This window comes from Psittacula echo (assembly GCF_963264785.1).
Source record: "Psittacula echo genome assembly, chromosome: 12".
NCBI classification, from domain to species: Eukaryota; Metazoa; Chordata; class Aves; order Psittaciformes; family Psittacidae; genus Psittacula; species Psittacula echo.
The window spans coordinates 819,702-963,880 of NC_137747.1; the positions used below are offsets into that span (position 1 = coordinate 819,702).

General features: G+C 44.0%; 3 protein-coding genes across 3 annotated transcripts; 1 reads left to right on the plus strand and 2 right to left on the minus strand.

Moving 5' to 3' along the window:
• Positions 1–29,889: 29,889 nt before the first annotated feature.
• On the minus strand, positions 29,890–36,552 carry PCK1 (phosphoenolpyruvate carboxykinase 1; the record flags this gene model as incomplete). Its single annotated transcript, XM_080628052.1, has 9 exons — positions 29,890–30,344; positions 30,907–31,002; positions 31,726–31,857; positions 31,950–32,174; positions 32,326–32,488; positions 33,443–33,630; positions 33,945–34,148; positions 34,774–34,955; positions 36,329–36,552. 9 exons carry the CDS (start codon positions 36,550–36,552, stop codon positions 29,890–29,892), a joined length of 1,869 nt encoding a protein of 622 aa, XP_080484178.1.
• Positions 36,553–49,515: 12,963 nt separating this feature from the next.
• On the plus strand, positions 49,516–107,430 carry CTCFL (CCCTC-binding factor like; the record flags this gene model as incomplete). Its single annotated transcript, XM_080628118.1, is given in 14 exon segments — positions 49,516–49,850; positions 50,018–50,058; positions 50,061–50,428; positions 51,356–51,608; positions 53,285–53,455; positions 53,902–54,035; positions 55,626–55,746; positions 56,299–56,448; positions 58,154–58,314; positions 58,940–59,122; positions 59,863–59,983; positions 62,207–62,279; positions 62,281–62,313; positions 107,310–107,430. Coding segments are annotated over 14 exon segments (2,265 nt in total).
• Positions 107,431–128,896: 21,466 nt separating this feature from the next.
• RBM38 (RNA binding motif protein 38) lies at positions 128,897–144,162 on the minus strand. The gene is made up of 4 exons (XM_080628082.1): positions 143,787–144,162; positions 143,136–143,259; positions 142,483–142,537; positions 128,897–130,331 (listed from the first exon to the last, which is right to left on the minus strand). Exons 1-4 carry the CDS (start codon positions 143,952–143,954, stop codon positions 130,031–130,033), a joined length of 648 nt encoding a protein of 215 aa, XP_080484208.1. The 5' UTR covers positions 143,955–144,162; the 3' UTR covers positions 128,897–130,030.
• Positions 144,163–144,179: the final 17 nt, after the last annotated feature.

The following is a 144,179-nucleotide window of genomic DNA, read 5'->3' on the forward strand; positions in this document are numbered from 1 at the left end:
CAGCTGCTCAGAGGGATGGGAGTGGTGTGGACTCTGCTTTGTGCCTTTTCTGATTGCAGCTCCCTCCCAAATCTGGATTCATTGTTATATGACTACACAAAGGCAAAATTCGGAAGAGGGTGCTTAGAAAAAAGGGGAATCTGGAATAATCTGGCTGGAATACTGGCTACAGAAAATATTGTTAAGTTACCTTGAGGGGTAGATAGTTTTTGCTTGTCTTTAGCATCACCGCTGGGTTTTGAACTATCTGAGAATAGTCAAAACTGCCTCAAAGCCAAACAGATTGCTACTGCTGTTTTGCATTGTAAAGCCAGAAGCCCAGTGTTGTACATGCTAACTAATGAAAAGCAGGTAACGCAGGTGGATTTGTGCAGCCAACAGAGTGGGAACTTCCATGCCAGGGTATAGACACAAAAACTAGCAAATACTTTGAAAACCTTTCCAAGATGTTACTGCAACATTGACCGTGGGAAGCATTTGGGAGCAGGCTTTTGTTCTCAATACTATAACCATGCTGCTGACTCGACAAGTCCTTGACCTCAATTAGTTGCATTTGTCATTTGGAGTCCAGTGGGGATGAAGTCAGTTGCCTCTCTCTTTCTCTTCTTTTTTTCCAATCCTTTCTTGCTCGATGTATGACAGAGCTTAAACTTGGCTAAGACATAAATCCTATTCAGCACTTGACAGGTTTTGCCCTAACAGTGTCAGAAGCAGAGGAACCCTTTGGATTCTGTAAAGCTACAGCCAACAGAGCGGAGTCCTACATTAGAAATGTCCTGCTGGATAGGCTGCACATCTGCTTTGCTACTGACCTGCTAAAAGCCCTGAGCAAGAAACTTCATGGTCTCTTCTCATATGGTCTCTTCTTTTTAAAGTGATGGAAGACATTCACTTACAACATCCTAGTCACTTGAGGCTCACTAGGAATAATTTGGTTATCATCTATAAAAAGTGTTGTCAACCCTGAATGGTTTCAAGCCACTGGAACACTAGGACACCATGACCCCTATCTGTTGGAACAGGGTCTATGTTGTACTGTCAAGCTCTGGAAGCCAATAACCATGTTGTCTCACATGTAAAATAACTGCCAGTGTTTGTACATCAAAACAAAGGGTTTTAGGGGCTGCTTGTTGGAAATATAATGCAGAAGGATGTCAATTCTCATGTTATACAAACTGTAGAGGAAGAATTTTGACTTCTGATCAAACACAAAGCAGTCAGGTATTGTTCTGAGATGTATTTTTTTGTTACACTGGATGTTGGGTTCAAAAAGAACTTTACGCTTTTGGTTATTGATACTTTCAATTAGCCAGCAAAAAGTTCTCTTTGGGTTAGAGACCACTGACTACTTTTCAGTTTTCTGATGCTTTTTTTGAGTTACTGATGTTAATGGTTATTGCTGGTTTTATCTTTAACCTTTACGGTGAGGAGTGGGGAGGCTGGCTCTGAGCTGCCAGTGCTGTGACAGCGAAGAGGGCAGCAGGCAAAAGGAGATGGAAAACCCAGACCTCCTACTCCTTGCAGCCCTTTGTAAAACTGGGCTAAGTCTGAGACAATGCATTTTTGGCTCTATATAGGAATGAGACATCATGAAAAAACAGATTTGTGCCAGAAAAACAGAATACAAAATGAAATAGAACTTGCTTCTGCCATCAGAAAAGTTGCACTTGCTTTCAGCTCCTTCCTACTGATGCTTGGGCAAATGGCAGTCTGAGACATTACAGAAACATTAGATACCAGAAAGAACTAAATAAGAGGTGTGAGGAGCCCTGATTTCCACTGTATAAAGTAGTGCAGTACCACTCACATCTTCCTATTAGCAAGCTGAATTTCCAGTTCAATTTTGCTCATAGATGGTGTCAAGAGAGCTTTGTCAAATGCTTTTCCCCCAAGTCCCTTCTTGCTGTCATTGTTAGTAACAAATTTTTGTGTTTTATTTCAGGATTTTCAACAAATATTGGAACCAAACTGAGTGCCATTAATTGTTGTTATCTGCATAAACCAACAACATAATTTATCAATGTGGCAACAACAGTAATGTTTGTATTTCCCAGTTTTGAAATACTTGGATTGGAAATGACAACATTAAAATTGAAAATAATGGTAATTATCTCTCTGCAAACGTGTTTTGTTGCTACATTCGATATCATCTTTGAAACCAGCCATGAACAGAAGTCACCATAAGCAACAATAAACTAAAAATTCATTTTCCTAGAGATTGTTGCACTGCATCTGTTGTGTGGGAAATAACTCTGATTTTTGTGGTTTTGTTTGGAATTTAAGAAGGGTTTGTGGATGGGAAATTTCAAACCAATACCATCAGGAAAAATCAACTGCTTCTATTTAGCTAAATTTGAAATGTTATATGATAATACGAGTGGTTGTTTTTAATGCAGTGTGTATGTATATATATGTATGTACACCTTGAGATCAATATTAATGTGGAAACAAGACACTTTCGGTACCAAAATGAGAAAGAAACATCAACATAATTCTTCACACTTTCCTACTGGAAAATGCCAAATGTTGTATGTTGTCAAACTGTGGGCAACATGAAGTTGGGTATGATTGAGTTGAGCACTGCCTAAGCCCAAGGGAACCATGTTTCCTCCCTGAACCAGGACCCTCAGCACCACTCTCACTGCCAGGGTGCTCAAGGACCATGTCAAGGGGCTTGGTGAGTCTCCTGCCTGGCCCCCACAAATCTTGGTTGTTTCATCCAGAGCAGGTTTAAGCTTCGATTACTGACATAGTTCCTCCCTGGAAAACGCGTACTATTGCAGGGCAAGGAAAGAATGTTTTAGGCTGTATTTTGTACCTATACCTCCTTCTGGGGAGCAGCCATTGAGCAGTAGCTCTCCAACATCACCAGTGGAAGCAAGAATCATATGAGTGCTGTGGGCATTCCTGCTCTGGGGCAAGAGGAGGCAGGAGCTTTGAAGGCGAGGTGACACCCCACAGCTGGACTCAGGGAGCAACACCAGGTGTCAGATGGGGGCCAGCACCAGCTCCTGCAGGCATTTAACACTCCCTTGGATCCTTATTTCACTTTAATTTATTGAAATGATTCCCTTATGAACTAGTTCCTGATGTCCTTATTAACCAAGGATTAATTAATTATTAATTAAGCAGCCCAGGCTACTTATTAATTCAACTTGTTAATTAAGAATAGGGTGCTAATGAGACAGCTTGTAAATGGAGTTGTCAGGGGGAGGTGAGGATGGGGAGGAGGATCTCTGCCTGGTTCCTGTTGGCAAAGCCAGGAATGGGGCTCCTCACAGGGCCATTGGTCATGGGAGTTTCCTGAGCTGGGTCATGTAGTCACAGCTTGGGAGAAGCTTTATTCCTGTTGACAACCCAAAAACAATCTGTCAAGAACAGACTCCAGGACTTGCAGGTCAATATTTCAGTGCTTCACACAGGATTAAGCTGCATAAGCATTGGGACAGGACCAGTGTGACCATGGGACGGAGGTAAGGAGAATGACTTGGAGGTGTGGGAGGTGATGGGCAGTGGTGGCTTCCTGCTTTTGTTGCCCTTAATGAGATTCAAATGAGAATTATGCTCCTTGAAATGACTTTCAATCAAGATGAGAAAGATGTGCAACTTACTGACAATAACTAGCGTAAGAGACAAATAGGAGTCCTCTGTTTTGCTGGAGCTTTTGCAGTGAGCAAGAGGCATATATCTCTTTGTGATAAATTAAAGCTACCTGTGATGCTTCCCAACTCTGCTCCTTCTTCTGTCTGCAGGATCAGGCCAGGATCCATTAGAGGCTGAAGCTGCTAAGCTGTGCTCCTTTCTCTCCATGGAGCTGCGAGGACAAGTTCCTTCAGTGTTAAAGCTTTGTGAGATAACCCCATGCAAGCATCTGACTGCATATTGGCATCAGGTAGTCAGGACTGATGTGGTAATTTCAGATGCCTTCTCTGAAAAGTTTGCTGATGGGCAGTTTCTCGTTGCCAGCAAGGCTTGAACGTCATTGGTTTGTTCCACTGTTAATACCATTCCCCAGGCGAGCTGAAAATAAAACCATTTCTAATCACTTCTCAAAGTTTCTGAAAAGAGCTGGGGGAGGAAGAGAGTTAATGAGGAAAACAGCTTTGGAAACAGAAGAACATTCCCTGAAGTCAACAGCCTAAAAAAAATTGGGTTTGAATATTCATTTCTACTGAGATTTTCTATCGCTATAATTAATTTGTCACAAATGCACTGACAAAGCATTTCTGGTGGAGTGATGAAGGCTAAAGGCAGAGGTTTACTTAGTGTCTTTTGAAGAAAAATAACTAGCTATCAAATAATTTTAAACCCTTAAAGCTTTACTGGCCTGATCCTGCTTTCATTAAAGAATGCTACTTGGCTTTGAAGACAGCTAGAGCCATTGAAAAGTGGTTATATGGATTTATTTTTGGTTAATTCAGTCCCCTTCTGGTGTATTGGTGTATTATCCACAGACACTTTGACAGGCACAGGATTTATTTTTCTCTTAATAGAGAGGGAAAAGAAAAAACCCTTTAAAGCACCCACAGAGCTGTTCAGGGCTCAGTTCTGCTGATTTTTCCCCTTTCTTTCTTCAGTAGCATCAGGGTCCTTGGGATGCTTACCTGAAGTAAAAGATGTCTGACAGCAGCCAAATAGCAAATCGATGCTGAATGTCTCAAATGATTGACATGTAAAGACATCTGCCTTGTTAGATCAGCTCACTGCTCTCTGCCGAGCAGGTTTGCACCACCAGTGGTGATCAGGTTGGGGAATTAAGGAGGAAACCTTCAAGACTGTCTTTCTACCTCCCAAATAATTGCTGCATGAGTCATTGGCAGGACATCCTTTGCAGGACCCAGCAACTGACTCAAATCGGAAGGAATATTTTTCTGATGGGATAAGGATCAGACCTGATTCTGTAACCATTACTCACCCCTAGTAGCACTAGTTCAATAAGTCTATTCATGTAAGTAAGCCTTCACTGATGTGAGTAATGGTGGCAGGTCCTGGCCCTGAGTTATTACATGAAATCATCTCAAGCTCAGGAGAAAGCTGCATGACTCAGATCTAGCTTTAAAAAGAGAAGTTTTAAATCCCAAGTTATGATGTGCCATTTGGCTCTTGCTGGAGTTGGTCTAAAAAGGCTGTGCCGAATAATAAAAAAGATCAAGCTTTTGATGTTAAGTCGCATGTTCAAGCATAAAATCCAGCCTTGGTGATGGACCTTAGCCTGGCTTATTTCACCCAGGCAAAGACACTAAGCAAGAACCTTGCACCAGTTCTCACTTAGAGGAAATGTTTGTGTATTAAAAGGAGAAAAAAAAGTTTTGACAGATAAGTAATTAGGAAACATCTGGCCAAACCAAGGCAACAGAAGTGATTCCAATCCAAGGTGGTTCAGTGAAAGCTTTTCATCTCAGCTCCAACAGAAACAGCAAACTTAGCACTTAAAAAAACCCTCCAGCTTTCTGATGAAGTGTTAAAAAGTCAGAGAGCGAAAAGTGCACATCCAGCATGAGAGGCTGGATGGAGGAGGAGAGAAAATACGGAGCTGTGCATACACAGAGGTGTGTGCCAGGGGCCCAGAGGCAGGGCCGGTGTTTTGCCACTGTCACGGTGGGTTTGATCCGATTCCCAGCAGCCACATGGCTCTAAGGCTGACACATGACTGCAGAGGCTGATCACTGTATGGTGCTGTGGCTGCCTTGTGAGTCCCTGGTACCCGCTTCCAGCAGCACCTCCTGCACTGGCTGCTCCATGTGCCCCCACCTATGGGCACCATAGGCAGCTTGTGGGCTGGGAAGTTGTTTTAGTCCTGACAGCCCTTGTCTCATTTCTCTCTTTTGAAAGCTTCATCGCAGATGTGCATAGAGTAATGGAATATCCTTACTGGGGATTTTGGGTGAGTGATGCTCCTTTCAGTAGGTTCTGTTTCACTTGGCATGGGGTTTTGAAGATCTTTCCTCACTCTAGCGAATGCTGGTGGTTTGGAGGCTCCATTAAAAGAAATACGGGAATTGTGTGGATGTTTCCTTCAGCTAATTGTGTTGGAAGGACTTTGATGCGCTCAAGAGGTGATGTTTTCTCATGAAGTTCATGATGTTCTGGCTGTTGCAGCCTGCTAGAAATGGTTCTTCAGACTTCTGTGAATTTCAAGCAAGTTTCACTTTGAGTTTTGGGGCAAAGTTTTAGACATCTTTTTTTCTTCAAACTCTCAAGTTTACTCAGGTCCAACCTCTTCAGCCTCCATGGCTCTTCCTTCATGGCCTTCACACTTGGTATCTCAGCAGGGGTGGACAGGACAGCCACTCATGTGCCTTGCAGGAACTTGGAATTGGAGCCTGGTCTTGGTGGGGGTTGTTGCTTCTTTAAACTGCCCATTTTCATATTTTTAACACACCAGACTAAAAATCCAGAGCAAATCTCCCTGCATCTCTATGCTCAGCATCCAGCTGCAGGCTTAAGCTCTGCCAAGCAGGGCAGGAGGAACTGCAGGGCCCTGGAGAAGTAATGGGAGCAGGCGAGCCATATATTCCCTTGCCTTCCTGCCCAGCAGAGGAGGAGGGGGAAGGAGAGAATCCGTGTTCCTCTTTTTTTTAACAGCAGCCATTTTAAGCAGCTTCTTGCACAGCTGGAAATCATTGCGATAGTATCAGCTGCCAAGGAGAGTTATGAGATTTGGCAGGATCCAGAGGGAAAGAGGTAGCAGCTAAATCATTTGTGAATAGTAAGTGCTTCAAAGACATAGCGAGGGGCTCTGGCTCACCGGTGAGTGCCAGTGTGGGTCCCACAGCAGGATGGTGCAGGACCAAGCACTGACCCCACAACAGTACCTGAGAGGGCACAAGGCTCTGTGAGGCTGAAGGGCACCTGCAGGTCTTGAATTGCTCCTGCAGTTTGTTGCCCCACCAGTGTGTCCCCAGGCACAGACAGCTGGAATGCCTTACAACTGGGATGGGTTTATTATTGAGTAAGGAAATATGTGCTCTGTAAGCCCACCGCCAAAAAAACACTGTAAAGCAAGAACAGGAAGCATACAATATATTCCTTTCCAGATTAATTGCTATTATTTTGATTAAAACACATTATCATATAAATATTTGATTAAGAATGTGATTAAATCTTTCTTGCTCATGAACTGTGACAACTTTCACGTCTAACCTTTTATAGCTTGGCACCACATCATTATTTTGCTCATTAGCTACATTTAATAATTCGATCTCATAATATGCTTTGCCATTTGGAACCTGCCTTTGTGTGCCAAGTTCAGATCGATGCTGTTACTTATTTGTGCCACTGCAGATAATTAAACAAAAATTAAAAGCAATTTAACCTTGCAGTCTGGTTTCGGGCAGACGAGCGTTTGAAAATGGGAGCGGATCACAGAGCACAACTCAATAGGGGTTCTGCTGCTGCTGGCCGAGTTGGTGCAAAGCTCTCCGGCAGTGGTGTGGGAAAGTGGAGGTGTCTCCTGGGGGGGGCAGGGAGCCTCCAGTAATTCCAAGTCCCTTTCCACCATGTAAATCACAAACAGAGCCAGCAAATTTGCTGTGGCTTCTCACAAATGACACGACAGGGTAAAATGGTGAGCAGTTGGGTTTTTGGTGCACAGGGAGAAGCAGAGCAGCTCCAACTGAAGGCGCCAAGGGCTCGCCTCCGAGGGGAGCTATCTTCTGCTGCCCTGGGACACACCTCCCCAGGAATGAGGGTGCTGCCTTCCTGCTCTGGCTCTTTCTGCTGGCTCCAGGCTGTTAGGGTGCACCGTGGGCTACTCCTGTCCCTCAGCAGGATCAGGCCCTCATGGGCTGTCTAGAGGCAGAAGGATGCCTCCGTCTCTCCCAGCTCACTCCAAACAGCCAGAGCCCACTTTCTTAATTTAAACCACACACAAAAGCTTGCCTTACATGGTCATGGATGCTATTTTTAGGTTTGCCAATTAATCCAGCTCCACTTGAGCTGGATTACAAATCACATACTCCTTAATTATAGGTGTATAAACTCCAGACTGGCAGCTGTTTTGACATTCTCAGCTGGGAAATTTGCCCTAAACAGCCACCCCCCTCCACGAGCTGCAGCAGGATTGCGGCTCAGGGTGCCTGCCTCCATGCCCATCTGCTGCGATGGCACCGCGCCTGCTCCCGGCGCGCTTGGATGCCTGCCCTGGGACACAGGTGCCAGGCACCACCGAGCCACCATGGGCAGCCTCCCTTTTCCTTCTTTCTCCCTTTTTTCTCCTTTTTCCCCCATTTTTCCCCCTTTTTCCCCCTTTTTCCCCCTTTTGACCCCCTTTTTCCCCCTTTTTCTCTGCAGGAAATTCTCCCCTGTGTCCCCTAAGCCTTTTTTTTCCACTGAAGACATCTGCTAGGAGCAGGAAGGGGCCAGTGCTGATGCTTCTGGAGTCTCGGAAAGTGCCTGCCCCAAGTGATGGGCAACGGGGCACTGCTGGGCATGGAGCCTCCATGCACGGCTTGAGCTCCTCACACCCAGCAGTGCCAGCCCATGCGAGGCTGCCCTCAGCACCTCTCTGTGTGCCCATGGCTAATGTGGGAGGATGTGCCGTGAGGCTGCTATGTGGTCCCCAACATGTACAGGCATGCAGGCAGTGCTGGGACAATGGGTCACCCTCCACAAGCACCTCTGGGTGCTCGAAGGGTGGCATGCTGCCCTCTCTCAGTGGGAGTTCCCCCCAGGGAAAGGGAAACCTGAGTGAAGAGCTGCCTTATTTATTTTTGTGTGGGTAGGGTAGATTTTAAAGAGTGACCATAGTAGTGCCCATTTCTAACACTGCTGAATAGTGGGTTTCTGGTGAGAGACCATTGTGCTCTAAAGCAAAGAGTAAAAAACATTTCAGAGAAAGCTCCATGGGGATCCTCCCTGGGACAGGGCTGTATCCAACCCAGAGGCAGGAGCTGTGCTTGGCCACCAAGGACCACCCCACGGCATTTCCAAAGGCCCTTCACGCCAGGGCAGAGGCAGGGCTTGGTGGTCAGACGCTGCATTAATGTGTCCCTCGTCCCAATCTGGGGAGACCCAACCAACACAGCTGATGGGGCATTGCTGCTAATTGTGGCCATGGGCCTGAGCAGCTGGGGAAAGGTTTGAGGCTGAGCCATACCTGAGCGCTGAGCTAACTCCCCAGCAGTGCTGGGTCAGCCTCATTCCCCCTGGGAGGTCCCCGCCTGTCCTGCTCTGGCTCTCCATTGATTTAATGCCATCCTGGTAGCTGGAGGTAGCTGGCATGAATGTTTGATCTTGACAAATTGTCTCTCTTGTGAGACCTCACTTGGAGTATTGTGTGCAGTTCTGGTGTCCTCAACATAAAAAGGACATGGAACTGTTGGAACAAGGCCAGAGGAGGCCACGAGGATGATCAGGGGACTGGAGCACCTCCCGTATGGAGACAGGCTGAGAAAGTTGGGGCTGTTCAGCCTGGAGAAGAGAAGGCTGCATGGAGACCTCAGAGCAGCCTTCCAGTATCTGAAGGGGGCCTACAAGGATGCTGGGGAGGGACTATTCATCAGGGACTGTAGTGACAGGACAAGGGGTAACGGGTTCAAACTTAAACAGGGGAAGTTTAGATTGGATATAAGGAGGAAGTTCTTTACTGTGAGGGTGGTGAGGCACTGGAATGGGTTGCCCAGGGAAGTTGTGAATGCTCCATTCCTGGCGGTGTTCAAGGCCAGGTTGGACAGAGCCTTGGGTGCCATGGTTTAGTGTGGGGTGTCCCTGCCCATGGCAGGGGGTTTGGAACAGGATGATCTTAAGGTCCTTTCCAACCCTAACTATCCTATGATTCTATGAAATGCTTTCATTTTTTGTTTCAGTGTAATAGTACATGCTTTTGAGTCTAGTGAATGCAGTGCCTGGCTTGCTTGAGCTCCACGATGTTTTCTTCCTCTCATTTTACGGCAATGTCAGCGGCATTAGCCCATGACAGTCCCGTGTCCTTTTCCTGACAACTTCACTGCACCTTTTGGATCCCTTTTAGTTTTGTGCTCCCTGAATCAGCTCTCCAGGTTGCCCCTGACTGGAACCCCTCCTGCACCCCAGGACCATCTCCATCAGCAGCCTGGCATCCCACCCCAGCAGAGGTGGTGATTCCCATGCCTTGCAGGGGAAAATCACCCCTTTTTACAACCTGCTTGAGTCACTCCACATCCTCCTTGTTTATGTTGAAGCCTGCATCTCGTGGGACAGCTTGCAGACCGGGCGCAGGCACTCAGAGTAGTTTTCCATTGAAGCTGCAGCCATACCCATCTACTCATCATACTTTCCGCTGCCCATCGGCAAAAAAGAGGTCAGTGTCAGGACTGCCAGTGCTGCTCTTGGAGAGGGAGAGGTTTAATGCTGCCTTGGTGAGTCCTTCAAGCAAAGGTCTTCTCAGGTACAAGTGAGGTGGAGGGTGCTGTAGGGAGCTCCTCCTGCCCAGGGCTGCCCCAAGGGGTGGTTTATGAGGCCATGGGCCATGGTGAGAGGTGAGGACAGGAATGAGCTCATTTCTCAAGTCAGGTCTTGGAATGCATAAGACACAGAGGCCAGCTCTCCTGGCTGACGGTGCCGGAGGATCCCTGGGCCACCCTGGGGCCCTGGCAAGAGGCACATGAAAAGAACATGTAAGGATTTCCCAGGCTCTGCTGCTGCTGGTAAGACCAGCAGTGCCCTGACAGAGCATGAAACCCACCTGTGACTTTACAGAGCTCTTTGGAAAGAAATGTGTGCCTCTGGCAAGGGTCAAGAAGGGGAAAGTGGAGGTACCTGCTTTTATGGGCTTCGGAAACTTGCAAAAGCTTTGGTGCAGTTCTGGGGGAAGGCTTCGAGGCTGTCCTGACCCAACCCGCTGGCTCTGGGGTGCAAGGGGGGTCTCTCTCTCCCCTGCCTTGCTGCAGCTCTTTTTAGTGGGCACTTGCCCCTCATGTCCACCAGAGCAAATGGGAGGTTACCAGAGCCTGGTGCAATAAACCCTGCTCCCTGCTGTGAGTCACCCCACCAACACAAGCCCCTGCTCTGCTGGATGGTGGAGCAGGCAGCAGGAAGGTTCCTATCTGGCAGTGGTTATCACAGAGTGACTCACAGGTCAACAATTCTGCCCATCCTCACTGAGAACATACCTGGGGTGGATTCCTGGGGCTTTGCATGCCACCCTTCCCATGAACACCCCAGCTTGATACCGAAACCTGTCACCCAGGGACAGTTGTCAGATCTCACTGAATCAGCCCAGGGCATGAGGGGTTGTCAGTATCTCGTGTCCCAGGGCTGGGCCATTTGTAGAACAGTGCTGCCAGCAGCTGCGTGCAGAGACATGAGTGATGGGTGGCAAACCAGAGGCTCAAATCTTCCTGCCCCTGTGCTCCCTGGGCCTCCCAGCACACAGTGACACTGGTTTGAGCAATCATTGTGATACCCTAAGACCACAATCCAAGGCAAGGCAGGTCTCCAGGCCTTGGGTGAGCACCAGCAGGCAAGGCTAGTCCTGCAAAGGGGTTTACACAGGTACAAAGGCAATTGCTTGTTGAAGCAGTGAATGTACCTCATCCCTGGTGAAGCCCCTGTGACGTCATGAGCATTTTGGGGCATGTTGTTTCCATATATCCTATAGCAATGTCCACTAATGTGGAAATCAGTAGTTTTTCATGCAATTGGAATTCTCTGGACTGAGGGGAGGGGAGGAATGTGACGTGATCCTTGATATTTAGGCCCAAAGAGGATCATAATTTGAATGTTTTGGAACTCAGAGCTAATTAGCAAAATGAAGATATTTTGTCCTGACAGTAGATCTGCAGATACTTGTGCAGCTTACAGCAGCATTTTTGACCAAGAGACCCACCTCTCCACCATGAGCAACCAAGCTGCTGCTATTATAAGCTCACTGCTGTGGCCAGAGGTCTGCACTCCTTCCTGCAGTGCTGCCAGCCCTGGGGCAGCTTTAGCTCGGGGCCTTGGCATTCCCAAGTGCCTGACAGAGTGATGGAGTACAAACTTTGTAAGTCCCTTTTGCCTTCCCTACAGGCTCTGACTAGGACTAATGAGAAAACCAAGTGGAGGAAGCGAATTTACAAATCTCTGCAGTGGGAACTGAGCAGAGAACTGCCAACTTCATCTCAGCATGCTGACCAGCAACAGCCAGTCCCAACTGGGACCAGCCACTGGGAGGGCAGGGCTCAGCCAACTCAGCTCCAACCCAGAGCCATCCAGACCCCTCTCATCTGCTGCCAACACAGTGAAGAAACCCCTCGTGAGATGAAAGGCCCTGCCAGCCCGCTCCGATGCCTTTGAGAGCTCGCAATAGCCAGCAGGAACTGCAATTAACGTCTGCTGCAATTTCTTCATTATCATAATAACAGTGCTCAGCAAAATATATGGGAGACATTGATGGTGACGCCCAGATGCTGGAACCATACGATGCCACATGGAAAACCATGGCGTGGTATAAAAACTAGGCTTTTATATGGTACAGCTGCCTTTGCATAATGCCCTTGTAATTTATCAGTGTACAGCATCTGGTTCTTTGCTGTCATTTTTCGACTTTCAGACAACCATAATCTCAAGTGTGTTAATAATAACACAGACCTGCCAGACAGGGGAGGAGGGACGATATGAGGGGGTGAGGAGCAAAATTGCTCCTTTTGTGCTGTTCATCCCAAAGCAGAGGGGAAAACCAGGGAAAGGGTAAGTCTGGTGGAGGACTGGGAGTGCTGGAGGGGCAGGAAGGGTGAGGGATGCTGCAGGAGGGGCTGGGGCTGTACAGCAGGTCCTGAAGGACCCTGCCTGAGGGGGCATATTGCAGAAGCCATCACTTTGGTATCCAGGCCTAGAAGAGCTTCCAGGCATCTGCTCTTTCTAGGGTGAATTTCTTTTTGTGGTTTAATGGAAACCATTTGTCCGAGCCTGCCATTTGAGTGTGTGCACAGCAGTGCGGGGTGGCACTGTGGTGGAGCTCACTGGGGCTGCTCAGGATGAATGGACAACACTGGGTCCTGCATTGGCGGCCCGGAAAAAAATGCTGGAAGTGTTTGAGGCAGGAGCTTTGCCTTTGGAGCTTTGTAACCACAGTGCTGGGTGGTTTCTAAGCTGTGCCAGTGCAATGCTGCTCACCCACTGCCCTGGTGGTCCCCCCATCACAGAGGGGCTATTATGCCACATTCCTTCCCATTATGGGTTCTTGTGAAGGTGCCTGACCCATGACACCTACAGCAGTTTTGGGCACCACAGACCTGGTGTGAAGAGACAAACTTCAAATCTGTTACAAGACTGGGAGCATGAAATCTCTGCATGGCTGGCACATCATTACTCCCATCATGTTAATCTCCTGGTGCATCTCCTGTCAAAGCTGGAGCAAATTTCTGTGGTATGGTCGAGCCCTGAACACCAGCGATTCTGCAGAGAGGCCAAATCCATGTCCTGGTTACATGGGGTAACCCCACTGACACTGCCGTGGTTAGGTCACCCTTGCTTTGGGATGAGTAAGGACCTGACCAGCACCTGGCACAGGCGGGTGCTGTGGGTGCTCAGCATGCCATGGCACAGTGGTACCCTATGGCATGGAGACGTCTCAGCCCTGTCCCAGCCCCAGCGTGCTCAGTGCCCCTGGCGAGGGGATGTGGGGATGAGGGGATGTGGGGATGAGGGGATGTGGGGATGAGGGGATGTGGGGATGAGGGGATGTGGGGATGAGGGATGTGGGGATGCGGGACGTGGCTGGCTGCCTGCTGCTACCACGAGATGGCGAGCGAAGGACCCTCTTTGCAGGCTGTCCTAAGAAAGGTTCTCGGCTGCATGGGGTATCTCAGCGTGACGTTCCGCAGAAAGGGATGACAGGAGGGTGGGGAACAAGTATGGGGACATCTACGGCCAGGGTGGGTAAGAATAAGAATGCCGTGTCCTGTTGGTACCCTCCGATTAACCCTATTTCTGACACGCTGAATCTCCAAGGGAAGGGCTGCCTCCCTGCACCCCCTTTCCACGTCCTTTACTGCCTGGATAACCCATTGCTTCCCCACCTGCACAGCAGCCAGGATGAGCAGGAGCAGGGCTGGGCAGGAGGGTGTTAACACAGCCCTGTTAGTGCTGACACGGGGCACCTGGATGGTGGGGAGGCTCTACAAGAAGGAGCAGAGAGGCAGGAGCCCTCCTTGGAGGTGCTGCCTGTGGAGCAGCACAAAAGCTCTTTCCTAGGTGTGGAAGAATGTGGCTACATGAAGGTAAGTGGTGGAGGCTGGTTCTGCTTGGGGCTGGGGAGGCTCTGGGTGATGACAGGGGGATGGTGATGATGAGCAGCAGGGCTGAAGTCTTGCTCATTTGAGTTTTTCCGCTGAAGTAGTCAGGTCTCCTTGACTGCTTCCTTCCCTCTGGGTCCTTTGCTCCTGTTGTACCATTCATTGTAGGGCTGTGGATCATCTCCTGGTGCTTGCCTGGGGGATCTGAGCTGTCAGGAGGGTTTGGCCATTCCCGAGCGAGCCTGTTTCTGTGATGGGGGGTGGGAGTGGTTTCTGTCTGCCCCAGTTCACAAAAGGGGCAGCCAGGTTACTCCCCCCGGGTATTCCTGCTGGGGAAGCTGTGGAAACCCTCACACCTGCACTGGGAAAGATGTCTGCAGGAACAAAAAGGTGTTTGGTTAAATATGGGCACACATGGAATTCGTGTGTTCCTCAGTGCTGCTCCTCGGGGTGGGTGCTTGCACAACTGCCATTTATAAGTGGGACTTGGTTGGGCTGCAGCGATGGGACCAGGAGCATGTTAAGCACCGTAACCTCCAGAACTGAGCCCTGGTGGTGCAGCACTGAGCAGGCATCAGAGTCCTCTTCTATTTCGATATCACAGCAATTGCTTTACTACCCTGTTAAGACAAATGAGGGTGGTTATGAGAGCTGTTTCGTAATGGGAATTAGTACTCTAACACACAGAGCTCCCACTCCTGCAGTAGTGTTTTGACCTGCAGATCTGTTTGAGCAGTTACAGTTTGTGGCAGTGCAGAGTATCCTGATATATTTTTTGTTTTCAGTGCACAGAAACTTCTATCTGCTTTGTCCTTTTAAGATAGGAGATGAGTGGAGACAGGGGTCATTTTGCCCTGCGTTGTTTGTATATTAAGAGATAAGCACCATGTTATGCTCACAATTGGACAGTATGTGATAAACTGGAGCTATTGGTCTTGGGAAGGTGCCTGGGTGGGGGTAGATCCCTGGCTGCAATGAGTGCAGTCGCTGTCAGCTTCACCTTGCCATCTGAGGTGATGTTTGTTCAGGTTGCTCTAAACTCTGTGGCAGGTATCCAGATGTGAGGCACCTTTCTGCTGGGTCATTTTAGGTTACTGGGGTTAACCACTGATTGTAGTGAAGGGCTCCAATGCATGGGAAAGACACTGGAGCTTAGTGGTAATGTTAGTTGAGCCACAGAAATTGGTCTTCAGCATGTGTGCTGATGAGTCTGTGCTAGCAGCATGTTGGTGGCCTGGGACTGCATTTCAGCTGAAAAGGGGCAACTGAAAGTCCCAGCAGCATTCTTCCTCTCTAAACTGGTGCACGCTTTTGTATTCTTCAGGAGACCTTTTGCACCATTAATGTTGAACTTCCCTTTGGTGCTCACCTGAAATGCCCTCTGAAGCTAGATGTACTTTTAAAACAAACAAAACATCCAGTTACAGAAATCCCCAATCCCATTTTCCTGCATGCAGGGCTGAGGTTAAGTGACCCAAGACAGCCTGCGCTCTGGTCCTGCAGTGCTTGTCCTGGCTGCGTGGGCACCCAGCCTTGCGCAAAGGGACTTTGTGCTGCTTCATGCAGGAAGGGGTCTGTGTCACACCCCCCCCATGGCTGGTGTTAATGGGGGCACTGTGTAGGAGGGAGCAGCCTGGATCACAAGGGCTGGTTTGGGCGGAGAAGATTCATACAAACAGTGCAGTGTGGGATAACTGGGAGATGTGTGTGAGCTGGTGCATCAGCTCACTGGTCTGAAGTGTGGGGTGCTTTTGGTCTCTGTTGGAGGCATACATCTTGAAACCCTGCATGCTGTTGTGCACCACCAAACACACTCATGGCACTGCTGTGCAGGTCTTTGGATCAGGCCTGCACCACCCTTTTGCCCCCAAACAACAACCCTGGGAAGGATGGGGTGGGCTGCAAACTATTTCCCAATGTGTCTTAAGTGTATGGACTAATACATGCTTGCAGGCTCTGCTTAGATTTGTTTCGTCCCCAAAACCAAATGGTGCTCACAGCCTGGGCTGCCTGCCCCTGATAACCACAGCCTGAGCCCCCTGGCAACCCTGCCTTTTCCCTGCCTGCTTCAAACCCTGACCATCACAAAAACCAACTGGTTTTGCTTCTGTGGCGTGGGAGCCCTTGAGCCTTGTGGCTGTTGTGATGCTTTGAGCCTCCAGCCTTCCCCTAACCACTTCTCATAGAGCAAAGCCCCCCAGGCCAGCACGATCCCTGTGGTTTCTGCAAACCTGGCACAGTTTGCCCTGGTAATTTGCTGGAAAGGCTGAACACAAACAAAGTCAACATGTCCATCAGTTTATTTAGCAAAGTGGCGTATGCACTGCCCTCTGAAAATCCAGTGTTTACCCTGGTGGCTGTAGCACTAGGTTCATAAATGCAGGCAAAATGCTTCTGGTCCAAAGTACAGCCAATAGAGCCAGTTGCAAGCAGGAATCCAACACGTCGGAGAACAAACACGTTACGCCAGCGAGTGAGCTGGAGCTGCATTCCTGAGTGTTTTTGCCTGGCATGGGTGTCCCTGGGATAGAGGAGCCAATGGGGGAGCTGCCAAGTGGCCCCTTCTCTTTAGTAAATCAAATGCATAGTTAGGCTTTATCAGGCTTGATGTTAATTGACACACAGGGATAAATCTGCTGGGTTTAGAGCTGCCTCTTTTCTGTGCCTGTTGGTGATATTTTTGTGGTTAATCTTGTATTCACCTTCTTTTGCATTGATTCCCTCAATGCTCATGGAAGTGATAGGTGACAGGGACCTCAGGAGGGCTCTAGTTTGGTCTCTGAGCTGTTCCCAGGACTGGCTTGGGTCAGCTGTGTCTTGCCCTGGAAGCCTCCAAGGACATTCTCCTTGGCCTCTTGGGCAGCCTCACTGCATTGCACCAACCCTCCAAGAGAAACCTTCCTGATGTACAGGTTGAACCTCCTGAAGCACAGCCCATGGCCCCTCGGCATGTCCTGGCATCACAGGATGTGGGGCTCTGCTCTTCCAGCCTTGCCAGCCCCCACTTTTTGGTTTCCACCTTTGGAGAAACTGGAGAGAAGCAGCCCATTAGGTCTGGGGGCTGCCAGTGAAACAGATGCTTTCCCAAAGAAATCAGTGCTTTCCCAAAGAAATCAGTGCTTTCCCAAAGAAATCAGTGCTTTCCCAAAGAAATCAATGTTTTTCAATACAAACAAATGCTGTGTGCTCTTGTTCTTGCTGCTGGCCTGGGTCAGTTCCGAGGTCTGCTCAGTCCCCTCCTCACAGGTAGGAGACTGCAGATGTCATGCAGCTCAGAAATGAAGCCTGCCTCCATGGTGCCCAGCTGGGAAGCCTGGATTTCTCTGTCCTTCTTGAAACATTTGTTTCTCAAGTGTGACTGATCCACCATTTCAGCTGAAGCCGGATGGTGAATGCTGCTGGGGAATGGTGTTTGGATCCAATGCTTCCTTTGCAAGCTCTGGAGGGGTGGTGGAGTCTTATCTCTCCTCAGTCTCCCTTGGCAACATCTATTTACATGGCTGCACGAGCTGCAGAATTGATTCCTTCATCCTAGTCTTGTTTTGTTTCATTGGAAACCAATATTTTGGCTATGTCAAGGCTTGAATTCTTTTGTGGCATGTTTAATCCAGGTTTGATGGCTTGCTTGAGTCCCAGAGGTAGAAAACTAAGTAGAAGTAAATACAGGGAAGGGATGTAAAAGAAACTGGGGGTGGGGGGCAGAACCCTGAAGTCTCAGCAGTTTGGCAGAAAGCCTCTATCATTTTTTTGTACTATGGCTCATGAGAGTTTATGAACCTCTGTTTAAAAAGAAGGGAGATGGCCACGCCACCAGAGGCTTTAAAACCAGATTAAGGAAGTTTGACTAAAGGATTTTGGGTCTCTTGCACAGCAACGGGTGTTAGTCCATCCTGCAGGTTGGGGATGTTCCTGCCTGCTGTACTTTTTCTGCTGGCTGGTGGCAGCAGCACTGGACAGTTTTGATGGGTTTTGTGCCCTTCAACCTGCAGTGATGGGGACCTCACTGATGGTGCTGGCCTGTGAGCTGGCTGCTGGTGCCCACATCAATCTTGCTTCTATATGTTGTAAGCTAATGAATGCATTCTCACCCTTACACGTGAGGAGGCTGCTTCCCCAGGGAAGTTCCTAAGTTCCTTGGATTGTGCCTAGAGATCCCCTTCCTGCTAGGTCTCCCACTCACCTCTGTGTCTCTCAGGAGGACTCTGGATGCCTCCTCTTTCTCCCAGCTGCTCTGTCTCACCTGTTTTGACGTAAGTTCCTTGAACAAGGAGCCTTTGGATATGGAAGGTTATTGCCCTGATTGTGTCTGGGAGTGCTGTTATTTCAAACAACCAAAGCAGTGTTTCTGCTGTAGCTGAGCTGCCTTTGCCCAAGTATTTGCATGGGAGCCTAGAGGAAAATTTCACTTGCTATTTTATCAGCCTTATCTGCTTCTCTCCTGAAGCCAGAGCAGTGACAAGTGTTTTCTTCTCCTTTATCTGTGTATCTACCTTAGTGTCTGGCCAGAAGAGATGGGGAATACTGTAGGTATCTAAACAAATAACTTTCTTCCAATGTGTGTGTTACATCAGGAATCAATTTTATCACATTGCTTATCAGCCTGTGTAGGGCGCTGCTGCTCCTGTTGTAGATATCGGACCCAAATCTAAGCAAAATTTATTGGAAAGTGTTTATCTAGGCTTGATTTCTGGGCAAAGATAGGCATTATCTGCACAAAGTACATTTTGTTTTTCCCTGTAACTCCTAGTGATGCTACAGATGGAGACCATGACAGGACTGCCAAAGCAGAGCCAGACAAAGGGCCAGTCTGCATTTGCTTCTACGGGTTGGGCTGTGCTAGCAGCAGTGTCTGGCTCTGCTAGACAAACTGCAGCCTTGTCCTGCTAGGCTGCTCAAACTGGACTTCAAAGGTGCCTCGTTCCTCATCACTGCTGTCTCCCTCAAGCTCCCTGCGTGCTCCCAGTCCTCATCCCACCCTGACAGTGGTTATCGTTTCCTTCCTTTTGCCCAAGCCCATACGAATACAGCCCCAAGAGGCACCACATGCTACTGTCATGCAGGAGAGTTTCTCCTCCTCCTCTTGTGTTTCTCTTCCTTCTCCCTTCTCATTGGTGCTATGGGCTGGAGGAGTCCAGCCTTCATCCCAAGGGGACCTGCATCACACCTTCACAATTGTTGTCTTGTGTTTGGCCACTCATTGTTGGCAGCGACATGGGATAACTTGGCCTAAATAATACATTACAAGAGCAGATCTTACTGTGCAGATCATTTTGCTGGCTTTGTAAAGTTAATCAGTTTACATGCTGCCACTAGGTCAGGAAAGCTCCATTTACTTTAAATAATTAATCAAGATCAATTAAACACAGGGTAATTGTGAAGCACAGCAAAAGGCAGAATGACCCTCATTTCTTCCAGTTCGTTATCCTGCTTAGACAACCTAGTGCAATAAATAACACATATCACAGAGCTCGGGCAGTGGAAAAGTAACTTACATTTATGTTTAGTGATGACAGCTCTATCCTGAAGGTTTGACCTAATTACTATGTCTTGTCTTGACTTCTGTCTGGGAGTTGTTGTTGCTGTCATAGTGGCAGACACAGCTAATGAAAACATCCAGTGGTTCCATTAAAATATTAGCGTGGTGAGTTGGCTCTGTTGTGGAAGTGCAAATGAATGTTTCTGTATTTCTGGATTCTTTTGGTGAATGTCTTACCAAATGTATCATCAAAACATGTACTTGTTACAACTCCTGGAGGGTATTTTCCAAAAAGGAAACGTGTTGAAAATCATTCTATAGTGTAGTGGATAATCATTAAAATGCTGATAGAAACTACAGAGGGCTGAGTTTCTGGCAAAGTCGGATGAAGGTGCTACATGTTAGACTAGAAAGCAGTGTAAAGCGTCTCCTGTAACGGAGAACTGAAATGTCTCTTACATAAAAGAACTTTATAGAGGCTGAAAGCTTTGGCCATTTTAGCTGATCTTGGAGCTGCTTGGTGGTAACTTGCAGTAGTTTACACAGACTGTTCCTTGGGCTCTTTATTGCGTAAACAAGTTGGTTGAAGAAGCCATTACAGAAACTTGCAGAAAGAAGCACAGTATCTCCTAGTGACACAGCTTTAGACAGGCCCTTTGGGGGTGGGGGCTGGAGAGATGATGCAGGTTGTTCCTGGAAGGAACCCATTTCATTCATTCCCACTGAGTTACAAAACTTGTTTTCCCATTCGCAGAATCATCAGCGCAAAAGGACCATAAAGAGTTTTAAGAGGACTTTCTTTGGCTTGCTCATTAGGAAGCTCTTTGCAGTGAACTGGCAAATGACTGCTGGCTGGCCTCCTCCCCAAGCAGGGGAAGGATTAGGTGAGGTGGCTGTGTTTGCAGTCCTCTTAACTGGTGCAAGGATTACTTTAGTATGATAATCTCTCTGGCCCTAGCTTCCAGAAAGAACACCAGCAAGTCCTTCAGCCTTGGCAGGCTTTGAGAGTAACACAGACCAGCAAGTGTAACATCGGCTCTTTTTTCAAAATGGGAGCATATTATCCCAAAGAAGTGAAGGTGAAATGTTTCTTGCTCAAAAGAGTGTGCTCAGACAGATGAACAGACAAGACATGAATTACTGCTCTGAAATGATCTCTTCTGCTACCTTTCACTCTTGTGGAGTCTGCCTGCTTTTGGTCTGTTGTGATAGCTCTGCTTGCTCTTTGTCCTCAGGCATGGATTTTTTATATGGATACATCTATAGATAATACATTATAAGAAAAAAGCATTCTGCACAGTGAGAACTTGCTGATCTTTTTGTTTCTGATAGTGAAACTGAAGAGATTTTGTTTGGCTGCAATTCCTAGAGATCAGCATGTTAAAGAAGTAGTCGATGAACTTTGGGTTGGATGTCGCAATGTCCTGCAAGCTGTATACTTATCTGGATTACTCTTCAGAAAACCCATGTCCCGTCTGCTCCGCAGGGAGGGAGGTTCATAGAGCAGTCCATAGATCCTCAGTAATGCACACAATGGATTTTGTTTTAATTTATAATCTGCCCCAAGTCACAGTACATTGCTAACTTGTTGTTGACCTGGCTGGGGTGCCTGCTGTACTGACAGAACCTGTGTGCAATGTATACAGAATGTCTAAGTAGGCAAATGTGGTTTCTCCTTCAGTCTAAATCCCCCTACCTGGCAGCAAAGCACAATGGTCTCATATGCCCAAGGCCTGGAGATATTTATGCAACAAAAGATCTGTGCTAATGTGTGGCTGGTATCGTGGGTTCCTGTGTTGTGTACATTGTGCAGCAGCAACTGTCAGGCACCAAATTTCCATAGTGTTAATATTGAGAGGTATCTGGTTCTGCACATAGGCAGGCTGCAGGTCTTCCATTAACATTAAACTCCAGCCAATAAAATCATTGACCTACTTTGTCCAGAGAGGCTGCATTCCTTCTCCTAGATGCTTTTGAGGTTTAATGATAAGGGAGTACTTAGCACTACAGCCAGAAGTTTGGGGGAGGAAAACTGGCAGCTCTGGGAGTCTTGGGTGCCTGCAAAGAGTTAATGTGCACCACTGGCTGTATGACAGCCTTCAGCTGTCTGTGCCTTCCCCTCCAGCGTTTCTCTTCATTATTTCATCAAAGAGACGGGCATGGTTTTAATTTTCCATGACTTGCTTATGAAATATGATCCTTGCTGTAATAAAGAAATGATTTGGTTTGTAATGGATACATAAGAAATCAATTTCCTATTTTTAAATTAGGTGGGATTAACAATGAAGAAAACAATAAGCAGAGCAATGGGGAGAGAAGAAGGATGGGAGAAAGACCCAGCCGTCCGCAGACAGGGCTGACTGCACTTGGACGTGTTACACTGCATTTGTTAATGGCTTCACTGAGGCAGACACAGCTGTGGTGTTTCTTCCAATGTATATTCATTTTCTGCTTGGAAATCATGATGTTGGAAGATTGCTGAAGATTCATGACTTTCCTTCTGCCTAGCAGTGACATTTAAGGTGCAACATAGTTTCTGTCCAAATTCATGGTTCACACGAAACGGCACCATCATAAATGTCTAGGGAACAGATGCCCTTCCTGGCCTTCCCACTGCATCTGCAGCTGGGACTGCATCCAGCAAATACATTCACCTAGACCGGGAAGCTGGGAGCTGCTCTCCAGCAACTAGAACAGAAGAAGCTTCCAGCTTCTGCTTTCTAAGGGTATAGCTATACAGGAGAGAGTTGCTTGTCTGGAGATACAACAGCAGTGGGGAGTTTTCTAGCTGTCATTGCTAGAACTGTCTGGTCCCCAAGTGTCTGGTCCTCTTTCTTTACCTTCCTCTTACAGCACAGAACAGTGCTGCCTGGGGACACTCAGGCCAGGCAGTTACCAGCAGTCCTGCAGCCCTGCACAAGACTAATCGGTCTCCTTCCTGGCAGCTCTGTGCCCTGTATCCCTGAGGAAAACCAAGGCATTTTCCAGTCCCTGCTGAAGTAAATCTTCTCAGCACCTGGTAACGCTGTGTCCCATGTACAATGCCTGAGCTGGCAGAGCAGTCTTTCCCTTCACTGGGGTCTGTTGGAGGCGTGTGAGAGGCACAGGGATTAGCCTTCAGCCTCTGGTGCTTTTCCTCCTCTATCTCTCCTGGGAAGTTCACCTCCTGCATGGTGTGAAGCAGGTACAGTGCTTGTTTGGTACGTGTCAGAGGGGCTCAGTGCTGGCTGTGCACTGCGAAGGCAGTGGCTTCATTCCAGGACACAGTTCCTTGAAGTTGCAGGAGTCTCTGAAGGCAAATTGCCCTTTAGACCTTGGACTGCAGACAGTTGATATAGGTTCCCTTGCCAAGCCGCGCCGAGCATTGCCAGCGTGTTTCTGTGTCGTTACCAGATGTGCTGTTACTCCGTTTTCCTATGCACGCACACAGCACACGCTCTGCTCTACAGGGAGCTCAGGGACCACTGTGTCCCTGGAGCGATCTGACTGGAAGGGGTTTGGAGGTGGGGAGCTGTGTGTTGGTGGTACTGATTGGTACCGAGCCCGTCTGAGTCTGTCCCCCTCAGCACATCACCAAATTACATCCTGGACTTGCTAGAGCTTCTCTTCTGGTGCCAGGGTCTCCGCCTGGCCCAGGTCCATGCTTGTGCTAAGTGGCTTTGGAGCTGCCCCAGGGGTCTGTCACGGGTTGGAATTAGAGTTGCATTTGGCTGGCTGGTCTGTCTTTGGTTCCTGGATGCTATTGCTTGTTTTTAGCTTATCTCAGCTCTGCATGGGTTTGTGAGTTCCTGCTGAAGTCTCTAACAAGATTTGTATGGTGGCTTCTTTTTCCTCCAAGCAATCATAATTTGGCCAGAAATAAATGTCTGCAGAAATCTTTTTAAAGTCTTCCCTTCATGTAGGTTTCGGCAGCCTTCTTGAGAGACAAGCCATAAAAACTGATGGGACTTTTGGAAATGGCTGATGGGACTTCTAGGACTGGGCAGAAGTCCAAACAATTTCTTGTAATCTTCTCCACATAGATCTGTTATTGCTGGGCAGGTACCAGATGCATTATCACTACTAATCTCCTTCAAGGGTGGAGGGGTGCCTGAGTGTAGATAACTATGATGAAATAGAGCCAGATTTCTGTCTTTATAGAATAAAAGCCAAGAAAGCTCCATGGAATCTGAAGCCTGCTTCTACTTACCAGTGTCAAGAGGATATTAGTTTTGTACTCTAAGACCACCAGTCGACCCACAGTTCCCAAACAGCCTCCTCCTCCCTTTCCCAGCTGCTGTCCCAGTTAAATTTATAGCTTTTGTTTTTTCTACTGGCTACCTCTGCAGCTTCAAGTAATGGTTGGTATTATCCCAAACTGAAAGGCAAAACCAGACCACATGTACAAAAACAAACCTCAGCAAAGAACCCACAGATTCTTCCTGTCACCGTCAAAGCCAGAGGCAGCTCTGCTGTCCAGCTCCACTGTCCCTGCCATGTGGCTCTTCATGAACTTGCTATTTAGCATTAAGGCAATCCAGTGACTGAGGTGGAACTGAAGTTCAGGCACACGTACCTTAGCCTGGTCACACTTGAATGAACTATAGGAAAAGGAACACTAGAGTCAAACTGCTCAATGACAGTCAGTGCAATGCACTGGCATCTCCAGAAGGTTCACTAAGGTCTTGCCACCCTTCTACCAGCAGAAATAACTCCTGTGGAAGTCATACTGGTTTAGCGGTGTGTAAATCATGCAAAGTCATGCCACACTTGCAGCATTACTGGATACTGATGGTGGTGGTGTTCACCTTGCGGGTTGGAATTTATCTACATGCTACTTGCAAGCAAGGCTCTGTTGGCTTCTGAGCCAGCTGAACTGGCATAATCTTGAGCATTTAGGTTTCACTCTCTTTCCAACCTTGGTTAAATTTAAAGCTGCTATTCATAGCTGCTCTTGGGATCTGGAGCTCCAGAACACCATAGGAAGTTTCTCATCTGTTCAGGAAGACACAGATAAATATAGTGATGGGTTCCAGTGGGTAAAAAGAGGTTTTGTTGTGCTCTTCACATTCATAGCTGAGATGGTATTCGCATGCGCATGATGTTCCTGTGCCAGCCTCCACCATGGTGATAGCACCTTCCTAGTATCTCACTGAGAAAATGAGGAGGGGGAAGAGTTTAGATTATTAGTTCAGTTTAAAGCCCCCAAAGTTATTCAAAACAGGGGCAAAATCTGTTAATTAGCAGCTATTTTCCATGGAGGGTAGGCTTAGTTTGTTCTGGAGAACAGCCATTTATCAGGATCAGATTTATCGGAAGGACTGTTCCTTGGCCACCTCAACCTGGGAAATGGCGTTGCAATGTTTTACAAGAAAAGGAACAAAACTAGTAGCTTGGTTTGAAAAAGGCACAACAACTAAAAAAAACCCCCAAAAACCCCAAATTCAAGGCAGCAGGTTTACAAAGGGATTATTTTATTTTTTTTTTTAAACTGAATAAAAGGCCTTGAGGATGCATTAAAAACGGCACAAAAACTTTGATATGTTCCTGTGGGAAGATTAAAACAGATGTTTTCTCTTTTCCAATGGCCAGTATCTGACATTTCCAAAGACAACACAGAACATTTCTGGGATGTGTGTTAGAAAAAGTTCTGCTAGTAGTTTATCAGCATGAACAGAAGCTGAAGTCGGGTAATCTCAGAACCTACATCTGGTCGCACTTACACTGGAGAAAAGCCATGGCCCAGTGTAAGGAGAAGAAAAATGAATTCCAAAGTGACCAATGTCACTGATGGTAGCAAAGGGGGTGCATAAAGCTCTTCACACTGGGTCGGGACGGCTCAGAGGTCTTCTGCAACAAAGGCACCATGACACCGTTTGTGTTTGCAAGGACCAGATACAGCCTGAATTCTGCATGTTAATATATGTGGATTTCAGCAATTTGCTCAGAAAATCCTTCTCTGTTAAAGTTCTGCAGCCAAAAGTTATATCCATGATATAACTGCAGAGTGCAGAAATGGCATACAATAGCAATGCAGTTTTTTCTTTCTCTTTTTTCCCCATCTATCTGCTTTGCATACAGATTCACAGATGTGGCAGGACATGTTGTGAAATCTCAGGGACTGGAGTTTGCCAGCACCCATTTGACAAATGTGCCCTTTTGTATTGCTGAGGTTAAACCACTGCCAGAAATGTCCTCCATGCTCAACAATAATGATTGCTAATTTGGAATTTGGAGAGCTCTGCTTTGCCATTCATAAGCAGCATTTCAGTAATCTTCCAGCCAGGTACATCTCTAGTTACAGTAATTGTCTTTCAGTTAGGGAGCTAATTGACTATACTGCAGCAAGTATGGAATAAATCATGTTACTATGGCAGCCAAGGTTTTTGGAAAACGCTCTTTCCTAGAGCACAAATGCCATTTCTCTGAATTTTACTTCTTTCCCTGAAAATAGCCCATCATCACAGAGCTGTGAGAGATTTGAAGGTGGAAATAAGAACACTGATTTCCAATGAGTTATGCAGCAAGGGGACTGCTGCTTTTCAGTTTTATTTATTTGGTTTAACCTTCATCATGTTGACAAAATACAGGTGTGTGGATATCTTATACACTCAAACTAATTACTACTGGGACTGACATCTGAGAAAGGGATTTGAAGGAACAAGGCAAAGCACAGTCAAAATTTGACCTTGAAAAATTAGAAGTAAGACCAAAGGGTGGCACCAGGCTTGGAGACTTCTCAGCCTGAGGAAAGACTGGACCAAGGGCTGGGTCTGAGCTCTATGGGTTTATCTGTGCTAATAGGAGTACTTGACACTGAAGCCAGGCTTTTTTGCTTGAGTAGATGAAGCTCATTTAGAAGGACTGCTAATTCTGAGGAAGTCGAGCACACCCTCCACTAGATGTGATGCATCCATTCACCATGTTGTCTTGTTCAGTGAATCATGGCATAAATGAGGTATCAAAGACCACACCCTCAATAGTATTAATAGTTATTATTAATTAAATTATTATTATATTATTATTAATTAAATAGTGATTTTGATTTTTGTCTCTCCTCTTTTCAGCCACTGGTACATCCACAGGTGTTTGAACAAAGTATTTTGTTTCTTGCTTCCCAGAATACCAAGTGCATTTCATAACACAGCTGTTGCAAACATTATGTCTCTGTACACATCATGTGTTAGTCTTTCCTGTACTTCTCTGAATCACATTTAATAGGCCAAGTTTTATATTTCTCTCCCAATTTGTTGAAATTTATTGCATTTGTTGCCTTCCCCTTTTTCTTTTGAAAATCAGGGGAACTTCCAAATTTCAATTTAAAAGCATTTTGTTTTTATGGAGCATAGTATTTGTTGGAGGGAAAGGAGTTGAGATCATAATCTGGCACGGCTGACTAAGTTTCTAAATTCTAAACCCCCACCTTCTCTCTCTTTAAACATTTTCTCTGCCAATACTAAACATTTTGATCATTCAAAATGTAAATTGTACTCCCCATAGTTGCTGATGGGTTGTGGATATATTTACATACAAAGGAGCTGTTGAATGACTCACACAAAAAGTTATTTTCTTGTTCTCAACCTTAACAGCACAGCAGTTTTTTCTCCTCCATTCTCTCTAGTTTCTGGAATGATTTGCATGACCGTTGGTCTCCAAGCGGTGTTTAAAAAGGTGTATGTGCTTAAAATGTGTGGAGTGGGAGAACTACAAATGGTTTAAATAGTTTTGCCAGAAGGGCTGGTGATGGCCACTTTCCATGAGCTGTGCTATGTTACATGGGAAGAATACCTGGAAGAGAACTCTGAGGGCAGGGTTGGTCAAGGGAAAGAAAGTCTGCCAATCACCTGGGCTGAGGAGTTAGAAGGCAAGGGTTTAGTCAGAGTATAAATTTCAGTGTTTTGGGTTTGGACAGTTAGCATCTTGCAATGCCAATCTTGCTAGCTGGATGCGTGCTGCAAGATCACATGGCCCATGGCAGTGGTACCTATCTCCTCCTTACTGAGCAGCATTTTATGGGAAAAGTGTTGCTCTTTTCTCCCATGTCCATGTCTCTTCTAGGTTTGGGCCTTTGGCACAGATTCCTCTGGCATGAAGTATGAGTTGTTTCTTCTGTAATATTCAGACTATTAAGCCTGGTTGTGTTTGAGAAGGCAGAACAGCACACTGGAGCTGCTCAGAACTCTGGAAAGCCCCAAGCTTCTGTACATCTCCTGGGCAGCATTTCAAACTGTGCTTGGAACTGGGCCTCTCATAAGGTCCATAAGAAACTCAGTCTATAACTGGCCATAACTCTCTGATATTAGTATGACTTCTTAGATTTTATTATTAGTATGAATTATTGGATTTTCTTAGACCTCCTTGTTTTCTCTTGGACTCATCCAAATGTTAGGTCCAATACTGTTGTATTGGTTTGGGAATAGTCCAAGCCTTTCATCAACTATTTAGAGAACTCCTTTATAAACAACTTGGGTTTACATGCATGGTAATAGTCCTTGAATCTGAGGAGCGCATATACTAGTCTCTCTTGGCTTACTTCCTCTGACTTATTTACTGTGTTCCACCTTGATTTTTCTTCTAATTTGGAGACTATTCAAGAGTGCACAGGCTACAGATGGCTCTAATAGGAAACCTGCATCTATGCAGATGTGTTTTTGACCAGCAAGCAGGTCAACTGAAGATCATCTCTACAGAGGCTGCACTGCTCAGCTCTGCTTTCATCATAGCTTTCTATTGTCTGGGTTTTGTGTGATCTATCTATTGACTTATGCTGTATTACTTGCTCCAGAATTGATAATGTTTGTGTTAAGTCCTGAACACGGAGTCAGGAGGTAGTTAGAGGCTTTTCAGCCTATGTGACCTCTCCTAGCAAACTTCGAAGGGCATCTGTTGACTAGCCCTGGTACTGTTTGTTTTGCAAGGAAGCGGGGTCTATAAAAAGGCTTATTACACAATGTAAGTGATTCTCTTTTTGTTAAGCAAATATTTGCAATATATTTTTGGGAGATCAAGCATTCAAAGTGAAAAAGCAGGATACCTATCAGGGACATGGGAAGCACATAAAGGACACCTTTAATTGGAAGAACATGGGGTTGCTTTAGTGTCTTGGATCTACAAGGAAGCCAACATAGGCTCCTATCACTGTTTTCATTGAGCTCTAAGGCTTTAGGCATCTCAACAAATCCAGAAAACTCATCCCAAACTCTTTACTTCAACAGCTTCAATAGTTATTCTTGCAAAAGCCAAGGCACTGTGGAACAGAGACAAAACCCATGACTTCAGCAAATGAGCAAGGTCCTAATACGGGGCTTTCTTAGAGGGTAGTTTATTTAATAAATGCCTGAAGTAATTAACAATGCCCAGTTCTGGAGAGCATGTCCTCAGCTGGATGGCTACTCGCAGCTGGTATCATCATTTCCACATCATTCCTTTGGCTTGAACAAAAGTTTCAAAGACAGCATGTGGCTTAAACTGGTTGGCTTAGAAGTAGCAGTAGATCGGTGCTACTACTAACTTGTAAGTATCCAACTACCATATGTGAATTTCTTCCTGTGCTGTGGTACCGACAGGAGGTCCAATTTATATGTGTGTAGTTTAGAAACAGTGAGAATACTGGAAATAAGGTCATATTTTGTATAAACATTTATTTCAATAGTTTAAAGAACAAGCCATTCAAAACATCTGGAAATCACAGGAACATGAGTCATATAATAGCAGTATCTTAAATATGCATTAGTAATACAAAGTCATCTTTCACTCTGATAAAAGTTACAACTTCATTTTTCTAAAAAATATGTAAGCCATGAAATATATGTAGGTAATACATATATACAGCACCTAATTTTCTTTCTTCTTTCCTGTAGAGCCTGAGACTCTAGAGGTTTGTGTGATGGAAACGATGTGCTACGCCTTGAAGGCTGGATTGGCTTGGATTGTATATGCAGAATTAGGCAAATAATTTACACACATCATGGCTATATGTGCATGTAAGTGACAGATCAGGATTTTGCAGACCATGTGCACATACATTCCCACAGCTGCTCATCTATTCACAACAACTGATGTAGTTATAAATCATTAGGTCTGGAGTTACTTCTAGAATGCCCCTAACTATATTCTAACTAAAGACCTACTTTCATTATAACCCCTCTGCCCATCAGTGTGCTGCTTCCAGTGGTGATCACGTAAAATGTGTTTGTCCTTATTATGTGTGGATTGATAAATAATTGTGCCTTTGATAATCTACAACTGTTTTATCCTCATCTCTAAGGCAAGCATTTCCCTTTCTATTTCATAAGGAAGGTCAGCATTAACTTGCACTTCAAAATATTGTTTGATTTCTTCTACCTCCTTTTCCCAGAACTCTTTGGAGATAGCAAACAGTTCGGTCAAGTTAACATCTTCTAAGCCCTTCAGATTCAAAGCAGTATCAGCAGGGATGTAACCTATGGCAGTTGGCTTGGCAGAGGCTTTCCCTTCAATTCTGTTGAACATCCACTCCAGCACACGGGAATTCTCTCCATAGCCAGGCCACAAGAATTTCCCTTGGCTGTCTTTCCGGAACCAGTTAACATGAAAGATCCTTGGTAGTTTTGCAGCTGGACGATGTGCCATGCTGAGCCAGTGGGCCAAGTATTTGCCAAAGTTGTAGCCAAAGAAAGGTCTCATGGCAAATGGATCCTGCATAATGATTTTGCCTGTTCAAAACACAAATGGAGAATGGAAGGTAATAAATAGCACATTTATTCTAAAGCACAAAGATTCACATCCTCCCAGGATTTAGTGCCCTTTACTACCCTTCTATATCTGAACCAAAGGGCTTTAAGAAACAATACAGGCATTATCCTTGATGTGCAAAAATCAGTGAAAATTAAATTTCTTAAATCTCAGGTCAAGCAGCTTAAATGAAGATCCTCAAGAGCTGGCTTTCATCATTCATGTATTTATGTTGAGCTCTAGCAGAAGAGAAAATTTATTTATCCCAGACTGTAACAAAACCTCTATATCAAGGCTTCTGGCAACCCCATGCCTGCAGCCTGTTCTCTGTGCTTGCCACCTAGGGGATTATTTTGCTTAATTTGACTTTTACAGAGAATTTGGCTTTTAATTCCAGTACAAATATTTTCTATTGTGAAAATGCACAGGTTGCAAAATTAGCTGCCAAGACTGAAATGTGAAAGAGCGGGGGGGAGGACAGAGCAGGTACTCTAGAGAGAGAATTGCTCTTACTACAGGTGGGCAGATTAAATGTTGATCTACCTTTGTGCTCAGCAGCTGCTGTTGCTTCAGATCTCATAGCTGCTCCTATAAATACCCCATGTTGCCAGTTAAAGGCCTCATATACAAGAGGCACACCTGTAAAGAACAAAATCACTTCAGTAATTACAGGTCCAGAAACATTTTTATAATACGTTTTGTTACCTGAGACACTGCTGAATGCACTTTATTGTATAATGTATTCTATTTTTTCCTGTTCTTTTAATCAGGTCATTTTCTGCCCTCTCACAGAAAAAATGTTTATATGAATGTTTCAAACTGGCTGCTGATTACTGAACACATCCATGTTTAGTTGCTCAGTAGTGGTTATCTGGGACCTCAGAATGCCCAGCAGATTTTGCTAGAATAGAATCTGATCCTGTGGACAGATTAGACTCTGACCTAGCATTACTTCTATTTCTTTTCCAACTTTAGGTGACCTTTAACAGACCAATTTATTTTGCTTCCTTTTCTGTAAAGTGTCTATAACTGGTTCATTTCTCTAACCATTTCCTACGTGGACTAGTTAAACTGAAAGCAAGTTGAGACAAGTATAGCAATTTACTATGTGTATTACCCAGGTTAGTGGGTCCTGATCTCGCTCTCCAGCCCTTTATTATTACCTGTTTTGAGTTAAAATCTAACAATTCAGACACTGAAACAGCAATGGCTGTGTGTCAAAGGCTAACATGGAGAAGTTAGACTAACGTGGTTAGTTCCTTGCTTTTGCAGCTGTGAAAGTAAAACCTGTGCCTAGGGCCAGGTGTTTCAACCCTCCTGCGGTCAGCACTTCAGCCTTTATGTGGCTGCTGCGTCTCTTACCAGCAGGTCTGCGGCCTCCAAATATTATCCCTTCAATGGGCACACCTTCGGGTGATTCCCATGCAGGGTCCAAGATGGGGCACTGGCTGGCTGGAGTGCAGAATCGTGAGTTGGGATGAGCGCAAGGTTCCCCTGTAAAGAATACAATAAGAAGGCCATAATTGCAGAATTAACTTGAATTCAGAAGAGAAAACCAAGAGAGACTGTGGAATGGGCCAGGTTACCATTATCTGGGGTCCAATCCTTGTTCTTCCATGAAGTCAGTGTTATTCCTGGTGGTAATGGTTCATCAATGCCTTCCCAATAGACACCTCCATCACTGGTTTCAGCTACGTTGGTAAAGATGGTGTTCTTGAATATGGTTTTAATAGCATTGGGATTTGTTTTGACTGAGGTTCCAGGAGCGACACCGAAAAAGCCATTTTCTGGATTGATTGCCCTTAAGTTGCCTGGAAGTTAAATGACAGAATATAAGTAAGTCAAAATAGTTTAATTCTGTCCAGAATTTTGTAGCATGTCTTGCTGCACCTAAAAGCAACCCATACTGGACTATAAAACAATCCATATCTTGTTCATCCATACATAAAACAATCTCCATACCTTGTTCATCAAATTTCATCCAGGCAATATCATCACCCACACACTCAATTTTCCATCCTGGCAGGCTTGGGTTCATCATAGCCAAGTTAGTTTTTCCACATGCACTAGGGAATGCTGCAGCAAAATACTTCTTTTCACCTTCTGGATTGGTAATGCCCAGGATCTATTGAAAAATTAATGCAACTGTTGAACATGGTCTTTTTTTCTTCCACTTTTCATTTTGAAGATTGTCTCCCAGCAAGTGGCAATGACAAAATATTTAGTTATGCAAATTTGTTCCTACAGAAGCAGCACCACGTAATATAGTTGACTAATAACTTAAACTGTATGTTATTCATCAAAAAAGTCTATTCTTGTCTATAGCACATCTGTAATTTCTTGTCTTTTTAATACAAGGAAGTCAATACATGTACATAATTCAAACATGTATTTTTATTTTGCTGATTAAAGATACATAGACTGTATACAGCTGTGTTTCTCAGCTGAGACAGAAGAAAACTAGGCAATATTTTTTTGGCTGCATGACTGGAGTGATGTGAAAGCACTTCATGGATGATACTTCTGCAATTCTTAGAGTCCACAGAACTTTTTTCTGAGACTGTTCTCTTACGGACTTTGAAATTTTTTTTTAGTGGCATTTTATGGTAGTAGAACGTTTAAATGACAGCAGAAAGTAAAGGAGGGGTACACAGCAGAACTCATTTAGCAAATCTAATATTTGCAGGTTTATGAATGCATAGACCTTTTTATAATAAGAAAGGCCATTTTCAAAACTTGCGTTATCTTTCGTTGTTAGACTTGCAGGGGCAATGTGGGTGCCCAGTGGTGATATTTAAGCTCTGCTCAAGTACATGGGTCTGCCTACAAGTAGCCACTGCCAGAATTTCCAAATCTTTTTTGGTTTCTGGTTTCACAGATACTATTTTTAAATGTTTGGTACTTAACCTTGAAGCAGTTTCCTATTTCTCATACACCTGCCATGTGATAAATTCCTATCTAATGTCACAGGACTACCTATATAAGCCTAATTTTATTGCTAGCAAGATGCAATGTATTTATGTTGAGCTAATTTAGGGTTTAATGGCTGTTCAAACACACATGATTTAATAGCTCTTACCAGCATGTGCTCAGCTAGCCAGCCCTCCTCCTTGGCAATTCTGCTGGCAATTCTGAGAGCAAAGCATTTTTTCCCCAGTAAGGAGTTTCCTCCATAACCACTGCCAAATGAAATGATCTCTCTGCGATCAGGGAGATGAGCAATCAGCGTTAACTCCGGGTTGCATGGCCAGTTGTTGATTAATGGTTCTGCAGAACAGAATGTTGTACTCATGAATGCAGCCATTTCCATGCTGGATCACACTAGTGCTTCATCAGCATCGAGTCTCTGACAGCAACCCATACATACCAGATGCTTCAAAGGAAATCCCCTCTAAGTACTAGGAATAATAATCTCCTTTCCATGCAACCTTCATTGAGCTTTGATTCCTTTGTGTTCTGAACCTATTGCTGTAACACAAACCACCCTGGTCTTCTATGGCCTCCCATGTGCTGAGAACACACAATCAGCTCTAAACATGTCCCTGGAATTTCCAGAGGTGACAGTTTTTAGTGTCTCTTACCTTTTAGTGGCAGAGGACATCCAACCGAGTGAAGGCATTTTACAAACTCCCCATTGTTCAGGGCTTTCAAAACATCTGTTCCCATCCGTGTCATGATCCTCATGCTGGCCACTACGTATGGTGAATCTGTCAGCTCGATCCCAATCTTGGACAAAGGAGACCCAACAGGCCCCATGCTGAAGGGGATGACGTACATCGTACGTCCTGGAAAACAGGGAGTGGCAAGATGCGGCAAAGAGCAAAGCAAGGAATTTTGGAAATTATTTCTATTAATGTGGAGGTTGTTTCTCACTCCTTTAAAAGCTGTTTGTCTTGTGGGTGTTTCTGGTGATGTTTAAAGAGCTGTAGCTTTCTGTTTGTCTAATTTTGTAGCAATAAGTTTTATCTCAAATGCTGAAAGCAGCTGTTCAAATTATCTAGCCAGTGGTAAATGTGGGTGGAGGCCAAGTTCTCTGTTGGTGTAAAACACTCAACCTGTAATTATTGCTGAATATGGGGGTCCTCCATTCTCGCCTTGCTTCTTCCTATCTGCACCTTAGAACCTGTGGGATGTGCTGAAAAACATCACAATTTTCCTACCTTATTTTGCTCCTCTTTATGGAGAGAGAAATGCTGGAAAAAGACAGAACACTGTCCTTGCACAGCTTTTTGGATCTATGGTAAAGATTTGGATGAAACCCACAAAGTGACTAATATGAGGGTGTATGAACCTAAACTTTCAGCTAAAATCTTTCTTTAATGCTTTCTTTAATGATTACAGTAACTACTAGTAGTAGTGTCTCTGTAATCCTAAAAGTCCCATTTCAACAATCATCCTTTTCTTGCCCACCTTGCATGCAGCCTGGGAACCTGGTGTTGAAGGCTTTCTCAAAGTCTTCTTCAGACATCCAGCGGCCCAGCTGGCTAGTGCCAGTTTTAGGAATCGGAGTGGTATCTCTCTGCTCTTGAGTGATGATGACGGTTTTGCTCTCAATTCTTGCCACATCTCTTGGATCAGTGAGAGCCAACCAGCTGCATTTCATCAAAAATCAGGAAATTAGACTTTAATTATATACATATATATTACTTTTTACCCTTCTGTGGGACTGGTTTAGTACAAGAGGGTACAATGCTTTATAAGGCTAAAACTACGGTGACAGAGCCAGTGTAACAGACAATCTCAAAAAACAGTCAGATACATTCTCTCATACAAATTGTTTCAAAACTTTCCAGTTTGAATAACAAATTATATGGCCTAGGAAATTCTGGTTACATGTTAATATTCCTTTGCCTTTTATCTCAGTCTTATTCTCTGTTGTTAACTTCCAAGGAAAAGTTAATCTCATTTAATTCTCATTCTCATCAGTGTGAAGTTGTTTTGCATGGGGACCACAAAATGATGCCTCAAGTGAAGTGGATGCCAAGCAAGTACTTTAAGTGTTGGTTTAAGTGCCTGTGGGATTAGAATCCAGCTTAGTGGATTTATAAAGCCCTTTAAGTAAGAGGCATCACAAAAGAAATACTGAGTATAAGCATGATCATAAAGTGTAGGAGTTTGTTAAAGGGGGTTCTTTTTCCCCTTTAAAGAATTTTTGCCATCTATTTACAATAGAAAATATTGTTTTACATTTTCACCTCTGTGCATAGACATTTTCCACGAGCATAAAAATGTTCTAGTTGGGCTGTCATAACCATCATCACTACAGCTAAGCATATAATTAACAATGAATAATTTATCTGGTGAAACTTGCCCTTTTCTCTCCCAAATAGTCTGCAAACAGATTGCCAAATTCCTGCACTTAGTTATTCAAAAGTCTTTGCAGATTTCTTCCATGAAGATCTCTTGGTCGGCACGTAATTCCTAAGTATGTACTTGTTGTTAATATTCCCCTTTCACATTGGGTTAGTTCAGAGAGATGATGAAATATTTGAAAAAAGTATTTGCTGAATATATTACAGTCAAAGCTCATCGGCGCGATATGAATAATGCCCGTACTGAATAATATCTGAACACCCACAGAGCTATTTGAATGCTACAAGAAAGTATTTGATGAATAAACTAATTGACTAAAATAGCAGAATTCTTCAAAAGATGTATTTGCTAAATAATATTTAACTATTGCTAATGATTAATTACATAAGTCTCATGACATTATTTCGGTTCCCTGATGTAGCTAATCAATAGAGACAATGTAGAGTTGATAGTCCAATGAATAATATGCTTTATGTTCATTTTTAGAGAGAGAAGTTTGCCTTTCCTGAGTGTTTCAGCTATGTAAGCTACAGTGCCAAAACATTCATGGAAAGCAAATATTGAAGGGTTATAAGCAGTGTTAAAAGTAAACAGGATAGAAAACGCATATTGCAATTTTGAGATGATACTTGACTTCCTTTAGTCTACTCACCAGTTCTCGTACTTGCTCAGCTTCTTGATCATGCCTTGTTCTACCATGATGTCCAGAATTTTTTTATTTTCTTCTTCTGAGCCATCACAGATATGAATGCTCTCAGGCTGGCACAGCTTGGCATTGCTTTCAATGAAATTCCTTGCTTCTGGAGGCAGGCTCTCCAAATCCCCCTGGACAACTCTGGGCATGATGTTTACCTCTGCTTTCAACTGTGGGGGCATTACTGAACCTGTAGTTGATCTTGCTGGTGGCTTTGAAATACTGATCACAATCTAAAATCAAATATATTGGGTGTGTTAGCATACCATGACATTCTAACCAGTGCTAATAAGCCTTCCAAGCAATGTAACAATGTACAAAGTAGAATATGCAATAGACTTGATCATGTATTCTGCTTTAAAATCAAGATAGAGAATTTGGATCACTGGTAATTTCAAGCTGGAAAAAAAATAGAGGCCATTCTACTTACTGTCTTTAGTAAGATTGAGTTGAATGTTAGACAGTATTTAGCTGATCCTTTCAGTTGATCCTGTTCCGCTTGCTTCAGCACACTCTTGCAATCACTGTTTTCCAAGGAAGTGTCCTCCTTCCTTAAATACCTATTTCGTAGTAGTGTCCATCCCACTCATGAGATGAGGGAGGCTTGTCCTTTACGTTACCACTGGATGTGTCTTGGGACAGTGCCACTGACACTGTCATCATGCAGAGTTGTCAACAAAGCAGCCCTGAGGAGATAATCATTTAGCAGGTTTCATTAATGAATGCTGAATGAGGTGATTCTTAGCCACCGGCTTTGCTGGTTTGAAGCAGTTACAAAATTTAGCAGTTTAACCAAACTTTGATCCAGTTTGGCTTTGAAACCAAAAGTGTCACAACTTCTCAGTGTGTGGAAAAGGTTGATTGCAACGAGTATCTGGAACTGGGAACACAGAGGTCATCCAGGCAAAGCACAGTTGGCGCATTTTTCAGGCAGATGCTTGCTAGTTGGCTGTGAAGTGGAGGCTAGTCCAAGGTCTGTTTACTCACCTTGGGAACATTGCCTGCTTCAGGGATAAAGTTCAACAGTAAGCACTGACAGGCTTGAATAACCACTACACACGCCTGCCTGGAGGCCTTATTTTTGTCCATGCAATTCTAAAAAAACAAGCAATATAAATCTAAATGTTGCATTTCCTTCACTGAGAGAAAGTTTTTCCTTATGGCTTGCTTTAGGCTCTTACATACTGAATGATTGTTTTCTATTGCTATAAGCTCAAAGAAGGCAGATCAGCAACTTGTCTCAGTAATTGATCCACACCTTCAAATGTTATGTTTTATTTTACTGGGAGTCCTATGTGGGTCATGAAATATTAACCCATCTTTAATTTAGTTCTCAAAGGTGCAAAAACAGCTCAGGAATGTGGCTGCACACTTTGTTATATGTGTGAAGTGCACTGTGCGCATATGTGCATACACAGATATGTATACATAACTGTTGTGGCAGTATACAATACCAATAGCCACTACTAATCCTCTAATTCTGTGGATTAGAGAGTGAGGTCAAGATATTTTGAGGTCTTGCCTCTAGCTGTTCCTGCCTGCCTGTCTTTCAGTTCTCTACCTTCCCTTGCTCCATTTTAGACCATCATGCCCATAAAGAAAGGCTGATCTTCATGTCCATGCAGTCTGGGTGTGTGAAGAATGAAGTAGTTCAGATAACTTAGAAATAATCCTGCTGCCATTTCATCTCACTCTGCTTACACCCAGTCCCAGCAAAGCTCTTGAGTCTGGATGAGGTGGTGCTTTCATGCCAACCTGCCTTTTTTTATATGAATAGGGCTTTCACCAATGCACGTAAAATATTGTCAATGAGAGCTTGTAGAACAGGAAATACGGGAATCCTAGCTAAGTTTCAGGGAGTTCTTTAAAGCAACAGAATTGATGTATCTTACATAAAAGATATTCAGTCATCCACCACCCTCTCAGATCTGTGAACTCAATGAGATGTTTCCAGCAAGGCTTTTGCCAAGGCAACCAGCAGTGACTTGCAAGCCCTGAAAAGCCAGGTCTGACAAAGCAGCACCATCAGGATTGCAGCTCTCCTTCTCGCCTTGCAAGTCTAAAGCATTGTAGAGCTGAATCCACACTGCAGGAACCTTAGGACTGAATCCTCTATCTCTCCTGCAAAGCTTTTTATCATGTTTTGTAAACATAAGGGGAAGAAACAGTTCTTGATGCACTGCAAGGCCAAATATTCCTGAAAAGGAAAACAAAAATTTGGTAGGATTAAGAGGTGCTAAAGACTGTTTCAGGGCTCTGCCATAAGCAAAGGTAAAAACAGAGACAACTTAATGACAGCAGGGGTGTTTCTCTCTGGAGTCTGCATATTGTGTTGCTGATGGAGCTGATCAGAAATATTTTGGCCAGCTGTTTTCCTTTTCATTAAGTACTTCATTAAAAATAAAATGGGGCATAATCTTAAGTAATACTAAGCAGACCCCTTTTTCATGAAGTACAAAAAGACTGAGTCTTTCCTGCTCACCAAGTCATTATACACAAATAACAATCGTGAGTAAACCAGCAATGTTTCTGAAAAGAGTAGACCAGATAATGATCCTATTACAGCATAAGTAAAGTCAGAATAAAAGCTCAAATATGACAGTGTAAGACAGCAGGATTTGTCCTAGTGTCTCTTCAGTTTTGAGCGGAGGAAAAAATCCCCAACCCCAGAGCATTAATTTCTGCCAATTAAATTATAGTCAGGCAGGTGTTGTGCAAATTTTCTCACACTGCAATCCTAACCTCCCACAATCTTGCTATACAAACTGTGGGCTTCTCTTGAGAAGATACTAAATATGCCAAATTGGTGGCACTGTGTTATGAACATATGTCCATTAAAAATCACATTAAGGATTCCAAATGTTTTTCATCTGTGGTGGCAGCAGGGCTCGAGTGCAGATGTCCACTGGGAATTCTAGACATTTAAGCATTAAATTACTCGTATTTAGGTAACACCTCCCATCAGAGGATCTCAAAGCATATCACAAACACACATTAAGCCTCAAGCCCCTATATAAAACACGTGTAGTATGTGGTGCAATGAAATAACTGGAGCATATGCAAATCAGAGCCAAGATTATCTTTTTTCCAAGAATCTTCTCATTTAGAGATTCAGTTTTTAGTTACCTAACAGAAGGCATTAAAGGTTTAATCTGAAGATACTGAATTTTCAGAACTCCCAGTGTCTCCCACAAAAATAACACCCCAGAAGTAGCATCTCCCCTGGCTCAGCTACAGTGGTCTTGAGGTGTTCACCCAATACCAGCATGTACTGCTCTTTGCCATGTATTTTTCTGCCTTCTGGGTTCAGTTTGCTGGAGGGTCTCACTAGTCAGAAACATGGGAGATGGCCTGGGGGCAATGAAAGGTCTTAAAAATTGTCTTGAATGTAAAGTTTATTTTTCCATTTAAAGGAGAAATCTTTTTTAGTACTAACTGTATTATACTCATCTAATAGCTGATACAATTTCTTCGGATTGAACTTTTTTGGCACTTTTTCGGCACTTTTTCGGCACTTTTTCTCTGCGCTTCTTGACACTTGAATGTGATGCTCATCAGGTGTCACCTTGGAAGCTGTCAAATTATTTAAATGTGTGTGAATCTGACATTTTCAGATGATAGTGTTCAACAAGTGCCTTAAAAGGAGTGTTTTTAGAATGTTTGCATTGAGGGACACTATTCAGCCTGTTCAAAATAGAGGTTTTGAGCTCTGACTTTTTATGGACTTACTGGAACCCAGGCAATAAATATAAAGGTTCTTAGATGCTCAGAAAAAAGCATCATAAGAAAGCTTAACTCATCACTACTAAACGAGGTGTAACAAAGCACTCTCGATAAGATCTTAAAGTTGTTAATGGCATATAATAATACTTAGAAATTCTACTCCACTCCCATTGCTAATTATCCTACCTATTGTCACCTCCAAAGATTTTGCACTTAGGTATTTTTGTTATAAAATTGTAGATTTTTAAAAAGACTCTCTGAGCTATTCCACTAATGGAAGAACATTGCTTCTTGATTGTTATTTTTTCTGTGAAGTTGTGCTCAGCTGGTCCTGAGCAAGCTGCAATTGCTGCCGAGCTGGATGCTGCATGAGAGCAGGTCCAAGGGCAGTACTTGCAAGTGTACAGCTCAGAGACCAGGGCAGAGGCTGTTCCTTCAATTGCCAGAAGAAAACATGAACCGTGCAACTTGCCTGCAGTTGCAAAACAGTCTGTGACTGAGCCAAGTGTTTGTTCCAGACCCTGCGCAGCCCTGTGTGGTATTTCCGCTTCACAGCTCCTTTTCTTGTAGGCAGTTCTTTGGCACTGACCCAGCTGCAGGAGGTCTGGGGCTTTGGCCACACGTGCTGCATGCTCCCCTCATGCACCGTGTGAACAATGAGGCTGAACCTCTGTGACCAGGCAGAACAGGTAGCAGCAAACTGGGAGCACAATGCTTTTCTTCTTACCTCCTCCTTTCCAACCCAAAATTATATACTATTTGTCTTGGGCAGATTGTAAGGTATAATGTTTGTGGATCACTAAGGTGATGTAACATTTTTGCCTGTTTTCAAAGTTAAATGGCTTTTCTGGTGGTCAAGGAATGAGAAAGGAGAAAACAGATTTAGCACAATTAGACTGTACTTTCATTAGTCTGTCCATCATTTTCCTCTTGACAACAGACACATTAAAATTTCTCAAAACAAATGGAAGTAAATCTCAGCAGACAGGAACATGCATTAGTGCATGTTTATGGTCTCTGACGAAAGTCACCAACCTTTGATGCTTAGTTCAGTATCAGCTCCAGCACTCAATCCTGAGCGGTATTTTAGGGACAGTCCTGGTTTTGCCACAGTGCATGCCAAGGCTGATATTATATACCATTGGGCACACTGGTTTCTTGATTGTTGTTCTTCTTTGGCTAGGAAACTATTTATTCTGTTGCTGTTGTTTTATTTTTAAGCTCACTTTTACAGGCTCTGACACATTCTTATAGTCACCAGGGGATGTGAATCTCTTCCATTTTTTCTTGTAAGGAATAAAAGCTGGAATCTTGGCTAGGGAGGTTCCTTGACACTTCCATGCACTGCCTATGAAGGACACTGAGGATTTAATTACCTCCTGTTTTGCTAGTGACCCTTCTCAGCAACATAAGACACTTAGTCTGGACCCCAAATTTGCACCTGAGCTTCTGGTGGGAAACAGCACCCCATATGCAAAGCAGCAAGCAGCTCCCCATTGATGGCATTTGCTCAGTTAGTGGCTCTGAGCAGCATGTTACTCACTGCTAATCCTTCTCTTGCACCAGCTCATAAGCTGTAGAGATGGGATTGATCAATGTAGATTTAACCTTAAGAAGTAGTTGCTACTTCTTGAGCTGTGACTTTAATGTGGAGACTCTTTCCTGAAGGAGCACTGTCCTCTTCCACAAAACTTGTATCAGGGATCAGTGTAAATGTAACAGGGCTCTGTAGCCACTGATACCTGATCAATGGCTGCGTATGTGTAATACTGTCAAGTGTGAGCTTTGGAGCTCTTCTCATCTACTGCAGAAGGTCTAATAGGCACATGGAAAACTTGGGCCCACCAGGTCTTTGACTGACTTTACCAGTACAAAGGTAAGCACATGAGCATGATATTTGCATGTTTACTGCATTTTGGTTTTTTTTTGGCTGGATGAACAGCAGAACCACAACCACGAGAGAAGGAGGATAAACTGTACTGAACAGAGCGGAAAACAGTCAGCATAAGGTTGTGTTTCCCTTCACCTCTGCAGCATCTGCTCTGCTCAGTCAGACAAAGCCCAGATGGCATTGAGATTCAGCTTTGCAAATAGAAATGGTAACCCTTGCTTCAGAGAAATCTGTTTCCCACAGAGGTGCATGTTTGCAGCTGTCAAGGGCTCCCTGCTTTGTACCTGTGGAGGGGGTAAATGACAAATCCTTGCACATAGGTTCATGAAGCAGGAGATGTTTCAACCTCTTGTTCTAGAGCAGTCATTGGCTTCCTGCTGGTAACTAGAGTCTCTGCTAACTGTGCCCTTTTACAGAGACTTCACCTCCTCAGGCCTTAGGAAATGACATGGCAGCATCTTTTAGAATTTAAACTTTTTTTTTTCTAGGATGAGATAACCCTGGCTCCTCTCGCTCCTTCCTTTTGCATGCCATTTGTTATTTCTCTGCAATCCTTTGCTTGCTAGCAGCACTCTGTCAGTTGTCATTTCACAGTTACACAGCTCTGTCTGCTTGACCATGAATATGTGTTTTTGTCATTTATTTAAATGTTTCCATTTACCTTTTGTCTCTCTTGTCATTTTCATTCTCCCTTGTTACATGCAGTCTGACCCACTGGACATGGTTCTGTATGTCTTTCATGAGCCAACTTCCTTTAAAGAAGCACGGCTTTAGCCACTAAGCATGGGTGCAGATTCAGAAGGTTTAGCTTCTGTTTCTTCTTTTGCTATGGATTTCCCATTTGACTTTGGACATGTAAATGGGTATCCTCATGCCTTTACTGTTCTAAGGGAAGGACGTTGGGAAGTGGTAATGCCCTTTTCTCTCTGTTCTTGTGTGTTATTCCTATGTTGATAGTCCCTCACCAGAGGAGTTTAATTAGGCAAGATCATTATCTCATCTTTACATGTGTGCCACAGGTAGTCCCTGCTGGGTCCTCTCTAGATTATTGTAATGTATCTTCTGATTTGAAATTAAAAACTTTTGCTATAACATGTTTTCTCCTCTGACAGTAACACGAAAGCACCAGCTCGGGCTGAACCATGTTTTCTGTTTCAAGCGAAATTTGCTCTATACTTTTTTCCCATGAAAATAGCTTTGACGAATATTTAAAGCATTTTGTAACACTGAAAGCGACAACGGGAATAGAGAAGCTGATTGTGCAGAAATAAAACCCAGGCTACACCTAAAGGTCAGAACACAAATGTGCCAATGTCAAGCACTACATACCTTTTGGTTCTTGAACCTTATGGCTGTAGGAAAATCAACATTACAAAAAACCAGTTACCTTTGAAACAGATCCTGTGTTTACTGGAAAAGCCTTATGTAAGTGTTAACAGGTCAGGTGAAATCCTACATACTGTACGCTTATGCTTAACACATTTCTAATAGGAGGAAAGCAACATGGGTGGACTGCAATGGCATTTTCACAATGTAAAAGCATTTTTGTTTTGCCAGTGTAAATGGTTCCTTCCAGGCAATTGCTACAAGTATGGTTATTGCTACAAACAACACTCAGTAAAGAGGTCGAGGGTTCAGCTGGGCCCTGGAGATGATACTTTTTTTCTTATGCTTTAAGGGAGACAGAATTCTGACACTGCTGTACATGCTTCTGTTAACTGACCATCTGTACCCATCTCCAAATTTACTGATTCAGGATGATTCATATGGATATGAATACTGTTTACGTAAAGAGGAACTTCTTATACATGAGCTTAAACTAGTACGTGCAAATGATTAGCAACCAACTGGCATTCTGCAATTAAAATAAGTAACTTGCTTGTTAACCTTGTATTGTTCAGGCATTTGCACTGCAATAGCACTAAGGCAGTATCTGGTTATTTTGGGTGAAGCATAAATACTCTCTGCCCAGGAGATCTTGTTTAAGGCAGAACAAAAGAAGGGTATGAATATCAGATCAAGAGACTGTAAGTTTGTAGAGGCTGCTCTGAACAGAGTAATTATCATTATTCACAAAACAAGTCACATTGCTGTTCTCATTTCTAGGCATTTTGTCATCTTGGAGATGTGAGGATGACTAAGATTGAAGGATAGATAACAGGGACTCAATCACCTGCTGCCAGTGAAGTGACTAAATGTGCCCTTAGATTTTGTAGCCATTGATTTCTTTGGGTTTTTGAATTAAGAAGCTTGATTTGAGCTCCTCAGAAACTTTTAGCACCCATGCCAATTTGTTATCTGAGCTGGAAAACAACTGCATGGGAAGCTACTGCTCTTCTGAACCCAACAACTGACTCCTTACTGCTGATTTTGCAAGGTATAATGTGCATTTGCTGCATATCCATGTGGAAGCAGAATTTGAACTCCTTTGGGCTGTAAATCTAACTCATTGATTTATTACGACAACGATTTAATAGTCTCATTCCATGGTGATCCTCTTAACTTCCAAGCAATGGTGCCTGTTCAGCTGTGCACAAAGAGCTGTTCTCAGAACTGTTTTCCTGATTAAAGATTAACAGTGTGATAAAAGCAAGGAAACATGGGTATCCTTGGAGTTTGTTTCTTACATCAGTTGGGTTAAACCTTTACTATCTTTTCTCACTGTGTATCTTCACTTTGTGTTTGGCAATCAAACTTTGCACAGCTGCAGCACGTTTCCTCCAGTTTAGTCAAAACAAGAGGAAAACTTTCTGCCTTTTAAACACTTAACTCTTTGACCCTTGCACAAACAGCAGCAGAAACCTTTACTAACTAACTAAGAGGAGTTGTCTTTAAAACTTTCTTTGCTATCTCTCAGATTAAAGAGTATTCTGTAAAAACAGTGGAAGTCACTGAGGTGTAGTTAACTGTTTAACTCACTAATGTGTTGTGAAATGGAAGAAGTAATGTGCTTCTCGGGTAAACATCCTTCTTCCAAACAGACTCAGGCATGTAAATCGGCTGTTTGCTACAAGCAGTGGTACATTACTGGATGGTGGAATTGTTTCTAAATATATCATGATGTTAAATGAAACAGTTAATAGATAAATTGCAATTATGGTTAATAATTTTTAGACCACTTCCCCGAGTTGCGTCTAAGCAATCAATTATCCCTGGTACTTTCAGCTCCAATAAGTCTGTTACATACTTCCCCTTTTATATATCCCACATCTGTATGCTCTTATGCCCTGTTGGTTTTTTGTTGTTTTTTTTTTTTTTCAATATAGTTATAATCATTGACAGTATGGAGCAGGATTTTAAAAGCATAGGCAATACTTAAGAGCAATACTTAAGACCATTCAGCCTTTTAACTTAATATAAGTTGCTTTGGTTCTTTTACAAGATCCACTCCTATTTAAAGAGATGATTTGCCTTTTCAGAGTCAGGATGAGCGCTGGAGAGAGAGCAAAGCACAGCTCTCCCCGTTCCTTAAGTACAGCCCATATCTAGTTGATCATGCACAAATGGCCACAGTCCAACACCATCCCTCTGAGACAGCTCTGCCGTTGGGTCTGAAGTCTGACCAGCTTTTATATGACTGGAGACAGGGACCAGAGAATTGTCTTCTCTTTGGTAGGCAAGACGTCCATGTCAGATCTGAATCCTTAATGATGTCTGCTAGAATAAACTGCAAGCTCCCACCTCAAAACCAGAGCCCTGGGGGCAAAAACAAAAAAAGAAAAAAAAAATTTAATATTATTCTTCTTTCCAAGTGATCAGTACCTTTTCTGAAATTCAGACTGTGTAAATTTTTCCTGAGAATCTTCCAGATCAGCACTGAAGCACCAAGTTAACTCTGAATCTGCAACTCTGAGTTGCTTAGAAGAGCATGCAAGATAATATATTTATATATATATTTAATTTTGCTCATTAGCTGACATGCTTTCCTTTATTTATTTTTTTTAATTCAAGCTTTTATTTTATTTATTTTATTTTTTAATCCAAGTCTCTGAAGAAGTGCTCCATGTGTGTAAGTGGGACGCTAAAAGGACAAGTTGACAACAGTACCAGAAAGCACAGCAAAAATATTTCAATCATTTAGTTGACTACAGCTCCATAAACTGAACAACATTAAAAGAAGCCTCATGAATTAGAGGATTATAAAGGTATTCTCCCTTCCTCTGAAACAGATGATGGTGTTAAGCAGTTCAGCTACTGTCATTATTAGTAGGGCATTATCTCACTGCAAAACAGGTGATGAAGGTAGCAATTGTCCGTGGTGTAAGGGCAAAAGGAAAGGCGTGTATGTTTTCAGACCGGTGTTAAGGCACATAGATGCCACTATGACAGGTGCAGTGTGAATGCAACCTATACTCGGAAACAAAAGTGAGACACTGTAGGAAATTGAAACTGGAAAACTTTCCAGATGCCAGGTGGAAAATTATATTAAAGCTGTCAAAATAAGTCACAACAAAGACTGAGTTTTCTCATAGACTAACAGGAGTCATGTTCTGGAGAAGAATGGGGTCTTCAACTGTGAGATGGAATATCATAAATGAAACAGTTATCAGCATTAGAGGTTAAATTGGGACTTATTTGTTTTGGCTTTTTCAGCTTTGATCTTTCTTGTACTTCTTCTTTTCTCTTTCAAGCATACGGCAACAGTGCTGATATACTCGGAGTTTTGGGGACAGGTCAAAAATATGTAAATAAATTGCACCTTATTGCTTCACATAGTTATCTATCCTGGGCCTCATTCCAAACCCACTTAATTTGATGGCAATCCTTCTGTGGGCATCAGAGGACTGCAGTTTAGGACCTATAATAGGAAGATGGAGATGCAAAGCATACACAGTAGAGGTTGGTTATACAGCCTCTGCAGTCATCCAAAGTGATTTTCTAAAAGACAGGAAGGAAATAAAACTGAAAACTGAACTACCTTCAAGGTCAAATATGCTTTATGTACATGGTAATGGAGCTTTTTAAAAAAGCTCCATCTAAAGAGCATTAAGCATCTTAAATATTATAAAAAACATTACTCAGATTTCAAATTGATAATCTGAACAAATAATCCAACATTTTACTCATTAAAAAAAGTCAGCTGCACTATATTTGAGTGTAAAAGTACAGATTGCTGTGTTTCCTTTGTACAGCCAAGAGTAGAATTTTCTCTGCTGATTTAGGATTTTAGTTGTCCATGTATTTACTTTCATGCACTGGTAGAGTCTTACCAGCAATTTATCTGCTATTTTGTGGCTGAATTTTGGTTCTTTATGTAGCATTACTTTTTAGCATAAGAGAATGTGCTTACACTAAACTCCTTATGTTCTTTATAAAATACTCCTAACAAACAATAATTATGTTTACCCCCACAATATGACTTATAAAATAAAAAGGTCCTCTATTCTTTTCATGACAGATTTTTTTTTCATGCAGACTGTTGATCTGTTAGAAAGAAATACAGCCTTTAGAGGAGTGGGTTGATTGCAGTTACAGATAGAGGATGCAGCCCGCAGTAGTGGTAACTGGAGATTGTATACACAATAGACCATAACGGCCATTATGGAGCTGTTAACTTCTATTGTGTCAAGGTGTAATTAGAAAGTGGTTGAACTTGCAGATTGCTGATGTAAGTGGTTCCTTTAAATTCAATGAAAATGAACTGAATTCTATATTTGAGTTCTAAATCTTTGAAAACATTAGTTTATAATGGAAATAATGACAGACCTTTAACTGTAGCTGCATAGATAGTGCTGATGATGTGACAATGCACAAGTAGAAAGCAGGACAGCTCTTGGATGCTGATGACTGTTCTAATGCATAAAAACTCATTAAAATTTCCTAAAGAAGGATATATTATTATAACAACTTTTTTTCCTCAGTGCCCTTCAACTATCGTAATTGCACAGTATACATAGCAACTTGAAAAGAGTCAAAAATGTGTAAGAAGTATAATCTCTGGCTACAGTCACCAGCAGCATAATTATGTGAATATATTGCGTATTCTGCATCCTGTTCTTTGGTTTTGAGAGCCCACAGATTCTGTAGATGATGAATAATGTGGTATCTAAATAAAATATCAGCCCTAAATTGCTGGAATACATATTCAACCTTAAATAATTGCTTTGGATTTGTGTTGATTCCAAGTAATGTAGTAGTTGTGACTAATCTGCAGTTATTACATGTAAAAATTTAATATTCTTTTTGCATTTAGGATTCTACAGATTTGTGGATTGGTGAAGTTATTGTTAAGGGCGTTTATCGGAGTTGCAGAAACATTCTGTCTCTGAAGATAAAGCCCAGTAAAGTCAAGGACCTAAAATCAGCCTTGTTATGAGATTCACTTATCAAGACAGGAAAGTTTTAAATTTTCAGTCTTAGAACTTGTTACAGTGACCCCACCAATGTACTTTTCACAGCCGCATCCTTTGCAGTAACCAGATTCACTTGTTTTTCCAGTAGTACTATATAGGCCTGCTCCCTCAGGCACCCACAACACAGACATAGTAACAATGACCATGGAAAAGGGGCGCTCAGCTCCAGGGTGCCCAAAAAAGTTAACTGTAACCACAAACACACCATATAATATTGGCTTTGTCCAAAACACCACCTTGTCCAATGGTACAGCTAAATAGGCCAGCAGCATCTGTTCCTATCTTGTGCTAAGGCTATTTCACAAATGCAAGTTTTAATGTGTTACTTACACAGGCAATGAAAGCCACAGATTGCTCAGGGGTTTTGTTTAAAGTTCAGTACATGGTTTAGCAGGATCTGGACCATGCTGAGCTACAGTCACTGTGCAATGAACTGTACTTTGCTACACACAGAACTAGTATTTAGTGATAGAGCTCCAAATATGTACTTTGCACTAGTGCATAATAGAGTATTAATGGTAAGTCAGCCTTATAAAATGTTTGACAGTTGGAAATTGCTAGTCTAGAAGGGTACACAAAATTAAATGTTAAGTCTCTGAAATCATACAAGTTTACCTCAAAGACATTTTTACAATGTCTTTGGAGAGCTCTTTTAAGTCTAAAACTTCTTGTTCTCACTGAATAACCAATCCTGGCCTGAAGTAGAGCATAATGATGCTTATGTATCGCTCTACTGCCTCTGCAAACCTACTTCAGCCAATTCTGCGAAACGCTTCAGCTCCCAGGGTACGCGATGCTGCGGCACCAGCAGTCAGCCCTCTCTTCAGCACCTCTCCAGTGACACAGCACCCAGGATGAAGTGCTTCTGCGAGAGAAACATGGGAGGTGCTTCAAATACTTTGTAAGTGGGGAAACCAATGAGCTCAGCGCCGTGGTCTCCAGAAGTGGGAGCAGAAGGTTAAGGGCCTGCAATTAAAGACGGAGAGATCATCATCGAGGGCTTGAGTATGACAAAATGGCAGGTTACTGTGACAGGAGGCCTTGCTGCCTACCTGCCCCGCTTTCACAGTGAGGAGATGGGCTCTTTGCGGAGCACTGGGCACGGTCCCTGCACATAGAGGCTGCTGGAGGTTCCTCCATGTGCCTCCTGCGGAATTAACCAGCTCCCCCCATGGGCGATGCTGCCCACGAGCGCGCTTCCCCGCTGCGGCTGCGGGGCCGCCATGCCGAAGTGCACAGCCCCATCTCCACCCAAGGCAAGCAGCGGGCTCGCTTGCTGCCGCGGCTACTCGCCAGTCCGGACCCCGGGGCTGGGCTCTCCACCGTTGGAGCGCAGCTGCGAGCGGGAGGCTGGAGAGCGGCGGCCGGGAGGTGGATTGGGGTGGGGAGAGCCCGGGGCCATGGAGCAGGGAGAAGTGAAAGGGATGAGGGCCGGCCGGGAGGCTCTGGGGGTGTGGGTTGCCGATGAGGCGGCGGAGTCAGGAAGCGAGGTGTTCGAGGGGTGGAGTGTGAGGCAGGTCCAGGGCATTGTCCTGAAGGCCTGTGATTTGCCCTCATTTTTAACCTTTGCCTTTTGAACAGGTTCACTAGGCTGTGTATGTGGCCTTAGGGCTGCTGGAGCCTTTCACCAAACTAGGGAGTGTAGAAAAAAACAGACTGAGAAGAGCGTGATGGGGGCAGAAGAGCCCAACTGAAGGAGAGGAGCAGCGCCAGTGACCACAGTGGGGACTCAACATGCAGGCCAGGGCGAGTGTGTCCCCAGAGTGGTCCCTGTTTCCTGAAGAGGGTGAAAAGCACTTGCTGACACTACAGACAGTGTGTCCAAGCACAGAGGAGGAGGACTTGGAGGGCATCTGCCCGACAGGTGCCCACCCGCAGAACAGCATGGCCATGGCAGCGCTGGCTGGGGCGGTTGTGCTGCAGCCAGTGATGCACAATGTGCTGGCTGGCATGGCTGTGAGCATGCGGGAAGGGGGCTGTGTGTTTTATGACTTAGGGCTGACACAGAGTAATGTTTTACAAGAAAAAGGGCAAGCAATTAGTTCAGAAAGCAAGCCAAAAGAGAAACCACCAGACATGCTACTGATTGAGGTACGAGTTTTGGATGTGGTGAAGATGGCAGTAGGTTAACTGTTAGCTGGCAGTATCACTGTTTCGGTTCTGACTTCAGTAGTAATTTTTCTAGGCATTCAGATTTGTTGGACTGAAGTATCTAATCCGTTGTGCAGCTTTTTAGAATGTCATCCCGAGTTTAAAAAGGCAAACTAAACATCTGGCCTTTTTAGATGACTAATCAGTGGAAATTCAGACAAGTTTTGGGTTGATGCTGTTTCGTTTGACAGGCTAGATATCTTAAGTAGCATTAGACAATTTCCCTTCTCCTGCAATAGTACAATACTGCAGTCATTGTTAAAGCTGGATGTGTAATATGATCTCATTTGAAATGCATTTCATTGAAAGGACACGCAAACATTGGTATTTATCCTGTGTTAGCTATTGGTTTTATAAGAAAGTAATTTTTTTTTCTTTGAAAATTCATGTGCTACCCTAGATAATTTCTAGGTATGGTCATATTTAAGTTTAATGCAAAAAGTATCACAACCTTGTTAATTGCCATATGACAAAGAAGGCATTGCAGTTAGGCTGCAGAAGTCCTGTGTTAGTTTGGTAAAAAATTGAGCACATACTTTCTTCTTGTTTTCTTTTGAAAGATAAATGTACAGAAATTAAATTCTTTTTAAAAAATGAGGACGCAAGTTTCTGTGTTCTCAGTGCTGTAATCTCGAAATGATGCTCTGAAAGTTTATGTAAAATTTTAAAGAGCTAGGGCTCAATTATAGTAATTGTTCGCTATATGACAAGCAGCTGTATGTTACATACAATTTGGGTCTTGTTGCAGTTTTGCCCATCGTATTTAAAGCTAAAAATCAGAATTAATGAGTAGCTTGTATTTTGTTGGTAGCTCAGTTGCTTTGCCACTGGCTTTGATTAGCAAAGTTGTAAAACTTTTTAAAATAGATTGACAGAGATAATGATGTAATTGCATTTGAAAATAAGGTCCAGCAGCTGACACCATCTGAAGTGGGGGGAGTAGAGGAACTTCTTTTTACTCTTGGGGAAACAAAGAGCTGGAGCTACAAAGCCAGTGATGATTTGTCAGACCCAAGTGATGAAGATAAAGAGCAGAAACATGCAACTCCATCAAAACAAACAGCTGTGAGAAATCCTGAGAATCCAGAATTTCAGATTTGTGCTCCACATCAGGAAAAAGGTAAAAAAGTTAACCATCCTTGTAGTTCACTTTCAGATAACACGTTAAGTTTGATTTTTAAGCGAGGATGAAATCTTACAGTAAATATTCACAGTGTTAAGTTTAGATTAGGTTTCATCTTAACATTCTCTGGAAATTTGGAAGAAGGCATAATACCTTCCAGTGTTGCTTGATAAAAGAGCTTGTTTAGGCTGATGTCATCTGTGCTGCATTCAGGAGAGACATTTTGGATGGCATTTAGAATTTAATGGTCTTTTGAACAGTGTGTGGTATTTGAATCCTTCAGGGAGGTTTCAAAGTTAATATTGTATAAACGCCTTTGAATAAACCTGGTAACTTACTTAGTCTTTCTAGGTCCCTAATTCAGCTTCGAAATGTGCTTGTTTGGGGGGCTATGGCTGAGCTTAGAGTGGTTTCAAGTTGCTGGTTGAGGGTGATGGGCAAATATCAATGCAGCAAGGTATCTCCCAGAACTTGAGTAAAAGTAACAGAAAATGGCTGATTTCAGATTTTAGGAACATAACAGTATGTTGCATAAGTTAAGGACTGACTCAGAAGGGAATCGTAAGCGTCTGTTTCCCTAGAAACTCTGTGTGTGTACTGTAAAAGTTGGATGACATCAGTAATGTTGAAAAGCCTGTAAACGTGTGTCATAGTATCTGGATATTAAGGTATCTTGGCTTCGGTTGTTTAAAGTATGGATGTTGTATGAATTGTTAATGTCCCTTGTTTTAGTTGCTCCACTTATAGGAAGCACATTTGAGCAGCTTTAACAGAGCTAACAATGTTGTTCTGTGTGGGCATGAATCCACAATGAATAAATAACCATAAAGTGGTTTTGTTTGCTGTTATTGAATTGAAGTGTTAGCTGCATATCTCTGTGTGGTGTAAAAAGCATTGTATAAAATACATTTTGGTCTCAGCATGAAAATCATTACAAAGAGCGCATTTGGGAGCTGAGACAACTGTTCTGGAAAGGCTCTTCAAATATGACATATTTGCCATTTTGCAGTTTCAAATCTTCAAAAGTGAGAATGTTGCACATTCACTTTTAACTTACTAAACTCAAAAGAAATTCATTACTGCTATGCCATGAACTTGGACATATTCTGTAATCCAGAAAGCATAACTTTATTTGACTTCCTTAAGGAATTGATCTTTTTTCCTCAAATTCAACCAATAATTTTAAAAAGGCTTTTTATATCATGATCTTTTTTACATATACTTTATGGATTCAAGACTATCAGAAAGCTGAGAATAGCTTAACTTGTAATTTCCAAATCTTTGAACAAGCTTGCTTAGTACCAACATACAGTTGTCATAAGGAAGTGTGTTGCACAGGTTGTAATTGCCATGATGAACCACATTTTATTGGTGCTATCAAGAGAGGAAGTTTCATCCTGTCTTGGAGGTGAGAGCTAGATTAGGAGTTAGGTTTCCTGAGACTAGGGTCTAAACTGTATCAGTAATGCGTGGCACTACTTTTTGGGCAAATCACTTAAGTCTTGGATACAATAATTTCTGTCTGACAGCTTAATATTTTTTATGATGTGTTTTTATGTAGAAGTACGAAGTAGTTTTACCCAAAGTAGAGGAACTGTATTGAAATTGGTACTATTTTTTGAAGAAGTCACTATTTTGTGGCTCATATAATCTAAATGTGTCTTTTCCCACAGGAGAAAAAGAAGTTTTCCGCTGTGATTTGTGCACATTCACCTCACTCAGAATATCAAGTCTTAATCGTCATGTGAAAACCCATTCTGATGAGAAATCTCATGTGTGTCACCTCTGCCTTAAGGCTTTTCGTACAGCTGCTCTCCTGCATAACCATCTGAATGTACATACAGGTATCTAACATGTGAAAAGACTTCATTTTACATATTATCTGCAAAATTGTCTTAGGGCTGTATTCTGTGATCATTTTGTGCTCTGGTTTTGTTTGGAGTTCTAGACTGAAAAGACATGGTCTATAGTTAGTAACTCTCTGTGTATGTATTCATATATTTTGTTAAATACTATCCTAATAGTTTTTGTTAACTGAATGTTGACTTCAATTGTGTCTGATTCCATGTGCACAATAAAATTTTTTGTGATGTTTTCAGTTTGCTATATAACCGTATGAAGCACACTGATAAATTGTGTTTATAATAAACTCACAGTGTATGTATATTGCATATAAAATTCAGAATCTCAGAAGAGGTTCTGGGAAAAAATTGTTCATGATAATTTAAGGCAGACAAATCATACTGATGTGTTGATAAATAAAATTCTAAGAAATGGTGTATTCTTACAGGGACCAGGCCCTATAAATGCAGTGATTGTGATATGGCATTTGTGACCAGGAGTGAGCTTTCACGACACAGGCGTTACAAGCATACCTTAGAAAAACCTTTCAAGTGTTCATTGTGTAAATATTCTAGTGTAGAAGTAAGTACAGCCTTTCTGGATCTTTTGGAAGGGTTTGTAGGCTTTCACATACTAAGATATTAATACATTTCAAGTTCTATCATTTTTGCATAGATTTTAACCTTGAGAAGTTTCTGTGCGTATATTGTGCTGTCATGTATTGCCTTTTGTTACTGTCAGTTTTCTATATGAGATAACTCAATACGTTACAGAGGTAGTTGCAGATGTCAAGTTACAGTATTAATACTTGGCTCGTGATGCAGATGTACATGTGCATTCTGAGTTAGGAAGAATAGCCAAACTTGCACAATATTATTTAGCTTTTTTTAAACCAATTACATTTTAAGCGTGTTTTCTTCTTTATTATACTAAAATTGCTGCTAGGCAATGTATTTATATTACTTTGATTATGCAAAAGCATCCTACAGAAGTTCTCCTGTGCGCGTCATTCTATGTACTGTAGGACAAAACCGGCTAATGTCTAAAATTAAGTTCATGTGTTATGTTTATATGCTTGCTGATGTTTGGGTTTTTTTTACAGGACTGAAATTTTCTTAATCTAGCAGTAAAAAAGTTAGTAACTGCCTAAAGATTCACTGGGAAAAATAGGCCTTCAGTGATGTACCTATGATTGAATCACAGCCATGGTCATCTATGATTGAATCACTGTCACAGCTTAGTGGATATTCAATATCTGAAGTTTTTATGTGCTGTGTCCAGATCTAAAGCTACAGGCAAGCCTGAGCTTTATTCCAAATGACTTATCTTACTAATTAGCTCTTGGATGGCTTGCATCTTTAAAAAACTTGCCAGTTTATATTAAAGTCTCTCATTATTTTCCTTGTTTTAGTAAGGGTTCAGTACTCATTGCTATTGTGGAACTCTCACTGATGCTGCTCTTGTGGAACTCTCACTGATATTGCTGTAAGCTTTACCTGAATGAGGAGAGCTGAAGGGGCCCCTAGTAATACCATGCATTTGAGTTTGGTATAGGAAAGATTGGCAATCATGTTTAATTTTATTTAAGTGAATAGTGTTGTAGATTTGAATGGGTCTAGCAGAGAGTTCATTAAATATGTTTATAAATGTAGGAATTGGAACATCAGGTAACTCATAATTAGCTTGCATACCTACAGTATTTATATAGAACGTGTCACAAGAACAGTATAAAAAAAGTAGACTGAATTTGCAATTAAAGTGCTTCATTGGGACTTGGTGGTGAATACAGACTTTGGTTAATGAATTTGGTCTTTCATTTATTTTCCTGAGTATTTTCAAAGAATTTCATGTTTGACATATCCAAGTAGCCTGAAGGTAGTGGATATCCCCTTTAAAAATCCTAGCTTTTATGTTCTTATGAAATTTCTCCTTTTGTTTATGTTGACACTAAATATGAAAGTAAGATCATTTGGGGAAAGAGTACACAAGTGTTACCTAAAACCACAACAGACTGATTGTACAGGGGAAAAAAAGGGGTGAGTAGATAAGCGCTAATTCTGGGATTGATGGAATATTTTCAATTGCAATAGATGTGTTGTGTAAAATTGCTTGTATTTTAATTGTTTGTATGTCCAGTGTGTTACTGCAGAAAAGTTCTTATTTTTATACTAGGCAAGCAAAATGAAACGACATGTTCGCTCACATACAGGAGAACGTCCTTATGCCTGTGAACTTTGCAGTTATGCTAGCAAAGATGCATATAAACTGAAAAGGCACATGATAACTCATTCAGGTAGGACTCTCGTGTAATGATCAGGTAGACTGAGTCAATTGTCAGTTGTGATGTAATTCTTGATGATATTCATTATCAAAATTATTTTTTTAATATATTTGACTTCTTAGGGAAGAAAAGCAAGAAAACAATTTCCCGCTTTCTCTTCTACCATTATGATTGGCTGGTGTTGATTCGCTTTTATTATGATGTTGTTACAGCTGTAAAATTTCTCCATGCACATTTGAGGATAATTCTGCATTTTTGCACATTAAATATTCAGGACAGAGTAGAAGATAATTAAAATAATTCCTGATTAATAGTTTAGAATTTTAATGGCTTTATGCTTCATCAGCTTGACTCACAGATTCTGGAAGCCAAGTTTTTGCATTCTAATCAGCTATGTAAACTTAGGTAAACTTGTTTAGCCTTTTGTGTTTTGCCCACTAGCAGTAACATTTTCATTGGTCTGAAGACTGTTGATGTTGAGATGTTGAGACCTGCGGCAATTTTGCATTTGTATCAAATGAGTAGCATTTCTAAGCATATGTTATTATAATATGTATTTTACAGGTGAAAAACCCTATGAATGTTATGTTTGCCAGTCCAGATTCACTCAAAATGGTACCATGAAAATCCATATGTTACAGAAGCATGGAGAAAATGTGCCAAAATACAAGTGTCCACATTGTAGTGCCTTTATTGCACGAAAAAGTGACCTGGGTGAGTTTAAAGTAAAAAATTGAACTGTAGAAGTAATTAGAGGTGAAATCTCGTTGTTTTAACTGCTTACAATGATACCAAATATGTTACATATGGCTTGATGTCATTACGGAATATTTCTATAGAAAATGTATTCATTGTTTTACAAGTAAGTTCCTCCTGCAAGGAGATGTGGTGACATCTTGTGGTTGATGTTCTAATTTCCTTAATTTGGGTTTTGTTGCTTGATACTTGGTGGCATTGTGACCTTATGGTTTTCAGTAAGAATATACCTCACAAAGATACATGCCCAGGATGTACTGAAGTTTTTCCTCAAAGCCACAGAAAACAGTCAGATTTGGATAAAGCCATTTCAGTTCTTCCATTCTGTTTCTTTCGCAGCTGTAGTTAAAAGGAATGTATGCATCTAGTTATATGAGACACTAAAACAGATTGAATGTTTCAGTATATATATATGGGGTTTTTGCATATGCCAAACCAGCTTTTACCTTTTAATCTAAAATTGAACTATATGTTTAGTTGCTGAGTGCATTGTCCTTGTAATTTAAAGAAATACATGTAACAGCATTTGTTATTAAAGCGCAAGTTAAATTTTTACTTCATTGGTTCATCAGACAATGCTTTTACTATGCCTCCAGTATTCAAAACTCTTAGAATTCTAAATTCTATTACATCAAAATCAAAGATTATTTTCGAGCTGTATAACACTTGCGAAACATTAATGGTAATACAATGAACTCTAAAGTCTCTTAGCTAGTTGGGATCTTTTCCCAGAATGCAAAGAACAAACCACTGCGTAAGTTCACTTTGATTCTCTATGCAGAGGTTCAAACTAAAAGTATAAATTAAAATTGTAATTGAGAACATAAATTGAAATTTTTCATTATGCAAACCATAGTTCTTGAAATACAAACAATTTGCTAAGGATTTATATATGAAATCTTTTAATTACTCTTCTTTAGAACAGTACTTGCTTCAAGTACCAGTAAAGTTGTCCTTATCCATGTATTTCGTATGCAAATTCATCTTTTCTAGGAAGAAAAAGGTTTTGTACGGATAAGAATTTTATTAATCAGTGTTTTAGAATTATAGCATCTTTGCTGTATTTGAGGCAATATAGCTGACCAAGGCCAACAAAACCTATATAAAATTTTAAGTTTACAGAAATAAATGAAACAGCTATATTAAAAAAAATATTTAAACATACAAAGATGTCTTTAACATCTATTTGTATTTTCAAATAAAGATGCTATTGAAGTCTGTTAAGTATTTGAAGGTAGAAGTATTATTTCTATATATACAATCTCATTGTTCATGTATTTTTGCACTGTTCATTTTAATATTGTAAATACTACTTTGGGTAACATTTTTAAATTAATTTTATGTGTTGACAAAAGCAGGCAGTTACTGGAATTTTTGAAAGGATTTGATTTGTTAAATGTTTTCAATGAAATCAGTAAGAGTTAGGCCTATAACTGCTAAATCTCTCTGTAAAGTTATAACATCTTGCTGCAACTCAGTTAAACTTCCTTGAAAAATTGCTTATTTTGCAATTTTACTCCTACTGCAGAGAACACAAAGTTCTTTTTTGTGTATCCTCTAAAATGTGTGCATTACTCAGGGCTATGCACAGGGTAAGTCTTCTTCAAAATGGTGGAAATTAAAAATTTACCATTAAAACTAATTGCTTTGAATAACTGTTCAGGTGTCCACTTACGAAATCTGCATTCCTACATGGCAGTGGCAATTAAATGCAGTGACTGTGAAGCTGTATTTCATGAGCGCTATGCTCTTATTCAGCACAAGAAGACTCATAGAAATGAAAAAAGATTCAAATGTGATCAGTGCAGCTATGCATGTAAACAGGTACTCACTGTAAAAATATTGCTTACTCAGTTGAGAATTTGGCAAGGTGGGGTTTTGGGGTTGTGTTTAATTTAAGATTAAAACTTCTGTGACTGCAGTCTAACTAAAATGGGGTAGTTATATTTATTTGCAAGATAAATGGTTCACAAATAACAGTAAAATTGAAATGCTATGAAGTCTGAGGCTATCTTCTTGATAAATCTTTTGTACATGAACTGCTTACAAGTACAAAGTAACATAAATCACTTTCAGTGACTTTACGATGGGAACAAACTGTAATATTTGAGCCTTAAATGTGATTTTCGGTAGCGTCACAGAATAAATTTGGTCTGAACTGTAATTTTTTTAAAGAATACATTTAGGATAGCACATCTTTGGCATTGGTATGTTGGAATGTACCATTGCTCCATTCTGATGATTTTCTGTGCTGACTTCACTAAGGTTAGGAGAAAACGTCTCATGTTCTCCAAGTCAGTGGGCAAATCCCAGTGTGTTCTTCAGTATCTGCTTACAGTGGAGAATAATTAAGGAGTGTGCAACATCCTTGCACTCCTCTGTGTGCCTGTGTGGCTTATTGAACTCTCAGAGCTAGATAGTTATGTTACAGGTATTTTCTTTGTTTCAGGAACAACACTTAATTGTACATAAACGATCCCATACTAGGAAGGTGCCCTTCGCTTGCTTGTGCTGCAGCAAAACCTTTCAACAAAAGCAGCTTCTTACTCTTCACTCTAGGAAGCATCATGATTCTAATATTAAGCCTACAGTTTATGAATGCCCTAAATGTGGTAAGGGCTATTCACTCTCGGTAAGATACTTCCTTTTAAGGAATCTCAGTGGAGTTATCTTTAGCTAAGTATTGCAGATCATATTGTCAGAAAGGACTGAGAGTAAAAAAACCAGTGTACTGTCAGGAATGTTAACTACTTAATGCTAAGCCAGCAAAACTTGTTTGTTTTCTTTCCCAAACCTTACATTGGCGGATTAATAAAGAACTTTATATTCCCCTTTAGGTAGAAAATATATGCTACTTCATATTTTCAGGGTTGTTACTGGTTTGTAGAATTCAGTATTGAATGTTCAATACAGTACTCTTCTTAAAACGAATCTAAAGGCAGTGTGGAGGTATGAATTTTAAAAGTCCTAGGACCAGTTCAGCAAGGAAAGTAAGAAATTATTACTCACTTCAAAGCCATATGCAGTTAGAGCGTATCTCTGCTTTGGGGTTAACTGTGCACACTGCTGAAGTAAAAATAACCTTTTTTCCACATACAGATTTTACATGTAAAACTTTATTGCTTATCCAGGAACCAGAAAATTAGATATTTGATTTATACTCACCAAATGGCAGTGTTCCTTTAAACAGAATTTTAATATATAATTTGGAAAATCTTCAGGAGTTTTATGGAAGTTTTTAGCTAAGTCAGCCTTTCACTTAGCATTCCAGAATTTTTCTGTCAGAACTGCATTTGTTTTTTTCTATGTGTGCTAAATTGCTTACATACATTAATATTTGATTCATGTATTTATGCTCCATTATGCTAACAGGATAACATGCATAAGCATGCTGAAACTTGTGGCTTAGTGAGGGCAAAAACTGCTACACCCAGAAGAAGAAGCAAGGACAAAAATAAGCCCCATGAGAACCAAAAGCATGTTAAGCAACAAGGTAATCAGTGAATAAGTTAGAATTTAATCATGTAAATTAGAATCAAGAATAAAAGGCTAAGACAGTGAATCTCCTTGCTGCTTAATTACTGTTTCACAATGAAGCTAATTTAAGTGCTAATAATGGAAGAATACTTCATTGTGTGTCAGAAATTCTCGTCATCTGATTTGGGTCATTGCTCAGGTACCCATTCTGGGACTGTTGTTCCCCTATTCCTGTAAACGTCTTCCTATGCTCCTTGCTTAGCAATGCTTGCAAATGTGGTTTTCTTTCCCCTTTTACAAATTCCCTTTGCCTTTATAAATGAGGATGAAGCACATAATTTCCTGACTTAAGCCATAGTGAGTTTTCCTAATTTATAATATACTGCTTTAATACAGACCAGATGGAAAACTTTCAAATCTCAGAACTCAGGTTGCTTGTTAATCAAAAAAAGATGTAGCACATTGTAATAAAGAAATTGTTCATCTTCTTTCTTTTCTACTTAAACCTGAGAGTGATCAAATAATGATAAAAATACTACTGATTTAAATAGCTAGAGTCATTCTTCTGTCATACTGCAGAGGTGATCAGGCCAGTTTATAGAGCTCTTGGTTCAGCATGTCTATGCAATCAGAAAGTTATTTGTAATTACTTAGTGGTACTCGTGGGTAGCTCTTGAGCACTGAGCATTTATTCAAAGGTTGGTCCATCGTTTATCTCTTTCCTTCTCTCTTTTTTCTCTGCTTCCTCATCTTTTGTGCTTAGGTTAAGATTCCCAGAAAGTGAGTAAGTTCAGCTCTTGGCAGATTATGATGGTAGAATAATTGGTCAGTTGATTGTCTCCAGAGCAGTAAGTGGTGTGCCTTTGGTAATGCTAGTGCATTCCTGATAAAATCATTTGTTTTGTCTTATTTTCAACTCTAAAAACGTGAGAATTTTTAGGGTTTTTAATCCTCTTAAATAAATCTTAGCCTGTCACCACATATGTAGTGATATTTTATCAGGTTCACCTTAAAGTTTAAATTTAACCCAAAGGAGGTGTCTACTCATAATTTCATTTATGTGCATTTCTGTTGAATTAGACAAAGCACAATATACAATATTCAGGTCAGAGCATGGGCAGGAACCCTGTATCCTTGTGCATCCTGCCTTCCCTTTGTATGCTTGATCTAATGCGGAATCTCTGCAGTGTTGCAGGGTGAGAGTTGGTTATGTGTTTCTGAGGTCATCTTCAGGGCCACCAAGGCCAAAAAATAGCTCTTCCTGACCAAAATATCCTGTCATTTTTTTGCCCCTCTGCTTCCCAGATGCTGTTTGAAATCCACAGTAGTCTCCTTGATAGGATTCTTCAGGTGATTTTTATGGAGGAAAAGACAAGAATGGAGATACATCTAAGTCCTAGGTGTCCTGAAACCTTACATTTTGGTATATCCTATTGTATCAACACTGATTTGTGGCTGATGACAGATAAAATCTGACACAGAGAGAAGAAGAAATGTTGGAGCTTTTCTGAATCTAATGAATATATATCAGCAGCTGAGTTTACATTAGCATTGACACTTCTGTTTTCACTTGTAAGGCTGTAATGGTATGGTTAGAAGTGCTACAGCTGCAGTGTTTATGTTTTTGCAATAATTAGATTTTGCTGTTTATTAATGTTTTGCTACGTGCAAACAATTTCTTTTTGGTATCTTACAGATACCTTCATCTGGAAGCTTGATTTTCTGGAGCTAAGATAATGTGTCTTTAGATGTGATTTGTGCAAATACTGAGGCCATTAGTTGACTCACGCAAACATTAGGAATGTCTGTGCTCATTCCAGAAGGTTTTTTCCCCAAAGTTGACATTTGCAAGTATATAGTTCACTTCTTATACAACTTGCAGGGACCTATAAGATCCTGTATGTGGCGTTACAAAAGATTACTTGTCTGATTGATGCCGTCAATGCTTTGCCGTACCAAAAATTAGAATAGAAAGTGCATGTATATGAGAATTAAATTTCCAGTTAAATAATGCTTAGTTTTCCCCTGATAAGAATGCCATGGGTACTACTCACTAACATGGCTTGTAATGTGATAGTCAACCTAAAATACATTCATTCTCCAAATAAACTAGGATAAAAGATATGCTATTATATATTGTTAAATTTACTGAAATATTTACTTGTCTTTCTGGTTAATCACCACAATGATTTTTTTTGTTTGAGTTTTCTTTTCAAACTTGACCTGGAATCATTCCAAGTTTCTCCATTGGGAAGTCAATATTGTGCCAGTAAGATTGTTCCTGTTTTAGATGGGATAGAAACAGCAACTTTGAGAACAGAAAATTGAAGTGATTTGTGAAATGAAGTCTCAACATGATGGCCAAATATGCATGAATAGACTCTGGTCTTCCTTGTTTCACTGGTTGTAACTGAGCAGTTCAAAGTGTGTCCAGTTAGGAAGCTAGAAAAGATGCTGGTTGAAAGCTGTTGAAGCCTTTCTGTGCTCATTTTGATTCTTGTTGCAATTTCTACTCTGTAACCTAAATAATATTGCCAAAGCGTGGAAGGTACACGGAGCCTTCACCCGTTTTATTACATACATGTAATAGCAGAATGAGAAAAAAATAGCTAATTTCAGAATAATTTGTGGAAAGGTAGATAGGTTTCTTTCACCTTGCATTTATTTTTTCTTCCAGATTCGCTCACAGAATTCCATGCAGATCTGAAGCAAGTTTATTCCTCAGTAGCTCTATAGAATTGAGAGCTGCGTGAACTTCAGTACTTTCCTGAGGTGAGCACCTGAAAGGCAGTGATTTTTTAATGCAAGGAACACTTCCTGAATCTCCTTTCTGCAAACACTCTTGTTTCTAACAGAATTCACAATGCTAAAATACAATTCCTTTTATTATTTTTTTTTCTAGAAAAGTGCTGGGTTTTATGCCCAATGCTTGTAGTAATTGTTGAGTGTTATTAGTTCCATTCTCCTTTCCCAGTGGTTTTCAATCGGTGTAATGTCATTCTCTTCTGAAGATTTCCTTTAGTTTTATGTCAGCATGAAAAGTAGTGGCAGAAGCAGATTTTGGCTTCTTGTTGGAGTATTAAGTTCCTGCAAACTTTGGGGTATGGTTTCATGGCTAGATCACACTGCCTGTCCTGTCTTTTTCCCCATGTCCTTCGCATAACTTTCTTTCTTTTCTCTTATTTCAGCTCTAGCAACCATACAGCTGTGGAGTGCATTGGATTAGCATGCAGATCTAATTGGAAACTAAGAGCAGTTAGCTGGACAGATGTAGAGCTGTCTGACAAAAATGAAGCAACAGCAGTGTGTGCTGGTGTCAGAAACGACCCTTTCTGGGCATGCAAAGCTTTCTGTCGCCTTAACCTGACTGGCTTTCAAGTGCAAATGATAGCAGCTTTTTTCCCCTCTCTTTCCACTTTAAATAGCCTCTTGCAAGTGCTGCCATGTAAGATTGTGATCATACATTTAGTACTAGATCCAAAACACACCCATGACATTGATTTTAATTAGGTCTTCAATAAAGCATACTTGTATTATATAGGAAAGCTCATGTTTATAGTACGTTGAAGAGTCAGGGAAGTTTTGATTGTCACAATTCTCAACTGGCTTTTGAACTACTGGTTTTACTGCTTAATTAATTACTATAGTTACAGTAATTAGAGTAAGTACTATTGATTTTTATAATTAGTTACAATTATCACAGTTGCCATTTATGCACTGTTCCCTCATTTCTTGTCATCTATAATTAATAGTTGTAAGCCTGTTCATAAAAACTACTGTTAAAGTATTCATCTCTAATGCTGCTATTCTTATGTTTCATTATAAGTAAGCAGTAGCATTACTACCAATTTTAATAATATTTCACATATAACAAGTAAATAATTTAAGTAAAATACTGATTTCAAGATTAACATCTGTATTTAACTTCATTATAAATATGGTACTGAACTTGACCAATATGAAATGGTTTGGGGTTGCGTGTAGAGTAAGCTATGTATGCTAGTTACGCTGATGTGGTCAGGGGTAGTGAATTCTGCTCTGTGTTTTGCAGTCCAGGTGAACTGCAGTTTGACATCTAAATACTGCAACTTTTAACTTTTGCTACTTTGAAAAGTCTGTTAAAAATGAAAGCTTAGTTTCTGACAGTTAGTATAGTAAATTAACACCTTAATCCTATACTTGGTAACTTGTCTACATGTCTGTTTTACAGGGATAACTTAAATTCAGCAGCTGTTCTGCCGTTAAAATGACCCAAACCTTGTTTAGGAGCTTCCACCGTCTCACAGTGTCTTAAGTATCTCTTAATGTCAGTATTGGCAAGAGATACTTGCTGTCTTACAGGAGTAAATGATCCAGTTTCAGAAGATACAGACCACTCTACACTAAAAGGCCTCATCAAGACCTTAATCAGCTCAATCAACTATATGAACAGGAATTATAACTTTCATAATAGAAACCCCATTCAGTTTTGTAGCGTACGCTTTTAGCAATCACTGAGAAGTCAGTGTATTTGAATGTATCAAAATTATTCCTTGGTTTTATTCGTTGTGTTATTCGAGTGTTTCATAAAGGTTAATAATTACTGGTTCTGCTTACATAATGGTAATATTTATCCAGTTTTAGAAAGTTAATAATCTGTTTTGGCTGCCTTATCACAGGACTTAAGAATATTTTTACCCGTGATAATTGCTTAAATAATATTGTTGACTTTATTCTTGTTGCACTGTTTCCATTTTTGTCATAAATTCCAAGCAGCAGATTTCTTTGTTAAAATCAATTTTAGAAGTTGTGTAAATTATTTGATCATTTTTCTGCATATGCGTTGTTCATTGAATTGTTGGTAATAACAAACTGATTTTGTGCTGACATCTAAAAATCAGACTACATGAGTGAAATATGAATGTAATAATAAAAAATCTTGTTAACTTTGAACTTGCAAAGTGATTATTTAAGTAGATAGAAGCTAGAAATGTGTCCCTTTGGAAATCAAGAAGGAAAGACCTTTTCAGGAGTTATTTCTAGTGGTCACATGGTTTTTAACCACAAACAGTGATGGTCCTTCATGATTAAGAATTTGCATCACTATGGTTTAAGATGTTTATTCTATGAAGACAATTTAATGATGTTATTAATATATTTTAGACCAGTATGCATATATTAATATCTTTTAAAAATGAACGTATTTTGAACAGATGCCATTTTTAAAATAGAGAATCATAGAATAGTTAGGGTTGGAAAGGACCTTAAGATCATCTAGTTCCAAACCCCCTGCCATGGGCAGGGACACCCCACACTAAACCATGGCACCCAAGGCCTCATCCAACCTGGCCTTGAACACCGCCAAGGATGGAGCATTCACAACCTCCCTGGGCAACCCATTCCAGTGCCTCACCACCCTCACAGTAAAGAATTTCTTCCTTATATCCAATCTAAACTTCCCCTGTTTCAGTTTGAACCCGTTACCCCTTGTCCTGTCACTACAGTCCCTGATGAAGAGTCCATCCCCAGCATCCTTGTAGGCCCCCTTCAGATACTGGAAGGCTGCTATGAGGTCTCCACGCAGCCTTCTCTTCTCCAGCCCCAACTTTCTCAGCCTGTCTCCATACGGGAGGTGCTCCAGTCCCCTGATCATCCTCGTGGCCTCCTCTGGACTTGTTCCAACAGTTCCATGTCCTTTTTATGTTGAGGACACCAGAATTGCACACAATACTCCAAGTGAGGTCTCACAAGAGCAGAGTAGAGGGGCAGGATCACCTCTTTCGACCTCCTGGTCACGCTCCTCTTGATGCAGCCCAGGATACGGTTGCTTTCTGGGCTGCGAGTGCACACTGCAGCCGGCTCATGTTCATTTTCTCATCGACCAGCACCCCCAAGTCCTTCTCCGCAGGGCTGCTCTGAATCTCTTCTCTGCCCAACCTATAGCTGTGCCTGGGATTGCTCTGACCCAGGTGTAGGACCTTGTGCTTGGCATGGTTAAACTTCATAAGGTTGGCATCAGACCACCTCACAAGCGTGTCGAGGTCCCTCTGGATGGCATCCCTTCCCTCCAGTGTATCAACCGAACCACACAGCTTGGTGTCATCGGCAAACTTGCTGAGGGCGCACTCAATCCCACTGTCCATGTCAGCGACAAAGATGTTGAACAAGAGCGGTCCTAACACCAATCCCTGAGGGACACCACTCGTTACCGGTCCCCAGCCGGACATTGAGCCATTGACTACAACTCTTTGCGTGCGGCCATCCAGCCAGTTCTTTATCCACCGAGTGGTCCACCCATCAAATTGATGTCTCTCCAATTTAGAGACAAGGATGTCATGTGGGACAGTGTTGAACGCTTTGCACAAGTCCAGGTAGATGACGTCAACTGCTCTGCCCCTGTCCATCAGTTTTGTAGCCCCATCATAGAAGGCCACCAAATTGGTCAGGCAGGATTTCCCCTTAGTGAAGCCATGCTGGCTGTCACCAGCCACCTCCTTGTTTTTCATGTGCCTTAGCATGCCTTCCAGGAGAATCTGCTCCAAGATTTTGCCAGGCACAGAGGTGAGACTGACTGGTCTGTAATTCCCCGGGTCATCCATTTTCCCCTTCTTGAAAATGGGGGTTATATTTCCCTTCTTCCAGTCGTCGGGAACTTCACCTGACTGCCATGATTTTTCAAATATGATGGCCAGTGGCTTAGCAACTTCATTTGCCAGCTCCTTCAGGACCCGCAGATGGATTTCGTCAGGTCCCATGGACTTGTGTACGTATAGGTTTTTAAGATGGTCTCTAACCAGATCCTCTCCTACAGTGGGCCTAGGGTCTTCATTCTCACAGTCTCTGCGTTCGCCTTCCAAGACTTGGGTGGTGCGGTCAGAGACTTTGCCAGTGAAGACCGAGGCAAAGAAGTCATTAAGAACCTCAGCCTTCTCCAAATCCCTGGTAGCCAGTTCTCCCAATATCTTCCGAAGGGGGCCTACGTTGTCCCTAGTCTGTCTTTTACTTGCTACATACCTATAGAATCCCTTCCTATTATCCTTAACATCCCTAGCCAAGTTCAATTCTAACTGGGCCTTAGCCTTCCTCACCTGGTTCCTAGCTTCCCGGACAGCATCCCTGTATTCTTCCCAGGCCGCCTGTCCCTGCTTCCACCTCCTACAAGCCTCTTTTTTCCTTTGAATTTTCCTCAGCAGCTCCTTATCCATCCAAGGAGGTCTCCTGGCCCTCCTGCTGCACTTCCTTCTAGTTGGGATGCAACACTCCTGAGCTTGGAGCAGGTGATCCCTGAATAACAACCAAGAGTCTTGGGCTCCCCTGCCCTCCAGGGCTATATCCCGTGGAACCTTACTAAGCAGCCTCCTGAAGAGGCCGAAGTCTGCTCTCTTGAGGTCCAGGGCAGTGAGCTTGCTGCATGCCCTTCTCACTGTCCTGAGGATCTTGAACTCAACCATCTCATGATCGCTACAGCCAAGGCTGCCCTGGAGCGTCACATTTCCAACCAGCCCTTCCCTGTTGGTGAGCAGGAGGTCAAGCATGGCACTTCTCCTTGTCAGCTCCTCTATTACTTGCATTAGGAAGTTGTCTTCCACACAATCGAGGAACCTCCTGGATTGCCTGTGCCGGGCTGTACCTTCACTCCAACAGATGTCAGGGTGGTTGAAGTCTCCCATAAGAACAAGGGCCTGTGAGCGTGAGGCTGTTCCTATCTGCCTATAGAGCACTTCATCCACAGAGTCCTCTTGATCAGGCGGTCTGTAACAGATCCCCACAATAATGTCCCCCATCGCTGCTCTCCCTTTAACCTTGACCCACAAACTCTCTGTCGACTGCTCACCCGTCCCCAGACAGAGTTCTATACTCTCCAGCCTATAACTATTTTAACTTACTGATTGTTAAATATACAGGAATTATTAATTTCATGAAACAGATAATACTCAAGTATTCTATAGTGTTCTCTAACAGTGTTGTTAGATAACTAATTTGTTTGGAAAAGAAGCTTTCTATGTAAGATGAAGCATGCATTGTGAGTTTCCTCTGCAAGCAGAAATTGTCTATGCTTTAAATAGTTAATGCCTGAGGAAAAGCAGTGTCTGTACAGGCACACATAAGCAGTAGATAAAAGCAGAGAAAGAGTAAAACCATGACTTTGGATACATTTTTACTAATTGGGCTCCATAATATAACTGAGACCTTGAAGCACAGTACCCTCAATGATGCCAGTAAGTGGCGTATGGTGATGCAAAAGTGAGATTTGATGTATCGATTTGACTGAGTTGTCTTCTGAAACATTGAAGTATTTTTTCCACACAAATCCTAGAGTCTTCCAAGGAAATGAAGAAAAGTAGCTATTGTCAGCAAGAGTAGAGCTGCAGCGTGTGCTTGCATGGTAGCTTTTAATTAAGCATTGTGCCGAGTTGAGGACCGTAGAGGTAATTAGAGTAGCTTCCTGTAGATGGCAGTACACGTTCACATCCATGCAAGCGGACAGAAAAACAAGTGGTTCATGTCATAGAATCCCAGACTGATTTGTGTGGAAGGGACCTTAAAGCTCCTCCACTTCCAGCCCCCTGCCACGGGCAGGGACACCTTCCACTGGAGCAGCTTGCTCCAAGCCCCTGTGTCCAACCTGGCCTTGAACACTGCCAGGGATGGGGCAGCCACAGCTTCTCTGGGCACCCTGTGCCAGCGCCTCAGCACCCTCACAGGGAAGAACTTCTGGATGTTGTCCAATTGGATGTAATGGCCTATCTAAACCTCCCTATTTCAGTTTAAGGCCATCACCCCTGGTCCTGTCACTGCCTGCCCTTGCAAAAACGTGAAAAGTGCTTTGATTTGTATTTTTTTTTGTCTTAGTTTTGACTTGTTAAGCTATCCTGCTGATGATTTTGTGTACATCAAGGCTAGATAAAAAGAGTTCTTTGTAGCTTTTTTTCCTGAGCGGGCTAATAAGTCACAGTGTTCACTACAAAGTGTAGTCATCACTGTCAGGAAAGGATGGGGTGTGCATACCTTCTGGTGGGATGCAGCTGCATTTGCTCCCAGTGCAGCTGGCACAGTCTCAGCTGTACGACTGATCCCTCCGTGTGCATTGACTGCAATGCCTCTTCTACTTGCACATTCCTTCGCTGTGTTTGTCTGCTGCTCTGTCTTACTTGGCTGCATTGGCTCTGTGGAAGGTCAGGTGAGTGCCACCACTGCAAGGGAGGTGTACTGCGATGTGGGGGCATGTTACTATATATTCTGTTGTTGATAAACCATTTTAACATATCATGTAAAATTATTATTTAATGATAAGGTAAGCAGTTTATCTAAGAAATCTTTAATTACAGAGATTTTAGGGCTTTTAACAAGCAACAGGTTTGTTAGACAGATTTTAAAAGTCCTGTAAGGTGAGGTGAATTGTGTCCATAGGCCATGGGGAGTGAGCTGGTCCTTCATAAAAGGGTGAGCTTGTGTTTTCTGTTTTCTCCAAGTTAAGCTTTGACACAACAGTGTGGAAATGGTGCACAGTCAGGGTCACCACAAAGACCTGTTCTCTGCACACAGAGATGCATGCAGACAAAGCGTCAAAGCTTATGCTGCAAACAAAGCGTCATATACATTCTCCATATACAGCAGCACCACAAATGCTTGTTCTCTGCCTGCTGTGATGTCAGGTTTTGCCATACGATGATCTTTACTCATCATCTAAGCATTATTCTGGTAGAGTAGATGATGAAGCTGGATTTCCATCTGATTTCCATTCTTGTGCATGTTCCAGGAAGTTTTCTTGAACTGTCATCTTTAAGTTCCTGCCATCCTCTCCTTTGTATCCCAACTAATCTTTTTTCTGTCTTTCAAAGCTTTTTGCTGATTACCAAGTCAGCATTAGGGAGACATGTCTGCTGTCTGTCAGTACAACTACTGAAGATCTTTGACATGATTACTTTTTTGTTAGTTAAAATCAATTTGCTATTCAACAGTCTCACAAGTAATACTGCAGAGATAACTAGCACAAAGTTAGCAGACGGGAATTTAATTTCTGTTGTGAGGAAGCCTAGCTGTCTCTCGAACCATAGCTGTGTTGTCTCCATTGTACAGATGACAAAGATGATGCACAGACCAAAATTAATCTCTGATTTAATCCTTTTGCCTTCAGGAGCAATGAAGCCCACTGATGATACAGTATGCTTCTGGTTATTAGTAGTTTAATCTCACTGAACTAGAAATAGAAACCTGGGGTGTTGCAGCATGTAATGATTAAGTTACATTAGCAGAAGGTGGTGAGTAAATGGTCAAGGACCAAATCACATTAAGCCAATGCTGTTAATCACTTCCAGAGACATTAAACTCATAATTAAAACTGAGATAACATTTATAACTTCTTAAAGGTCAGTGCTTAGGGTGATACGAAGGTGCTATGGCAGCATGAGTAACAGCCATGGGCAGAAGTGGTGGTATAGCATCTCCTAAGAAGGAAATCAAAGGGAGTTTCATCTGCTGGTAATTGGAAGTTTCATACAGGCAACACAGACTCCATAGTCTTAAGTAGAAAGAGTAAAATGAATAATGTTTTCCTTTGTCACAGTCTTTCCCACTGTATGTAAGCTCGCTACATGCAGTCACTAATGGATGACTGAATTACAGCTGAAAATACTATATATAGCTGTAATTTCCACTTACATAGGTTTTAATATCTATTTTTTTCTTTTGTTTAAGACACAGAATGTGCATTTGAAAGCAATTTACATTAATACAGCATATCTTCAGACAAACATCATTCCCTGTTGCTGTGCTTTTAAACAGCCCAGCTATTGTTTGAAGTTACTCACTGAAACAGCTGGACTCTATCTGGCATCATGGCTGTGTGATCGTTACGGAATGGTAAAGAATTTTCTGACAGTTTTGGTCCAATCTGTTTTCACTTTGAATTGGCAGTTGACAATGAAGAATTTAGTTTCTTTCTGCTTGGTCGTTGACTCTTTGAGTTACTGCTGTAAATGATTTTGTGTATTTTTAACTTTGGTGGTTTGGGGTTTTTTATCCCCAGATTCAGTTATTATTGGTTTTATCCCTGCCCTGTCCATGTAACATTTGCAGCTAATGGGAGGAATGGAAAGGAGTGACATTGCTTTGATAAGAAAGAGCCTTGCTTTTATTGCCAACTAATCAAATGGGCAGTAGCAGCTAATGGTGATCATAACTAAGCCTTCTTCTGGAAGAACTGCATGCTGAGAGAACTAAGCCATGCTCCCCTTAAGGCAATGGTGATTTTTTGTTGTTCTATTACAGTAAGTCATCAGCTGTTTCACTGTGAAGTGAAAGTTACAAAACTTCACAGTAGTTGTTTTCCCATACTATTTTAAATGTCCCACGCTTTGAACTGAGTTATTTATCCCTTCATCGCTTAGCATTGCTGACTGTGAATTGAAATCATTTAGTTTTAAATGAGCTGTATCCTCCAGGCCATGCTCTCCGACAAAACGTTTGCAGAACTTCTACTTCAATAACAATTGTGTGATGATAAATGTCATAATAGTGTTAATGTAAGACTATGCTCCATCTTTGCATAGGTGTAAATTTATAGTAAATCTGTTTAGTTTAGTGAATTTATTCCACTTAGATGGGAGCTGAGGCAGTGATCTCTTCCTTTTCGGACTAACTGTGAAGATTTGATGCATAACTAACACTTAGTCTTCAGACTAAGATACTCAGGCAATGAGTATTTTTTAATACTCATTAAAGATTTTAATGAGTATCTGCATATAACAAGATTTTTTTTTTCTCTGCTTTTCATGATATTCCTAAGAGAAATGAAGAAGTGTATGGAGGATGCCTGCTGGCTTCATCTTGACAGGAGAACAGTATAGGAGTGAACTGCTGTTCATTCTAGGGCTTGCCACTCCGTCTGGCAGATGCAGGCCAGCTACAGGAGGTCGTATGTATGAGCAAGCAGGCTGTCCTAATAGTGGAGTTTCCTCTTTCTCAGAAGCAGATGATTGAATAGAAACAATACGCTGCTTTCCCCATTTGATGATGAAGACTGACAGTTTGTAGGAGATGAGTCAAAGGTTACTGATGAGAGATCCATCCAGATAATTGCTGTAATTGCACCCTGAGGATGCAGCTCCAATCACAAAGCATTAGGCAGTGATTCTGTTTGTAAATATATACTTGGCAGTGAACTTCATCCTATGCCTTAAATCAAGGAAGTTCCCTCATGAGATATAAATGGAGAAAGTTCTCTTGATTTTTTTTCTTAATTCAACCATGTTTTCTTCTGTCAGAAGGTAAATAGGAAATAATCCCATTCTGAAACAGAGAAGTAGTTGTGATTTAAACATAAAAATACCACTTAGTGTTCAGTCGTTTGCTGAATACACTAGCTGTTATTTCACAGCAAATGCCAATAAGGACCATGAATGACTGAACATACATAATTCATAATATTTAATTTGAAAGTGCATTTTTTTTACAATGACTGATTCATTTTCCTTGAGTTTGTCCAGTGACTTCTTTACAATTTACTACAAAAAGCTTTTCTGTTGGAGAGTGAACAGTTACAGACAGGACAGAAGCAGATTCCCTGCCACCAAATTAGCTCTATATTCTACCCCTTCACAAAGACACAGAAATCAGCAATGCTAAAGCATTAGGATGAGAACTCATATTGGAGAATGAGGGGCAATGAAAGCATATCAAATTTCTCAGCATATCACTAATTGCTGTTAATGCTCAACCATTATGAGCTAAAACTCAAAAATTAGTCTCAAAACAGCTATGTGGGAGCTTTAGATATTGTGGCCCTAGCTTCCTAAAATTGTAAATGAGAGGAAGGTGAAACCATTTGGATTTCCTAGAAAGCACACAAGTAGTTTTAAATGTATTCATATGTCTCAAAATGCGTTAAAATAGAAATGTAACTTTCAGGAACACTGGTGGTTCAGCCTGTGACAGGGAGTGGGTGATGCTCTGGTACCTGGTGGTGTGCTTCAACCTATTTGTGAAAGCAAGCCTGAATTTGAGAACAGCTTCTGTTTAATGGGTATAGACAAATCTGCTTCATGTAACTTCCACTGAAATAACTGGTGGTTAAAAATTAATTTTTATTCTTCAGAATTCAGATTGTTCTGTGGTTATTTATGAAACCAGTGAAAATGCCTCTAGGACTTTGAAAGAATAAGATTCATAATCGAATCCTACTTTTAGACACTGAAAATTTTAGTGGTTTTTTTAAGTGCTCTGACTTGAGAAATACATCTTGCTTGAATACAGGCGTACTCTTGCTTAATAAAGAAGTAACTTACATAAGTCCTTGTGCTGCATGATACAGAAACCATTAGCGAGGAAGTGATGAAATTTGTTCTGTTCTAGCCCCCAATCCCTGGAACACGCATCAAGCCTGGGAATCAGCACATGCTGGGAGCATAAGTATATTTGTTTACATTTACCATAATGCTTTGCTGTTAGGAATGTCTTTTCCTTTTGAATATGACTCAGTTTTTCATGACTCTGCACTTAGACAGAAATTGTCAATAGTATAGATCATTGACAGCAGTCTGGTCCTTGCTGCATATACTTTTTAGCTTAACTGTCTGTTCCATGCCTGTATTCACGCCTTATGGAAGATACAAAAATAATGACATCATTTTATGCTTCTCTGTAGTGTTACGAAACAAAGCCTTGTGTTTCTTACTGGTAGGACTAAAATCCAAAAGCTTTGTGGTTGTGTTTCTGAGTGAAACTAAGGAAATAAGTAACACCATTATCTGCAGGCACTTAGGGTTTAACTTTATGAAGGATAAGAAATCTTAAACAGAGGTTGTGCTCGCTGAGGAGTTGAAATGGCAAGAGCTAACTCAAATCCAAAAATTAGGTTGTGGTTTTTACCTTAGACAATGGTGTATGTTAAAATGTTGCGTATACCACAGGATGCTTCCTATTTTATACTATGCCTTTGCCCATAGGTGAATTTTTCTCCTCTCCTTTTTCTTTTTTTCTTCTTTTTTTCTTTTTTTTTTTTTTTTTTAATTTCTTTACTTTTTTACCAGAGTTCCAAGGGATTGGAAGCAAAATGTTTGGTTTTGAGAGAAGTTACAGTGTTCGTTAATGTTCAAAACAACATAAAGATTCCTGATTAGCCAAGCACGAGTGAGGAAGGTAAGAAAGTGTCCAACACGGCATACGATCCTGTTTATTAACAGCCATTTACGTCCACTGTTCAGGCTGTGTGTTCTGTATACCAGTTTTCTATGGTTACCAGAAGCTGACTGAATAAGGAATTGCAGGGGTAATCATGTGCTGCTTTAAACAAAGACTTGTTCCTCCCCGGTGCACTCCGGGGCTGGTTTGCATGTTAAGGCATGTTCCTTTCCTACCAACACAAAGGCAGGGGAAGAATACAATTTTCTGGAAACCACTTTAGCTGTTTTTAATCTGCTGTTATTTCCTTCTTCATTGGGCTTCCTGCTCAAACTCCATGAAAGTGTGATAGGAAAGACAAGTGCCTGCCTCTAAAGTACATGGCAGTGTAGGTATTATAGTAATAAAGCTCTGCTCTCATATTGCAGTTTATTCAGTAAGGTTTCTTTTTTGTTCAGTTTTGTTCAGTTCGTAGATTGTTATGAGACTTTTCACACTGATAAAGGCTGCAGTCTCAGAAACATAGTGGTTTACATCAGATAACTCTCATGCAAGTATTAATTTAAACTTGGTTTTGCTATTATTAAATAAGTAGGTAGTAATATAGTCATAAGAAGAATTATGCCAACATGGATTGGTACGTTTAGAATTTGATCATTACAAATTGTTTGTAGGTTTCAGACTCCATTTAGTACAGTAAATGTGATCTGTAAAATTCAGTGTTTCCCTGCTTACTTTGGTAGGAATTCCTTAGAAATAATGAATGTGTAGTTCAGAATACAGTTTTACATTTTTTGTATTAGTTCAATAACAGAACAATAGTCTGATATTATGGTTGTTTAGCTTATTCAGCAACATCTATAGCAGTATTTTGTGCCCACCATAGATCTTGATAGTTAATTATAATTCATTCAGTGTCTATGATTTACACTCCTGAAAGTCTCCCCAAAGCTTTTGCCTGTGGGAAACTAACAGACTTACACTAGGCATATCTGTCACTACTAAAAGCTCTTTGATGGGAGACTTTGAAAACAGCTTCTTAAAACACAGTATAAGAGAACTGCAAAAATCAGAGTCTGTCTTCTTGAGACAACTGCTGCACAGGAGCTCTGGCAGCTGTTTTTGCTGGGAGTGCTTTGGGTAAAAGACAAACATGGTCAAATTAGTGAGAACATTGGAAGTTCAGTCAAGGATACTGTCTTAAATAGTTCACCCAGAAAAGGACAAAGCTTTCTTAGGGCGGCCCCTTCACAATTCCGATTGCAGTAACAATTTTTAATAAGTGGATATCAAATGTAGTGATTTTTCTGTGGTTTTGTTTTCACAACAGATTATTGGAATGTTCTGAGGTCAAATCCAGCCCTCCTAACTATGAAAAACTCACTAGTGAAAAAATATATAGCTGAGAGCAGACCTTGATTAATATTGTTGTTTTCCTATGCTAAGTTGTGTTATTTTCTATTTGTGGCAATAGGTCACATAGCTGGAAAAAAAGGGTGACAACAAGATGCTAAAATTTAAAGGGAAATGTGTTCATTATTAGGCTTCTTTTACTGTGCGATGATGTTTACTTCTTGACAAATACCTACTATTTGACCTTCTCTGGACTATGGCAATATTTACCTAGAGAGCTAAGAGCTCCTATTGACAGGAGATTATCTTCCGAGGTAGGAATAAAACCCAATATTTACTTATAAATATTCTTCATAGAATCACAGAACACCAGGTTGGAAGAGACCTCAAGAATAATTTGGTCCAACCTTTCATGGCAATTAAAGTCTAGACAAGGTGTCCCAGCACCCTGTCCAGCTGACTCTTGAAAGTGTTTGATATTGGGGAATCCACCACTTCCCTGGGGAGATTATTCCAATGGCTGATTGTTCTCATTCTGAAAAATTTTCCTCTTGTGTCTAATCAGAATCTCCCCGGGAGTGACTTGTGCCCATCACCCCTCATCTTTTCCATGTGATTCCTTGTAAAAAGGGCGTCTCCATCTTCTTTGTAGCCACACTTTTTACCTCTCAAATATGAGAGGGGGAAAATGTGGAGGAGAAAAATCAGTGTGCCTGGTGCTGGGCATCCTTATTATTCTCTTCTTGTGCTCTCTCAAGTGTAATGATCACCCAGCACCCAATTTTCGGGCTCAAATATTCCATGCTAGCTTGCCCCTGGTTCTCACATACATCTTTCCTGCAGCGCCACTATTAACAGCCAGCATAGTGCATACCTGACACTGCAAATATCCAGCCTTTCGCTTGATCATTCCCATTCTCTCATCTCAATTCCCTTCAGCTGCCACAAAAGCTTTTACGGAAGTTTCAGTCTCCAAAAATGCCATATGTGTGAGTGTGACCCCCCATCTGTTAATTAACATTTGCAGGCACAGACCAGTTCCTGATCATGTGGGTAGGCAGTGGCTGTACGCAGCCCACTTGTATGAAAGAGAACTTTTCAAATGTCAAAAGTAGACTCAATTCTGTGGATCATTTGTTACGAACCTTTTGCAAATGCAGCCCCTCACTGTGGTTTTATGTTGGTCTATGTAAGGGTTAACACTGGCTTTGCACAGCCAGTCCCCTCACTGCCTCTGCTAAAGAAACATTAATTATAGACAGCCCTGAGGATTCAGAGCTAAAACAGCTGAGTAGTATTGAAAACCAAGACAATAAAATAACTGGTTGGATTTGATCTCTAATAAATTACTACGTTCTGGTGATAAAATCCAGTGAGAGTGTGACAGTCAGATGGGGAGGTTGGCAGCAGAAGTTTTAAAAATAAATAGTCTTAAATTGCAGGAAATTACAGCAAGCGGCTCCTTGGAGTTCTTTTTCTCGGTGCATTGTGTGTCAGAGAAGGCAGGCAGCCTGCTGGCAAGCTTCTGACCTTTTGTGTGCAAAGTAAAATATGCAGGTGCAATATTGTGAACACACAATGGGTGACAGTAACTTTGAGCTGTGGGTCTGTGTGCTGAGGGCCCCACAGGGCTGCCAGGGCTGCTCCAGATGAGCTCCATTAAACTTGAGATAAGGACAGTGAGAGGCTATGGCTGTCAAGGATTGCAGAATATGTTTCTTGCATATATTCTCATATTCAAAATCTGTACATCAGCTGATGGAAGGAGGATTGTTTTAAATTATCTTGCTGATAACTGATCTGATTCTTGTATTCCCCAATTCATATTTCAGTCTGGAGTAACTTCTGAGGGCAGTTGAGTTTAGCTCAATTACATTGCTGCAACCATGATCTAACTCCCAGCTCCTTTCCTGAAAGGAAATCCATACCTGCATGATATGGACAATTACTAATTTTCAGTGTATTTGAAGAAAACCAGGGCAAATTTATACCAAGGCATTTTAAAGCTCCTTTTACCATAGTAACTGAGAAGCTTGTAATCTTTTACATTACTTTCATGACAAAAAAGAAGCAACCTGTGAAATTGTGGAAGCATTAATGCCTTTTTTTGTGTGGTTTTGGAGCTGATGAAGTGGAAGGCTGACTTACTATCTAGAGAAGTTTATGGGAGGAAAAAGCCACGCCCAGCTGTAGGCTGCGCATTTTTTCTCATTAAATCTTTGTCATAGCAAGCAAAATATAGGGATATTTTTTGAGGGAAATAAAAGGTTGGCTGTTATTCTAATGCTTCCTTGCTCCCCTTACAGTTTTGCATGAGATGCTTTCTGCAAGGAGGGTAAGTTTTGTGTCATTTTTGCTCTGTAGCATCAGTGTTGTTTGGCCCATCCTGAATTGCTGGCTGTCTCTTTTTTATGTGAAGGATATCGTGCTTTTTTTCCCCAAGACAAGTTTTTAAGATTAAACTGTACCAAATTCAACAAGTTTATTGCATAGCTTGTATTAGTGCACCCTGCACCCTAAAGAAACATTAGTTACTTGATTCTAATTGATATATGTCTAAAAGGAAAATACATTCACAGATAAGCTGTTGTTAAAAATGTAAGCATTTTAGGGCTACGTGCTAGTTACTTAAATGAAGTAATTTCCTAATTTATGTAACAGGTAAGAATATATCATTAATTGGTTACGGTTTCTAAAATTCTTTGCTTATGCATTTCAGTCAAGTAGGATTTAAGCCTGATCCTACGAAAGAAAGGGCAAATAACTATATTTTACACTGTTAGAATTAACACAATAAGGCTTTCCAGCACTTTGGCAGAACGAGCATGAAGAATGCATTTTTAATGTATTCTTGTTTTAAAAGTGACTTGGGAAGCATTTTTGGAAGTTTTACTTATGGCCTGAGGTAGTTCCTGTCTGCAGAAGAATAGACAAACTCAGCTAAAGCAGGCTTTATTAGCATACCTTTTAATTTTGAATACCACAGTATGTTATTTTTAATAGGTCATAGGTTTTGCTTTATGAAGTCTTTTAATATAACTATTTCTGAAATAACTCTACACATTACATAAGGAAAACCTTACAAACAGCTGCTTTCTGCAAATGTATTTGGGGAACTTTGTTCAAATGTCTTGCTTTGCCCTATTTCCCCATTGACAGACCTTGCTGGGCCAGGCTAGAAGGCTGGAGGTGAAGGAGGTGACTTTTTAAGACCAATCTTACAACAGCAAAGAAGCAGAGTGTGCCATCTCTGGCTGTCCTTGTTAGAAGCAGATCAGTCAGCAGTTCAGGGGTGGACCAGGCAGTGCCTGAGCTGGTAGCTTCCAAGAGGTGGAGCATCTCCCTTATGAGGAAAGGCTGAGGGAGCTGGGTCTCTATAGTTTGGAGAAGAGGAGACTGCGGGGGGACCTTATTAGTGTATATAAATATATAAAGAGGGAGTGTCACGAGGATGGAGCCAGGCTCTTCTCAATGGCAAACAATGATAGGACAAGGGGTAATGGGTACAAACTGGAACACAAGAGGTTCCACTTAAACTTGAGAAGAAACTTCTTCTCAGTGAGGGTGACAGAACACTGGAACAGGCTGCCCAGGGAGGTTGTGGAGTCTCCTTCTCTGGAGACATTCAAAACCCGCCTGGACACATTCCTGTGTAACCTTATCTAGGTGTTCCTGCTCTGGCAGGGGGATTGGACTAGATGATCTTTTGAGGTCCCTTCCAATCTCTAACATACTGTGATACTGTGATACTGTAATTTGGTAAGGGAATGAAAGAGCACTGGTGGACTGCGGCAAGGTTCTGCACTGGGGTTTTGTTCTGGCTTTCTACACAATCGAGCAGTGACACCTCTTAGTGTCTGCTTTCCTTTTTCACTTTTTATTGGGAGTCCTTTATGCTTGCAAACCTATCTGAGCACGTGTTGGGTTATATTCTAAATTCCTAAAACAGCTAAGTATGAATAAATATGAGTGAGAAATGACCAATTTTAAATGTAATAAAGCTGCTATAGATAGAAAGGTGACAGTAACATTGGGAATGTCAACACTGTAGAAATGGGTACTCTCAATTCTTCCTCCCTGTGCAACAGAAGTGTCAAAGAGTCGTGGGTCCCGCTGGAGAAAAGGAGTTGCTTCACTTGGATATTCAGGGTTCATCGAATCAATATTCACATAAACAACACTGAAGAGTTCCAGTCATTCAGTTCTCGGAGTTCAATGTTGTCGTTACTGCCCCAGTGTTTGTCAGTTGCTCAGGCATGAAAAATCACTAGTTTCTACTGTGGGGGAAAAAAAGACCCACCCCGTGCCACACACTTTCCAATCTTTATAAATCATAGAGGATGTCATAAGGAACTTACACAGAGTATTATGAATGTAAGTTTTTATCTACTGATAGGTCACTGTTAGAACCACTTTTAGCTTCCGTGTTCTTATCAAAATATTGTTTTCAATAATTAAAGGCTACATTTTTGGAAGTTTAAATAACCTATGTAGAGAAATCTCTATTCTTACCTTGGTTTTTCAGCTAAACCCAGTTCTAACTGTTATCTGCTGGTGGCACCATTACACCAGAAGAATTTCATATCGAAGTTTCAAACAGGAAAAATGACACAGAATACACCTTTCAGCCTGAGTTTAATGGGGGGAGGGAAGATTTTATTATTTCTTCATAGTCTGATGTCAGTTAGACTATTTAGCTTGTTGTTTGTCCTTCTCAACAACAGATGTTACTAAAACAGGTGACTGCAGCAGAGTTTGGACTGAGCATGCCAACATGGGTCAAACAGTTATCAAGGAAAGGAAGAACAAACACTTGTGGAGCTGAAGGTAGACACTGAGATTTTTATATGCAGGTGACATTGCTGAAATCTGGTAAGAGCTGATGCCTTCTGGCTCTTGTGTCAGGACAGGACTCGCTCTTTCAGACCCAGCCAAGTTTCAGGCTTGACAGTCTACACCGGCGAGCTTCAGAGAGGATCAGGTTAGACAAAGAACTGCAGCACTCTATTGAAAAAAGGTTCATGGCCGAAGTATCTGGAAAGACAGACGCTAGCAGCTGGCAAAGCTTTGCTTATCTCTACCCATATGTTAAAGTTGCTCGCCTTCAAGCTTCAAGAGCTGTTAACTCTGAAAGCACCACTCACTCCCATTCCCGATGCTCATTGCAGCCTTTAGACAGCAGCAGAGCCTGGACCCTGTCCCCACTAACAAAGCCTCCTGTGAATATGACATTTTGGTTCCATGGAGCCTTTGTGGCTGACTTATGAAGAAATGAGCTTAATAGGGAACCTAATGGTGATGGAACAGAGAAGGAAATTGTCTGGCAGTGTCACCTAAAGTGGGTGATCCTTTATTCAATCATGCCCCGTGTTTTTCCTGAATCAAAAGTATTTCTACATTGAGTTTTATTTCCCTTTTATTTTCTTTCAGGAATCTTGGCTAAATAAATAAAAAAACAAACTGGAACTTGGTTCATCTTTCAAAGGGTAATGATTATCCTCTGACACTTGGCTTTTCTATTAAGTGGGTAAGAACAAGGACCTTAATCTTATATCTCCTCTCTAAATTTTGACAAGGGTTTGGTTTGTGGTATGATCTATTGATAAAATGCTTCCTGGAAGCTCATAATTTGCTACAGAATGACTGAATACAGGTACATTAGCTTTTGTCTGTGGGGTAACCGCATCCATTTGTTTTTGTTGGCAGCTACAATACAGCTGATTCTGTCTTTTTTTCATGAGCTTATGGTTGTGTGAAAAGATCTATGGATTAAAAACTAGACCTTATTTTTTAAACATATGCTTGTGTTTGTATGTGCAGAGGGCTGCAGGGGGTTTGTTTCGTTTTTTGTATAATGAATACTGTACATTCACAATCTTTTAATACAGCTTATATTCATTCTATATGTGCTATTTGCATATATGTATATTTTATGTCCGTACCAAATCTTTCTGCTACCTCAAGTTTAATTTCTAAGGATGATACTGGTTGCTGCAGTTGCCCTGTTGTTAAAGTCAATGAGAGTTTAAATGATTCTCTGGCTTAGGAAGTGCCGGCAGTGCTGCTTATAGCATGGAGGGGGTATTCCATTGTAGGCTTGCATTGTATTTGCTTGTAACACTCTTCTGTGCAGATTGACTGTTGGCCACTGCCAGAAGCAGGTTAGGGGGTGTGGTAGCTCCTCCTCCAGCCAGTGAATTGTGTCAGTTCACAGCTAAATAGTTATTTTCTCTGTACTTTTTCATAGAAATAGATTACAGAAAGCGTATTGGGTGTACATGTGTATTTTGCGTGTGTTTGGTAGTTGCTAAGTTTCCTGAGTCTGAATCTGCATTTTCGTTGTTTCTACATTCCGTTTCTGACTTGAACAAAAATTTTAAGGTATGAAAATGCCTGACACAATACTTTCTGCTTTCTCCGTTTCACTGAGCTTTTCCTAATCCCTCAGGTAATTTCCTAGACTTTTTCATCATTGATATATATTGATATGTAACTGTATGAGCCAATTGTATACCATAGTACACATTGCAGTTTGGCTTCTCCTGTGACTAGGAGAGGCAATTGCTTCCAACACAGAGTGCTATTTCTCCATACAGGTTTCTTCTAACTTTAGTTTTTAGCTGAATGTTATGAAGATTGAAAACTTTCAGTAGTTACGCAAATTAATCTTCCTCCTCAAGACCATAGTGCTAATTAAGTGCGGAATAGATCCTATTAATTCTGTTTCTTACAAGGAACTAATTACTGTATTCTCCTTCCTTTACTCAAAAATGGGAGAATCACACAACACTTCAGTCCTTTGTGAATATCTTTGTCCATGGCACAAGATCCTGTGTGTTAGAATTAAATGAGAGAGAAAATGATGCAGTTTATGAATCCTCTTATAAACTCCAGTAATTCTATCCCCCCCCCCCCCCCCATTTTAGAAAACACAAATTCATCCCATGTTGCCCTCCTCATGGTTAATATTGCTTTATACTTGGGCAGAAGTAATTTGTGCAAAGACACATTGCTTATAGGACAGTGCTTAAAAATATTTCCAAAGGTCATTGCACATCAGACAGAAGGCAGCCCTTGTTCCAGCCGCTCACTGAGAACTACAGGTCTTTGTTAATATTAATTGTGCATATTTTAAACAGGGCTTGTTTTAAAAATGCACTGCACAAACATGCAGCAATGAGCATTTTGTAAGCCCTGGGACTGGATAATGGAGGTCAGTTCTTCACTGATGATTTGAGGCATAAATGTTTGCTGTTCTTATTAACCTCAAGGTTTGTGAATTAGAGCCGTAGTGTGCATATGCTTCCAGAAAAGCAGGATATGCTTCTGTGCTCGTTGTTTCCAAAAATACAAGTAGAATAAAAATAGTAACAAAGATGTATAAAGCACCAAGAAGATTCAGACCTAATCGTTTGCACAAACATTCACCATGATTGCGTTTATAATAGTAACTATGTACGCAGAACATGGGAAAAAATCTGCTGGGAGATCAAGGCCACATTCCCTATGTGCTCAAAAGAAGCTGAGCTGCTGTGGGGAGGTTTTGAGCTGCCGTGAGGAGGTGGACTTACAGAACAGCCTCCTGCTCTTCGCTAATGTCTACTGGCCTGAGGATGCATCTGCTCGAAGAGCTCAGGCTCGCAGTGGGATTTGCTGCAGCTGCTATCCCTGCCACCCCTGCTCCCTCGGGTGGTACAGACAGCTCACAGAAGGCAGAGGTGGCAGCATGCTCTGTGGGTGACGTTAGGATCCGGCTGGGTTGTCCCCAGGGTGTTCTCTTCTTTCTGGTGGGGGTGGTACAACTGGGAAAGGACAAAGTGAAACGGAACACTCTCTCCCAAAATGTGACACATGTGGGCATCTTTTCTGATGCCTCTTCTTGTGAGTTCAGACAAAAACAAAAGGCACGGTTCTCTCTTCAGGTGGACATTATCTAGGAATTACGCTTTTACTAAAAAACCCCATGATTCTGACACTTTTATATGTTTCCAGAGAAAAGGCTGCAATATTTGAAAGGCTGTCTCAATGTGAAAGAAAGAAACCTTAATGCCTGCACACCATTCCCACCAAGGCCATCTCACTCTAGGATGCTTGGTTTGTTCTGTGATTCTCAATAAGAAAATGTTGAAAAGTTCTGATTGTGGCTGTGCATCAAAGGCAGGGAAGCTGTACATGTACATCATTGTTTATGATGTGACACAGTGCTGCATGGCAATTTACAAACCACATTGGTGTTGCTATTGAGTATTATTCACATAGGTTTGGAAGGAGAATGTATGGGGGAAGAATGAAGTGTGGTGAAAGTGACAGCGTCACGAGCGTCAGGGTGATGCTGTGTAGGTAAAAACATTTCAGAAATCCTTTAAATGTTACATTTATGAAGAAAAATATTCGTTTTCTTTTGAAAGAAAGTTTGAGGTAGAACAGATGGGGGGGGTTGCCTATAAAATGGTTTGCAAGGAAGTAATGTGCCCATATGGACATTTCCTGCTTTTGCATCCATTTTATGGTGGTTTTTTTTTTTAATAACTTATGAAATAACCTTGAGTGGAATAATTGTCTTTATTAGTGTGGTATAAAGACAAGCATTTCCAGCATCTCAGAAGGGCTGTCTGCACTGCACCTCTCTTGTGTTGTATTTGACCACCCCATTTCATCTCTGCTCCACACATGCTTTTGGTTTTGAGAAAGTGAGATGCCATGATTTGAACAAAAATTGAATGGCATCTTTTATTTGCCTTGTGTGCAACCTTTTCCACCTACAGAGGTTACATGTGACCACCTTCCCATGGTGGGCAGTCATTGGTCCTGCTTCCCTGGGCACAGGTTTCCTCTCTCTTCCTCCAAGTACAATTACAATTCATCAGCTCATTCCTACTCTCACTACTGAGAATCAGATCAATGAAGCAGGTGTGGAAGGGGAGGCCATTGATAGGTTGAAGGCCAATGAGTATCTTCCTCCCTGGTCCCTCCCAGTATCCGTCCATGCAGTCCCTGCACTGTGCACTCGATGTCCTCCACCTCTCTACTCCTGACAGATCCCCTGGGTTTTCCCTGTGAGAATCCCGTTTTCCTCCCTGAGCATCCCCCTCCAAGCATCCTGTAGCTCTGCGTATGATGTTCTGCTGCCTTTTCTTCAAGTAGCATCTGAACATATGTTTTATATGGAGATGCTGACGTACAGCAACATCTATTGCTCCCAGCCAGCTCATACCCTCTTATCTGGATTGTAATTACTTCGTTGGCTCTGATCTGTGTCCTGTGTTTGCCCACTGTCTGTTCCTGTCAGGTCTTCATCTTCCACAAGCTACCCTTTATGTAGTGATGATAATTAAACCTCCCCTCCACCAGGCAGGTCTGAGCAGTGCAAGAGGGGCCCTCCTTGTCCATGCAGCTGCTAAAGAAGATGCAGTTTGTAATGATGCCTTAATCACCTGCCTGCTAGACAATAGCTGGGACCACCTATTTGTTTCAAGCAAGCTATTTAAGCAGCTGTCAGATGTGAATGGCTTTCAGCTGCTGACAACCTGTGCCCTGTGCAAACCTGGAGACATGCCATGGAAATGTGTGTAAATATTCATGTGGGACTAACAAAACCAGAAGTGCAAGTACGGTTATCAGAGCTCTTGGGTCAATGTATTGCAGCCAGCCCTGTTGTGTTGGGTTGAGTGTGATGAATGCAGGGCAAATGTTTAAAAGTAGTGTTGTTTTTGCATTTGTGAGAAAAAAACCCACCAAAGGTAATGGGGTTGCAGGGGAATGTGAGTAAGAGCAGGATTAGTGCCTCTGCGTAATGGAGGCAGCTCTAGATCAGCTTTACTGTCTGTTGTGGATGATGCACTGAAACTTGCTACTGAAGGAAAGGAGTTGCTGAGTTTAATTGTTCTGTTTGCTTTTCTCTTCTGAACCTATGTATGAAGAATTCAAAGTTCCTGACCAGATCTGCTCTAGATGCTTAAGGGACACAAGAACCCAGTGATTGACTTCACTGTCTTAGCTTTTAAATTAATTAACTAATTTCAAGAAAAAGAAAGTGTCTGTTTTGATCAAGACTTGATAATTTCCTACTGTTCTTGCATCCTGAAGCCTCGAAGCTTTGACATCAAAATAGAAACATTGTGAGTCAGTCTCTTTAGACAAACCGTTTTACAAGTGAATTCTGTCAATGTGTCTGCATGGGGTTATTGTTGAAAGATTTTGTTTGTAATGTGCTTTTACTTCCTTCAGCAGATTCTGGGTAGCTGTGCTGAGAGGGGATGTTCAGATTAAAGTACATGATGGGGTGATGAAGACTCTGTAACAACAGAGTCAATGGAAAAGGATGATGGTCCTCTTGAAACTCTTCCCTGGTGGTAAACTTTAAGGTATGTAAGAAGCCAGTGATGCACATTTGCTTGTGTTTCTCCATTATATCAGTAACTTGCAGTAACATTCAAAATCTGTAAAATGTTTTAAATCAGTCTTGTAAAAGTAATCTATTTTGGGGAGGCTGCTAAAGCCATCTTTATACATCCCTTACCTCTTTTACCTCTACTGCCCAGAATGAAGTTTACTGTTAAAATTCACTATAAAGTTGCTGGGTTTAGAATAGCATAAAAATGTGCAGAGCTGGACAGGGATTGAAAGACCAATCCTGGAAGCTACTGGAACACAACCAATTCTACTCATGAGAGCTTCAGTGGGAAAAAATAACACTGTGGTTCGACTGTGGTCTGATTCTCATTTGCACTGGCTCTGCTATGTACTGCTGGGAATGGATAGGATTCAGTCTTGAGTGGGACTGACCACATGAGAGGTGTTTCTTGGGTATGTGTCAACAAGACAGACTCTATATAGTCATCTGCTTCACCTAACTCCTGAAAATTATGATAAATTATTGGTGGTACCTCAATTCCCTTGCATAACTATCCACATAGACTGCGTATGCATATTTTTGTGGCAAAGAGGCCTTGTGAAAAGTAAGTTAATTCAGTGCTTCAGATATTTGAGTTAGAAATTGTTGTCATAATAGTTACTCAAAAGGATTAAAATATTCTGTAGCTTGGTATGAATAAAATATTAAAAGATACAGGTGTTGTTCATGAACCATCAAAGAGTTTTCCACTGCCACTGTTTTATTAAAATGAAAAGGAAAAAAGAAAAAGAACAGAGCCATTTGCTAATCCTTTCATTTGTTGCTTAAGGGAAAATTTGGTATAAAGTAGCAATTTCCATATCATTTGAATAGCAGTTGCAAGCCATTGATGTTTAAAGTAAAATGTGCAGCTACTATAATCAACAAACCAGATGCAAATATCTTGTCTGTCTTTAAATGTAGCTCCCTCCTTGCCTTCTCAATTAGATTTAGAGTGGAAAACTCAATCAGATAATTAAAAACATAGAAGTGATTCTTTCATTTCTTTCATAGTAATAGTTTGTTCAAGAGCAAGTTGGAGTGAGCTTGGCTACATGAAGTGGCAGCGTGAGGGATGGTCCCTGCAGCATCACAGCCAGCCCTCCCAGCCTGGGCTGCAGAAGGTGTCGCAGCCGAGGCTGCTTTGAAGGTGGGAAGGGAACAGTCTCCTACCCAACACCCTGTTTGCTAACCCTCTTCTGGGGACAGGAATGGTCTTTTAGTTCTGTTCATGCCCGGTGGCATCCAAGTGCAAGTCTCTGCATGTTTTTGTAAATAAGCAACAAAGATAAATGGCATTTGGCATTTAGCATTTAGATCCCAGAGCAGTGGTTTTGATTGTGCAGGGTACATGTAGGAGGTTACATAAAATCCCACTGAACTCCCTGAGCTCTGCTATCCCAGCCTTTGAGTGGCTGGAACCATTCCTCAGAGAGCTTTTTAACTCCAAAAAAAAGCCTGTAGTGGTATGAAGAAAGAGTTAACTTTATCCTTCACATTTCCAAATTAAACAATGAGCACAGGTGCCTCTCTCTGCTTGGTGTTTCTGAGCTGCTTGCATTAACGACTAGGGTTTTCCATCAGAATGTTTTCTGAGTGGAACAGCCCTTCTTGGCAAAGGGAAAACTTCTCAGGAAAAGACTTGGGTTTCATTTAAATTAAACTCCTCTTAGATAAATAAAATATGTGACAGCTTGGCTGTGCACCTGAGTTAAAGGGTCTCATCAGCTTCTGAAACGTGAAATAGATAGGGCCTCCTAAACAAATTGCTGATGGGATGGGAAACCCCGCTTTGCTTCTGAAGCACTTCCTGGAAAAAAAGGCTGTATCTTTTTTAATTAGTATTTTTTCTAATCAGGCGATGTCTTACGGAAAAGGATTTCCATCTTGTGGTCAGCTGTGGTACTAAAACACTCCTGGTAGGGTTTTTTGATAGCAAACCAAAATGCTTTTAGTAAGAAAGAGTACAAATCTGTTGTAGTTCTTGTGAAGGTAAATGTTGAAGACCTCACAGTCTGCTTGCATCCGTACTTGGGCATGTCTACCTCTTAGGAGGTAAAAATGTTTCAGGGTTAGCCCCCTTCAGAAAGTCATCTCTGGGACAAAACCTAATTAGAAAAGGAGTAATATAAGCTATTCACAAGAGAATATTCAATTTTGACAGATTATGCAGTGTGTCAGGAGCTCTGCACAGGAGCCCAGACTCAGAATTATTTGTAGCCTTAGCAGAAAAGAGGCAATTACTCCTGAACTTCTGGGAAAATTTCTATTCAGAGACAAATATTGTTGCTTGGATTGTTTTCTATTCCAGGATGACTCTTTGGCTTGGTACAGCATCATCATAACTTCATGCAGATATTTGTTCTTCAGGACAGATTTTGAAACTCATGCTCTAATCTCAAAATAGCAAAACGCTGCAGGGTTAAGTGCTGGGGTTCATTGGAAAATCCACTTGCTTCAGTGGGAAAGATTTTTTTAACATATGAAAAACAAAGCAAATCTGGAAAGGTCATTTTAAATATTGAGATCTGTGACCGGAGGGCAGAGCTGTGTGCGCTGCAGAGGTTTAGAGCTGCCGGCATGCAGGAACTAGTTAGGTTGTTTATCCGGTGCCCCTTAAATGACCTCTGTTGTACAAGCCAACAAATACAGGTGAGGCTGTCAAAAAGGAATAATTTGATCTTATGTTTAATTATTATCTTATTTGTCCGGTTACACACTGTGAGGCCATCACTGATTGCACTCAAGATATTCTGACTTCAGTGAGAGAAGGACCAAACCTGAATATTTATAAGGAGAGTTAAATAAGATCTCAGATCAAAATTCTTACAGATGCATGTAAGAACTTCCTAAGTTCTTTTTATTTTGAGGGCTTGTAACTAAAGGAGATGTTCCGTGTGTTCCTCAGTGCGTGCCAAAAAGCTTATTTTCAGAAGTGTTTGAGTCTCAGGGAAAGTCAATGACTGCTATATTTAATCTGCAGTCTATGCAGCTGCTGCCGAAATCAAATCATGTTCTTTTATATGAATAATAGGAAAAAAACCCAAAAAAAAATCAGCATTTACGTGAAGAATTGGGAACCATACATACAACTTACATGACACAGTAATGTACAACAAAACTGTCTGAGGTTGTGTTTTAAATGTTACTGTAAGGAGAGTAGAAAATCAGAAAAAGTCGTGAACTCTTTGCAGTATTTGGTAGTTTCCAGAAAAACTTACCTCCAAAGTTTACACATGGGCCTTGTTCTACTGCTAACTGCAGTAGGTGGGAGGTTTTGCCATTGTCTCTACTGAAACAGGATCCAGTTTGGTTTTCCTCTTCTTCTGTGGAAATGTAAATCATAGAGTCATAGAATGGTTTAGGTTGGAAAGATCATCCAGTTCCACTCCCCCTGCCATTGGCAGGGACACCTCACACTAAACTATGTCACTGAAGGCTATGTTCAACCTGGCCTTGAACACTGCCAGGGATGGAGCATTCACAGCTTTCCTGGGCAACCCATTCCAGTGCCTCACCACTCTCACAGTAAACAACTTCCTCCTTATATCCAATCTAAACTTCCCCTATTTCAGTTTGAACCCATTCCCCTTTGTTCTATCACTACAGTCCCTCATGAATAGTCCCTCTCCAGCATCCCTATAGCCCCCCTTCAGATACTGGAAGGCTGCTATGAGGTCTCCACGCAGCTTCTCTTCTCCAGGCTGAACAGACCCAACTTTCTCAGCCTGTCTTGGACCTTAATCACAAAAACACTGAAGGAGGAAAATGCTTAGTCTTTTTATTAAAAAAAAAAGATAATCAGACTGCTGGTTAGTTAAAAACATTAAAAATTACTCGAGGAAAAGCTTCCTTAAATCATGTATTTTGCTTTTAGATCTTCCTGGAAAATGCTGTGCTTATGCCATTTATTTGAAGTGTGAGAACTTTATGTCTGATCAAACCATTTGCAACTCTCTGGGGAGCAAAGAGCGAAGCGCTGGCACTGCTCAGAGCCGCTGTGAAGAAATAGAGTTTCTACACTTTGCATTTCACCATAGGAAGTGAATGATGAGGAGAGACCAGGCAGAGGGGAGAGAGGCAGATGCCTTGGCAGTGAAAGGAGCAGCAGAGCCCTCCTAGGGTGGCTGTGAAACAACCACTGGGAAAGGCAGGCTGGGCTCTCCGGCATCCCCAGCCAGCCCTGGTGACTGAGCTCCAGCAGCCAATGTGGGATGTGGATTACACACCCAGTCCCTGGGGTCCTTCTCCCATTTTAGACTCTTCTGTGAATTGCAATATGTACATGGATGGGCGTTTTCTCTTTCAGAGTTTTGGGAGCTCATGCACTGTCTCTTGCCCATGGTAAAGCCAAATTTGAGGGGCTCTGCTGAGCCTGCTGGTGAAGATGCTGGTTGAGGGATGCACATCTTTTTTCTTCTATTTACTGGATTGCTTGCCTTCTCTGCTTTGAGTAATTATGTCCCTTGAAAAACTTTGCTTAATTTATCTAGTTCTTTGGACCTGTAACATTACCTGGTGCGCTGTATTTGTGTTGGTGTTTTACTTGTCTGAAATTCATTGATAAATGTCAATTTGTATGTTTGGAGGTGAGGTTTGTGCACGCGCTTGTGTTTCCATTTCAGAATGTTTGCCCTGCCCAAGTCACTTGTGTGAGCCGTGGTCCTGTGGTCCTGACAGTGGGTGGGCACCATCCTCCCTGCTTTTGCCATTTCCAGACTTGGAGAGGACTTTTTTGTACAAGTTTTCATTCCCACATCCTTATCTCCAAACTGTGACAAGAGAAGTAAGTATGGGTGCTTTGGAGAGAGCTGGCTGACCAAATGGCCTGTTGTTTTTATACTTTCACTACCGGTTGCTAAGCTTCTAAGAAATGTCTGAAGGAAGCTGCCAAGCACACTTTTGGGATGTTATTTTCCATACAAATGGCTCTAGGGTCACCAGAGTGTGGCTTCGGAGGACGGAGGTAGCTGCTCCCAAGGTCAGGAGCAGCAGAGAGGTGTCCCAAGCAGTTACCAGCAGTGACTTTTAAACTGGGAGACAGTCGTGACTTGGGCTGTTCTGGGCATGGCCTATGCTAGGACACATTGTGGGGAGTTTCTCTTGCCTTGGAAGGGGCTTTCCTGGCTACCACTCTGCTTGGTTCCATTTGGATATCACATGATGCCTCAGAGCAGCGGTTTCACCCACCCAAAACTTCGGTTGTTTCTGTGACCCAAATACAGTGTCGTTTTTAGCTGGGTTTTATGTTTTGCAGTTCTAAGCTGTGGGTGAATGCTGTGACACCAGGCTGCCAGCCTTCAACAGCAGCATCCCAGAAATACTGGTTAATTACTAGTTTACTAGCTTATAGCCTTAGGCAAACCTAAAATCATTAGCAGCCCATTTGTTGGGCTAATGACTCTTTTTTGCTAGATGTATAATTTAATATATGGTAACTTTCATGCTCAATTATGCTCTTCAAAGCTTCTTTTGAAGGAATTTATTTTTCTGCATGCATGTATATAACAGGGTTGGGTATTGGCTGGCTTTGGTTGCATGCTACCCTGTTAAAATCTAGAGTTTATTGAAGAAGATTTAAATTTAGATATGGGTATTTCCTCCTTTCAATATTTTTATCTTTGAGTGCTTGAAAAATAACCAATGATGAATTACCAACATGTTTAAAGTGGCATCATTTTATGCCCCATTGTAGCTTGCTACATTGTTTTGGACAAGGCATAAACCCAAAGCCCTGATCAATAGGGCCATTGTGGCAGCAGTTTCCAGATGAATGCAAGTCTTGATCTCAGTGTCCTGGCTGTGTTCCAGCCGGTTCACATTTTACTCAATGGCAAGACCCACTTGTGTTCTCGCTAACCTCAGTGGGAACAGAGACAGAGCACTGTAAAGTGCTGCTAATCCCACGTGCCATTTGCATGCAGCACTTGTAAAGCATTCTGGGATCAGTTTGGATGAAAAAGGCTATGCACATAAGATGTTTTTCACTGACATCCCAAATCTGGTACTATATCAATGATAGAAGGTTATGACTTTGTCAATCAGGATAATTTTTTTGAGCTAGGCAGCTGATTGAGAAGGATAATTAAAATGGATCTGATTTTCTTTCTATGAGCTCTAGTGTCCCCTTCATGGAGATTAGAAATTACCCAGTACTGTTTTCAGCTCCACAGAGCAAGCAATAGATAATCTCCTGCTTGGATATACTCACATTATTGCGATCCACTAATAGGATCACCATGCAGTTTTGACTTAACAGGCACTGGGAGAGGATAATCCTGTTTATTCGGTCATCCAAAACACTGATGATCTGAGATAATCAGTGAGCTGAGAACAGGGGAGGAGGAGGGGTGTGTGAGGTTCGACTGGTCAGATGCTTAATGTCAAGGAATGGCTTGATCTCATTACTGCAGCCTCAACAGAGCTTGGAAGAGTACTGAAAAACTCCTCACAACACAAGCCATGGAGAAGTCAACCTCCGTCTTCCTCAGAGTCTGATCCAGATGTTGTGCTCAACAATGTTCAATTGTTCTTTTTGTGACTGATTTAATATAGAAAGACTCAGATAAGTGTCTAAATGGCCACATGACATACGTCATACAAAATGCTTTTTGTACCAGGTGGTAAATGGATCATCTCCCCATATTCACATTTGGAAAGTTAAACAAAGCTAGTATCTTGTACTTGGATCCAAATTTGCTGAAAGTACAACTAGTGCTATTTTTGGTAGACATGAGACACTGCTTTTACACAGGACATTGAAATTGTACATGGCCACAGATCTCTGTGAATGTAGGAGCACATTCTGCAAGTCTCTTCCCAGAACAAGTAATCTGCAAGACCCTTTCTCTAGTGATCTAGAGATATGCCTTGAAACTGGGGTGCACATTATCTCTTGGGAGGGCATGCTAATAAGCTTTCTTTTCCTGGTCTTGTGATCACTAAAGTTTTCACACTTCATATTATATCCTAATGACTTGCCCATTAATTTATTGGTTCGGGTTTCTGTAAAAGGCCCTATCTTCACTTCTAGTTTATCTTGGTCAGTGTGCATATTTATCAGTCAGTACTTTCCTATTGTAGATATTTTTGTATTTGTAACCTTTTACAGCTTACATGAGCCATGGATTAAATTCAAATAGCAATGTTGACTTGTAAACCGTATTGTGTGATCTCTGAGCTGTCATAGTCCAGATGACAAGCTTATAGTTTGGGAAGCTAGTAGCAATGGCTGAGCTGTTGCTCACTAGTCTTTATAACCAATGCACTGTAACTAGGTGAAACTCCTCACCATGGTGACACTTGCAAATATTGAACACACGTAAAATGATTCATGGGACCCAGTACAATGCTTGCTTTAATTAATATTTTACAAGATACTAGCCTTATTTAACTTTCCAAATATGATATGGGGAAATGATCCAAAGGACAGAATGTGGCTCCATAAAATTTATAGGCAGTCACATTTGTGTGCTTGGTTTTAGGAAGAAAAAATGAAAACAAATATATATTTTTATCTCCTCTCCCTGCCGACGGATGTTCAGGGCCCTGCAAGTGGCCCCTGTGGATTTGTGTGTGTGTATGTTGAATGATGAGCCTTCAGGGTGGTGGTCTTGCTCTCCTGCCTTCCTCCCTCCCTTTGTATTCAAACAGTCAGTATTGCAGGGCTCTGGTCTTCCTGAAAGAGCTTCAGAACACCTTGTGCAGACAGCACCATGCTGTGGCACAGCTCTGGTGGGAGTGCACTTGTCCTGGGTTCAGCAGCAGCAGTCAGTTTTTCTCCTTCTTAGCAGCTGGTGCAGCGCTGTGGTTTTGACTTTCGGCCTGGGAATAATACTGATAAAGCCAATGTTTTCAGTTACTACTCAAATGTTTACCCTGACCAAGGACTTTGTGAGTCTCATGCTCTGCCAGGGAGGAGGAGAAGCCGGGAGGAAGCAGGGACAGGACACCTGACCCAAACTAGCCAAAGAGGTATTCCATACCACAGCACGTCATGCCCAGGATGTAACTCAGAGTTACTCGGAAGGGATAGAACTCTACTGGATGGGGGGCGAGGTATTGGTATCGGTCGGTGGGTGGTGAGGTGTTGTATTCTCTTCCCTTGTTATTGCCTCTATCATTATTATTATTGGTGGTAGCAGTAGTGATTTGTGTTATACCTTAGTTATTAAACTGTTCTTATCTCAACCCGTGGGAGTTGCATTCTTTTGATTCTCCTCCCCATCCCTCCAGGAGCGGAGGGAAGAAAGGTGGTGGGGGGCGGGGAAGTAGACTGCGTGGTTCTAATTTACGGCCTGGGTTTAAACCACGACAGCACTGCATCGCTTGCTGTCTGCTGTAGGCAAGCACTGATGCACTCCAACTGTCAGACCCCTCAGACTCAAGATTTAGCCATGATCCCCTGAAAAAAATTACATGTTTTGGGCAAGTAACAGCAGATTCTTTACTAGAGCTGGCAGGAAATAATGGAGTGTGGCAGTTGCGGACCTCTGGGTCTTCGTGGATCTCTTCTAAAGAAACAGCAAGGGTTAACCAAGATTTACAAGCCTTCTGGCACTGGCTGTAAGTGGTTTTGTAAGTGCATGTGAAGTCTTGCAGGGTTTGCAGACTGGAAGTTACTGATGGTGTTACTCAATGGGCTGGGGAGGTTTTGCTGGTGTTGGAACTTCCTGGATCAGCCCCGAGGGAGCAGTAAAGCGGCACTGGCTTCATGTGCTCCGAGTCACTGCAGAACAGAGGGCTATCCCCTCTGCAAGCTGTGCACCCTGCCTGGCTGCAGACCAGCCACGGCCTTGGAAGGCTCAGGGCAGCCCATCTTGCTGGATGCTACACCGTTGTGGAGGTGGCTGCCCCTCATCTTCCTTCCACCCAGCAGGGTCATGTGAGAACGTAGCACCCAGTGATGCCTGTTCATCAGTGAGCAGTGCTGCCCAAAGCTGCCATTGACACAGAAAGCTGCTCTTGTGGCACCAGAATCAGCCTCTGGCTGAAGACAACACCAGGTAGGTGATGCTCAAGATGTTGATCTGCGAATGCTGGGCTTCCAGGAGGTCCTCTGTAATGCTCCAGTGCTTTTTAATTCTCCAACATTATGGAAATCCAAACAGCCATGGCAGCAAAATGTTCCCATAGGAAGTTAGCCACAAGACTACTGAACTGGACTGCTGTGATGCATTTATTTCGGATTTCCATGCACTTTTACTTCAATTCATTGCACCTAAAAAATATCAATCTACAGATCAGTAAAAAAGTTTCACCTGACAGAGGAGGCATCAACCCATCTGCCTAGATGGTGGTCACACCATCCTTAGAAATGACTATAACCAGGTACTTTCACTTCGGTTTATGTCCCAGCAATCTGAGACACCACATTCATGGCCATGACCTCTTACAGCAATGGCACAATGACCAACAAGAAGGAGGCCTGTGACTGCATACACAGTATGGAGACCACTGAAGAAACACCATTTCTCAGTACTTAGGTTTATATATAATATCCCTTCTACAAATAAGTTCATTTTGTAATTTTTCCAACCATAACTATATATGAGCAAACATTAGCAGATCTTTTAAACTCATGAGAATCCTTCTGTAAGAGGGAAACACCAGCCCATCATTACTCCTGTTTGTCACATGGCTCAAAGAAGTCCCCATTAGTGTGTGTCCAGCCGCTTTATATGAAACTGAGAGCAATGAAGACGCTGACAGCTTCTATTTGTCTATATCTATATGGAATCCTGCAGAGATGGCAGAGAAAACATCCAGCATTAATAATAAAATAAACTCCTCTTCATGTTAAAAAAAAATACCTTTACAATGATGGAAAGATTTGGGTTCCCTCCAGTGTGGTTTTCTCTGCATGGCTGGGTTTTGCATTTCTTTCAGCTTGCTCCTTGTAATCCATTTCCAGTTGGGTTTTTTCCTTCCCAAGTCTAACATAAAGCCTGATGTTACAAATCTGGCCTGTGACAGCTTGAGGATCATGTTTATTTGTTTAGACAAAGTCTCTTTCCTTCCAAGTCTATTTTAAATACCATGGAAACAACCTCTTAGTCCTGAGGTTTTGTTTGTCATTGTTAGTTATTAAAACCCTTGCTCAAGGTCAGCAGTGACCCAATCATCCTTTGCAGAAGGCATCTTCCGCAGTTCAGGGATGCCTTTGGGAGATCATGAGGGGCAAGGGAGAGGAGAGGAAGATAGAGAGGTAAGAACTTTTCCTAGGTGGTTTGAAAGGTTTCTTTTTCTTCTAAATGTGCTTGAACAGACATGACCATGAGGCAAGAGCTGAAGGATAAACTGTGCAACGCTAAGGCCTGGCTTGGCTCCGTGTCAAGGGGCAAACTCTGGTGACCTGGGTTTTTTTCCCCCTGTCCTCATGGTTGGGGATGTGCCAGGATTTAAAACCCCTGTAGCATTAACTGCCCCATTACACAAAGCAGAAAGCTGAGTGACTGACCTCATCTGCTAGAACAAGTGTTTTAATGCTGTCCAAAGTTCAAATCAATCAAAAGGTCAAACTTGTTTAAGGCAGTGAGTGATAAGAGAGGGGATGGCTCAGGAAGCTCATTCCCAGCCACTGGAATACAGCCAGCCTGACTGCAGGAAAAACTCCAGATAGCACATACCCTGGAGAACAGTGACAGCTCAGAGACAGAGAGCTGAGTCTCCCCTTACTGGAGTCAGTGGCTGAAGGGAATTCCCGTTAAATGCAATAGAAGCGTTTAGGGACTGGTGAACAATAGGACCCTGGTGAATAGGACTTTAGGTAATTGTGCTGGCAAGGCTTGATCAGAAGTCAAGCCATGGTTTCTTTAATTCAGTGAGGTTTTCAGTCAGGTGGTGGAATGGACAGTTAGAGGAAAATGTGATTTTCTAGCTGGAAGATTTGTTCCTTTTGAAGAAGGACAGACCAAGGTTACATTGGTAGCTAAGTGTGCTCACAGCACAGCAGCCCTCTGAAATGGCAGATCTCTAGTGGCCTCTCCATCAGCATGGGAAGCATGGTGGATAAAGAGAGACATGCAAAACTTCTGGTCAGTAGGAAAGGTTTGAGGGCAGCTGATTCTAAAGAAAGAGGACACTTTACCCCCTCTGGGAGGGATAGGGAGGAAGAGGAAATTTGTACCTTGCTCAGCTGAGACTGGAACAGACCTTTTTTCCCCACACCATCAAAGGCAGGTTTTCCCTTCCAGTGCTTTCTTCTGTGAGGGGGAGAACATGGTCTCTGTGAAAAACTTACCTTCTGGTGTTGTGTGGGGCTGCTCAGCACCTCCAGTAGCTCTTTAGAAAACTCTTTCCACAGTTTGAACTGTCAGCTTCCCCAGGGATCTAATGGCTTTAGTTAAAACAAAGGGGAAAAAAAGGGAAAAGAGGGAGGGGAAGGAGGGAGTGAGGTCTTCTTATGATATGTTACTGCCATTTGAATTATGATGGGGGACATTGCTGGGGAGCTAGAAATCCCATTAGCTTCCATGTCACATGGCCATGCATTCATGGGATTGCAAGGGATGGATTTTTTATGTATACTTTCTCTTTTGTCAGAGAAAGCATTCTCCTAGGGCCAACCACAGAAAAATTCCCTGGCCTTTTTTGGCGGGATTCCCTATTACTTACACAGCCAGGATTTTCTGTGCTCCAGCTCTGGTGTGTGACCCATGCTTTCAACACATCCAGAGCCAAATGAGGATCTTTTGGCTCAGGGATGAATCTGTCCAGTTTTCTTGTACAGAAAAGATGTAAATAATTCTATGGTGAAGAAAGATGATATTCAGGATAAGGAAAGGTGGCCTTGGCTACTGGCCTGGCATTAAGAAGAAGGATGGATTGAGGTCCGAGTAACAGACCTGCTATATCACAGGACCACCATTGCTTGTTAGATCTGATGTGAAGTGGGGGAAGAGGGAGGCTACAGCAGCTTGGGGCTGCGCTGGTGGATGAACAGCAACTCATTTGTGTTATCATATCTAACTGAACTGAAAGCAACATTGCTCCCTCTGCTCAGTTCTGCAGAAGTACTAACACAGTGCAGACAACACGCATTTTGTGATGCTCTGGGCCTGTTTCTGTTGATGATGGCCTCTCAGCAGTGAGCAATACACTGGCTCCAGGTTTGCCAAGCCAGTGGCCACTGCACAGTGGCTGCATGGCAAAACCATTGACATGGCGATAAGAAATACAGGATCTCCCCTGGGAAGGCGGGAAGCATCACAGGCCTGTGATGCGGGTGAAGACCAGGTGAAAGTTCCCTGCAGACCAGCTTCAGATTGCCCAACCCAGGCAGGCATCTGCACATCCTCCAGCCTCAGAGGTTAGATCCGCTCTGCTTTTTACTAGCCTTCACCTTTGCCGTTGGCAAAACCAGAAGCAGCAGCAGTGTTGCAACAGAGAATGTTTTGTTGGTTTTTTTTCTGAGCTCTGATTCATGAAACCAGATGCATCTCTGCTGTTTTCGAGCTCATTTGAATGTATGCAATGGAATTCTAGCTTTGAAAACTCATCAGTTACCAGGTGTCTTTTAAATTGCCTACCTTGCAAAATCATCAGTTGCCAGACGTCTTTTAAATTGTAAACCTCTGTAGTCAGAGGTTAAAATTGTGTCAAAACAGTCACTGATAAGAGTTCATATTATACTTAAAATACACTGTGATTTCCTCCAGCCCTTTCTCCTGAGAAGTTCTCTCATGGCAATTTTATGGCTCACAAAAGATTTGCTACCCACCCATCGCCATTGTTTCAGTCACAGATTTAGTGATAAATGCTTTTACTAATTAACAGTTGCAGTGTCTCTGTACCTCTGTCTGATAGATATCTCATCTCTCTGACAATAGGAGAAAAAGGCCTCTTGTAACTGGAAGAGTCGTGAGGGCTGTGTTCTGGTGGAAGGTACCTGCAGCTGAACAGTCCCGATCCAAGTGCAGATCTGGAGTTGTTTGTAAGCAGAATTTTGCCCTGTACCTGGTTTTGAGCTCTAGGTAGCTGGAGGGGCAGGGATGCTTGCAGCATTCTTAAGGTAATAAAGGGGTTTTGGCGCCATGTGGAGCTGGGAAGGAGCAGTGGACATCAAAAAGATGAACAGGTTGAGCAGTGATTTCCTTTTTAACCTGGCCCTCAAGGGTCTCCTCCAGCCTCTGTGCTGTCTGCCAAAAGCTCATACTGAGTGGCTATTTTGGGATAAAGCAACACCGAGTGTTATTTTGGAGATGTTTGGAGAGAAACTTCATAAAATCAGCTAACAAGGGTTGACATGCTGAAGATTAGGAAGAGCCATTCCAAACATCTGTCCTGACCTCGGAGGTGGGAGGCTTAATGGAGACATGGGGGTCCTGGGGCTGGGGTGCATTCTCTGGGGATGGCTGGTGGGACACAGCCCGGTCATGCTGCAGACAGCTCACCTCTTGCGAAGCCACATCTGACCTGTGAGCGCAGACCACCAGGGTAACTCGGCACTGCCTATTGCCTTGAGAGAATAGAAAGAAAGAGAAAAAAGCGGGCTCTGTGCTGCTGTGTGCTCAGCCTGGGAGCAGCCAAGCTCTGCATGCGGCTGGGGGTGGTAACTTCAGCAGTTGTCCCTGTGTACATCGTCCTGTCCTGGGATCGGGAGGTGCACGTGGTTGCATGGGGGGAGCAGAACAGCAGAGCCGCAGCACTGCCCTCACCGCTTGGGACAGGCACCGCTGTGAATTGCTCTGGGCTTCAGCTTCTGCCTTTTTTCTGATGTTGGCTTTTTTTTCCCCTTTCTTTTCCCTTTTTGTCACGGGACCAGCCCAGAACAGAATCAGGGGATCAGTGTTTATCACATTCCAAATAATCTATACCCTGTTTTTAGTGCTGACACTGTGTATGAAAGGCTATGTCACTGCTGTGCTCATGTTTCCATGTGACACTGAAGCTTACTGGTTTTTCTCATTTCATAACTAATGAGTGAAGTGAGCTTGACAGCCATGGTTTCAGCTTCAGCCCCTTGGTTCCCATGTCACAGATAGGCTCGGTTAGCAGCAAATTCTTGTCAGGAGAAGCGAATTACAGTTCAAGCTTGAAATGTGCTAGTGTCCAGTGCAAAGTTTTAAATTCTTGACCAAAGTTAGATAAAACCGGCTGAAAGTGTGACGTTAGAAATACACTATCTATTTATCTTCTCCTTCTGATCAAAAATACCTAGGGTGGAACTATGTGCCTTATTTGCATCTAAGCAGAGAACAGTTGAGCTCTTCTAAAGAGAAGAGTAAACAGAGTATCTTAAATATGCTATTTCTTAAAATCTGTGCTATTCTCCATATATGTGTATGTATTACCTACATTTAAAAAATAGGAAAAAATGGCATGTATACACGTATCTTTAAAGAAAAAAGAATGATTGGTTTTCAAGGTGCGGGAGAGTTATTTTTCTAGCAATAAGAAAACAATGTTAGCTCTCCCAGAGTAGTCTTTGATAGCTCTGCATTCCAGCCTGAGTACAGATGGAGCTTTGATATTATCGCAGTTTTGCAGTACTATGTGCTGTATATGCTGCTGCTAATCCTGTAGTGGAAATCAGCGCCTCAACACCTGGTGCCAAGACACAACCGTTTGCCTGAACCTGACACAACTGATTTCAGCAACAGGATATGCAGCATCGTGGGCTGGATTTGGGCATATCCTGGCTTGGTAAGTCAACACCAGTCTCCTTCTCAGACTGGTGCTGTGTGCTGAAATCCTCCTTCTCCTCATCTAAAATTGCTCCTCCGAAGCCACCGTTCTGGGCTGCCCTCCTGTGTCACTTTCAGCTCAGCTATTATCCAAGCTCCATTTTTCTATGTTAGTTGGGGACTGCTCCTCCCCTCCGGGCATGCAGAAAGAGGATTTGTTTTTAGACTATGGTTTAGTTATAGTTTCCAGCAGGATGAGCTGGATCTCGCATCACTGATTGGGCAAGGGAGGAACAGCATGTGAAATACAGCAGCTTCTGGGGTCAAATGAGGAGCAAGTGCCTGAAGAGCTGGGAGCCCCAAGCTCTTTGCCGCAGCCCTGGGCTCCATCAGGGTGATGCTGTTCCCTGAACCTGCCTTCTGGTTGTGGAGTACAAGTGCTCTAACAGCTGAAGTCAGATGTAGAGTCCTGATGGTTTTGGTCTCTTTGCTAACTTTGGGCAGCCAGATCATGTTCTTTGTTTTCTAGAAGCTGAATGGAAGAATTTGGGGGTGGGGGAGAGAGGGCTTTTTTGGTAATGGCTTGCTAAATTTATGGTAAATCTGAAGGTACCCTTAGCCTGACCTCTGGTACATAACATGAACATTGAATTTCATGCATTTAAATCCCACAGTTTATCCAAGAACTGACTGACCACAGTACTTTGCTAAGAAATGCTTTCAAATGCAGCCATTTCAGCATGGTAGAGTTCCTAATTCTTATTCCTAATGACATGCCAACAGATAGGAGTCACATAGATTTTCAAGAAGGCTCTTGGACAAATATCTCCTGACCAAGGCTCTCCCTGCCTTCCCCTTTACCCTATCTTTCTTCCCAGACCGCACTCTGTCTGCTGCTTGTCTCCTCTCTTGGTCATGCTGGAGGTTACAGACACATTAAATAAGCTAAAGGGGCAGAGGGGGAAGAGGTATCCATTTGGGGAACAAGAAAGGGGCAGGCTGAAAGTGGAGATCATTTAACCCAGCTCAGCAGCAATGGGGTCAATCTGAACTTGCCCCACATGTGGGTGGGAAACTGTCAACTCACAATAGGTATTTATTGTTCCACACAGATGTTTGCAATGATATTCCTTTGCCTTGCACTAGTGCTGCGACACAAACCCTGTTGGGCTGGAGACTTTACAAGTGCAGACCAAAAAGCTGTCCCTACCCCAAAGAGGTGTCAGACTCACAAGGTACTTACTTCTCTTCACCCATTCATTTCCCTTTTTCTTTTTCTTTATTTCTTTTTCAGTACCCAGACTCAAATACAATGACAAATAAATGATTTCATGTAACCTGAGATAGGGAGAACTGGTATAGACGTGTTGCCATCCGGCACTGACCTGCCTGGGATAATGGAAGACTGGGGGATTTGTGTGTGGGATGCACAGGTCTGGAGAGCTGCAGCATGGCTTTTCTAAAGTGACACAGCCAAAGATATTCTAGAGGTTATCCTCCAAAAACTCTATGGTCAAGGGCTTAATGACTTAAATAGCAGTCAAACATCTGTTTACTATCAATCACTATCGCCAGTTGAACTGCATTAATGAAAGTTTCGTGATAAAAGCTGCCATATCACCCGGAACTGAGATACCAGACTAATGAGCTCCTGCAAGGCTGGAGGAAATGCTCCTTTCAGCAGCAAAAGAGACGATGTGTCACTTTCCTGAGCTAGGCTGAGTCAAACGGATGGTCAGGCTCTCCAGAGAGAAGCAATTTCTTTCAACTTTTGATGTTAAAGGACTGCTTTATCCATGAGTCAGGAAAGATTCTGGCTGCCTTGAGAGAGTTTAGAGTCCAAGCAGATACACCTTGCTGGCCATTTGCAGTGGCCTGGGCTGGAAGCCACTGCAGCAGGACAGGCAGTGCCATTGCTACCCTAAGGGGTAGTAGAGGGTGTTCACTGTACATCCCTCTGCTATAACAGCCTACCTCCTTGGAGAAAATGGATTGAAAATTGTATTTAACATTGCTGATTACAGTTATTCCAGATTTATTACCTGGTTTTTTGTTCGCTGTTTGGCTGCCTGCTCCCTCTCCATCTGCCAGCCCTGTAATCCACCTCCTCTTATCTCAGCACAGTTTGCTCCACCTCTTGCTCATTTTCATTTTATTGCTTAGCTAATCTCATCCTCCTGCTTTTCCTGACACTGTTCCCCCCTCCCCATCTGTGGAGATTAAATCACTGCTGCTTTTGTTTAATGCCACTCAAAATTCCCTCATTCCACTCAGGCTTTGGAATACTTCCAGGCACTTTGCTGTTGTTGCACACATCCGTTTTCCTGGCACAAAAAAGGCCTGTCAGCATCTGATGGAAGCGTTAGTGAGTCCTCGCTTCAACCAGTTCTCAGAGATGTCCTGAATCTGAAATGGAGCTTAGCTCAGCCTGAAACATGCACAGTGCAGCAGAGGCAGCTGTGTGTGTCCGGTCACCACAGTAACACCAGCAGGATGCTTATGACATGTCTGCAGTGGTGTCAGAGCCTGGCACCAGAATATGAGCTGAGAAAAATCTAGCTCAAAAGCATGGGTTAGAAAATCTCCAAGCTACCAAATGTGAAGTTTTGGAAGTGGTTTCTCAGATTAGTAGGTGATGTGTCAGTGACGTATCACATCATCCCTATTTACAGCATCTAGAGGTGTGCCAGTATTTATGGCCTCAACAGTCTCTTGCTCTAGTTGCTGCTGAGGATTTTAGGCTCGCAGTTGACACCAGCCTCCCTGTTGAAATGTAATAAGTGCATCCATATCGGCAGGTATGAGTGGGAGCACTGGGTGTTTCAAGCCACGTATTTCTTGCACCCTCCTGCCTTTCTGCAGCTATGAACAGTGCTGGAGACTCTTCTGCCCATACTCCCTCCACGTGTGTGACTGTGCGAGTCCACTGCCTTCAGTGCTGCTAATGTCTGTCCCAAATTGGAACAGCAGAGCCTTTAACCCCAGACCATGTCAGAATGGATTACAGCTGAGGGGCCAAGCCCATGGAAAGGACTCCTTGCAGCTGCCAGTCTGCTGTTGTGCCCTGCCACAAGCATCCATGCATGTTTGCTGCCAGCAAGAACAAGTCCTAAAGTCCTGGTTCAAATAAATCTCCCCTTCAAGTGCATGGGGGATACTCCTCTTAGTGAGGACCACTGCTGTTTGGCCCTAATCATTGAGTTATTTTTAATCTGTTTGGTTTTTATCTCTTGCCTCAATTCTCGATTGGCAATGCCAGCCAGCCATGATGCATTTGCTGTATCTCCCCTCACTACTTCTATCCGCCAGCATGTTTTAAATAAGTTTAGAGTACAAGAGCTAAAAAAACAGTCCAAATGGGCAGCTTAAGATAAAAGCCAGCAGCATGCATTTAAAAATAGACTGGGCAGCCCTGCAAGAGGTGCCAAGTAAGTGGGTGCACGGGAGGGGAACAGCGCAGGCTGAAGAGGCTCTGTTTAAACAGGAGGTAAATAAGGGGCAGGGGGAGCTGCAGTTCATTTTGTTCGCTTACGTGTTGCTCAGATAATGCAACGCATCTCCAGGCAGGCTCTAAAAATGGACGCAGGTCTTGGGTTTCACCGGGTGACACTCAGGCGGCAGCTCTCCTGCAGAGACCCCTGCGGAGTGCCCATGGGAGCAGTGTGAATGCATGCCAGCAAAATGGTATTTGGTGTTTCAATACCAGCAGCAGTACCCAGGTCTCAGCGCTGGCGCTTTAGGAAGAAGGCTTTTGCAGTGAAGAATGTGCCCTTGTGTTACACCAAGGGTCCTGATGCAGAAGGGGCTGCCTGTAAATCCTCTTTCCTGCTGTGGCTGACCTGTGAAAACAGCAATCATCTGACAGTGACAGTGGCACTTAATAACTTTAATCCTAAGTGTCCTGTCCAGTGAGTAATTTTACAGAAGCAGAGGTTAGGACTGAAGCAGGTTTAATGCAACACAATTGTCTTGAAAGTCTCCTTTGCATGTTAATGGTGTTTTTCTTTGGTCTATATATACATAAGATGCTGAAAGGATGTGGTATCCTGAGCAGAGGATAAAAGGGACCGAGAAAAGCATTCAAAGATCTTGCCCAAACTCCATGCTACTGCACAATTGTATGAGCCACTGGCTTCCCTAGGATAGGGCATCATCCTGCTAGGGCTGCACTAGACACCATTCCTCTCTCACTGCTCCAGGATAAGTGTTAGTGTCTTTATCTTTCTTCTTATCCTCTCTCCTGCCTAGCTGAGCTCACCTCACCTGTGAGAGAGGATGAGTATCTGTTAACCTTCAGTGGCTGCGGCAATGATCAGCCAGTCCTTCCCTGCTCCCAAGGAGACTGTGTTTGAATTGGGCACGTGTTGCTCACTGTCATGGGGAATTCTCCATTTCTCGGCCAAATGGGTCTGGAGGGCTGTCCCTGTTGTGTAAACAGCAAATTCAAGGGAGAAGTGCTCCTTGGCCAACCGTGGTTGTGTTAGTTGTGTTCTCAAGTTGACAAATAGCTGTGTTCTCATAAAGAAGTCAGCAGAGAGTGAAGCCTTCCTCCTGGGAATAGAGTGTTCCCCTGTAAAGTTGGTGCCTGTTGGGTGAATTGCTGTCTACAAGATTAATTAGCTTAGAAAGGAGATGGATAGAATACTTGGGAGAAATGAATCATAATGAATTGTTATATCTGAGGAGTGACAAGCTAAATTTATGCATGCTCTGGACTACTTGTTTTAGTCACAATGGAAAATAGTGTCATGTATTTTTATGTTGTTTTGTTTTCGTTTCTGGATGTGGGGAAGTAAATCACTGTGGCTTGAGTTTGTAAGGTCTTGCAATTGTTGATTGCACAGTGTTTAATCTCTCTCTTGAGTTCTTGAGCTGGTCTAGGAGCAGCAGCTCCTCTGGAATCAATACATTTGCCCCTGCCTTCAACAAATGGGATTTTGACCTGTTCCTAAGCGTGAAACTTTTAAGCTAAAAGACAAAAAACCCATGTGTTGTCCTGATACTATGAGAGGTAGTGTTCTATGGCAGTTCTGATTACAGTGTAGCACCCTCATCTAGGACAGTAGATTCACCTCCAGTACCAAGGTGAGTCAAAGGACCTATTGGTAGCAAGACTCATCAGAACCTTCAAGTTCCTGCAGAGATTCCCAGAAGAATCTCTGGAGATTTTCTATGGAATTAGACCTGGCAAAAATAGCAGTCTGAGGGGTATGCAGGCATTGTAACCCTTGAAATATCTAGGAAATAATGATCAGCAAGCTGCTCCGGGAAGACAGCTTCTGGAATCTACATAAGATGAAGGACATTATGAAAAAGGTGATCGTTGTGAGAATTTGTTCTTAGTCCCCTTCAAGAATCATAACCCATCCATGGGTGAGCTGAAACCTGTCCCAAACTGTTGTGCTCGATTTGGGGTTTTTCGGTGTGGCACCAAGGTTCGACCGGTTCAAGGTTGGAGGAGCTGTGAGCTGCAAACAGCAGGAGGATTTGAATTCACAGCCTTCCTTTTAAATAGATCAGTGGTTCCAGCAGAGTGAGTGTGACTGGTGCAGTGTTTAAGTTCTTTGCTGGATTGATGCCTCTGGAAGCATTTGGAGAGATCTGACAAATCTGTCTCTTGAAGGTTCACATGGCGTTAGCCCAGCCACGACTGCGTGACACAGACCACTGTTTCTGTTACCGCTGGGAGAAGACATTTTTCTCATCACAGAACAAAGAGCACTTCAGGGTTCAGAGACAAAAGGTACCAACTGACATTTAATATCACTACTAATTATATGTCAAAAACTAATATAGGTTAGGGCTAAATTAGTGCATTTCTCCAGATGCTTTCACAGTTGCCCTGACTGCAGCACGATGGGTTATGTTCTGAGCTGTTAGGTACTCATACTGGCCTTTCTCATCTCCACTGATGTGGTTGCTCCTAGCACGACCAGGTGCAGACTCCCACTTACTAAATGCTACAAAAGGCATCACTCTGACACAAAGTGGAAAATTCTCCTTGGGGTGCAGAGTTCTAACAGGAGGCAGTCAGTGGGGGTGAGTGCTTATAGACCAGGCCCCATGCTTTGAGACGTGAATTCATATACAGTAACTTCTGTGAAAGCAGCTATTCTTGTTCCTGCCAAAATGCTCTGAAGACCCATACAATGATGTTAATTGTGAGCTACAAGCTGGCTCTTATCTTTGAATTGTTTTTCTCTAACAATTTTAAGAAGAGCTCAGCATGTTCTCAGTAGAAGCTGATAGATGCTGAGCACTTCTGAAATCCTGCCAACTTCATTTAGGTTTCTAAATGGGAACTGAGTGCTTTCGAACATATGATCCTAAGGGTGCATTTTATAACACTACAAGCTCTGTCCATATCATTTCTTTCCTCTTTTACTGTCCCCATCATGCTCCCAGCAGTGAAAATAACACTAACAGCACCAGGCTAGTCGAGGCTTGAGTGATGTCTCAGTTACTATGTCAGCTCAAGCAACACTGAACAGAATTAAATGACAGCAGTTAAAAGGCGAGTGCCTGTCTGCATCCTGTCTGCCATAGGTTGCCCATCATCGCTACTGGCAGTACAAATATAATTGAGATGGGATTTTATATATGTGTATGTATTTGAAAACAGAAATGTAGTGCAAACTCTGCCTTATTTTCGAGTATTTCATCTTGTGTTTCAGGCTGTACTTGACAATGCTTTAACTCCATTTTAGGATTCAAATTTTCTCCTAAGTAGATTCTTGGGGCAGAGAAAAATGAATATTTTTTAATGTTTGCAGGGCAGAGGAGGAGGGAACACTGAAGCTTTTCCAATAGAGTTAGTTCATGGAGGGCATCTGTTTTGGTCCTGTGAGGCTAACATCCTCTCTTGGCAGTGAGTGGAAGAACCACATGTCAGAAAATCTGGGGGGCCCATGTGCTGTGGACAAAAGTATGGCAATGAATTTAAACATGAGTGACTGGAGTGATGTTGGAGGGCCAGCTAAAAGCGATTAGCGTAGCGCTCTGGAATGTGGCTTTTCAATAGCCGCTCCAGAAGAATCTGCAGCCCCATTGACTTTTGCAGTGTCAGGAAAGAGTCCCTGCACTCCGGTTTTTCCCAGTTTGAAAGGGTGAACGTGCAGGGCAATACGCACAGTGGCCACAGAGCTCCCACATGCCTGCTGACTGTTTTCCTGCTGCTTTCCTTCACTCCAGAGAAATCTGATGCCCCAGAGATTCACGTGGCCACCAGGTCCTCCTGCATGGCCAGAAACCCCCTCGACAATCTTCATCGGTGTTAGGCCATAGCCTTGCTGTTTGTTTGACCTGGGCCAAAGCACTAAAAGCCACCTTTGCTGGGATCTGGCTGTTGTTAGCTGTGCAGTCAGGTAGTGTGTCAGTGTGGGGTTTGCGTGTTTTGTTTCCACTGCTGCCTGGGTTTTGGTCTCTGGGAATGCACCCAGCAGGACTGAGCGGGTGTCTGTGGCCACATTCACTTGTTTCATTTCTTTTTCTTTTCCTATATCATAGAATATATCCCTCCCCCACCTTCTGATTTCTAGGTAGATAAATCAAAGTGTGGAATCAATAAAGCTTGGTGGAACACCTCGCTGATGTGAACACATACATTTTCAGTTGAGGTGGGAAAAGAATGTATTCATTCAAGCCCTCATCTAGGGCAGGGAATTCCCTAGCTTTTGTCTAAATATGGCATGCAAGAGCAGAGCACAGGCAACGCAATACTTCACTGAGTATTGTTTAAAAGGGTGCTTGGCACCGAGCTGCAAGTAGGATTCTTGTAAAAACATGGCACGAAGAGTTGTTTGACAGATTCTGACATAGCAAAGTCTTTACAAGAGGCAGAAAAAAAAGAAAAGAGAAGGAAACTGCAGAGTACATGATGCCAAAAGCATACTCTCTGCCTGGGAGGAATGCAGAATAAAAGGCACTTAGGACTGAGTCATACCCTGCATGATATGTGGGTCTGATCCTATTAGGGATCAACGGCACTTAGTTAAAAACACACACCTAAAAGCACGCTGCCTGTTGTCAGTCATTCAGGAGAGGTAATGAAGAAATGAGAGCTGGGGAAGAGACTGCTATGGCTTGAACCCACCGACCAAAGTCTCTGTCACAGACTTTCCTGCTTGAAGGGTCCCATTCTCTGCTGTCCTGATGTTGCTGTGCAGTGTTTCATCCTGCAAGTAGTAGCACTTCACTAACAGATCTTTGAATGCAAGACTCAGTACCAACCAATCCTGTGGTCTGGGTAGGTGTCTCCTTTTTTGTAGAGCTTACACTGAGCTGTGGCTTTGAATACCTATTGCAGCAGTGAGCAACAATTCATGCCTGGAAGAAAACCCATCTCCCACCACCTCTGCCACGTCTGGAGACACCGTGAGTCCCTCAGAGCACAAAGGCCTTTACACATCTCAGCAATGGAGATTGACTCTATTACTGACACCAGCCTGTGTGGCTCATACAGAGGTGGTCTCAACTCAGCCTTCCCTATCTAAAGTGAAGCTTTTCCCTGAATTTACCTTGAATGCAGCATCCATACTTGATCACATCTGGAGCTTCCTCATGTCAGGGATGAGACGCTCTTCCCAGGTTGGTTGGTTGGATGGTGTCTTGCAATGTAAACTAGAATGATAGTCTGTAATTAGCACATAACCTCAGACAGTTTTGTTGTTCCTGAAATGCAAGGACTAAATTGTGTTCTGCAATAGTGTTCGCTTAAGGTAAGTCCATTAGCTGCTCTGCATTTGTACTAGTGTTACTGAAAGCTGTCTGGTATGCAATAGGAACAAGAAGGTCTCTAATCTCCTCCTGTGGGCATCTTCCAGGGAAATCAAAGGGAAGGCCATCATATATTTTAATGTGTCACCCATGAGTAAAGCAACAAAGTCTAAGAGTTTCTGGGTCTTTTTAGCAAAGCTCAGAGAGAGAGCAAAGGCACAGGATTAGTCCCCCACCCTTTTTGAGCATTTCAGGTGATGTTGTTAATTGTTGTGGAGCTGCTGCAAATATTTCTGAAAGCAAATATTTGATGTCCCCATCCACTGGAAAGTAAGTGTAAGAGCTGACTGCCTGCCACTCACCTGGGCATCCCAACAAAACCGAGCCAGGCCTGAGGATAAATAGCAACGACTGCAGAGCTTTTGTCATCAGCTTCTCTAGGAACAAGAGCTGTGATGGGAGAGCAAACAACACCTGCCTGGGGGGAACTGGGCTGAAAGGGGAGTGGAGGCTGGTGGGCAGAGGCTGTTTGTGCAGCCGTTGGTCTCCAGGGTGGGGCTGCTGGCAGAAGTGGGAGGAAGATGCTATCTCCATCAGCCCATGCTAATGCTGTGCTAATATAAGAGGCAGAATGGATGAGTGCCCTGCTTCCTGTACCCCAGCCAGTGATGGGTAGTGCTCTGCTGTGCCTGGCAGGAGGAAAGACTCTGGAGTTGACCTACTCCTGGCTGCTGTGTGAGTCACACCAGGGGACACCTTGCAGGGACGAACAGTCCCTTATCTGGCAGAGGAGGCAGATCATTCACTGCTCACACCTCTACCCAAGGATGAATTTTGCTAGGGAAACCAGTAGCCCTAACTGGGAAGCAGGGAAGATAGATGCATTCTTTACAAGCTCTGGCTGGGCATAGGCAGGGCCCCAGTACCCAATGCCCAAGTGATCTGCATTTGGGTGCTGGGATTTTTCTTAATTTTCTTTCTTTTTTTTTTTTTCTTTTTCTGTTTTTAGCCTTTTAAAAACAAACTTCGGATTCATCACATGGAAGTGATCTCATCGCATTATGGATTCGCCTTCCTGGGAAACTAAACTGCTGTAATCATGGGAAAGTCTCACCTTCCCTTTTTTAGTTTCCTTTAACCAAGTTTCTATTGAAATAGGCTTGGCAGGCTAACAACTCAGAAGCTAAGGGAAAAAAGAACTCTTCATTACTATTAGGATTTGTTTTAATCTTATGATTTTCTTACCAATCTCATGATTCTGGGGAGATGGCAAGTGCGTTTCGAATACTGAATGACATATATCTAAATCTATAGAGAAGGCAGGTCCCCTCATAATACGTTTTACCAACACAGTAGTCTTTCTGTCTCACTGCCAACAAAAAAAGAAGCCCCCTAATTAATTACTGCTCCGCCTTTTGTAGTCTTCTTTGAGCTGCAACAGTTTCTGTTCACTCCTACTCTTATTCTAACTCTCACAAATCCTTTGCACAACTGGAAACCCGGCTTAGCAAATCCAATATCTCCATAGTCAAGCGAGGAAAGACTTGGCTCTTCTTCAAAGGGAGCTTTTATCAAGTGTTTAGTGTGATGTGACAAAGCAGGGAAGTGTGCCATGGATGTGATGCTTCCAAATCCCCCCCTTCTACCATGATTAAACTTAAGAGCTATTACTCAGGGTGATGAACCTGCCAATGTGCATCTTGTTTACAGCTCTGCTGAGTTTTTAACGTGTTTTCCTGTTTTGGACTAGGACAACGCACTTCTTCTTTATGCCCTAGATAAAATCCCATTTAAAACATGGAGTTTCTGATGTTTTGCCACGAGAACCATGGGAAGCAGAAAGCCTTTCCTGGGATGCCCCGGGGCAACACTGCTTGTGCGCAGTCACGGTTCAGCCCCAGCAGACCTGCAAGGTCTTGCTGCCAGAGCACGAAAGCTTTGGATGGAGCCAGGAGAAATGAAAAAGATTTATCCTGGGACTATTTTATTGTGCTTGGAACAAGCAGGCACCGTTCGGTGTGAGCGGGCTCTAGACGCTGCTGTAAATCCCAGATGAAAGTTTCACGGCCTTTGCTGTTTCATTTTGCCCTGTTTTATTTTGTGTGTTTCCCTCTCATCCCTGGATTCCACTTTATTCCTAATTTTGATAAATTTAGAACACTGGATCAAAGTCTTTTTTAAAAAAAAAAAATCAAAACCCAACAGATTTTGGCAATAAATACTTTGCAAAACATATTTATTTTCCCAATTTCCCAGTTGCCCAAAGCAGTCACTTTAAAAATGACTGCATCAAACTCGTTTTACTTGAAAATATCTTCTTTCATTTTTCTCTCTTTTTTCTTTTTTCTTCACAAGAACCAGGCCAATTTTCAGAGGAACTTTACCAGGAGGAACGCACACCAGCACCCTGTGAAATTTCCATGTTTGATTTTGAATCTGGCAGGTCATGTGGAGAAAAACAAGTATGTTGTGATTTTTCCAGTTCAGTAACTTTGTAGTTTGGTGTTCTTGCCTTGCAGTAGGGGCAGAATACACTGACCCTGGTTGTTCCTGCCTTTGCCCTGTGTTTCATCCAGCCGGCCCCAGCCCATTGCTCTGTGCCCAAGCAGGCAATCGGTTTCCTCCTCTTTCGTCCGGACAATCTTCTTCCCTCTTTTTGCTGACTAAAATCATAGAATCATAGGATAGTTAGGGTTGGAAAGGACCTTAAGATCATCCAGTTCCAACCCCCCTGCCATGGGCAGGGACACCTCACACTAAACCATGGCACCCAAGGCTCTGTCCAACCTGGCCTTAAACACCGCCAGGGATGGAAAATTCACAGCTTCCCTGGGCAACCCATTCCAGTGCCTCACCACCCTCACAGTAAAGAACTTCCTTCTTATATCCAATCTAAACTTCCTCTGTTTAAGTTTGAACCCCAAAATGACATGAAACACTCTATTTCAGTTTCAGGACAAATAAATATTATGACATGGCACTGAACTACTCTTTGCCAAGGACTCACTCGTTACCTCTGAAGCCGTTTGTGGACAGTGGTGGGACACCAGACCCAGCTCATGGTTGAACATCATTATCTGCCAGGACTCCAAACAAGGTACAGCCCTGCGGCCTTGCTTGCACCCAGGACTGGCATGGTTCACATATGGCGTGGTCCTGGATGCAAAGGCATCCTCTGTGTACTGAGGAGGGCTTTTTAGTGGGCCCGTGCTGAGGCAGCATCAGGTCAGCTCTTGGCTGCTTTACCCACCTTACATGCAGAGGAGAATGTTGGCTTAGCCTGGGTGGGATCTACCTTTGAGTGCTTGGAGGTGGGAAGTACCTGATCGCAGGCTGGGACACGCCACTGGGAAATGGCGTTGGCCTTTGGCCAGCACAAAACAGGGAGGTGGCAAAGCTGCCTTTGATGCCTCGATTCTTATGGAGTGGTATCTCCTGGAGGGGTGGCCCTGCAGGCAGGGCCATGGTGAGACTCTCTAACAAGCTGTTCCCATTCCTGCTCGCTGTGGATACGGCAGCCCATCGGCTCTCCACTGTGCTGGAATATCAGCCAGCGCTGGTGCCTGGGCTCTGTTGTTTCAGGTCGCAATGGGTAATTTTTAATCCCTCTATTCAGAGTGTTTCAAGGAACAGGAGGAGGAACATACAGCATATGTTCACCTCGGCTGCCAGGAGGAGTGGGGGAGTGTGTCCCAGCAGCTGCTGGGGTAATGCTCGTCCTTCTGTCCAAGACTGCATCCCAAAGATGTGCTCAGACTGCTTGGGCATTCACGCCCGTAAGCAGGTGGGCTCTACCAACTGAGCGTGGCTTAGGGGGCAAAGCCCCTTCCTCCCTTTAGCAACCCAACAGGGTCGTGGGCAATGGCAAGTGCAGTACAGAGGGACTGGAGGAGGGACTTTATCCTCTCCTGTGTCTCCCTCAGGCAGACCAGCACCACAGCAGTACTGGGGGCACTTCAAAGGTACAGGTTATCCCACAACAGTCACGCTGATGCAGAGGCTTTTGGGATACAGGTGCCTTCAGTGTCTGGAAATTGGTTGGGTAAAGGATTCATGTTTGACCAGAGATGGTTTATGGCGAGATCTGGGCTGAACGCAGCTCTGGCCTCAAAGCACGTAAGATATCTGCAGCAGTAGTGAGTGGGGGCAGGATGCAACGCTCAGCCACTAGAGACCTGGATCCTGTATCACCCAGTGTCTTCCCTTGCCATCCCTCCAGCACATCACTCCTTGATGCACTGTCGTTACTCATTGTCCTGGCCATCATCCTGACCCTACTTGCAGTAAACAGGAACAGTGTTGGTGGCGCTGGTGGACCTAACATCTCCTCCCTTCACTTGTTCCCTCCGGCATCCCTCCCCTGCCTACCCTGATCTCACTCTTGCTGTATTGCCTGCTCTGGGCACCATCTGGTGAATTTTGGGCTGTCTCATCTCACCAACTGTCATTTGTCCTGGCTGTGGTGTAAACGTGCTCACATTTTGCATCAAAGGACCCCTAAACCATTCACTTTGTGGACCAGCCGGCCTGTCGGAGAGGAGCCAAGCAGTTGGCACTCAATAAGCAACAAGCATTAATAAAAGCATTACAGTGAGGTTAGTGCCTCATTAAAGTAATGCTAACGAACCGGCTGCCTTCCAGAAGTATGAAATTTTAACTAATGCTTCCTCCTTCTGATTTTATGTATAATTAAATCTTCCTAGGGAGGCAATATTCAGTTCTCCAGGCTGCTATTGTGTAAGCAAAGCCCAGTTCAGAGGATTTGCTCTGGAAATGCACTGGAGCTGTTGGGAGCAGTCTCTGGCCACATCCTGCAGCCTCATTGTACAGGGTGCACAATATCTGTGTATCCATGTATCCATGCAGTCGTGACAGCATCCTGGATTTATAGACATTGAAATGAAAAGCTCCTGTTTGCTGCTAGTGCAAAGAGTCTGGGAGAGGGCCCATGCCACACGGTCTGTGGGCACTCACTGCTCCACAAGCAGTATCTGACTTTGCTGGATGGAGACTGCTGGGTTTGCGGGCTGGGGACTGATTCATCTGGTCCAACGAAGCAGCAGGGATTTGTACCGGAGGGGTTTTGCTCTGAGCCTTGCTTGAGCACCCTTAGGGCTGGCTCCACGGGGTGCTCCTGGCTCCCCATGCAGCCGAGGCAGATACCCGACTGCCTGCAGAGCCCCACGATTCCATTGTAAAGCAAATCAGTTCTCCCTTGTGCAAGGAATGGCCTGCTCTCGGGCAGGCTTGGCAGCGCAGGGAGGAAAGCAGCTGCTCCAGGACTCACAACCCCCTTTTACTTCATCTGCTTGGCTTTAGAAGTGCGTGACAGGCACGTGAGCGACGGCGCTGCTGAGTATGCAGCCACTGGGGCATCTCGCTGGCCGGGCGGCTGAAGCTCTTCCCCGCTCGTGTGAGCGCTCTGCTGGTCCTCCTCATGCCTCCAACAGGCTTTTGTTCTCATGCTCTCTCTGAAGCAAACTCAGAGGTTTCATTGTCAAAGGACAGTGTCTGGAGGATGAATTCCTCTCTTTTACCTTGCCTGATGGGGAGGGTCAAGGGCAAACCTGGTGGTTTTAATGATAAATAATCACTTTCTTGAATGGAAACAACCACCCCAAATGGTTTCTGCTGTGTTTAGTAGCTCATTTGAATGGTCTGCAGGTGGAGAGGGTGTCATCAAAATGAATCTGGTATTACACCACGGGGTTATGTTTGGCTTGTTGCAGAGGCTGACTCAGAGCTCAAAGAAGCTGCAGGTTTGTGCTAAGGCTATTCCCCTGCTACTTCCTAAAGCTTATGGGTTACAGGGAGCTACACAAGCAATGACTGGGCTTTTGGGTGTGCGTGCCTGGGGCTGGCAATGGCTCAGGGTAAAGGATGACCACAGCTGGGGGGAGTTCATCTTTCACTGATAACTATCCTCTTTGTTTCTGTGCACAGTTTGCTCTTGCAAAGGCCCCAGCTCTGCAGACAAGCACTATCCTCACTGCAGTGAAATTAATCGAGTGTCTAGGGGCAAAGATAAAACTAAAGTACATAAGTAAATGTTTGCAGGATCAGGACCTTATTCAGGCATACATCAGGTAGCTCCAGCCAACAATAGAATTACCTAAGTACAAAATCCCATGTAAGCCAGTGAGATCAGCTCCAACCTGCTATGAATTTGCTTTTTGTTTCCATGCCAAGAGTATATCACTTCTAACTGCTGCAATCAGGTCTGGTCGATTTTATGGGGTTTTAAAGTGCTTTGGGCACATTTATTTCCCATCACCGGCAGATACACACAGAGCCTGACCCTCCTTTTCCTGGGCATGTCCCAGCCTGCTTCACTCACAATAAGTTGTCGCTATCAGGGAGTATTTTTTGTCTTCCCTTGCCTTTTCTGTTACTGCAGTCAGTCAACAAAGGGACAGCAGTGACGATCCAAAACCGTTCTTTGTATTTGCCTGGGAACAGAGTCAACTATTTGTTGGCCTTTTGCTGGTGGGGATTTTTTTCTTTCTTAGCTGGTGACCGTTTAAACGGCTGCTGGTACCTGTGGTGTTGCACATACTGGTATTGTAGGATGTGTTCCAGATGGCACTGGGCAAACACGGAGCAGGAAGTGATGGGGAACTGCATGTGGAAGGTATCAGATCAAACCAAAGGTCCTGGGCACAGTGGTCCCCACTGTTCCTCCCAGAGAACATGAAAATAGGCTGGTCATGGTATGTGCCTCAGTTTCCCCCGTTCTCAGCACACTGTTTTGAGATGGCCCTAAGACAATGTTTGCAGCTGGCTGAGCCAGGATGAGACCAGTTCTTGCAAATGAGCTTGGGCAAAATACCTGGGAGGAAGAAGGCAGGGAGAGTTGGGGGAGAGGGAAGCTGGAGGCTCTGTTAGAGTGAGGGCAAACTTATTAGTCCCTGCATCCCTAGGGCCGTGCAGCAGCAGAGCAGGCAGTGAAGGCAGCTCCTGGACCAGGTCCCATTCCCTTCCCTGCCTGTATCTCCAACTACAGCCCATGAAAAGGTGCTTGAAAGCCCAGGCAGAGCCTCCCCTAGTCACGAGCATCTTCTTGCAGCTCTAGAGCGGTGCTTTCCTCCCTCGTGTCCCTGGCGTGTGCTGGGCACATCCTGGTGTCATTAGAGCCATTTGTCACCCCTGGGTGCTCAGGAGCTGGGGTAGAAGCTGCTCTCCTGCCTCTGCCAGCCATAACCACTGTTGGTGCTGCAAACCAACCCCCCCTGCAGCTAAACATCCCCGGGAGCCATATGGCATCTCTGATTTGAATGAAACCCAAAGCAGCCCAGCAGGTTGAACTGCAAGCCATGGGGAGCTCCGAGGGGGGCCTGTCCTACCCTGCTTGGGACATGCAGGCTGCCAGCCCGGGTGTTAATGACACACATTAGTGTCTGGATGGAGCTGCTGGGGGGGTCGGGGGTTTGCATACACAGGATGGGTTAACGGTGATACAAGTGGAAGGCACAGCATCTCAGGGTGGTGTTTGAAGCAGCTGGCACACAGACGGTGGAGCAGGGGGTTTGGGATACACTGTGTTGGCTGTAAACCCAGGCCATAAAAGCCACAATTCAAACCTGTTCTTAGGACCATGGCGGGCTCTGCAAAGCCACCATGAGCTGCAGGAGAGCCCTGACCTGAGCTCTGCTCTTTCAGGTGGGGATGAACAGTCCTGGAGCACATCAGTAGGAGAGGTGCATGTGGGTCCAGCCTGCTGGTGGCCACCAGAATCCCAAATCCACAGAAGCAAAAAGCCTTGCACCTCACTGCAGTACTTTGCAGTGCTTTGAGTTTGCTATGGAAAAGTGAGCAGTGCAGGTTTGTTGAATCTCAGACACTGTATTATGTATGGCCTGGTCTCCAGGGCAAAGCCATTGCCCTGCTGTTGGCCGTGCCCAGCTCTCAGACCTGCCCTGGTAGGACTGGGTGGTTGTGAGCAGCATCTCCCCCCACCGGGATGCACAAGCTGGAGGAGGGATGCGTGTCCTCCAGCCTGGGGATATGGGGAGTCAGAGCGCTGATTTCAGGGGACTGGCTAGAAAGGACAAGATCATGGTGAGGAGGATGGATGTTTCATGTTGCAAAGGTTTCTGGAGGTTTGCTCTATAATTCTCATTATGTGAAAAAGCCACATTTCAGGGTTCAGTCTACAGGAATAAAAGGGGTGGGAGGATCACTGAGTCTGATTGATGAGGAATTGGTTTTCAGTTGTGTACCCTTAATGTGATGTCATGAAAAAAAATCTAACCTTACAGAAACCCATTTTGAAATGAGTAACTCCAACATTATTTGTCATTGTTTAACAAGGATGTTGCAGTATTGCTGGGACTTCTCTTCTCCCCAGCCTTCCTGACCTGAATACAATATTCTGATACAATTGAAGGGGCATTTGGACTCTGATAGCATTTGCTTCCACCTGATGTCTGTGGCAACCCTCCTGTCACCTCTCAGAGCTACATGAAGGTATGTAAGCTTTACTACCCCACTCGCTTCCTCCCATAAGGAGAATGGGAGCTGGACAATTCCTCCAGCTCCTCAGCAGAGGGGTTGAGCTGATCCGGCTGTGCACAGACCAGCTCTCACAGCTCAATGGGCTCTCACAACAGTTTCATTTGCCTGCTGGGCTGAAAGTCGTGACCTCGGCTATTGCATCAGATGCTCTCTGGAAGTGCTCTGCAGTGAAATCTCTTTAAATGTCAACAGCAGAACTGCTGGGGTAACTTGTACATCTGAGCCGGCCAAGGGGCTTTGCTTGGGCTTTCTGCACCTCAACAGCTCTTAGGCCTGTGCCTTCTGCTTGTGCCTCACGGTGTGGAGGACAACACCCAGCATGGACAGGCCACTTCTGCTAACAACAGGAAAGTTCGTGTTTGGTTCTGCTGTCAGTGGCCTTTACCTTGGAGAGAAAGCTCCTCTAAGCAGCTTGATTTGTAGCATTTTTACAGCAAAATAAAAGATGCCTGGAATTATTTGTTGGTCACCAATCAAATGTTTTACTGCTGAAATGTTCCAGAGGCCATTTACAAAATCTTGATTGACAAAAGTGCTGAAAACTCACAAACTTCCATTTGCCCTCCCCTCCCCATAGGCCCACAGCTGGGATGGAAGATGGAGATGGAGGTGATGGAGACGGAGCCTCCTCCTGCAAGGAGCCACAGAGGTCACCCAGGGCTGAAGAGTGGGGAGAAGCTCATTTGTTATGCAAATGTCTGCTTGAGCCTGGCGTAGACAGTGGAAAGCTCTTGAATTATTTTAAGCAGAGGACAAAAGTTCTTTCCCTCCCCCTATTAACTTGGATCCTTGTAAAAACAAACCAAACCAGAAACCTCTCTGTGAACCATCTGACAATGATCAGTGCTCGGCTTTCCTGGCAGGAGCGGGGCGGCAGGGCGTACGCAGGCGCGTGGAAATAGAACAATGAAGAAGAAAGTTGTATTGGCACCAGCCAGGCTTTATTTTGTCTCGATGACAGCACAAAGTAATCATCCCGCAGCCTTATCTCTGTGAGTGCTGGGGCCAGGCGAGCGGCAGCAGGCTGAGGGGCTGTTCCTGGGGGACCAGCAGTGATGCTTTCCTGCTGCCTACCTGGAGGGAGGGTGCCCAGGCTCTTCAGGCAAGGAGGGAAGCAGGGGGGGCTGTGTTGGATGCACGGAGTACTTGCAGGTCAAGGAGGCAGCCTGGCCCATGCAGGGAAGCCACCCGTGCGTGGTGGGGAGCTTCCTGCGCTGGTCGGTGGCTGGGCTTTGCATGAGCAGATGTGCGTTTGGTGGCTGCTAAGAAAACCCTGCTGGTATTTACATAGCAGCCAGGGGACGAAGCAGAGCCTCTGCTATGCAGGGTGTGGGACGGTGCTGCTGCACACCACGCTGTTCTGTGTGCGAGGCAGCAGTGCTGCCTGTACTCTGCCCACCAGGAACTGCAGCAAACCCTGGTTTCTGGACAGACTGCACCTCTCCAGAGGGGTTTTCCCCTAAGCCAAATTCTTCCGCAGCCTCTGCATCCCTGTGTCCCGCAATGCGAAAGCCCTGGTGGGCAGCTGAGCTCTGCCATGCAGAGGGCTGGTTAAACTGCAGATAAATCAGCTTTCAAAAAGGGGCTTCAGACAAGCCATTGCCTGCATTGCTGGGTGCCAGCACCACACTGTCAGGACCCAGTGACTGATGGGGAGTCGTTCATGCAGCACATGGCATGCAGGGTCTCTTCTGATGATTCCTGTGTGGGGCTTCCCTGCAGCCCCATCCCAAACACATCAGAGCAAGAACTGCCCAGAGGCACTTGGGTCTCTGAGGGAGGTGAGCAAGGCCAGGGAGGCTGGGGACAAACCTTGACAAACCTAAACACACCCCAAATGCCCCATCCAGCTGGGCAGAGTTAAGTTCAAGCCAGTCTGGGTTCTGCTGGCTCCTCAGCTCAGTGCCAGCTTCCATCCCAGGATCCCATTGGCACTCATGGCATCCCTGCGACATCACAGCTCACCTCGTCCCTGGCTCGGCTCTCTCCAGAGGCATGTGGCATTATGTGGGCACTGGGTGCAGGGGCAGGGGATGAGCTGCTGTGCTGGTGGGTTCCCAGTGATACGCCATGGCCCTGCCTCACTGCCACCCATCTCATAGGAGCCCGTGGGGTGTGGGAGAGGAGGGAGCACTTGGCTCCCCACCAAAGCCCCCACAATCACCTGCACAATGGGGTGGGAGCAAAAATGCTCGTTCCAGGCCCATGAGTGAATCAGAGTGAGCTCAGCTGCTTTTATTGGTGTTGTGAATAAAATTAGTATTGTGAATAAAAGAGCAAGTGTGGTGTGCCACTACACCCCATCCGAACTGTGACCGCTGGGACTGAAGCTGACACTGAGCCAGGGAGGTTGTGCAATGGAGATGCTCAATGGTAACTGCAGGGAGGAGCAAAGGCCATGATTTCCCTTGGCATAGCTAGGGATAGCAGCAGGACATCCCTAGTAATCCCAGCGTGCCTCCACGGAGCTACCTGTTCCCAGCCAGGTGTGAGTTGTGATAGGAGCTCAGGTTTGCACTATGGCAGTGTGTGGAGCATGTTTTCCTCTCTATATAAAATGCTTCATTTCCTTAGTGCCATGCCTGTGCTGCAAGTTCTCCATTGCAATTCTTCACTGCTTAACAGCAGTTACTCTCATGGGCATTTTTAAAATTGTTAGGAAAATCTGTGTGGGTATTACAGGGTTTCTTTTCTCTGGGGACTATTTTTAATCTTGTTTCCCATTAAAAAAAAAAGAATAAAGACATGAGATAGATATGAATTGAAACTGTGCAGGGTAATAGCATCACAAAACTCAATGCAAAAGCAGGGAGAGATGGGGTATGTGCCTGAAATCTGTGAAAGGCTAAAGCTTGTTATGACCCTTGCTTGGCAGCATCACCAAAGAGCCCAGGGACCAGGGCCAGGGCACTGCACTAGCAATGATGCCAGAAGGGCTGAAGAAGCAGGTTCATGCTGCAAGGAGGGAGCTGCAGCTGGCCTTCTCAGGAGAGGATGCTGGCAGCAGGTCCCCAGTCTTCTCCATGGCACCCAGTCTCAGAAAGCCACCTCGGTACCCAGCAAGGCAGACTGAAGCCCAGGCTGCAGCATCCCTGGGTGTCAGAGGCTGGTGAAGGCATTGAGGGGGATGTTTCACTTTTATGCCCTGTTGGTTCCTAGCGTTGGCGAGGAGCTGTGCCGGGAGCTGTGCCTTCCCCCAGCTCCCGGCCTGGCACTGGGGCTCTCCGCTTTTGTTCCCATGCTGGGGACTCGGCCAAGCAGTGTTCAACTGGAGCCTAAGGAGAGACGGCCAAGAGGGCATGGTGCTCCCTGCAGCGAGCTGGGGATCGGGACAGGGGCCCTGAGCGGGGCCCTCTCCGGGGCCCTGCAGGAGCAGGGATACCCCGAGAGCAGAGGCAGAGTCTTTCTCAGCAGTGCTTGTGGTGTCATGTTGTGCTTGGTGCTGTGCTGCCCAGAAAGCATGATGCCTGGGGACAGGAGCAGCTCTGCACATGTCCTGCTTTGGTTTCACGATCCCAACCTTCCCACAGGGATGCTCGCGCCCAAAGCCGGGGCAGGAGGACGGAGGACGGCAGTGTGTGGGAAGTGCGGTGGCACAGACCCTGGCCAACGTCATGGTGAGCTATTTTAAGATTTTTATCTTATTGCCCTCTGATAAACATGTGCTTTGGAGCAGAGCTGATCATGTGCACCTTGGCACATGGGGGCTAGCAAGGGGTGATGCAGCTTATCCTCTGTGCTGGGGGCAGGTGATGCAGAGCCAGCAGGGCAGCAGCGGTGGGTGCTGTGGGTATGTGCTGTGGGAGATGGGCATCAACAGGCACGGGCCTGACCCAGCCAGCCCATCCAGCAGCTCCCAAAGGGGGCAGATAAAAGCCAGGTATCTGAGCCAAAACCCCAGCCCAGGTCTGAATCAGGGGCATGCCAGGCTTTGCTGTGCTCTTGGCTTTCCCGCATCACCCAGCCCATGGGGCAGCCAAGGACAGACTTTGGCTGGGACCTTCCCTACCTCAAGTTTCTAAATGCTGGATCCGAAACAGAAGGATTTACCAGATGAAAGATGCAGCCTGCTGTAGCCACCTTTCCCCATGGCTATGCCCCAGGGAGCATCTAGTGCAGAGGCAAGATGAGCATGCCAGGATGCCTGGCCTATGGCTGCCACCACCACCAGGTCCTCTGGCTCCCTGGAGAGGATGAGGGAGTGCTGGGCTGGAGGGGACACTGCATACAAACCCCCCTGATATGAGGGCAACTCTGCAAGCACTCAACGCAGCAGCACCACCCCCAGCTGCTGCAAGCTGGGGTTGGTGTGAGTTATCACCCTTGGCCTCTTCGCTGCTGGGGCTGGAGATTAGGGAGCTGCTCCTTATCAGCTGCTGGCCCTGCACCCGGCCCTGCACCCATGAGGCTCCTCTTTCAGTCTTACTCACTGGAGAAATGAGTAAGCCTGTTGTAACCGTTACGCTGTGATGCTCTTGGGCAGCAGGCTCAGGCTGCTCTTGGTTGTACTGGGGTGGGACTTTTAAGCATCTTGGCACACAAACCTGCGGCAACCAGGATGCTCTGCAGACACCCTCAGGAGTTCAGTGCAGTTCAGTGCCCTGCATGTACAGAGTTCACCGTGTCTGCTGAGGATGGGAGGAGGAACCACTGCGTGTGTGTATGTTAATGTGTGTGCAAGAAGAGGGGAGGGGAAAGCCAGGTCCTCACTGTGCCAACAATCTGACAGTGCCTCACTCATACAGAGACTCCTACATCTGCCCCCAAACCCACTGCCTGTGCACAGAGTGCTTGGCCCAGTCTCTGAACCTGGACCCAACTCCTGTGTCCGTCCGTCCATCCACCCATCCATCCACCCACCCACCCATCCATCTACTCATCCATCCAGGCAGGTCTCAGCCTGCTGGGATGCTCTGCACAGCGACCATTCCTGGCAGTTTAGATGGCAGCTACAAGAAAACATTCATGCACTCTCCAGCTTTACCAGGCACATGACATGCACAGTGCCAATGGTATAAACATTTGGATTCAAGTTTTTGTTCGCTCTGCAGGCTGTGCTGGTCTGGGTGGCTGCAGCGTGGGGCTGGGGCTGCTCCCATGGGGAGAGGGGCAGGGGCAGCCTTTACCCAAATCGATGGGATTATTTTGTATTTTTCCATTCCAGCCGGCACAGAGGTGCTGGCAGGGCTGGAGCTTTCGTCCAGACTGCAGTTGCCCAAAATAGCTGTATTCTGGAGTGAGCAAACTGAGGCTGATTGAAGAGACCATACGGGAATACAGACAGACAGACACTTACAGGCAAAGTGCCCAAACTTGTATGGCAGCAGTGGGCAAGAGGTGAGGGAACGTCACTGTGAGCTGCTCAGCCCCTCCATCAGGAGCCATGGACATCCTTGGGCTGTGTGTGCCCATCTCCCAGCCATGGCTGTCATCAGTATGGGATCTCTCCAGCCTGCTGAAACATGACACAGTGCAGGACACTGGTTTGACCCAGTCTTGCTCATGCCCATCCCACCAATGCCTGGGCACAGCTCAAAGGCTGGGTTCTGCCCAACCTCATCCAGCCTCCCAGCAAACGGTCCATGTTCATGCCAGTGATGGCTGCATCTTACTGGGATGGAGATGGTGTTTCCAGCCTTAAGGAAATCAGGAAAACAGTCCCAGATTTAGCCTGCAGGTGAGGGCCAACAGTAGGTGATGGGGCTCTTGCAAAGCCTCGGTCAGCCCTTGGGTGCTTTACAGTGGACTCAGCAAACAGAAAGCTTGGAAAGGGAAGGGAAAACAAAGCAGCACACGATGGGCAAGAATGAGGTGAGGGAGCCCGGCGCAGTTCTACCGGCACAAAATGTCTGAGCACCTGTAAAGTGGTCCTACCTGCTGTTAAATCTGGTTATATTGCTGTTATGTTCCTCATTTGAAGTTATTTTATAATCTGCGATTCATCTGGCATCTTCAGCAGCCAGGATTTATGAAATAAAAGTTAAAATATCAGTTGAAGTAAGGCATTCGTGTGTATTCTTTCACACACACCCCCCATATGAAAACGCACAGCTGTTGATAGAAAACACGTTTTTTCACGCATACATGTTTCCAATCAGATTCATATATAATAGAACTATATAAATATAATATAAATACTTTGTACATATAAAATTCACTGGAAACAGGAAACCAAATTAGTTTGCCTTGCTAAAGTGGCATGAAATAAAGAGTAGCATGCACTGTTGAAAATCAGGTAGGATATGGTTTTTGGATGTTTTTTCTTCCCCTGAGGTCTCATTCTACTGTAAGTCTAAAACCTGCTAATTTTAAAGCCAGATCACAGAAAGCAAATGGTACAATTTATTTCTTTCTTTTCACTTTCATTTTGCAAGGTCAAGCTTTGCTTAATGTGCAAGCAAGTCAGCAGCTCATGTAAACACAACCAGCTGATGCTACTGGAGAAAGCAAACGGCTTTTGGTATCTGCTGACCCCCTGGTGTTTATCTAGAGGTAGGGATTAAATGGGAGCCACTCAAGTGCGCTTAGTCTGATTTTAAAAGGTCTTTTGAGTGTTAAACATGGAATAAGGTGCTTAGTGCTACTTCCAAAACAAGACATGTTCCTGGATGATTTACAAAAGGCCACTATCTCCAGCTTTACATGGTTAAATGTGGGGCTCATTGATTCAATAGGACTTAATGATCAGGCTGAGGGAGCTACTTCCCAAAGTGGGAGTTAAGCTCCTCTCTCAAGCAAGTCCTTTAGATTATTTCACCTTATGCTCCTTTATCTCATTTCTGCTTAAAGCTAGGTATGGTGGGTCTGAAAGATGATGCAAAACATAAGGACCCAGTAACACTAAGGATTTATGAAATAAAAGTTAAAATATCAGTTGAAACAAGGCATTCAAATGCAGTCTTTAATACTGCTTGTCTCTCCTCTCTGCTGCACTGCCATAGTTTGGTTGTTGGGAGAAAGAAAAAATACTTAATGTATATGCATATGTATTTTTATATATAAACTATATATGTGTTTAAGCATATCTGCATATAATTATATATTCAAATTATATATGGGTTAAATATATCTACAAATAAATAAATTTACTCATGTACAGGTATTTAGGGATCTCTAGAGAAAGGTGTGTACAGCCTGTGCTCATGGGCAGCACTGCTCTGAGATCCTCTGTGGGCAAACACCCACGCCATGGGTTTAGCACTGAGGCTGGGCACAGCCTGTACCCACTGCAGCCTGGTTCACCAGGGATGTGCTGTGCCTTTACTGCCCAGTTTCACCCTAAAACAGTGCAGCACTTCCAGAACAACAATCTCTGACTTCTCCATCTCTGCCCTTCCCATCAACAACCTCTCCATCACCACCATCAGCCTCCCAAGCATGGGCACAGAGCTAATAAATCTGAGCCTTTAATTGCCCTCCCACACAGCATGGCCTTATCTGAGCCATCGTCCCTCTCGCTGCGCCTCATCACACCTCTGTGTTTCCAGGTTTGTGCTGCTGGAGTCAGCGAGAGGATAAGCCCACAGTTATTTGGCTTTGGGTTTAGCTGCAACCCCCCCCCAATAACATGTTCCTGGTTGCGTGGTCTCATACAATGACAGCCACCATGGCGAGGTGGCTCTGACTGGAAAGGATTTACTAACCCTCTGCTTTTATCTATCATCTCATGCAAGATCCCACTTTTTTGGTTATTTATGAGCTAAAACGATGAAAAATTTGTGTGTGTGTGTGAAACAAAACCATAAATCCCACTGCTAAAGACATCAATAAGGGCCAATGGGGCTGCTGGTCCAGCATGCTGGTGCTGGACCACTGATGCTGGAGAAGCTCCAATCACCACTCACAGCTGGTTGCTATTCAGGTCACAAGCAGACCTGTCTCTGCTACCCAAAGGAGATGTATTTATTCCCCTCTTCCCCCTATAAGCTCAGGCAGTTTCCTGCAGCCCTCTGGCAGAGCAGGGCCAGCACAGTATGGGCGCAGTGGTATCAGCACCCGCAGGTCTATCAGGCTGAGCAGAAGCTTTTCCAGGAACTATCTAGTGCAACACATGACCTGGGCGAAGGGCGATACGTGACAGGCATTCACCAGGCTGCTGGCTGGTCAGTTGACCTTGTTGTTGAAGCTATTTTAGTGATGGGTTTTAATCCCAGGCTTAAGCTTTTCTTTTTTCCCTTTCTTTCCTGTCTCTCCGGACAAGGGAATCTCTGCACTGGCAGGATTCAGAGAGGCACAAAGGAGGGAAAAACAAGTTCCAGCCAGAAAAGAAGGAAAAACCCAAAGGTTGCTGTTAGCATTTGCTATAAGCGAGGGGGTAAAAACATCTTGCTGTGAACTTTATTTTAAAGGGTAAGTGCCAACAGCAGCCCAGTCACCATGCAAATAAATCCTGCGCTCAGCCTTTCAACCATAAAGTTCTGGCGCTGAGGCTCATTACCCGTGGGAGCTGGGGTGCCGCTGCAGAGCCCTGTTGGGAGACTATGGGGTTCCCCACGTCTCCACTAGATACCAAGGGGCAGTGGGGGAAGAGCACTGCAGAGACATGGGCTTGGTGCCCCACTGCCCATTATCACGAGTGGCAGCAAAGCCCTCCCTCAGCTGTGCCTTTGTGCCAAGGGGACACTCTGAGGCAAAGTAGTGCCTGGAAAGGGCAGGAATATCACCCAAGACATCACCTATCTACAGCGGGCAGGGAGGAGGAGGATCTGGCACCAGACATGAAGCTCTGCAGGCAGCATGGGGTATGGGGCTGTCTCAGCTCTCTGTGGGTGGGAAGGGAGATGATGCCAGACTGTGGCTGGGCTTGTCTGGACCCCAGCAGTGGTTATTTGTGGTGATGCTGCCCCATGGCAGCAGAGCGGCTGCATGTGCTCCAGCCCATGCAAAAACTCACCCTGACAGCCCTGATGTGATGGTTTCCTATGAAAAATACTTGAATTTGTCATGCAAATGACTTGTATGTGGGCACAGCTGCTGGGAGGAGGCCTGGCCCGGGTCAGCTGCCAGCATGGCCATGGGGATGTGCCCAGGACAAGGTCTGGTCCCTCATGGCTCCTACCCTTGGAACCTGTGCCAAGCAGATGGTGCTGCTGGGGCTGCCCTGCCAAAACCATCCAGCTCTCACCATTCCTCCCTGCATCCCTGTGGCTGCACATTGCCACACCAGAGCTCTTACACTGGCATTGTGGTTCCCCACCTCATGCCCACTCAGGGCTCCCATCACCCGGAGCAGAGCTGAGCTGCCTGGGGCAAGCTTGCTTCATGCCAGGACAACATAAGGCACACGGTGCAGGTGTAAAAGGGTGCTCTTACAGCTGCACTGCCAAGCAATGCAATGAAAAAAGAAAGAAAACAACAGAAACCACTTTTAAGTAACTGCAAAGTGATTTAAGCACTTGTCCTGTGCTACCCTGATCAGGAGCCACTGCCTCTCAGCCACGCTCATGCACTGCATTTAACTCTTGCCCTCTAACACAGCAACCCATCAGGTTCTTCCCACTATTCCAGCCTAGCACCAGGCCAAGGAAGCAATTGGGCACCTTTTCAGGGGGCCACAAGCTTCTCTTGCCACCTGCCGTCACAACCTCACTTCCACCTGGGAAGCTGGATGGCAGATGTCATTGTGCTGCCTGGCCGCAGTTTCACAGTTGGGTTTGCAAACAGGAAGGCAGCAGGTTGAGCTGTTGTTTTGATGTGGTTGTGTCTTGAAATGAGCCCGGAGCAAAACCAAGTGAGATCCAGGAATGGCATTCGGCAGCAGCAGGCTGGGCATTGCTGCCTGTGCCCTTGCTTCCTGGCTGGTTTGGCTGCCCTTCAGAAAATCAGAGTCAGCTAAATGGAAAATCATCGCTCTTCTCACTTCAAAATGCACTGGACATGCAGCTTTTGTCAACAGCAAATTAATTTTTAGAAGCCTTGGTCTTCCTGTTAACCGGGCCCTTGGTGAAAACAAAAGCCAGCGTTCAGCAGTGCCGGATCCAGGCAGAAGCACTGCCTGAGGATGGGCATCCCAACACCATGGAGCCAGCTGCTCCCAGCACCCACATCCACCTCCCAAGTCTTCCCCTCTCTCCTCCCTCTCAGAAAGACTCATGGCAGGGAGAAAGAAGAATTGCTGAATAATCTCCGATGGTGCAGTACTTCAAAGGGCCAGGCTGTACTCCTTGCCAGCGCCGTGCTGGATGCGTCGCTCAGCTCTTACTCCTTTGGCAGCTCCACGGACATATCCAGAAAGTAATTACTTAAAAAGGAAATAAATGTTACCCACAGGGCTATAAGCAAAACCCCAGGCAGGATGAACAGAGCCCCACCAGGACGTGCAGGCTCACACAGTATGAGGAAAGGAGGAATGAGCCGTTTCCATTCATCAGGGTGGGGTGTTTACTCTGAGGCCTATTGGTGACATTAGACCTGCCCACTGTGCGCCTTTAAGTTCACAGGGCAGCTGATCAGACACAGTGCTGAACTGCGTTTCCTTTCACCCTACAGCACCCTGATCCCCAGGATGACTTCAGGCATCATCACTTTCAACAGCAATAAATGCTGGTGCCAAAGATGCAGGCACTTCCCAGCTCCAGTTCTGCTGTAACCTTTAGAGAGATGAACTAGAAAAGGGGCATGAGCAAACAGGATAATTTTATTTACTTTTAAAACTGATAGTTTGCAATTGTCAAAATTTGAAAACCAAATTTCCAGATCAAGCTGGCTGGGGAAAGTCAAATGCAGCCACCTCACCAATGCAAAGGAGCCAGCCCGGGCACTTCTGGGCCCTTGAAGAGGACCAGGCTTTGGCAGACCTCTATTCAATTTGGGAAAAAAAACCCTTATTCTAAGCACATAAGAAGGAAAGTGATACCCGGAGGATTCTGGGATGAGACCTGATCTCAGCTGTCCTTGTTTCCACTGGAGCTGCACCAGGAGGGAGGCACTTTACAGCCTCTGCTCTACACAGGCCAAGTGTGAGCAACCGCCCCAGTGCTGGGTACGAGCAATGCTCCAGGAGCTCAAAAACCCCCTTGGTGACTTGGGCTGTGCAGAACAAGTAACAGCGCATGGGACGTGCTGCAAGGGATGGGGGCGCCCATGCAGCGCCAAGGTAAGGATGCACCACAGGACACATGCTTCCATGCGCCCTGGCATGCTCATGGGTGAAGGCCCAGCAGAGGCAATGGGAAAGCACTCCCTAATGGGCTCCAGCCAAGCAAACATGGTACCATACAGTACTGGATAATTTTAAAAGTTAAAATAGTTTATTGCTGTTCTTTGTAGAAATGCACTTAACTTACATCATCCGTTCTCTTCCTTTTTTTGGCTGTTGGACTGGAGGCATAAAAAGGTTACGTTTACCCATTTGTTCAGTGACCTAACACCTTTCTCTCTTTTGCTTCACTCATGATATTCTCCTAAGTTTCGCTGGCCAACAGCCCCAGATCTCTTTTACATAAATACTGTAAATGTCTCCATAGGTTGCAGCATTGTAACAAAAGATCTACCAAAGTAGACAAAATGTTCGGTATTCTTGGTTGTTTTTTGCATTTAAAAATATACCTAAATTTGAGATAATCTTAACAGAGTAACAATTACAATAAGAAAATAGTACAGTGCGTTGACTAAAGGAATATTCTGCTGTCCTTCAAGCCAATATTCCCTTTTGCATGTTGAAGTGATTCAGCAATTACTTAAGAACTTTTACCTACATACAATAATTTAGTAAAATGAGAATTAAACAAGGCAGATACTACTCTTCTTCTGTCTGCAATTCACAGCTCATGCGAATAAAATCGCAATAAATATTAAAAAATAGTTTTTCTTTTTTTTTTTTTTCTTCTTTTCTGTAAGGCATCTCTGAGTATTACAAAGTTTTTGTACAACCAAAAAATAAGATTGCTTTTTAACATGTTCTCCAAGTACCTCTGTACCTCAACAGTAAATAGGAGGATCATAGGTTTGATGAGGAAGGGCAGGCTGGCAGAATAGGGGTGGAAAGAAGACCATGGGTGATGGAAGCAGACCACGATGTGTGCAAGAATCTGTAGATCTCCTGTGGAACATTTCAGTCACTTTCAGAACATCTTCAAGAGAGTATCTGTCCGGATTTGGGTGGAAAAAGAAAATACAAACAAAAAACCTAACCAGAAGTCCATTTTTGTAAGCACAGTCAGACTGCAAGGGTTTGGGTTTGCCCTTAACACTATAAATAGCTTAGGTATTGATATGCACCTACAGAAAGGGAATAAAGGGACAGGGTGATTTTTTTCTTCCTTTTTCTGTTTTGATTCTTTTACTGGGTTTTTCTGTTGTTGCTTTTGTTGTCCCAGTCGTATCCTTCCATTGTAAGAGATTGTCCTAGGCGGCAGGGCCCTTACTGCATGCGGTCAGGCTGCAGCTGCTGGGGCTGGTACTGCACGAAGGCGGTGGCAGGTGCTGCGGGGTTGCTGGCGGTGATGGGGGGCTGGACCGTGCCTGTGTATCCGTATCCCACAAACCCAGCAGCGGGAGAGGCAGCGTAGGGATACTGATCGTACGCAGCTGTGGTGTACTGGGAATAGGCTTGGCTGGCGGCGGTGTAGTCGATGTAGGGAGAAGTGATGGACTGCACAGGGGTAGGGATCACCACGCTGGGCTGGATGATAGCTTGGGGGTAAACATAGTGAGGCGTGAGTCTGTGGAGGCAATAGGAAAGAGTTAGCGAGGGGCTGGGCTCCCTCCAACCTAACCTGCATGTTCCTCCCTTTCCTCCCCCAGATTCATGTGCATCAGCCACAAACACAGTGCTGCCCCTTGAGTGAGGGGTGCTGCTTGGGGTGGAGGGTATGAAAAGCAAAACACTCCTAGACCCAAGGGTGGAAGTAGCGCAAGGTGAAGCATGGACTGCAAGAATGGACAACATCCTGGGCTCCATGTCCTGTTTCTCCCACTATCCAGGCTGCCAGTCCCTAAAATAACCTCCCTGGATGGCTGCAACACAGCCGCTGCTTGACTGGCTCACCGAACCTCCCTAGTTCCTGCCTATCCCTGCCTGCACTGGCAGCATCATTGCCTCCCATAGCCTCCAGGTCCACACTCCCCACCACCCCCCAAACCCTGGTAGAGGCTCCAGAGGACCCACAGCCCATGGGGCACTTCCTGGCACCAGGAACACTCCTCCCCTTGTCCCACATGGTGCATCCCATCAAGGATGAACACTGTTCCTGCACCACAGCTATGGGCCTTCCAGCTTGCCAGCTGTTATCAGTGCTACACATTTAAGCCTGTTTCCATAACACCGACTGTTTAGGGCAATGATACAGGGTGTTTGTTGTAAAACATAAGAGATTAATGCTGGTTTTCTTCCCTTCAATAACACTCCTCAGTAGTGACTGTGCCAGCAGTCCCCAGTGCACCAGTGATGCTTGAGTGCCCATGAGCTTATACATCCAGGCTCTGTGGCCAGCCAGCCCCTGCCACTTCCTCTGCCTTTCAATGGAGGTCCTAAAGTGCTGCTTTTTATCAGTCAGTTTGCCCCTGCTCTGAGCTGTGCTGCTGAGAGGAATTTAACACCACTAGTCAATTAAAGTCCATAGATCCTGAAGATCATTAATGCAGGATTGCCCATCAATTTGATTGATAGAAACTGCTAAAGAGGAGGAAAAGCAAAAAAAAAAACCAAAAAAAACCCCAAAAAGCAGCAAAATGAAAGAGCTGTATTTTGCAAAGGACCTCCAACAAGTCAGGCCTCAAACAAGAGAAAAAACTGCATTAACCGGAAGGTTTAGGTCCATCCACACAAACTGCCATGGGCCAGATGAAAACAAGCAACTGCACATCAATGCAGAGTGCAAATGGTATCTGCCTGCACAGCCCTCAGGAGCACAGAGCTCCAGTGTGCGCAGGCTTGACATGGCTGGGGCTTGTTTAAGAAACAGGGATGTGCAGACTGGTCCTAGCAAATGGCACGTGGTCATTGACAGATCAGTGCCACATGCATCAAGAAGTACACTCTGTGGAAAGGGTCCCTTTGGTGGCTGCTTGCTAAACCATGTCAGGCAACAGCATGAACCAGAACCCATCTTCTGGAGGGCTCGTTCCAGCCCGCCCCCAAACCCAGCTTGTTTTGGCAAACAGAAAAACCCCAAGGTAACTGCAGAGCACTCATGCAGTTCAGACGCTCTGGGGGTTTGTGTGTGGGTTTGTGTGTGACAGCACATTTTCAAACACGACCACTGCTAAAAGCTTCCCACAAGCTCTTCACAAGGCCTGTATGTGCCCACACTGCTCTTTAGAACCAAGCTCAACTGCTATGGAGAGGGTATCTTGCCCACTCATCCATCTCTGGGGTTGGAAGCTCCAGGACTCTGGTGCTTATGGGAACTCACAGCGAGGGACTGGACACTTCTGCTGGGTGGGTCACTGGCCACCCTCATCCCACCCAAGTGTCCATTCTAGGTCTCAGCTACCACATACGATATACTGGGGTTCATGTGGGGCTGGTCCCTCCAGTCCAGCAGATTGAGGCTATTCTCATTTGCTTTGCTGACAGCACCGGATGATTTAACCTGCTCTTCAGGCAGGAAAAAGGCTTCTCACAAACAAATGCTCATCTGAACCAAGTTTTCTCTCCATTTCCCACTCACACACGCACTTTGTTTTTTCTTGAGGCAATCTGCATGACGAGAGAACAACTATTCTCTTCCCTGCACACAGCAACACCACCTCTGAAGTCAGGGTCCTCAGATACAACAAGGCTCCCAGAGGAGCAGCACCAAGGAGGATGGATGGTGGGAAGCAGCACCTCAGCCTTGGGCTGATTAAGTGCTAGACCATCTCCAGAGGCCAGAGCCATCCCTGGCATAGTACAGAGAGAGGGACCTTGAAGTCCTTCAGTCCATAAATGCACCATACCCAGTATCACCCTGTGACTAACAAGAATGAGATGAGGCAGCAGAGAGTCACTGGATCACTTTTGGTTTAGCTCTGATATAAGCTGAGGCTGCCACAACTGAATCAGAGCTAGAGCTTATGCACCAGTTCAGACCAAGGGCACCCAATGTCCCCCATAGCAGGCAGCGGATGCCTCTGCTGAGGCGCTGGGCCTAGTCCCATGCTTGGTCACCTGGGGTTTGTTCCCTTTATTTTGTTTTAAAGAACACAGAGGGGCAGTACTGCTCCCTCGGCAGGCCAGGGGCTGGGAAAAGGCTCTGCAGAGGCATTCCTTGGCATCAGCCCATGGAGCAATACGAGTGGACCTCACACATGCCTCTTGCTCTACCCCTTGTAAATCAGCAGCTCAGACAACAGCCTGCATCCCAGATTGGTGATGGGATGCTCTGGCTGCCTGTTGTTTCTCCCTGTATGTAGTGTTCCACTACTTGGCTTCTGCTACTCCAGGGCTTGATAAAGTTAAAACCACTCCACAAATACAACAAAACCCACATGCACAATCCTGACGCTCAGGACTCACTACAGAACACCCATCAGCAGGAGCAGAGGAGGGGCCTGCACTTCTCCTGCACACAGGCTTTCAGCCTGCGCCTGCAAAGTGACCAGGAGGATGGTCCAAGAGCCTTCGAGCAATCCAGGCTGAGCATCATAGTGTCTGAACAGCAATGCAGGTCAACCCCCAATGTCCCCTGCTGCCACCCAACTGCTCTTCAGAGCCAGCCCCCCCCATGCAAGGGACACAGGGTGAGTACATGCCCCCAGCTCATCCCTGAGAGCTCCACACACCATACTTTCATGTATACAGCTCCTCCACTGCAGCTCCTGTGGTGTATGCAAGAGCAAATCCATGATATCCTGCACTACTGTTTCTTTTTCAGCATAGAAAAATTCCAGCCCTTCAATGCTACTTTGAATAAAAAGCACCATTAGCTAGGAATACAGTAAGTACTCCTGTACTGTATCCAGAAATACATCCCAGCCCAATACACACACATGTGCACATCACACACCATGGTTTACTGCACTAGAAAAATCACAATCGGCAACTGCAAAATCCACTTCTATGCAAAAGGGAAGGTTCTTTTGGTCTGGGGTTTCAATAATTTAGCTAGAAGTTTCAATCAAGATATTATGCAGTTGAGACTTCTGAATTAGGTGGACAGATGGCAACTCATGGATCAGAACGCACAATCCAAGGTAAGGTCACTTTGATGACTTGCAGCTACAGACAAAATAAAACAGTGCAGTGCAATGAAGCTCTCTGCAGGCTATCTTTAACATCCAGACTTAAGGCCTTTAAATATATTCCCCCCTGTGATAGTTTCTGAAGATGATTTTGGAGGTTTTTTGGAGTTCTTCTAGAAAGCAGCAAACTCTAATCTGGATTTCTACAGAATGAGTCACATCTGTGTGTTTTAAGATGCCTTTCCCTTCCTCCCTCCCTGCAGTTTTCCTCCATCCCTCACAACGGGCCCTGCCAGCCAGAGGAGAACTTCATCTAGAACATGCACAATGTGAACGTAAAACGTCAACCAAGCCATCAGCCATTGCCACCACACATCAGTCACTCCATGAGCAGCAGATGCATGAGATGTTGTGATTAATCACAGGCAAAGGCCACAAAATGCCATCAGCATGGTCAAACCTAGGTCTAGAGCCAACGGTGGCCGCAGCAGGGACTCAGGAGGGCTGTCACAGTGCAGGAGGGGAGACAGGACCACCACACTAGCCCATGTTCCTAACTATGTGGCACAATGGCAGCCAAAATTGAAAGACACAGAACAAAAGAGATGGTTACAGAGCCCCTGGCAGAGGAGACATGGGCTCGGCTTCTGCTCTTGCTGTGCAAAACACAAAGGACAGAGCAAAGCAGCAAGTGTTTGGTGCAGCCCTAAAACCTGTTCTCCCCAACACACTGCACTGGTGGGGCTGCTGGGGGTGAGCTGCAGGGCAGGGGAGGCTGGTGGGCAGCCAGGAAGAAGGGAACAGTCAGATAGCCATGTGTCCCACACCTCTTCCCAATGGCAAGGAAGAAAAACACACTAACCAGGCCCTCTCCCTCAACATCAGCTCTATCTGGTAGAGCTCACCTTGGAGGCACTTCATATATTTGATCTTTACCGATCAGATTTACAGCTAAAAAATGAGTTTTAGCTGCACTTTCTCAGCTCTCTCCCATCTTGCAGGGCTTCCTATGGATGAGCAGCTCTTGCAAGCTGTACAGGCCTGGGAGAGCAGCAAAGAGGAGTTCCTGACCCCCTTGATCTCTACAAGCCATGCTGGGAGCTGGTGTCATTGCTCCTGTAGATGTAGGAGACAACTGCAACCCTCTGTCAAGAGACACAGCATCACACAAGCACTTGGGAAGCAAGGAGTGGCATATGGCTCTTGGCAGTCTCGCAGAGATCAGGACACAAATGCCACTGCCACGACCAGCCTTTTATTCCTTAAAGGATAAAGAAACAGAGCCCTTTGTGTCTGACAGCAGAGGCACCAATTCTGGCATTTGACCCCAGGAATTTGGCATCCATTTCCACTAGAGTTGACCCATTAGCTGCTACAGGGACACCCACATTGCCACAACACGTGGTGCTGTGCTCCAGTTGGTAGGTGGTACTGCACAATGAGCTGAGCACAGACAGAGCCGACCATGACAGCAACCTGACAACCACCTCTGGTCAAGTAACACCTCCCACCACAGCCTGGAGGAGAGATCTGAAGATGTATTTTGGAGTGGATTCCAAGAGCACCAGACAGAAGCAGCTCTGGGAAGCACATCCCAGCAGCACTGGAGAGCAGCAGCAGACCAGGAGCTCTACACCTCAGAGCTGGTGATGCACAGACACATCCTGATGTGATTCTCACCCCAAGACATCATTCCTGAAGGACACTCCCAAGCCAGCAAGCACTCACTTCATGGAGCTACTTTAAGTAAACCTGTGTGCAGTGGCAATATGCACCATCAGGGCCCCAACCACAACGACAGGCTGTAGGAGCATGAGGAATTCAGGACCTGTTCTCAAATTCAGACATGATGAGGACGGGTTACAGGCTGGAGCATGGCCAGAGCAGTCCCTGCCTGCCCAAAAGGAAGAGAACACATTTTATCCACCAACGCTTTGGTGAGGATCAGGACATTCACTGTGCCCCAACCACTTCACCATCCATCATCATTCACTGACATGGGCTGGGCTTCAGCTACTGATATGACAAACCTCCCGATCCTATAGTGTTCCTACTAAAGCTGATTTAAACACGCATTGAAACGTCAATGATTTCTGGCTCATCAGCCAGCTCGAAGTAAGACAAGGATGAACTCTGCAGCTCTATTGTACAGTGTTTATCCTCCCTACTACAATATGATACAAACACAGAATACCAAACAAACACCATTTCTGCTCATCTTGTAACTAATTTGCCTGTCTGTCTGCTGCTCATGCTCCTGTGGCCCTTTGAGGAGATTTACACAGCAGCCTATGCAAACAGGTACACAGCTGAGCTTCCTGCTTCCCTGTTGGGACCAGACATCACCACACTGGTGGCAATTGCCAAGGAATAACCTGCCACAACAGACTGTCCCAGGCTGGAATCAGAAGAAGATAAAGTGAGTATGGTGCAGGATTCAGTGATAACTGGTTGCTGAGCCAATCAAAACCATTGCTCAAGAAGCATTAATGCCAACTGGAGGGTACAAGAGCAATCCCTTACTTCAATTTATTCTCATTTTGGCAGGAGAGAGAAAACTTAAGGAACTGGAGGAACTGCAGTAGAGAACCCATCATAGCCCAGCATCATCCTCATTTTACAGTGTTAGCACATCTTGACTTCACAATGCAACAAACTAATGGCCTGTAGCAGAGGAAGGTGGATCCCACAAAAAACAAGTAAAAAGAAATGCAATCAATTCCCCATAGCCAGTGTGGGGGAAAATAAACCAACAACAAAACAAATTAAAAGTGTTTATAAAGAGGTTGCCAGCACAGATGAGAGTACATCTTCTCACTAAGATCCAACCCTTTTTCTTAGCATAACACAGAGTCCGAGATCAACATGCTGAGCTCTACCATGAGTTAACCAGGCTCAACAACTTACGGCTTTATCCTCTCCATCTGCTCTCCCCACACCCAAGGCAAAAAGGAAACAAAAAAAGTTAATCCCAAACAAAGCATGTTGGGCCAGACCAAGAACAGTTTTGGAGAAGCAGGCTGAAAAACACTCAGGTAGCAGGAGATAACATCTGCCCGAAACAAGAGCCATCTGGCACCAAGGAAAAAGCCACATGGAAGTTAATCCGCAACTAGCCAGCTATCCAGACCCCTCCCCTTTCGAGTTATCAGCACAGCCAAACCAGAAATTAACTGACAGGAGAAACGGAAAATGCTTCACACCAGTACACTACGGGAGCCAGAGACCTTCATCTGCAGTGTGAGAAACACAGGAGGATGCTGGATTCACTCTGTCCATGCAAGAGGAAAACCCAGGAAGCCCCAGAAATTCTGCCTTTAACTAAGCTTTCCAATTTCCTTCTATAATTTGGAGAAAACCAAAGGCTGCAGAATCATCTCTTGAAGTCTTCAAGTACCTGACAACTTGCGGCATCATCAATATTAAATGGGCTACTTTCAACTGGTTTTTAACAGGTTTACTTTCTTTACACATGATCCCGTCCAGTGACTTTTAATTGAAACCATCCACTATTTGATGTATGACAAATTCTTCTGGATAAACAAAGTATTTTGAAGTTGAATTATTTAAGCTATAGAATAAGTGATGACATATCTATTTTTGATAGAAGAAAGTCTACATTGATGAAACAAGTGACTTCCCGGCCAACAAAGAAATTCCCTTTTAAGAGGTTCTGTGATGTCTACCACCAGCTGTGCCTTTGTTCTTCTAGAGCAACTAAGACATCTCTCTCCACACCTTCCTGCAAGCTGGAATCCTGGGGGGGGACTGCAAGCCTGCCCCTGGCATAGCTATCCAGCTTCTGCTGCTTTGGCAGGAGCAGAGCCAGTAGCAGCTCAGCTATGACACGGGGGCCCTGAAATGCTCAAAGCTGGCAACAGGGAAATTGCAGGGGACAGCATGATCATGTTTACAGGATTAAGAGACCAAGAAATAGGAGACTCAGTTTTAACTCCGAGGTCCACGACTTTCCATCTTTTGTGATCATAGAGTATATTTAGCTCTGGTATGTAGCTTGCTCTCATCCATGGGGAACAAGTTCTTCATATAAGTCATATTTAGAAGTGACCCAGTGTCCTTGCTACCAAATTATCAGCACAACAACTGTCTAGCTCCCTCGCTGGTGTCCTCAGCTCAGAGGCAGGCCAGCCAGAGCCACATTTATCATTCAAATTACTGGGCATGTGTTTAATACTGCAGAGTTAGGGACTGGTATGACCGCAGCTGTGCAAAGGAAAGATGAGATCAAGTACAAGCTGGACCACTCTAAGAATTCAGACACATGCACCAATCTGCCATATTGGGACTATGTGGCACCAGCTGGACCAGAACAGGAGAATTTTGCATCTGTCACTCCCCAGCTCCTTTGGTCTCTGCTGCTATGGAGGGTGCTCTTGTACTGGCAAGGATGAAGAGTAAATCCACCAAGGGCAATAGACTCATGCAGAGAAGACAGCACAACTCGTATGCTGTAAAAACAAAGCTAGAGCCAGCTCAGCCTGGCTCTCCATCACAGATAGGCCTGTGCCCTGACTGCACTGGAATGGCACATGGCACCCTTTACCCAGAGCCTGTCCCCTGCAAAAGGTCTACTACTGCCTTAAGCTTGACGCACCAGTTACACAGCCAAGCGTAAGGTCAGTATATCAGACCATGCTCTCCTTATTGTTCTATAGACCTATACTACATGCAGGACATAAGCAAATTGTGCCCCTAACCATAACACATTATATACCAAGTCCTTGGGCCTGATACCAGTGTTTGCCAACTTGAGGCAGATATTCAAGAAGACCTACAAAGCCACCTCTCTGATATAAATACACGTCTACTCTAAATAAATAAATAAAAGAGCTCTTTCTGACTGACAACATTTGGTCTGAACAGCAGTACCCATGCCCAAGAACCAGCAGCTGAAGCCATTTGGGAAATGGATTTGGATGTTTCTTAGGAAATCCCCCCCCCCCGCAAAAAAAGCTTTCATGTTACAGGCACATGGCAAACAACAGGTGCCGGGAGCACATCCACCCCATGGGAGCTGCCTGGGGTTGGGGGCTTTGGGCAAGTGGGAGCACAGGGAATGCCAGCTGACAGGGGCTGAGCAGATCAAGGCCAGTGTGTGCCCTTCTATAAGCATAACCACAGAAAAGATGAAAGTTTGTTTTCTTTCACTTTTAACCCAGTAGAGAAGGTTTAGGGATATACAGCTGCGAGGGGGGGCAGGCAGGCACAAAGGGACTTTCTTCACTTCCGAAATGCAGCAGCATCAACACATGAAATTTCAGAGATCTAACCCTTCCCAATGCTGCCCAACACCAGAATCAGGCGGCTGCCAAAACAAGCAGCTACGCAAGGATGGGCAGGAGGGTCTCTGGAGCAGCAATGGAAAGAGCTGGATCCTGCTACAGGAGACAGCTATATGTTTCCAAGAGCTCAGTCACTGGTAGATCTCCCACACAGATAGCTCCTCTGCTGAGACACAGCCACAGGAATGCATCTGCCATACACTGCTCGTGTCCAGAGCAGCGAGTACAGCAAGTACAGAGGAGGACCAGGGAATCCCTGTTCCCCTGCACAGACTCAAACCTGTCTCCAGCACCAGATTCCCAGGGGAGAGGATCAAGACAGGGGCACAAAAACATCTGCCACATCGCCATGTTCAAGCAGTCTGCACACTTGCTCCCAGCAGCTGCCAAGAAGTTTCAATATGTATCTCAAGATTTCATAAAAGAGACACTGCTGCACTAACAGAGTAATGGTGTCTGGGGAGAGAGGGTCTTCCCCTTCTCTGGTCCCATACGCTCAGCTCTGTGCTGGCCAGGTGCTGCAGGGACACACCAGCATCACAGCCTCTAAGCACAGCACACTCCAAGCTTCAGGCTAATGCTGCTTCCCTAAACTCAGAAGCCAGATCTCCAAGTCACCCTGACACAGACACATCCTTTGCCTTGCCTTACTATAAAGATCTCTGGTTACTACAATCTAGAGAATACTTTTCAAAGGAGGATTTACTACCGACTCCATGCTGTCTGCTGGGTGAGTGCCTCTCCTGCCAGGACAGCAGGAGGAAGGAGAGAGGCTGTTCATGGTTTCTCTTTCTGTTCCACATATGCCAGGCAGTATTTACAGCTGCATTTGGGTGCCTGGGGCTGGGGGCAGGGAGCAGGGAGAGACTTCAGTTTATAAATAATCCCCACTGATGTTTAAGTAATTTTCATAGTTTTCATTCATTTCAGGTTTCACCAAAACCTGCATTTTGTGGCTTGATAGCTGGAATACAACTGCTGACTTTCTCCAGTTTAACTATCTAGCAGTTAATGGGCTCATTCATTTCTTCCTTGCCAAGTCCAGGTTGCACACCTAGCACCCATGTCCCATAACAACCATCTTTTGGAAGCCACATGCCAACCCCTGGGCACAAACATTTTACAGAGACAGCAACTGGAGGAAGGAGAACCAGGCAACACCTCACACCATGGGCAAAGCCACTGAGAGCCACTGAGCTTGAGTTTGGTAAGGACCCACTCGACACACGGCAGAGCAAACTGACAGCAGCAATTCAGTGAAGCTTCCAAAGACCCTGATAAACTCCTCATCTACCCTCAAATCCCACAGAGGGCTGAGGAAATTCAGAGTTCAAGAGGATGCAAGAATGGCGCCTGGCAGGCTCTTAACTTTGTTGAGACAAAGAGGGAACCTGCAGCCAAGCTCTACTGCTTGACTGAGCACCTGATGCTTTGCTCAGAAGCCAGAGAGCAGCTCCTGTCATGGTATTCAGGTGAACGGCATTTTGCCCAACCCATGTTTCCAGTGATTGTGCTGCAGCAATGACTGCGTGCAATGAAATTCTCATCTACTGATGCTTGCAAATGATGATATACAATCCCCTGCCTCCAGCCCTCCAGTCTCCTGGTTCCTGTCTCTTGGCAACTGATAAATAATTTATAGTGCTCTCTGCTGTATGTGCTAACTGTAGCTCTGCTGGTTTAATCTTGAAACCAATGCCTAAGATCTGGAACAGTAACTGTTTAGCTCACAAGGAACACGTAGTCAGTTGATCAACACTCCTCTGTACATGAAACTAAAACCAAACTGTTCAAAACCTCTGTTTTCCTGAGCTGCACCCACAGGAACAGTACCCACAGGAACAGCAGATTATCTGCACTGGGTGCAGGCATGTGCCAGTGCTCCTGCCAACACGAAGAGTTTAACGTGCTTCACCATTTTGCTCTTTTCTGTTCACGTGCTTGGAAAAGCCTGCATCAGGCTGGTTTTATCACCAACTCTTGTACACTGCTGTGCAATTTAGAAAGCTCTGGGATTCACGTCTCAAAGGCACCACTGCTGCTTATTTTGGGGGCTAAGGAAAACATTATAGCTCCCATGGAAGGAGAGCTATTAAAAAGCAGCATCTTGTCTACATGGACTACTGTGGTTCTTGCATACATGAGAAGAAAAAAAAGAGACTCTTCATTTCATGACAGATGTTCTTCGGGTCTCTCCAACAGAGCCATAACCACATATGAACACTGGCATGTTTGAACCATACACAACACGCGCACACTGGGTGTGCACTATTGTGGCAACACAGCCTCTCACATCCATAAACTCATTGGAATGAGATTACCCAGGCAGTTGGCAACTGCAGCCATGAGGGCAGAGGAGTGAAAGTTTGTTTTGTTGCTAGCAGATTTTTTCTTTAGAAAAATTTAGAAATTTAGAAAATTTTAGAAAAAATTTAGAAAATTATGTAGAAATTTAGAAAAAAAATTTTATTTAGAAAAAAATCTACCTACCCCAAAACCCATGGGCAGAGAGCATGAAAGGGATGAAGTATTCCTGCTGACAAAAGGCCAAAATCCCATCTATTTCTATGAGAGGCACACAAAACCCACAACAGAGCGGTGCTCAAAAGCTGTAAAAAATGCACCTACTTTCTAAATGCTCTTAGAAAATAATAATAAAACCCCCCTATCAATATTCACTTTCTGAAATGGTGCAAGAAAAGAACGGCATCAATCATTAAACAGTTAAATGAAGGCAGTATGACAGTCACTATTGTTCTTGTGAAGCACACTTGTCTTTTGCCGAGCAGCTGCCAGATCCTATTAGATGTATAAAAAGAGGACTTTTCTAACTGAGTAGGGATGGTATAAGCTATTGAAAACAGCAGACAAAAGCCCACTTTCGCAGACTATTCAAGCCTTGTATAACATCTGTCCAAAATCAATTTTTGACCTAATGTTACTTTCATTAAGTAACAGACTTTGTTTCTAATGCAATTTGTTTTCTAGGACAAAACTGTATCCTAAGCATTATTACGTGGGAAATGGCATGGAGGGAGTAGAAGATCTTATCTGAGACACGACAACAGAATTTGCTTAATTGTTTTGACACCTTAAGTACTATAATAGAGAAACTATTTTCCATTTATTTGAATTCTTGAAGTTGGCAAGGCAGCAAGTAATGCACTGGGTTTATTATGACTAAGATTTACTGAGGATAAAGAAGAATCTTTGGGAATTACATTAAAGCTGACAAAGGCACAAAACCTCCAAAATCTTCACCAGAAATAAAGTACTCTGACCATTAACAACAGCTGCTGAAACTGTTCACTCTTGATGGCTAAAAGGCTTTTTTCACACATTTTAAAACATGAGGAAGTTGATTCATGAATTTGATTTCAGACTGTTAAGAACCATTTGCACTTACCCAAAGGGTCTCTGAATGAAGGCTGGATGTAGCTGCTGCAAACCTATGGTAAAACCTAAAACATGTTCAGAAAACAGAGAAATATTAACGAATGGCATCCACTGAACCATCCACATTCAGCTCTTAATATACATGCATAATTCTACCTCAGACCACATGTACATGCATTTTATCTTCTATTCATGTGAGCAAATTTAGAGCCCCATTTAGAAGCAAGTTAATTTTAATATGTGTATGTGATACACAGGAGCAGCAGATGGGAATTCAGATTAAAGATCAGTGTGAAAGTGCTGTTATTGAACAGACAATGGGGTATCGTGCCTCATTTTACACACTTGGTACTGCACTTGGTCATTAAACCAAAAAGCAGAAGACGAACAGGATCTCACTGTTAATATGGATGTAGTGAAGCGGATAACAGGAAAATTGATTAGTTTTAAGCCAGTTATATGAACTTGGATACATAACAGTAGTGTAGCAGGTATGAGTAAGATGATATGGAAGAGATAACTGGACTGGACAGTGTCCTCAGTCAACAATCAGAGCTACGAATGATAAGCACACATTGCCAGATCAGATGAATCCAGCCTGAGTAACTAGTTCCTTGTCTTACAAGTTATTCTAATAGAGATGGGATCTCCTGGGTGCCTCACCAGTTTGAATACTCCTTGGTTTTGCTCCCAAATAGGCCAGGTTCACATTTGCTTTCCTGCCATCAATGATGGGGTTTGGGTCTTTGCATGCTCTTTCAGCTGCAGCTCTGTCTGCCATAGTCACCTAGAGAGAAACACAGCCTTGTTTGCAGCACCAGCACTTTGTAAGCACTCCAGCAACAAGCACTACGTGGAGTTAATTTATTGTTCTATTTTGAGTCAGGAGCTAAACTCCGCTTGCTGCGGTCTCACTTGCAAAGCAAGACAGGAAGAGCTCCTGGTGACCTGATGGATAAGAAGGTTCCCCCCTCGCCAAGCTACCCCGTTGTGCTCACACCAGCCGTTCTCCCTCACCTCCCCACTTCCTCAACTCGTGCTGTTGTACGTGGTTGGCGGAGCCCAGGGCTGAGGGGAGCGGGCAGGCGATGCACAGCAAAGCTGAGCCGGGACCGGGGGCAGGACGTGCTGAAACGCGCGGCGCGCGGGGCTCCGCTCCCAGGACCACCACCCCAGCCATTATCCCGGCACACGCACAGCCGCGACGGGACGGGCGGCAGCACCGAGCCGCTCACAGCGGGCACCGGTGCCAGCCCCTGCCCGGCGACGGGAGCGCAGCGCGGCGAGGACACTGAGGCACGGCGCGGCACTTACAAAGCCGTATCCCCGCGATTTGCCGGTCTGCCGGTCGGTGATCACCACCGCCTCCTCGATATCCCCGAAGACCTCGAAGTACTTCCTGAGGGAGGAGTCGGTGGTGTGGTAGGGCAGCCCCCCGACGAAGATCTTGGTGAAGGTGGTGTCCTTCTGCACGGTGTGCATGGTGCCGGGCGCGGCCGGCCCCTGCCGGCATCCACCCCGCGCCGCCGGCCACGACAAGAAACACCACCCCCCGCGGCGGCCGAAGGGAGCGGAGTCGGAAGCTGGGTCCCGGGGGCCTACAGCCGGCTCATGGCCGCGCTTTGTGCCGGGAGCGCGGGCGGCCCCGCGCCCTCCCGCCCGTGCCGGTGAGTAGCGGCCGCCAGCCGCCGCCGCCGCCCTTTGTAG

Excerpts from the sequence above, each read along its gene's own strand:
- RBM38 (XM_080628082.1), bottom strand. The coding sequence starts at position 143,954 with ATGCACACCGTGCAGAAGGACACCACCTTCACCAAGATCTTCGTCGGG. Across the intron at positions 143,260-143,786 it reads AATCGCGGGGATACGGCTTT|GTGACTATGGCAGACAGAGC; the intron begins GTAAGTGCCGCG and ends GTTTCTCTCTAG. Across the intron at positions 142,538-143,135 it reads ACCAAGGAGTATTCAAACTG|GTTTTACCATAGGTTTGCAG; the intron begins GTGAGGCACCCA and ends AACATGTTTTAG.